The sequence below is a fragment of the Phoenix dactylifera genome, chromosome 16, assembly GCF_051530095.1.
Source record: "Phoenix dactylifera cultivar Ajwa chromosome 16, Ajwa_hap1_PhDact_Kaust_v1.1, whole genome shotgun sequence".
In the NCBI taxonomy this organism is placed as follows: domain Eukaryota; kingdom Viridiplantae; phylum Streptophyta; class Magnoliopsida; order Arecales; family Arecaceae; genus Phoenix; species Phoenix dactylifera.
This window is the reverse complement of record NC_143205.1, coordinates 1,747,804-1,877,418: the sequence shown is the minus strand read 5'-3', so window position 1 is coordinate 1,877,418 and position 129,615 is coordinate 1,747,804. Positions and strand designations below refer to the sequence as shown.

At 38.7% G+C, this 129,615-nt stretch overlaps 5 protein-coding genes, 1 non-coding gene and 1 pseudogene across 17 annotated transcripts; 5 read left to right on the top strand and 2 right to left on the bottom strand.

Moving 5' to 3' along the window:
* Positions 1 to 26,035: 26,035 nt before the first annotated feature.
* Positions 26,036 to 29,877, bottom strand: LOC103716368 (putative xyloglucan endotransglucosylase/hydrolase protein 30). Its single transcript, XM_088712874.1, has 3 exons — positions 29,543 to 29,877; positions 27,692 to 27,900; positions 26,036 to 26,582 (listed from the first exon to the last, which is right to left on the bottom strand). The coding sequence occupies exons 1-3, from the start codon at positions 29,618 to 29,620 to the stop codon at positions 26,036 to 26,038; spliced, it is 834 nt and encodes a 277-aa protein (XP_088569000.1). The 5' UTR covers positions 29,621 to 29,877.
* Positions 29,878 to 36,111: 6,234 nt separating this feature from the next.
* LOC103716374 (lysine-specific demethylase JMJ13-like) lies at positions 36,112 to 49,515 on the top strand. The gene is made up of 11 exons (XM_039114737.2): positions 36,112 to 36,668; positions 40,456 to 40,834; positions 42,120 to 42,276; positions 42,351 to 42,570; positions 43,435 to 43,488; positions 43,583 to 43,662; positions 43,758 to 44,035; positions 44,161 to 44,565; positions 44,658 to 45,043; positions 45,191 to 45,454; positions 48,847 to 49,515. The coding sequence occupies exons 1-11, from the start codon at positions 36,666 to 36,668 to the stop codon at positions 49,108 to 49,110; spliced, it is 2,490 nt and encodes an 829-aa protein (XP_038970665.2). The 5' UTR covers positions 36,112 to 36,665; the 3' UTR covers positions 49,111 to 49,515.
* A 10,258-nt stretch (positions 49,516 to 59,773) lies between these two features.
* On the top strand, positions 59,774 to 64,780 carry LOC103716375 (putative transcription factor KAN2). Of its 11 annotated transcripts, XM_088712604.2 has the most exons (8): positions 59,778 to 60,742; positions 60,865 to 60,941; positions 61,567 to 61,612; positions 61,722 to 61,881; positions 63,513 to 63,576; positions 63,684 to 63,729; positions 63,976 to 64,020; positions 64,226 to 64,330. In XM_088712604.2, exons 1-7 carry the CDS (start codon positions 60,118 to 60,120, stop codon positions 63,999 to 64,001), a joined length of 1,044 nt encoding a protein of 347 aa, XP_088568730.1. In that variant the 5' UTR covers positions 59,778 to 60,117; the 3' UTR covers positions 64,002 to 64,020; positions 64,226 to 64,330. The 11 variants fall into 11 exon arrangements, with proteins under 11 accessions (XP_088568734.1, XP_088568730.1, XP_088568731.1 ...); XM_088712608.1 differs by having other exon boundaries at positions 59,774 to 60,742; positions 61,722 to 61,827; positions 63,516 to 63,576; positions 63,976 to 64,231; XM_088712605.2 differs by having other exon boundaries at positions 63,516 to 63,576; positions 63,976 to 64,231.
* Positions 64,781 to 77,811: 13,031 nt separating this feature from the next.
* Positions 77,812 to 90,119, bottom strand: LOC103716369 (NAD(P)-binding Rossmann-fold superfamily protein). Its single transcript, XM_026808197.4, has 8 exons — positions 89,924 to 90,119; positions 87,077 to 87,170; positions 86,846 to 86,934; positions 86,605 to 86,660; positions 82,038 to 82,184; positions 78,675 to 78,800; positions 78,403 to 78,569; positions 77,812 to 78,321 (listed from the first exon to the last, which is right to left on the bottom strand). Exons 1-8 carry the CDS (start codon positions 90,061 to 90,063, stop codon positions 78,289 to 78,291), a joined length of 852 nt encoding a protein of 283 aa, XP_026663998.1. The 5' UTR covers positions 90,064 to 90,119; the 3' UTR covers positions 77,812 to 78,288.
* On the top strand, positions 84,920 to 85,915 carry LOC149751084 (uncharacterized; annotated as a pseudogene).
* A 7,394-nt stretch (positions 90,120 to 97,513) lies between the features above and the next one.
* EMB2191 (Cytidine/deoxycytidylate deaminase family protein) lies at positions 97,514 to 119,667 on the top strand. Of its 2 annotated transcripts, none has more exons than XM_088712842.2 (8): positions 97,514 to 97,763; positions 99,788 to 99,857; positions 105,429 to 105,466; positions 111,161 to 111,227; positions 113,063 to 113,222; positions 113,327 to 113,423; positions 114,763 to 114,866; positions 119,365 to 119,667. In XM_088712842.2, exons 2-8 carry the CDS (start codon positions 99,792 to 99,794, stop codon positions 119,400 to 119,402), a joined length of 570 nt encoding a protein of 189 aa, XP_088568968.2. In that variant the 5' UTR covers positions 97,514 to 97,763; positions 99,788 to 99,791; the 3' UTR covers positions 119,403 to 119,667. The 2 variants fall into 2 exon arrangements, with proteins under 2 accessions (XP_088568968.2, XP_026663999.3); XM_026808198.4 differs by having other exon boundaries at positions 97,515 to 97,763; positions 99,792 to 99,857.
* Positions 119,668 to 125,977: 6,310 nt separating this feature from the next.
* On the top strand, positions 125,978 to 126,084 carry LOC120106858 (small nucleolar RNA R71). The gene has a single exon (XR_005508855.3). It is a non-coding gene; the product is annotated as a small nucleolar RNA R71 (small nucleolar RNA).
* Positions 126,085 to 129,615: the final 3,531 nt, after the last annotated feature.

Here is a 129,615-nt window from a genome sequence, read left to right as displayed (position 1 = left end):
GACACCCTAGAGGACCCCAAGTTCCTCCCCCAAATAATCCTTGCATGGGAATTAATTTTGGGAACACCTATGTGCAGCAAAATCAGCGAGAGCGCATCGACTCCGACAAAGCCATGAAGCGGATTTGCATAGAGGTTGCTGACTACAACAGAAGCATGGACCCAACCCACTTCCATAATTGGTTGATGTCCCTTGAAGACTACTTCAATTGGTTCAGCATGTCCAACGAAGTCAGGGTACGATTTGTTAGGATGAAACTAAAGGGCCAAGCACGTGTGTGGTGGCACAGTGTCGAAGAGAAGCTGCGACGTCTCCGACATCCTCCTATCACCAATTGGGAAGAGATGAGGCTTCGTCTGAAGAAAAAGTTTCTTCCCCTCGACTATGAGGAGACACTCTTTGAAGAGCTTCTGAAACTTTGCCAAGAAAGTTCTTCCGTTGAAGACTACACCGCTCATTTTAATGAATTGACAATTCGCAGCAACATCTCGGAATCGGAGCGGCAGTCCCTACTCGGTATCGATTCGGGCTGAGGGATGACATTAGGAGGGAGCTACTAACGGCTCGCATATTCAGTTTAGAGGAGGCATACCAGCTCGCCCTCCTTGTGGAATCTCAACTTCGGAATAGATGCAACATGCAAGGTCCGGTTGTAAAGCGGCTACCCAAATGCAGCAGCGAGAGAGGAACTCCTCTTCCTCGAGGTAACACCCATTCTTTCAGATCTGAAGCCTCTGCTAATCGAGGTATGCATCAGGAGAAAGGTGCCCCACGGAGCCTTGAAAAGGGCAAGGGACCAATGCCCCAATCCATGCCGCCAAGGACAAACCCTATAGAATATTATAAGTGTGGCGGTAGAGGTCACTTTGTTGTAGTTTGCCCAACCAAGGACCAACGATTCGCATTGGTTTGTGAGGAGGATGAACTCCTAGAGCCCTCTGAGGTTCTCCCTTCTCCTTAGGCCGCAGATGAGGAAGGTAACGAAGATGGTGAAGCAAATCACGAACATGAAGAAGAAAACCCTGTAGTAGAGTTGGAAGCATCAAATCTATCCGTGTGTGTTGTTCGGCGGATTCTTACGGGCTGCAAGAAGGAGAATGTGGAGGAAGATTGGAGGGGCACCAACATCTTCCACACTTGCGTGGAGCATGCCAACAAGTCCCTCAATCTAATCATTGATAGTGGAAATTGCATGAACATAGTCTCCAACGATATGCTGAAGAAGCTGAAAGTGAAATCGGTACTGCATCGAAACCATACCGGATAAGTTGGATTGAAGATTCCTCTATTCTAGTAAAATATAGATGTATGATCAGCTTCTCTCTTGGAAAAGACTTTCGAGACGAAGTATGGTGCGACGTTCTTCCAATGAAGGCGTGCCATCTTCTTCTTAGAAGGCCATGGCTGCATGATCGTAGTGTTATGTATGATGGACGGACCAATTGTTATTCATTATTTGTTGGCCATAAGAAAATTGTATTAAAACCTTTGAGGATTGATGATTTCACCTCTGAAAATCTGATAATCCAAAGGGTTTTAACCATGAGGAAGTTTGAAGCTTGTAGCCAAGAATCGGGTGTCATGTATGCATTAGTGTCTAGAAATGTTGAGTCCAAATTTTCAGAAGTTGTGCATGCTGATTTCAAAACCATTCTAGATGAGTTTTCTAATGTGACCCCTAAGGAACTCCCCAAGGAGCTTCCTCCAATGAGGGATATCCAGCATGCCATCGACTTGGTGCCCGGATCAAGCTTGCCAAATCTCCCTGCATACCGGCTAAATCCAAGAGAGCATGATGAACTCTAGCGCCAAGTCCAGGTGTTGCTAGACATGGGATTCATCCGAGAGAGCCTCAGCCCATGTGCCATTCCGGCTCTACTTACTTCTAAGGAGGATGGTTCTTGGAGGATGTGCATGGACAGCAGGACAATCAACAAGATTACAGTGAAGTACCATTTTTTGATCCCGCAGCTTGACGACATGCTGGATTTGTTGCATAAAGCCATCATCTTCTTGAAGTTGGACCTTCAAAGTGGCTACCACCAGATCAAAATCAGACTTGGGGATGAGTGGAAAACAACGTTCAAGACCAAGGATGGACTCTTCGAATGGATGGTTATGCCCTTTCGTCTCTCTAATGCGCCAAACACCTTCATGCGAGTCATGAATCAAGTGCTGAAACCGTACATTGGGCGCTTTGTAGTTGTTTATTTTGATGACATATTGATTTTCAGTCACAGCCGTGTAGAACATCAGCAACATCTTCACCACGTGCTTCACACCCTCAGATCAGAAAAGCTTTATATCAACTTGAAGAAGTGCTTCTTTGCCGAGCCACAAGTTTCCTTCCTTAGTTTCATAATTTCAGCCAATGGAGTCTCTGCTGATCCAGAAAAGTTTAAAGTCTTCAAGAGTGGCCTATACTCCACAACATTCATGAGGTCAGGAGCTTCCATGGTCTAGCATCCTTCTACCGAAGTTTCATAAGAAACTTCAGCAGCATAATGGCCCCAATCACAAATTGTATGCGGGCTGTTCCTTTCATTGGACTTCGGCGGCCACCAAAGCATTTAAAGACATCAAGGTACTCCTAGCACAAGCCTCAATTCTTTGACTTCCAGATTTTGATCAAGTATTTGAGGTTGCTTGGGACGCATCCCACATCAGAATTGGTGGAGTTCTAAGCTAAGAAGGTCATCCCATCGCCTTCTACAGCAAGAAGCTCGATGACGCCAAGCTTCGATACTCCACATACGACATCGAGTTCTATGCTGTGGTCCAGACCCTTCAACTCGTCATGTACACTGACCACAATTCTCTGAAGCACATCAACTCCCAAAAGAAGTTGACTGCACGACATGCCAGATGGATCAAGGTGTTGCAGCAGTTTACGTTCGTGTTGAAACATAGGCCGGATGCAGAGAACCATGTCGCTGATGCTCTCAGTCAAAAGTCACATATCCTAACTCTATTGAAAGCTGAGGTAATAGGATTTGATGATCTGAAAATTTTATACCCTACTGATGCCCAATTTCAGTCCATATTTGCGGAGGTTTCAGCAGGAGACCGGCGACAGCATCAAAAATTTTCAGTCCATGATGGTTTCCTCTTTCGTGGCACTCGTCTTTGTGTCCCGGAGTTATCACTTCGAGATCACATCATTAGAGGTGTTTATGGTGGAGGCCTTGCTGGACATTTTGGCTGTGATAAGACTATCAGCATGATAGAGGATTAATTCTATTTGCCAGCATTGCGGAAGGATGTAAATCGAGTCATTAAATAGTGTCGCACTTGCCAACTTGCCAAGGGATCAAAGACTAATGCTGGACTCTATTCTCCTTTGCGCTTGCCGAATTCACCATGGAAAGATCTCAGTATGAATTTCATTTTGGGTTTGCCAAAGATAGTTCAGGGCCACGATTCGATTTATGTGATTGTTGATAGGTTTTCCAAGATTAGGCCTACTTTGTGCCATGTGCGAAGACATATGATGCAACCTGAGTTGCTGGTTTATTTTTGAAGTAAGTAATGTGCTTGCGTCGGCTACCGAAGACCATTGTACCAGATCGGGATGTCAAGTTCATTAGCTATTTTTGGAAGACACTTTGGGCGAAGCTTGGTACGCGACTTTCATTTTCTAGCGCCTATTACCCTCAAACCAATGGGCAGACTGAGGTAGTAAATCACAGTCTTGGAAATCTTCTTCGATGTTTAGTCTGAGATCATATCAAGTCATGAAATTTAATTCTATCACATACTGAGTTTGCCTACAACAGTAGCGTCTATCGGACTATAGAGTTATCACTTTTTGAGATTGTGCTCGGATTGAAACCAAGACAGCCTATTGATCTACGTCCCCTACCTGTCAACGCAAAGACTAGTGAAAGTGGTGACGATTTTGCAAGACATATACAGAATATTCATTCTGAAGTACGACATCGTTTAGCCACCAACACAGACATATACAAACAACAAGCGGATCTAAAACGACGTCCCCTTGAGTTCAAAGAAGGAGACCTTGTGCTAATTCGGTTGAGTGCTGAATGTTTCCTCCACAGGAATTTTCAAAAGCTTCAACCTCGTTGAGCTGGTCCCTTCAAGATATTAAAATGGCTAGGATCTAATGCTTACGTGTTTGAATTACCAGATGATTTGCAGGTCACCCTGATCTTCAACGTTGAAGACCTACAGCCTATGAATGACATCACGTTGAAGCAGAAGACCCTCCTCTAGTGCCGCCATCCCTTCCACGATGACCAGCCCCAAAGGACATCATTGAAGATATTTTGAATGATCAAATCGTGTCTACACAACTAGGAGGATATCAAAAAATTTTATCAAGTGGAAAGGCCGACCAATTTCAGATTGCTCGTGGTTGAAGACAGAGAAAGTCCAATAGCTGAACTCAGATCTTTACGAGCTCTACCAATCGCGAAACTCGACAGAGTCAAGTCTTTTTCCATAAGAGGGGAATTGATGCAGGAGCATTCCCCTTAACCCCATGGAGGCGTGGAACCATGATTCACAACCATTTGGGCATGAAGAAATTAGCTAAGTCTTAGTTTATATTGAGTCTATTTGTGTACGAGATTGAGTCCATATAATAAGTGATTAAATTCACATTGAGTTAGGATCCCAATGCCCCAATTAGATTGAGTCAAAGCGTTGAATGGGTCCTTGATTTAGTCTTGATTAATTAGGAGTCGCCACATGTCACGTTGGATTAAGCCAAATAACCAACTTTGACTTGGTCCACATGGCATGAAAGATCCTTCTCTTGGACTTGGTCTTTGCATACGTTGGGTTCCTCATGTTTTGGGATCAATCCGCTACCAAGAGACCATCCAAGAGAGGTGCCGCATTGCTCTTTAGGAGATTTGAAGACTTAGTCAAAGACCTAATTAGGTTAGGAGTCCCTAAAATTCTGTTTGCTAGATTTTATCTTTTGCCAACCTTTTTCTACAAAAGGAGAGGTATGATGAATCAATAAAGGACAATTTTTTTGAGAAATCTATGAGTATTTAAGTGTTCTTCGGTAGGGAGAGAATCAGTGGGGAGAGAATTCTCTATGTGCTTGGTGAGACTCCAAGTAAAATTGGAGAAGAAGGTGAGACTCCTTCCTCTCAATTGGTTGGATCTTTTGGACGTGAGACTCTTCCATTAATCCAATAGTTATCCTTTTTATTTCTACTTTAATTACCTTGTTCTCTGTAGTTTTCATCAACATCAGATCCTATTCCATTCATCTATACCATCTACATAATTTTTAGACTTTAGTTTTCATCCTGAAATCCAAACAATCCAGCTGCATCACCAATTCAGCTTTGTTTCCCCTTGCCACTAACATCCATTGCATCCACCTTAGTTAGTTTTAATCCTTTGTTTCTAATCTCCATGAGTTCTCACTCCTTTCATTAGAGTCTTAGTTGTCATCAGAGAGAAAAGAAAAAAAAAAGTAGAGTGAAATGCCATCGTTTAATGTTCGTGATCCTTTCCACATTCAGCCTGCGCCACATAGCCATAAATATGTTGCAATATATCAATAAGATTTTAAATAACATATTAATAAAAAAATTGAAATTTAAAAAATACTAAGAACGAACACATGCTATATTGTAGTTTGGTAAGGCCCAATACAGCAGTACGTCGCAGTGTTTCATAATTCTTCTTTGATAATTCTAGTTGGACCTCAAGTTTTATATGAACATTATACATTCTTCAATAGTCATTCATCATTTCTCTATATTTTGTCGGACGGTTCGGAAAGAAAAAAAGAAGAAACTATTTTGGAACATAGAAGAATGCATGTTTATGATATAGCATCTATATGTATGCTAAGTTATGTCATACATATTCTTTCCTTTGAAGGGAAACAATAGCTTCCTCCGAAAGCTGAGAGAAAGAAGGGCCAGTCAGACATGGATTAGGTGCTTGTAATTTTTCTTCTTGGAAAATTTTTGTCACTTTAAAATTAATCACATCAGTATCAAAATTTTACAAATCATATGTAATATAAAATATGTAAGTAAGATCGAATATCTTCTCAATAACGGGAGGAGAATGAATCTATCAGATCTGTATTAACAGCAAGGTTACTGCCGGTACACCGATTAATTGTTAAGCCAATTTGCCAAATATTACAAAATTTGAAATACCTGTTTTATCCTCAATGATTGCATTTAACTTGTACACTTACAGAGGTCAATAAAAAAATATTATTTTAGTGTTGAATTATGAACATATTTTTTTTAAAAAAGAAAAAGGCAAAAGCAACATAGTTTCATCATTGTACAAGAGACTGATCATTTCTGCCATGCTGGTTACACCAGAAACTAAACCCATAAATTTTTATAGTAGCTTTACGGTTATAGCACGTTTTATATCACCAACTGTAGGAACTATTGATCGTCTTTAAAACAACTTTATAGATAAATTTAACCCACTAAAAAATATTTTTTTATGTTCTCCCAAAAATATAATACTTGAGTTATATCCTAAAAAGATTCATATTAACCTATGGTAAATATTTTATAGTCTAAATGATGTAGCATTCATAGTACTTTTTTGTTGTTTCATATCGTACTTGAAATTTATTCGAATCTAATTCCAATAAATCTTTGATTTCATTTCTATTAGCTGTCGCTTGTTTATGAGGATCAAAAGCGACCTCTTCCTCCTGTGCCGTGAATGTAATCGGACCAATCTGCATTTCTAATCTGCGCATCAATTGATGTGCATATTTAGGTAACAAAATGCATAATTTTTATATAAATTGCATAGCAGACAAAAGTATTTCACAATAACCTCTTTCTAAAGTCAATAATTTTTTTAATCCATGAATTCACATAATATTTTGATGTGGAGGTGGTGGATAAGCAGGTTTTTTTCTGAATATAAAGAAAACTACAAAAAAATCTTATTAAGAAATCTAACACCATTTTTTCTTAAAAAAAATATGAAGAAAGCCACCTTTATACGTTGTTGCTGATGGAGGACCATTGTAGGAAGAAGAGAAAAGGAAAAGGAAGAAGAAAAGAGGAGGAGAAAAGAGAAGAAGAGAAGAGGAGGAAGAAGGAGAAAGGAAGCCAGATTTTATTCAATTCTTCAATGCCTTAATTCATGAGAGGGGTGGCTTTTATATAAATCTTGCATCAAGTCAATCAATTGACGACATACCAAAATCGATCCATTCACTCGATCCAATTATATGACTTAATAGCTAACCCAATTGACTTGTCTAATAACAAACGACTGACCAAATTAGCTTGACTAAGAGCAAATGACCAAATTGATTCGATCAAATAAAAGCAAAATGCAGAAAATAAAAATGACACATACTAGATTGGACCCAATCCAAGGTCCAACTCAATCTGGTGGCTCAAAATCATCTTCCAGCCACAATGAAGTCAATCCCTGGTGCGAACGCGAGCGAGTGGCTCTGATGGCGCGATCGTTTGGACGAACGACTCTGATATCTCCATCAACTCCTCCCAGGTAAAACAAATTTGGCTCTGATGCCTTTCCACCAAACGATGTAATATTGGTATCCATCGTTCCTGGTTGACGTAACCTACTCCTCTAAAATATATTCTATTTGTTCTCTACGTGCATGAAATTTTGGAGGTAGCGGCTCAACAGCAGGTAATGGATCAGAGTGATCAACAAGGGCAGGTGTGTCAATAAAGAGGTCAAAAGGAATAAATGCTGTCTTTTTGTAGGAAACTAAGTTTTTAATATTAAATATTGTACTAATCCCGTAGTCATCAAAAAGATCCACAACATACGCATTTGAACTAATTTTCTTTTGGACTTTGAACAGACCCACTTACAGTTTCTTGAACGTTCCGGAAGAAATTCACTCAGGCCTAATTCTTACCATGATATAATCTCTTACATTTAGCTCTTGATAACATTTGTGCGAATTAGCAAGAGATTTATATTTTAAGTTATTAGAGTGAATGCGTTTGCTGATCTTTAGATGCAATGCAAATGACTGTGCAGACTCAAATACTCTATGCTGATGAAACATGGGGATCAGGTCTACGACAGCGAAGTGTTCGAAGCTGGACTCCACGTTGATAACTCGAGCCACAAGTGTTAACACGGGTGATCGGCTCTCGATATCTTTCACTATCTCTTTCAAAGTAATGATGTGAAGTGGTTTGTTTTTATGCAGGTCAGCACTCTTCTTTTGAGGGACGGACTCTCTAGGAGGCATTGGGTTCAGTCTAATTTTTCAATCCCGAAACATAAAACTTTATGAGTTCGAACGTCCATGAAGTGTAACATCCAAATCGTATAGCCAAGGTCTTCCTAAGATGACTTGACCTACTTCCATCGAAATGCATTCAAACCAAATTTCATCATTATATGGGAAGAATTGAATTGGGACGAGGCATCTTTCCAATACAGAGATGGATGTGTTATCTACCCATAATACTTTATACGGGTGGAGATGAGGAATAGATTTCAGGCCGAGGCGGGAGACAACTCCTAAAGCAATGGCATTGATACAACTCCCGCTATCAAAAAGAATTGTACAAGTTTTTCCATTGATCTTAACGAGAGTGTAGAATAGGGAGGTCCTATGCCAATCTTGTTCGGTCCTTGTTTGGGCGTGGGTATACCTAACCATATGAAGCCTAGGGTTTTGGTTACTTGGATCAGTAAGCTCTTTTTGTGATTCAGTCTGGACAAATTCTAATCCAGCCTGTTCATTTCCAAAGTCGTTAACATAATCTTCGATGTTTGGCTCATAGACTTCTTCGACATAGCCAGTCTCTTGAATCTTAACTTTTAGTTCAGTAATCATATAGATATTGGCATTACATTGGGATGCTATGTGGCCGAACTTTTGCACCGAAAACATTGGATTTGGCTTCGAGAAGGAGGGTTGGGACCCAATAATCCTTTTTCTTTATCATTTGACGGATTCGGGCAGGCATCGGGGATGCCCTAGCTGGTGCTTGAATAGGGCCGGTCTGATTAGGAGGATTGGGAAGCGGTCTGGGTTGTGGGTAGAGCTGATCACGGGCCTTCTGGCCCGTCCAGCCCGGCCCGAAATTTTTCGGGCTTGGGCGTTAGAAAAAAAGGCCCACGGGTCGGGCCTGGGCAGGAAAAGCGGCCCGACCAAAAAACAGGCCGGGCCTTGGAACTTTTAAAAATGGCCCGGCCCGAAAAAAAGCTAGTTATATCCTTAGCATTAATCAAGATGTTTGTCTCAAAAAGTTGGCACCACAAGTCATGTGTTGAACCCAATTAACTATTGGAGAAACAAAATAAAGTTTTAGAGAACCCATTAACCTGTTCGGCCATTGTGGCCCATTCTTAGATTCCAAACAAAGAAAAATCGGGCCTGTCGGATTAGGCTTGGGACCAAATTTATAAAGTCGGATCAGGTCTGGACAAAAATTTAAGCCCGATAGTCGGGCCGGGCTGGGCCTGGGTGTAGCCATCGGGCCTAATTTCTGCTGTAGAGCCCGGCCCGAACCCGGCCCAGCCCGGATTTTGATCAGCTCTAGTTTTGTAGATAATTTTAAGTAGGTCGAGCTCCTAAAGCCATTGATCGAGGGTCGATACACCTCACCACTGGTGGTCGTAAGAATCTATCCACATCTTGAGCCAACTGGTATGCTTAGCTAAGAGTGGTAATCTCTTGTAGGATAAGTTCTTTCTAAATCTTCTCGTGAAGTCCTGCCCGAATCTAGAGAGAGTAACCGTCTTCTCTTCTACTACACCACATCCATGTGAAACTCCTAAAATCGTGCGATTTAATCAGCTACACTTAATGTTCCTTGAGTTAGTTTCTGTCACCTATCCACAAAGCATTGTCGATAAGAAAATGGCAGATACTTTTCATTCAATTTCTCTTTCATATCCTCCCATGTAGTGATGCGAGGGAGCCTTTGGCTCTCATACATGTGTTCAACGTTATGCCAGTACCAGTGAGCTTGCCCAATAAGCTTCATCTTGGTAAATCGTACCTTTCAATCATCGAACATCTTATACCACTCAAAGTAGTTATCCATGCTCGCTCTCCAATCGAGATACACGCTTGGTTCAAGTTGACCAGCAATAGTAGGGGCCTCTACTCTTATAGTGCGCATGATTCTCTCGTCGAAATCGCGCTGGTAATCAAGAGGTGGACAGTTCCTAAGGGGACGGGGATGAACTACAGGTGGTGCGGCCAAACTGAATTCAGATTGGGCGACAATGGGGGTTGGTGGTTCAGGGGTCCTGATGTTTTGCATTAGTTCTCGGACCTCTTCCTTGAATTCTTCATTTTCAGCTCGCATGGCAGCGAACTGGTCCATGAGAAATTTCAAAGCGTCGGAGTCCATGGTAGCTAGGGGAGTTTAGGTTGAGTGACTTGATACTCCTTACCACTGCAGGTTGGCATGCAATGAAACTCTAGATATACAATCTACCTATGCAACCTAATATGATTGTAGAGATCAGCAGCATTTACAAATGTAACTTAAAATTTAAATGTTGCTGATTTTACTTCAGTTATTTCGGAGTTAAAGTATGAGATTAATTAATTTAAAAAATTAGGTTGCAATCAAGTATTACGGTTGTTCTGATCCTAAAGAAAATTGATCGTTGAACGTTGTGAAACGTCCTGTTACTAAGTGTGCTAATTTAATAAACAAAAGATTTAATAGGTGATAGGACGGGTTTGAAAGTGACAGATTCTATGTTTTGAATTTTGACAGCAAAAGTAAGTTTCAAGAATTTGGCTATCATGCAAGAGAACTAAAACATAATTAAATGAACAAGCCAGAAATCTATCACATGTTATGAAGTAGACGACCATAATTACTCGAAGGCTGAAGCCACGATCAGGGATGTAATGTAGCTGATGGGCTCTTCAATTGTCGTAGTTAGGCTCGGATCTAGTCAGCTTGGTGGGCCTGATTGCAGTTTTCAAGGTCTTGGTGGGCCTGTAATCAAAGAAGAAGGGAGGGAACAGGCTTACGGACTGTGGGCTGAAAGAGGGAGGGGGATGCTGTAGGACTAGGGCTGTTAACGAGCCGAGCCGAGCCCGAGCCTGGGAGAGCTCGGCTCGGCTCGTTTCACAGAAGCTCGGGCTCGGGCTCGGGCTCGAGCTCGGTAACGAGCTCTATATTGGGCTCGAGCTCGGGCTCGCTTGGCAAAGCAAAGGCTCGGGCTTGAGCTCGTAAAGCTCGTTTCAATTACAAGCTCCAGAACGAGCTCAAGCTCGGGCTCGGGCTTGATAATAGGCTATTTTTCTCTATGTGGTCAAATTTTTATGAATTATAGTGCTGAAATAAAATTTTTCAGTGGGAGACTAGAGCTCGTTTGGGCTCGTGAGCTGCTCGGGCTCGAGCTCGGGCTCGGGCTCGGATGTAAACGAGCCTCATATTGGGCTCGGGCTCGGGCTCGTTTGACTAACGAGCCAAGCCTGAGCCGGGCTTTTACCGAGCCGAGCCCGAGCAGCTCGGCTCATTAACAGCCCTATGTAGGACAGGGGGCTAATGGGCCTAAGTGGAGGCGGCGCTGAGGTGGTTGATGGGGTCAGGGCTCGTGGGCCTGAACCTATGAGCCGGCTGGTGAAAGGAAGCCCACGGTGGATCAGGCCTGAAGAAAAGAATGGACCCGTGAGGGGCGATGGGTGAAGGATGAGTGTGAACAGGGAGAGAAAGGAATGAGGAATGGGTCTGATGAGCGTGAAAGGGGGTTTGGGGTGATGGGTGGCAGATGAGTGTGAACAGGGGGGGAAATATCCGAGGGAAGGAGGCGGAGAGGTGGTGAAGCGGTGGCGGCGGTGGGAGGAAAGGGGGATGGTGGGGGATTTGAGGGTGGAAAGAGGAAACGAGGGGAGGGCTCAGCGGCAGTGGTGGTAGGCGGTGGGTTTGATGCCAAGGGAGGGGGGAAGGGGAGCGGCGGAGATGGGAGGTGGGACTCAGCGGAGGTGAAGTGGCGACCGGGGATGGTGGTTCGCGGTGGCACGGCCGGAGGAGGCCGGTGGTCGGTGCTCCTCGCAGCAGAGGACGCAGAGAGGGGGAGGCAGCAGCGGAAGGTGGCGGCGGTGGCTGCGGTGGAGCGGGAGCGTCGACTGGTGGACGGCGTGCGGGGGGCGGCGAAGGTGGAGGAGACGGCGGCGTGGAGCGGGCGACGGGAGAAGATGAACAGGCACTATTTTATTTTATTTTTTATTTTTTATTAATAGGCACGAGTGGTCACGTGCTAATCATTTTTTGGAACCGGGTTACCGAGTTGTGGGTTAATGGGTTTGGAGCTTATCCGTTAAGGTTGACCACCTTCAACCTCCCGACGGTTGCGGGAGGTCGCGCCGATCTTCACGGCCGCAGGAGGGGCTCTGTGGCCTGTTGCAACGGGCGACGGCCGGTACGGGCTCCGGCCGGCGGCGGCTTCCGGCAGCGGTCCCCTCTGCGGATCCGACTCAGGTGGCTGATGGCGGTGGTGAGTGCTTCTGTGGGTCGTGGCGGACTCCGGGGGCGGGTCAAGGGCTTGACGGCGATCGTGTCTCCTCCGGGTGTTGCTGGCGGAGCCTGGTGGCGGCGGTGGGCGCGGATGTAACGGTGGGTGGGAAGGATCTGCCGAAGAAGAGAAAAGGAGGAGGGGATGCCGAAGGGGGCTTTCCCTTTTTCTGGTGAAACCCGAGTGAGAAGGGCTCCTTTCTTTGGTGAACACCCAGGGAAAGAGAAGAGAAAAGGGAGATCAGGCTTCCCCTTCTCTTTGCAACGCGCGCGGTACGTCGTGCTTCAGCGTGTTCCGGCGTTTGCGGTGCAATGAATTCAGTAAAGAACTCAGTATCGGAGATGATCCGTCCATAAACTAGATCCCGGAGCTTTAGTAGCAGGAGCAAAGCCCGCCTGCTCTGATACCAAGCTGATAGAGGACCACTGCAGGAAAAAGAGAGAAGGAAGAGAAAGAAGAAAAAAGGAGAGAGAAAAGAGAAAGGAAGGAGGAAGGAGGAAGGAGAAAGGAGACTACATTTTATTCAATTCTTCAATGTCCTAATTCATGAGAGGAGTGGCCTTTATATAGACCATCACGTCAATCAATTGACGACATACCAAAATCGATCCATTCACTCGACCCAACTTAACAGCTAACCCAATTGACTTGTCTAATAATAAACGGCTGACCAATTTGACTTAAGAGCAATTACACAATTCACTCGACCCAATTACACGACTTAAGAGCAAATGACCAAATTGACTCGACGAAGAGCAAATGACCAAATTGACTCGATCAAATAAAAAAAAAAATGCAGAAAATAAAAATGACGCAGATTAGATTGGATCCAATCCAGGGCCCGATTCAATTTGGTGGCTCAAGATCATTTTCTAGCCATAATGAAGTCAATCCCTAGTGCGAACGCAAGCGAGTGACTTTGATGGTGCGATTATCTGGACGAACGACTCTGATATCTCCATCAGTTACGATCATGCCAACCAAGATGACTATTACCAGTCCTTCTCTTTCATTTCACGAACAATAGTTTCGTCAATTTCTTGAGCTAATTTATACTAGAAAGTGAAAGCCAATCTTTCGTTTCTGCTAGTCAAACAGAGTTTAATGGTGCAAGATAAAAGAAAAAAAAAAGGAAAAATGGATAGATATGTATAAAAAAAAATGAAAATTAAATTGGCTCATTTTAAGTTTTCTATTTCAAATTTTTTTTATAAACTAATTTTTTCTCCGATGTATAACTGGTCAAGAGGACCAATTGCTGCAAAATGGTAAATATTATCTGCATGGGAAAAAAATGAAGCATCATGTAACTGTACTATTATCGATATCTAGGAATAAGGGAGTTATTTTCTCATCCTATCAAACAAATTATGCTTTCTCGATGGGATTTTACTAAAATCAATAAAATTGAACATGTGTAAAGGTATAGTATCAGTGCTGTTGTCCACACGTTGTATAGTCATCCATTTATTTATATAGATCATAGATTGATGGATAGAAATTTTTTCTTTTTTGTGCCATATTACATTTTTCCAAATAATATACATCTCCTTCGATAAGAAGGCTTCTGAACTGACCAACATATTCTTTTTGTGTGGATGCTTGAATAGAAATTTCCTACATATAAAAGAAATATATTATTGATTTATATATGCCAAGCAAGAAAAATATCATCAATGAGATAATAGAAATATACCTCCTCATCAAGAAATATACAATCAACACTAATCAATTGATTTTCCATATTCGGGATTACGGAATCCCACACCTTACTTTTATCTTCCAATTACATTTTTCTAGTATCAATGCAGATAATAAGTTGCACTCCATTCTTTTGTTTACCTATTTTTTATAAAAGATAGTACTTAATCAAACAACACTAATAAACGGAAAAAATCATTTTCTTTATAAACTATATAAAAAAATAGTACCTAAAGGTAGATCACTAAAAATTTCTTTACAAACAATATTTCTTATATAATTATTCAAAATTATAGAATTATTTTCAATCAAAATTTTGAAACCTTGTCGCGAAGTTACTCTGGACACAACAATGTGTAATGCCCATGAGAGAACATAGGTCTAAGTAAGTAAATCCCAACATATTTCAAAGTTTGTCCTTGACATTTGTTAATTGTCATTGCTTAACAAAGTTTCACTAGGAATAGTCTTCTTTTAAAGATAAACGGTCATTTTGTTTTAGAGACCTGCATCACAATATGCACTTTGATGCCAACATGATTAGCAGTGATGATCGCCACCTTAATTACTTTTGGAGTCAATTGAGTAATCATCAACATGCTACCATTGCAGAGACTTGCACGTTGGTTGATATTCCATAGCAACATTATTAGACAACCTATTTTCAATCACAAATCATGATGGGGGATTCCATTGAATTTTAAAGAGTTCAGAAATTCAATGGGATAAAAAATATTCTCAGAATCAACAGTCGATGACAAAGATTTACATATTGTATCAAAGCTTTTAAATACATCCATGAACTCAAGAAAGTATATGTGAATTAATCTCGTCAACTTTTTCATTCATAAGGGTGACAATCTCTCTCTCATATTTAAATATGAAGGGTCATCAAAATTATCTTCAAATTTTTGATAAATTGCTTGTGCAATATGCTGAACAGAGTTATCGCAACCTTTAATAAGCAAATCATGTGGGATTTGTATCCCATCTGCTTGGTCACCTTCTCAAAATGTAATGAAAGGAACTGTCCCATTGCCAATATTTAAAACCCATTTATAGCAAACTCAGACACCAAATTTTTCATTGCACCAGTCATTCTGCTATCTAACAATCACATGTTTTTTCAAAAGAAAATTTTGCAATATTTCAATAGATAAGATATCGACTGATAGATGCATCTGTCATTTCCTCTTGGCCACCTCCAACAATAACCTGAAGAATTTATCTGAAATTTCCCCCAAGAAGAATTTACTGTTGGAGGGACAAAAAATGTGGAGGGGGGGTACTTCCTAGCGAGCTGGGAACAAGTATGCAGGCCTAAACAATTTGGAGGGCCTGGAGTAAAGAATCTGAAGCCTTTCAATCAGTGTGTCTTACTGAAAAGGTGGTGGAGGTATTTTAGTGATCAAGACAGTGCACGCAGGAGATTAATTTTTAATCTACATCACTCATCCAAGTTGATCCGAACGGAATCTATGTTTGGCGTCGCTGCTTGGAAAAATGTTTTAAAGGTTAGATCAGACTTCTGTTCGAGTTTCAGATTTAAATTGGGACATGGTAGGCAAATTGCATTTTGGCACGGCAATTGGGATTGAAACAAACCTCTTAAGTATCAATTCTCCAGCTTGTTCCTGTTGACATCTGATGGAGAGCGAAATGGATCGTCCAACCCATAATAAAGGGGGCACCCAATTTCGGCCCAACAGATACCAACGCTGACCGGACGTGTCCTCGGTCCGGCCCAGAATCAGCCCGACCTCAGACTCCGCCGAAAGCTCCTTCAACCTCGGATATTCGCCGACGCGCCCCGGCCAAGCTCGGGGCGCCCTCCTCATTTGCCGACGCGCCCTGGCCAAGCTCAGGACGCCTTATTCGCCGATGCGCCCCGACCAAGCTCGGGGCGCCTTCTTTATTCGCTGACACGCCCCAGCCAAGCTCGGGGCTCCTTATTCGCCGACGCGCCCGACCAAGCTCGAGCGTCCTCTCTAGTAATACGCCCCGACCCTTGAGCCCAGGGCGCTCAACCGAGCACACCTCGGAGCCCGGGATGCTAGGCTGGCCTCAGCACTCGACTAGCAAATGCCTGACGCGACCTCTCGACGAGCTTGACCTCACCAACGGCCGCACCCATGTGCGTGCCTATGCCGTTCTCAAGGACAGACTCTACCGCGCGCCACAAGCAAGCTCAGGCTATGCGCCATTCCCATTCATGATGAGGACGGACCATACCTTGCTATGGCTGTCAACGTCTCGCTATTCCCAATGACGGACTCCACCGCGCGCCACAAGCAAGCTCAAGTTGTGTGCCACTCCCTCTTATGATGGGAACGGGTCATATTTCCACCACCTAAGTGCTCCTATTAGGATTATAAAGAACCCCAACAGATAATGCTTAAGGAACTTTTGGGCTGGACCTACAAAGCTCGGCACTAACTTGAGCATCGGAGGGCCCTCACCGGAAACACCGGTGACTCTCCCCGTTTTCCTCCGCACTCCGACAGCTCCTCCAACTCCTCCGGCGTGGTCACCCTCGGGCTAGATTTGGACCACAACATCATCCAATCCAGATATCTCTGTAAGAGAGCTGTTACAGCAAAATTAAGGACCTTAAGAGTCCTTTTCACGAACCATTGATTTCTATGGCATCGGAAGAGTACTCAGGTCCATTGACACTCTCGGGTACAGTCACCATAAGTGAGGAGCTGGACACTGTAATATGGAAATGGAGCTCCAAAGGGATCTACACTGTGAAGGAAAGGTATCGGTTCTACTGTCATTGCAGCATTATTTTGCGGCATCATTATTTCTTGATTACATTTTTCCAACAGTATTTAACTAGCTTGTATATAACCATGAAATCTTAATTGCAGATAATTTGAAGAAGAGAAAGTTCCCAGCTCCTCCGCTTAATTTGTTTGCCATGTGGAGAACATGAAGAAGATGTAGATCAGCGCTTCTTGACATGTGAGTACTCATGACAGGTTTGGGTTTCACTAACCCATGGAGCATCCCTTCAACCAACCCCTATGGACTATCTGCTGAAAGACTCTATTGTCAAACTATCCAAAGGTGTTATGGGATAGCTTGACAACAACAATCATGATGACGGACAACTGCAGGGGAAGAGGAGAAGGAGGAAGAAGAAGGGAGGGAGAAGGAAGAAGAGGTTATAAAGACGTAGGAAGAAAAGAAGAGGAGAAGGAAGAAGAAGAAGAGCAAGAAGGAGGCTAGGGTTTTTTCATTCAATCATCAATTGTTTTATACATGAGAGGGGTGGTCTTTATATAGACCTTACATCTTGGCCAAGTCAAGTAATTAATTGACCAAGTCAAGTAATTAATTGACCAAATCAATCAATTGACACTGACTAAATTTGGACCCTTACATCAATTAATTCCTTACCAAAATTGGTTCACTAAATTGACCCAATTACATAAACCCAGTTGACTAGTCTAATAACAAAACAACTGACCAAATTGATTTAACTAAGATAAAAGCAAATAATGTAATAAAAGAAAATAACTCGGACTCAAATGGACTCAATCCGGGGGCTCAGGATCATCTAAATGAAGGGCTCTGATGTCCCCATCAACTCGGCTCAGAGAAGAAGGGGCGGCGGAGGGATAGTAAAATGTGTGCGAGGTGGGGAGGGTGGCGGTAGAATAGGTTTCGAAACCGAACCCTTGATTACACGGAGGGGAGTGGAAGGTGGAGCTTTGGCGGCGGCGGGGAGATGAAACAGAGGGCGGCGAAAGGAAGGAGGCAGCGCTGCGGTGTGGGGGTCTCGGGCGATGGCGGAAGGCGGACAGCGGAAGATGGGGCGGTGAATGGCGGCGGAAGATGGAGTGGCGAGCGGTGACGGACAGCGAGGCAGGCGGTGCTCGGGCAGCGTTGGCGGAAACGAAGAAGAAGATCAACAGGAGCCCCTTTTTTTTTGTTGGGGAACGGCACGTGCAGTCACGTGCGCGTGGACACGAGCGCTTGCGTGCAGCCGAGCACGTGCAGTTCACGTGCGGAGATGATTTTTTTTTCTTTTCTTTTTTTTCTCCTTTTTTTCTTTTCTTTTTTTTCTCCTTTTTTTTCTTTTCTTCCGAAACGGATCCGGTCTAATGGATGGCAGGTTAACGGGTTTGTATCTTACCCGTTAAGCTGGTCGTCCTCAATCTTCGACGGATTCATTGGGGATGCGCCGGATTTTGTGGCGGTGGCTGCGAGGCGAGGCAAAGATTGCGGTGGTGACTCCGGGGCTCGCGGCGACGAGCGGCGGCCGGTTATGGTACCTGTAGGGCAATGATCCCCTCCGAGGATCGGACTTGGCTAGCCGGTGACCAATGCGGGGAGCTCGGGTGCGGCGGCACTTTCATGGGGTCGCGACGATCTCCAACGGTGAACTAAAGGCGCAGCGGCGGTGTTGGTGGCAAGGCACGACGGAGAGGAGGCAACCTGTGAGGGTGGGTGTGGGTGTGGTGAAGGGTGGTGGGCAGACCACCGAAGGTTTTTTTTTTTTGTTGGATCTCAGTTTGGAAGAAGAAGTCGGAAGAAGAAGATGCCCAACACCTTCTTCACGTGAAGGCAACCCACGGGAAAACCAAGGCCCTGATGACCTGGATCGGGGCTTTGGCAAGAAGGTCAAAGCCGAAGCTCTGATACCAAGTTGATGACGGATAACTGTAGGGGAAGAAGAGAAAAAGGAAAAAGAAGGGAGGGAGAAAGAAGAAGAGGTTATAGAGACGCAGGAAGAAGAGAAGAGGTAGAGAAAGAAAAAGAAGAATAAGAAGGCTAGGATTTTTTTTATTCAATCATCAATTACCTCATACATGAGAGGGGTGGTCTTTATATAGACCTTACATCTTGACCAAGTCAAGTAATCAATTGACCAAATTAATCAATTGACACTAACCATATTCGGACACTTACATCAATTAATCCCTTACCAAAATTGGTCCACTAAATTGACAAAATTACATAAACCACATGACTAGTCTAATAACAAAACAACGGACCAAGTTGACTAAGACGAAAGCAAATAATGCAATAAAAGAAAATGACTCGGACTCAAATGGACCCAATCCGGGGGCTCATGATCATCTGAATGAAGGGCTCTGATGTCCCCATCAAATCATCTAGTAGCTATGGAAAGAAAGGAATAATCATCGATTCAGTTTTGAGGCCAATTTGGCCTCTAGAATCTTAGAGCTTTGCACCTTAACGCTCGAAAGCTGGTAAGTAATGCTTGCAGGCAAACTCCAGACTGCAGCATCTGAGTTGTTAAAAGCCTTAAAGCCTTCATCTATTCAGGAGATAATCATCTGTATCAGAAGTTAGCAGCTTAGAGTCTGCAGTCTGGCGACTATCTCGGCTATCTCCTAAGTCAAAAAATCAAACAACACACCCATACGCTTGAGCAGGATATCTCCCTTTTTCTAGTTTTCCACTTCTTTGATCTCAGCCATCTGGGCTAAAGGTCAAGCCTGATATCTGTAAGTTCTCTATGTACATATTTTTTTCTAATAAAACAGGAGGGTAGCCTCCCCTTTTTTTTAAAAAAAAAAATGCTATCACCATCGCCAAGGGCAAAGAATAAACTAATCCATAAAGGGTTCAAACACTTGCAGATATTTCTCCAAATTGAGATAGTACATCTTTAATTTGAGTGAAGAAAAGCTAGCTTTCTGATAATAGATTTTGTTTATGAGATCACTTTAGAGCTACTCCCCATGAGAAAACAACCTCCAGCTCCACTTGGTCAGAAGAGCTCTGCTAAAATCACTTAAGAATTCCCAATCCACCGTCCTTCTTCTATATATGTACAATTTTCTAATTAATTAAAGCTAAGAGGGGAGAAAGACTTTGTATACCTTTGCATAACAATTGCCTTCTAATCCAATCCAAGGCAACAAGACAAGAGAAAGACCTATATGTAGTTACAATGGAGGGAAGCAAAAGATTTAAAAGGATGTCTTCCCCCATAAAAGAGAAGGGAGAAGGGTATGAGAGGCAAACCCAGGCAGGTGGGAGCAATGGAGAAGAGAGAGCAGCCAAGGAAACATGCAAGATATTCATTCAGCTGAGAGATATTTGTAGGATACGTTCGATTAAGAGGAGTTGGGCTTTAGAATGAGAATGGAATGCGACTCCCACTCAAGTTATTTGGTTAGGGGGAGTCCAAGACTTAATCCTCCAGAAGGGAATAGAAATGCCTTAATCCTCTAACACTCAATCCGACTTTCACCTCAGTATTCAAACCCCCACTCCCCCAAGTTTTCTTTTAAAAATTGCTTTTTCAAAAATATGCCTCTATTTAATTGATTTGTCAAAAATACCCCTCTATGTAATTGATTTTTCGATTTTGATTTCGATTTCATTCATGAACCAAATGCTGGACACACCCCTAGTGCTAGACATGCCCCCGATATCTCATCTGCTGTTCACAGACGACTGCTTGTTGCTCGCTCGGGCGACGAGGAGTTCGGCCTTGACGCTGCGGAGGGTGTTAGAGGAGTATTGTGGTGCATCTGGCCAGAAGGTCAACTTGGCAAAATCGGCTATCTGCTTCAGCCCGAAGGTTCAAGTTGGGGTGAAGGCGTCTTTTATGGCGATCCTGGAGATTGAAGAATAGGAGGGCACCTTGAGGTATCTTGGGGTCCCGATTACCGGTCATCGTCTTCGTCGGGGGGACTGCCTCCTCGTAGAGCAGAGCATCAACCATTGGCTGGAGGGGTGGCAGGTGAGCACCTTGTCCATGATGGGCGAAATCACTTTGGTGCGGTTAGTGCTCAGCTCTATACCCATCTACCTCCTAACAAATACTGTGGTGCCCGTTGGAGTGCTACAGTGCATGGAACGCCTGTTCAGGGTTTTCATCTGGCGGAGGCAGGGGAGTAGCAGTGGTGTCCATTTGTTGTCTTGGGACACGGTGTGCCAACCACGGTACCAGCTAGGGCGGTTTGGGGATTCACTCTCTGACCAAGCGGCGGGAGGTGTTCGCCACTAGGTTGGCAGTCAGATTTATACTGGAGCCGACGAGCCTCTGGGGTTTTCTTATGAGAGCCAAGTACAGGGGTCCGACGGATCCTTCAGCTTTACGTGTGGGTCGGCGGAGTTTCTTCATCTGGAGAGAAATTTGCTCCTGAGTTCTTGGAGTGCAATCAGAGATCAGATGGGACATTGGTGATGGGCGAGAGGTGGACCTCCTAGGGGATTGTTGGTTGGCTGACCTACCTTTATGTCGATGGACCACCCTGTTTGACCCCCGATGGCTTGAGGGTAGTAGAGTAGGCAATTTAATTGTCCCAGGAGAGCAAAGGTGGGATGATGTCTTTGTCAGACAGATTTTTGGAGAGTAGATAGCAGAGCGGGTGCTGGCGATGCCGCTCCTGGTGGGTGCGACTGAGGATAGGCGGGTGTGGGGCCGAACTGGCAGGACAAAGGTGAGGATGAGGGACCTATTGGAGTTGGTGAGGAGACCGGTGGCACGGCAGATTGAGAGGGGTTGGAACTGGCGGTTGCGTGTTCACCCTCGTATGGCCTTATTTGTTTGAAAAGTTGCTTGGGGGTGTTTGCCTACCAGTGAAGTCCTGGCTCGGCGAGGGATCAGCATAACCCCAGACTGCTTGACTTGTTTGGAGATGGAGGAGTCTATCTACCATGTGCTCTTTGGTTGTCAGCGGGCTGCTCAGATCTAGGAGTGTGCATCAGCTTTGTTTGGCTTGACACAGTAGTGGTCGTAGATAGAGGATTTTCTGAGCTTTCTGAAGGAGTCCTCTCGGAGGCCCGTCCTGGTGGAGCAGGGGATTAGGGCGACCTATCTGGCTTACTACAACTGGCTGAATAGGAACACCCGAATCTTTGAGCACAAAGATGTGCAGCTGAGGATGGTGGTGGATAAAGCCCTTCTTCATGCGGCGGAGGTCCTTGGCGTCACAACGTTGTCATCTCTTGGGCTGACTAGAAAAATTTGGGGCTCTCATTTCGCTCTTGTAGCGTCCAGGACCACCGTTGTCTCCTGGGAGCCCCCACCCCTTGGTTTCCTCAAGGTGAATTTCGATGGCAGTGTCAGGGAGAATAGACACACCAGTGTAGAGTTTGTCATCAGAAATCTGGAGGCCAGGCTTGGGGTGGTTGGGGGCCGACGTATCTTCGATCAGACTGTGGTTGGTGCTGAGGTCAGAGCTGCATAGGAGGTTATCTCCTATGTGCAGCGAGTGCTAGGCGCGGACCATGATGTCTTGGAGGAGGACTCAGCTACGGTGATCGAGTAGATCCAGGATTCGAGTCTTGCAGGGGGTGGGCTGCAGCTACCACATGACATCCGTAGTCTCTTGAGGGATTGTGTCTCCCACCAGGCTGCTCATGTCTTTCATGAGGCAAACAATGCGGCAAAGTGGGTGGCATCCTTTGCGGCTCATCATTTATAGAATTTTGTTTGGAATAACAACGTCCCGGTCCCATCTTCTATGCATTTTCTTTTTTTTCTGACTTTATGGGTGGCACCCACACCCAGTGTATGTGAGTCGCCAATGCACCAAAAAAAAAAAAAACCCAAATGCATTGGGAAATATGGCCATTTTGATTACTATTCCAGTCCATGGCAATTCTAATGCCGATTTCAATTCCAGTCACAGACCAAATGCACCCCCAATGTACACCGTAATAATGTTGGGAAAGTTAAATTGCAAGACTCGAAGCCTCTTCATAAACTAGGAGTATAAACTTAAGATTGATAATGTGAAGGTGGGAAGCTTGGTAGCAGATAATGGTGTTATTGATATACTGCAGGCTTTTAGTTGCTCCAAGATGATGGTTACCAGGCCAAGTTAATTGATGCCACTTTACTAAGAATCGTGTTAAGAACATCAAGAGAGAGGTTCCAAAGTAACCACATAAGATCCCGGTTGCCCTTTGGAACTTAAAGTGGTTACCTTTGGAACCTCTTAGGAATCAAAATAACGAGAGGGATGAGTAATTCCATTTGAGTCCCCAGACGTTATAGAATTATGAAGAGAGCATAGAAATTTAATAGAAGGAGATTCAGATATTCCCCTCTTGTACCCCTTATGTATACTTCATTACTTCTCCTACTAGAAGAACCATAGCTGTCCCCCAGGCCATCTTCCTCACCCTAGTACGCAGGGTTACCCTGAGAGGAGAGCTTTCTGAGACAAATTAAAAGGATGGAAACCACAGGAGAACCCATTGGAAGGATAAGATCATGATTGTTAACTCTAATGGTTACAACATAAACAAAATCTCCTAGAAAAAAAATTATCAAACAAAAAAAAAGAAGAATTTTCCAAAAGTTTGGAAGAATTCATATGATGAGATATTTTCTAGCTAATAAAGAAAAAAAAAGATTGCAATATGCAGTCGTTGATGCACTTTTATATGTTAATTCACATTAAGACACGCATATGGGAGAGAGGCATGAATAATAAACAAGAGCAGAAGTTACCACCACAAACCACAATAAATAGCACTATTGCATCATAACCCCCATGTGTTTCTTTTGTAGATAGAAAAAGGTCCACTACCAGAAAACAAGCGTATAGTGATGGCCCGTTATCAGTCACTATTTGTGATGGATTAGTGACAGACAGGAATTTGGTCACCGTGGTGTGAACTTAGTGACAGACCGGTCACTAATTGACATTTGGATTTTTCCAGAATGGAAGAAGAAATCAAAAGCCAACAAAAGAAATAGAAACACCATGAAGAATGGTAGCATCTCTAAATATTGTGGAGGATCAATCGCATTTGCCAATCATGACAAACGACTGGTACACATCTTTATTTAATTAGATTTCTATAATAATTTTCATATTATTATTCAATCATCTCAAATCAGCCCATTATATGTTAATGAATTTTTTCTTTTCTCTTTTGTAGAAAATAAAGTTCGGTAGGGAGCCAACAATAGCGGAATCTTTTAATCGGATGCATAAGACAAAGCAAGGCATGTGAGGATATATGGATAAGAAAAGTGAAGCTGTCATGATAAGTATAATTTTTTTATGATTCATATATATTATTGACCTTGCTCATGTTTATCTCTTGTTTGATCCACCATAATATTTTTCTCTTCTTTTAAATCAACTGGCAGTCAAAGTATTCAGCTAAATACTCCAAAAAATATGGTGATGCCTCTACCTCAGATGCTCTACTATGTGATTATGTCTTGTGGTTTGAGGTAACTGGTGTCCCAACACATGGCCATGTCTATAGCTTTAGTCCTCTGGAGGATCTCACGGGAATTATTGAGCAATCATCATCCTCTTCTACCTCTACAAGTCAAGCTCCAAAGCTGTACACGCGTAAAGACCTTCTAGGTATTCTTGAGCACAAAAAGAAAAAATGGCAAGAGGAGGTTCTTCAAAAGATGAGAGAAGAGATTGGCTTTGGACCAAGGCATTCAGATCAGGAAAGTAATGGTGATTCTGGTTCTGCTGATCATGCTTTATTATGATTGCTTTTGCCTTAGATGATAGGTCTTTGCATTCCTAGGAGGAATGAAATCTCTGTTGATCTCTATGACATAATTTTGGACTTTGATTTTGATGGATTTAGGACATATTGATGCCTATTTTGAATGACATGTTCAATGACTTTTGCGTAATGTTGAACGCCTTTGCTATTAATGATATTATTATTATTATTATTATTATTATTATGAGCCAATCAATGTACTAAATGTACCAGGTTATTGGAATGTGATCAGTGACCAAATTTGGTTACTGAATTGTTTACCAAGTATTGTGACGAGCAGCCATAAACTTAGTGACAAGATTTTGGTTACTAATAATTGATTTTGCTCAGTGAGTTATGATAAATTAGTGATGGCAACCTTATCACTAGGTCAGTGACGAGATTAATAACAAATTTAGTGACAAAATTTGTGACCATGTTTGGGACGACTAAATTTGTCATTGAAGGTTGTGACAGATCAGTGATCAAACTTGTGACCAAATTTTGTGACAAAATCAGTGACCAAGTTACCTTCCTCACTAACTCAGTAACTGGTTAGTGATGAAAAATACGTAATTTTTTAAATATTTAATTCTTGAATTTGTAATGGCTTAGTGACAGCGGTTCTGTCACGGAGTTTAGTGACGGAATCGTCGCCGTCACTAAGAATTTAGTGACACGTATTTTTGTAACAATTCAGTGACGGAAGCTCCAGTTATAAATTCCGTATTAGTAACCGAAAACATTGTATAGTGACGGGAATTCCGATCACTATACGCGTGTTTTCTAGTAGTGGTCATAATCTTATCGCGAAATTTCTTGATACATCATTAGCTGAGAAAAATCTCTAGGGAGCTGATTATCCAAGGAAAAAAATCCAAGAAATTCAAGAATTAATTTTCAATAATACTAAAAAAATGCTGCATAATTAGAAGATGATTTGTTAGCGAAAGCATGTGGGCTCTAAACCACTGATTTGAGTCCAACAATTTAAAGGCGCTCATATAACTTAGAGACTTCTGTTAAGTGTAGTTACATCCAAATGCCTCTATAAAAGTATTAAGCAGAGCTCAATTCTCCCATCCATAATTTTCCAAGTTAATACATGCTTGATAAACCTCTAACTTGAAAGAGCTAAAAGTGTAAAATTATAACTTCTGTGTGCAATTAATTTAGTCTATTGAGGATCTTATAGCCTGATGAAAAGAATGATAGCACAAATTTTCTACCTATATATATATAACTTTTCACTTTGGTGTTATATTACATGAGAAAAGGATAAGGTAAAGCTAGGAAAGACCCAGGAATAGCCATGACCATCCCGCACAATACCTCAAGTACTTTAAGAGCTAGCCAACCCCATTACCATCATCCATGACCATCAAGGCATCAACCACTGTCATCCTCACATATCTGCCTGATTCTTAGGGTAAGTCCCGGAAACTCTACTTCGGCGAGACTTCGCAGGCTTCACTCGTCTCGCAGCTGTGGCACGATTGTTGCCACCAGGCCTCAGGTGCCCAGTATCCCGAAACCTGCTCCTCTCCGACTCCACCAAATCACAGTCGGGGAACGTGACCGGGTACCGCTTTGTGTCATAGCAGAAGGAGTAGGTCATATAGCGCTGGCGGAAGGCGAGCATCGCCTGTCGTTTCTCAGGAGTCATGGCAGCCAGGCCGGTGGCCATGAGCTCGGCATCGTCCGCACTGCAGTTCTTCATGGCAGAAGGGATCTGCTGGAGGGGGTCGAGGCGGCAGCCAAGGAGGGCGAGGTCGGTGAACTCGGAAACGAAGGGAGCGTAGCTGTAGTCGACCTTGTAGCGGCCACCGGAGGTGGCCCAATTCGATGCATCCCAGATGGTGGCGTAGAGGGACATGGGCTTTGATGGATAGTCACCTCCCATGGCCTCGGTCCGGCGGACCTCCCGGATCGGCGTGTCGTCGATGTAGAAGCTGGAGGAAGATATAAAAAAAGGAGAAAGAGGTGTGTTATTGCGACTGCTAGAATTGGTGGAGTAGGAGGGTTTGTGGCAAGTGGCAACCAGAGGAGGTGCAAGACTAGTACGTGCATAAAGAGGAAGCGTACGTAGGGCTCTGCATGGATAAGGGCAAATTGGCAATCAAGAAATGCTTGCCATGCAGGACTTACGTAGTCCCAAAAACTAACTGCTCCAAAAGAAAAAAAAAAAAAAAAAAGCCGAAAATAGTGTAATAACCTTCGGGAATGTCATTAGCTTGTACTTTAAAGGATTTCATTGAAATACATTGCTCCCTTTTTTTATTTCATGTGGTGCATTTATGGTTCAAACGCCAGGCTAAGTAGTCTGATTGTATAAATAAGACCATCCACCAACCATCAATCCTAATTGTTACAATGCTTGCCACCCATGCCTTTTATTTCATGATAAAAAAATTAATTAAACAACTTCCTTAAATATGTTATAGGAGAAATAATAACCATAGATCAAGCAGGGCATGACTGGTGAGGAATGCAAACCTCCACAATCATAATTGTAGTATATTCGATTTTTTTTTGGATGTAACGATAACAATGATAGTTGGTTTTGAATGGAACAATTAAGAATGTGACCCAAATTTTTGGCCCATCAAATCTGCCAAGTATCCTAATTTTCAAGGTAGCCTACAAAATTTAGTTGGGTGCTGGGGGGTACTGTGAACACAAGCATGGCAAGTAGGCATCATAGTCAATCCTTTGCATCGCTGATAATGTTACATTGTTTAAAGGACCTACGAGTGCAAGATATATAAAATTGTGTAAGAAAGTAAGGAACTATGTTACAAATATGAAATGGACTAGCTAGTAAATGTGCCAATTAGTGAACTGCCAAAAGAGACCATCTGAAATGGTTCATAGCAAACATATGCTTAGATGTAGGCCGAAGTGTGGAATTAAAAGATAGACACTTGAGCTTATATTAATGGGAGAAGGCTTGTTATTTTGATGATGTATACTTGGGAGCATGGGTATACTGGAAACTGAATAAAGAACATGATATCTACCAAACAACCGAGAATTGATGCATAGGGTTATGAAGGCTTACATGATATTTTCAGTGGTCCAGATGATGGAGTAGCGGTGGAACTCCTTGGTCGGATCGAAGGGAAGATTGTAGCGCTCCTCGCGACCACGGCTGACACTGCCATTGCCATACACATTGGTCTGCACCCTCCATTCCTTGCCCCGGATGTTGCCCAAGAACTCAAAGTCGAGTTCATCATGGTTCTTCTCAAACACATCACCATTCGATGTCTGCATTGGTGATCCATACACAAATAATACAAAATCCATTATTCATCACCATAAAGAAATTGATTATTCAGCAATCAATTGTTAATTATTCCCAATAATTGCTTGTGATCGGTAAGGCCATATTGTTATTCTTAGTTTGGATATTCATTAATTTCAATAACTCCTATACTAGGATTGAGCTCAATAATACTAAGGGTATGTTTGGGTAATCCCATATAATCCAATATGATTCATAAGAACACAAGCCAAGCAAGGCCCATTTTACATTATTCACAAAAAAATTTTAGAGTAAGCCAGCCTGAATCCTGTAGGAAGAAAAAATAATCTCACCAATTTTTGTTTCCACCCTAGAGAAATGGACGGGAAGAGATCCAATTGACATGAGCTAGGCCAGGCTTCATATTCGATAATATTAGACACAATCTGTGCACGTTGTTTAGAAAATATATGCTGGATAGGCCAGATCCAATTTCTATAGGATTTTTAGCTTAATTCTGTAGGAATATCCAAACAGATCCTAAATGAAGATCTTAGTTTAATAAGTTGACCGATAGAGGATTGGCAGCAGCCTCTAAATTCAGCAGAATAATTTTTCTGACATATATTTTTTGTGTGATTAGAAAAATTTGAAGTGTATCGCCGGGGCCCGGGCAGCATGAAAAACTCCTACTGCCACATAACTCGTGTTCTGCTCGAAATTTGACTTGAGTTTGGCTCGCTCAATTGATAAACAAGACAAATGTAGAGATAGTTCAGTTTGTTTAAGCGCTACTTAATTAAGGTAGAAATACAAATAAATAAATATGTACTCTATATATATTACATATTCTTTTAATTTTGCTTGTATGTGGAATCATCGAATGATTATTTTGTAGTGTAATCATTCAAAATTAGTATAATATTTTATATAGAAAATATATTCCAATAATAATAGTAAAAATTATACTATATTTGAGATTCCTTCGGGTCGATAAAATTTGCCGATCAACGAAATTTATTTGATTCACAAACAAAATTTTATTGTATGGTAATCATCATCAGGAACTGTTCCAAAAAGACAAATCTATAGATATCTACAGCTAATCCTCTGTCCTACATTCAAATTCCATATATGTTATCTTTCACTCCTCAGTTTCCTTATTTCTATCGCAACCTTATCGCCAAATCTCTATCTCTGGTCAGTTCTATTGTAAAGTTTGATATTTAATTTTTTAGTTATCTCAATTTTATTAATTTGTATAAAAGATCAGGGTGGATCTTTAATCAAAAAATAAGCTATATAATTTAAATATAGTTTAAAATTTTAATGGTACATTGAAAAAATAAATTTATATAAATATCAGCATAATTTCTATTAGAAAATAAGTTATATGATCAAAATATATATTTAAATTAATTTATTTTATTTTTCCATGTGGTTGTATGATCAAATGAGCCATTTATAAAAATACCAAATATATCATTTTATTTTTTTAAAAAATAACAATCACATTTTTATATTAAAAAAAGAACGAAAGTTTGTTAAAGAGTAATTCCGCCATCTCACGCCACCTTTCCATGTAAATTCGGCAATTTTATTAACTTGAGCAATAGAATTTATGAGAGAAGAGAAAATAATAAAAGCCAAACAACATCAACTCACATAGAAGGCGACGACGATGCCAGCCGTATAGTCTGACGGCAATTTGATGGAGGCGCTAAAGAGCCCATGGTGGTACATCTCCGTCGATATAAATCCTGCCCCTATAAATTAATTATATTTTATTATTTCTTCAAATAAGAAATTAAATAAATAATTAAATTAAAAATAAAGGGAAAATAGAAATAGATGACGGTCTTGAGATTACCGGAGTTGTGGTTGAGGATGAGACGGACATTACGACCATCAACAGAGCGGATGAGATTGCCTTCACCGAACAGCGGCGAGTAGCCTTCCTCGAACGCCAGTAGTGGCACGTCGAAGCCGGCCGTCACCATCATCGTTGCCACGAATATAGTGATAACAAACGACATCAATATATGTGGATCCATCTCTATCTCTTTTAATTTCCTTTTTCCTCTATATTTTTAATTGTTGAAGTATATTATAAAATAAAAAAAAGAAGAATGAGGTTTTCTCTCTCTCTCTCTCTCTCCTCTGTCTCTATCCATGGGAGGGATAAAGAAGGGAGGGAGGAGAAGAGAAGGATTTGAGGAAGCTTTTTCTCATCCTCTTCCTCTTCTTTATTTTTATATATGATAATAAGAGAGGAGGAGGAAGCGGAGGAGGAGAAGAGTTTTGGATAGAGTCCGTTAATTAGAACAGAAGGTGATGATGGGCGTTGACCGGGTTGCATGCATTTGAAGTTGGATTTCCACAACTGATAAGCGATTTTAAATATTTTATTAATATGATAATTTGTTAAATTATTGAATTAATATATTTTAAATGTTATTTCAGTAATATTAAATGCTATAAATATAATGTAAAATAAAATTATAATATATATGTCCTGTAAGATATAAAATAATTTGATTTGGTTGCCATTATTTCAAGCTTAATTTGAGCTTACTTCCCGACCAAACTAAATATGAGCCTATGGATTAGTTTTTTATAATCTTAAATTAGACTAAAATTGATTGAGACTTGAATCAATATCGATTCAAGCTTGGTTAATTTAAAGCTAACTGACATTTAATTGATTTAACGAATAAATATACATTAACTAAATTATTAATCTGAAGGTCCATTATCTATGCAATATTAATATTTTTGTCTTCTTGACTAATCCAAGTATTTTAAAAAGCTTAACCTAAAATTTGCAAATATTGGGATACGATGTAGAACATGGAACAGAAAATATCACTATAGCAGGTTGGAATTTCTTTTTTCTTTTTTTTGTTTTCCTAGGCTTCCTTTTAGTTTTCCCTTGAGATTCTTCTTTAAAATTTTTTGGGAGTTTCCTTTTAGGATATTTTTCTTATAATATTTTTATTTAGATTTTTTATTATATATACACTAATAAGTATCTTAAAGCCTTATTGAGCCCAGCTTGATCAAACCGAGTCAATTTTTGGCTTGGCTTGAACTTAATTCCAAGCCTGATTTTTCGTTATGTTTGATTATTAATTCATATGAGAAATTTTAGTTATAAATTGCATAGACCATATTTTTATTTTTATTTTTGGTACTTAATTTCTTTGAAACTATAGGACTTTGGATCCAACCAATCCAATATATGAAGCCAGTTGGGTTGATTTAAAATATCGAATTCAAATCGAAATATTGAAACTAAATGTGCTTGAATATGATGATAGGCATTGTTGGGTTAGCCATCTTCAGGTAGCTCAATGAGGCCTAAGCACTGAATACCCCAAACCCTCCCCCTCTTGTTGCTCGTTATTTAGATTATTTGGACCATCCACATTATAAGTGGGTGTTGCTGGAAATTGGACCCGGGGGGGGGGGGGCGTCGGCTAAGGAGGAGGAGCTCCGGCGCGAGAATGATGGGTGGTGGTCCGTCGGCGAGCGGCATCCTTCGGGAGACCTGCAAAATGCCGGTGGCTAGGGTTTCCGGCGCCGGTCCTCCGATGCTTAAGTCAGAGGGGGGCTTAATTTTGGAGAAGGAGAGGGATTGTATGTAGAAGTCCGAAACCCTCCCTTGGGAGGAAGAAGCCCCTTTTTAAAGGGAGAAGCTCCCCTTTTATAGGAGGAGTGCCAGGGTTACCTGTGATGTGATTGGACAAATTAATGGATTACTGTCACAATTCGACGTGGGCGTGGAAGTAATGAGTTGCCGTGGATGGCCCGTTCCCATCATAGGAGGAGATGGCGTACAGCCAGAGCTTGCTTGTGGCGTGCAGTGCAGTCCATTCTTGGGAATGGTGAGGCGTTGACAGTCGTAGCAGGGTATGGTCCCTAGTTGATATGTCATGGCGTGGCCGGCATGTAAAGCATGGTGCGGTGAGGCTACTGCAGGGCATGGCCGCAGCATGTGGACGACGAGCTCGGCCTTCTGGGCTCGGCCTGCTATGCTCGGCCTTCTGAGCTCGGCAGCCTGTATGAGCTCGGCAGCCTTCTATACTCGGTCTTCTGTGCTCGGCCTTCTGGTGCTCGGCCTTCTGAGCTCGGCCTTCTGTGCTCGGCCTTCTAAGCTCGGCAGCCTTTTGTGCTCGGCCTTCTGAGCTCGACGGCCTTCTGTGCTCGGCCTTCTGTGCTCGGCTTTCTGGTCTCGGCCTTCTGAGCTCGGCCTTCTGTGCTCGGCCTTCTAAGCTCGGCAGCTTGCATGAGCTCCGCAGCTTTCTGTGCTCGGCCTTCTGAGCTCGGCTCGGCCTGCATGAGCTCGGCCTGGATGAGACTGTTGCAGGTCGTGGCTGCAGCATGTGGATGACGAGCTCGGCTCGGCCTGCATGAGCTCGGCCTGGATGAGCTCGGCCTTCTGAGCTCGGCAGCCTGCATGAGCTCGGCCTGAATGAGCTCGGCCTTCTGGTCTCGACCTTCTGAGCTCGGCAGCCTTCTGGTCTCGGCAGCCTTCTGGTCTCGGCCTTCTGAGCTCGGCTCGGCCTGCATGAGCTCGGCCTGGATGAGACTGCTACAGGTCGTGGCTGCAGCATGTGGATGACGAGCTCGGCCTTCTGAGCTCGGCTCGGCCTGCATGAGCTCGGTCTTCTGAGCTCGGCCTGGATGAGCTCGGCCTTGCTGTCAGATTTGGGTGCTTTAATTGTATTTGTGGGATGGTCCATTTTTCCCCCCAACAGTGGGTCTAAGATGATTTGAGCTCAAACCACTTCAAAGATTTATCAAGTAATTTGTGCCATTGCATGAGCTCTAGTCTAATAAATCATGGATAGATCAGTTGAGATAATCTGCATGAAACCCAACTCATTAGTTTGTAATCTCGATAAGAGATGGCCAGATTAAAATTGGTCCTCAACATGTAATTAGCATCCTGACCAAGAATTCCAATTAATTTCCATTGTTTTATATGTAGTTCACTATCTTTTTGGAACATTACATCGTACTAACCAATCTTACTCTAGGTATTCCAATAACAAGTTTGCATTAGATGTCATGGAATTGAAGTTAGTCATGGAAATCTGTGCTTGCAATCCCAGTTCTCAGCTCATCTTTTCCTTCACCCAACAACCCAATATGATTAAAAAAAAAAGAAGTTATGGTTTAGGGTTAGGTACCCTGTGAAGTTGTTAGGTCAAGAGTTCTATTCTACTTCGATACATGAAGGGCGAGGTTAGTCAATTATTTCTTAATTGTAGGCATCAAGAACATGCCCCTTTCTATACTATTTCCTCTTTTGCTGAGCTTTGTTTTAATGGAAGAGCATATAAACAAAGGACTACATTTGAGGTTGAACAGCCTAATCTTAAATATTTTCACAATAGAAGATAATGACAAAGAATGGGATGCATACAAACAAAGGACTACTTTATAGCCAAAATGGAGCTGGTGATCAGGAGAAAAGGTGGATAAGAGAGATGGGGATCCAAAGGCCATTTGGGTCCCACCTTTGCCTTTGTCGGGTTGGTATGGACTATGGAGACATCCATGACCACCTAAGCTTATTTGTTTTCTTCTTCTTTTTTTTTTTTTTTTTTTTTGCTAAAAAAAAAAAAGGAGAAAGGAGGGAGGAAGGGACAAGCATACCCCCGCGTAGCAGCCCCCACTGGGCCCCCACCCTGCCAGAAGAATGTTCGATGCGGGCAGAAATGACCGTATGTTAGGCACCTCGGCCGGTTTTACTCATACCCTTCCCACCCGTAGGCCCGGCTCGGTTACCCCTTCGGGCTTCGGCATGAATACCACGTATGAGTACGTCATACATGGCACCACCGAGGCTACCAGCAGAGCGATTCACCATTCTAGACTCCGTGTCCGAGTAGGGAGCATGCGGTCTCCACAATTTAATCGACGCCCGTGCGTTTCGAACTCAAAACTACTTGGTTGGAAATAAGGCCATGCTCCCACTAGGCTACCTTATTTCTTTTGACGTCCCTTCTTTTCTTGGAGGCGTGGAGTCAGGACCTAATAGTCCTTTAGAATGCAGGGTCTATATTTGCCTATTTGGTCCTGACTCTTGGAGATTGACTCTTGAGCCATGGCTCAAGACTCTAATAATAATTGATTGAGAAGATAATAAAATGTAATCGAACAAAGAAGATGGGAAAGGAAAATTTACATTAGTTTTAAATGTTGGCTCCAAAGAAAAATTACCAAAATAAAAAGGTCAAAATCTATTTTCGTTCTTCTTTTCTCCGGCATTTTTGTAGCAACATATTCTTGGGAGCATTCTTTTTTTTTGGCGGCTTTTTTGCTGTTAGTTTTTATTCCTTTTCTCCTCTTTGTGGCATTTTGGTTTAAAAGTCACCAATTTTAAGAAGTGTTAAGTATCAAAGATATTTTATCTTTAGTATCAAAATTTGGGGAAAAGGTGGGCATTTGGCTTAAAGAAAATGGATGGTCAAATCTGATTTGATTAGGAAAAAGAAAAAAAATTCTCAAACTCATTGTTGACCCTACATCTCAATAATTTAGTTGACGGTGCCACATGGATTAAATTTGATAGAATCAGACTAGGTGAGAATTACGTGACTCTTGCTCGTGGTATTTTAGTTTAAATAGTACTAATTTTCCTAAGTGCTAAATATTAAAGATATTTTATCTTTAATATCAAAATTGGAGAAAAAGGGGGGCATTTGGCTTGAAGAAATAAGGTGGTCAAATCTGATTCGATCAAGGAGCAAAAAAATTCTCAACTTATTATTTACACTGTCGTAACAATCTAGCTGACGACTAGAAGCAAGCACCACATGGATTAAGTTTAACAATCAAAACAGATTAAAATCATATAACTCTTGCTAAATCTGTATAGAGCTCGGCTATGGAATTGTACTACTAGTAGAGAGCCAGGCTGAACAAATAGAGTTCGGCCATAATGTGAATAAGCAAGCCAAAAGATTGAGACAATCATACCGCTCTCAAAAATTTCTAAGCGCAGAATATTGTATTGTAGACTGAGTAAAGAGAGATGGTTAGCACAAGCCAAAGGCTGAATATGATTATCGATTTGAAGTTGTAGAGCAATCATGTTTATGATGTGCATAGCACGAAGGCTACAAGTAATAATTACTAGAACCGCTAGAAGTGGAAAACAGACGTAGAAAGCACTTTCTATTTCTTAGGGTTCATAATGTTGTTGTAGTCGTATGGGTTTTCTCTCGCTAGTTAGCAATGGCTATGATAATCCTAGACAATTAGTTATTCCAAACTTCTTTCTTATGCCAAAATGTAGGGCTCGTTTCAAGTCTTTCTTTTATTTGTCTTATCCAAGTGTGGTCAACGGGAAAGTAATGAGATGCCTCTTGTTTGGTTGGAGTTTTCAAAGAAGAGAGATGGGAAGTTGTAATCCTATGGGAATATGATTCCTCATTTCATGGAAAACTCTTTTCCATGAGAAACATGGGAAAGTTACTTTTCCATGAGGCGGGAATCACTTTATTTTTATTTTATCCCAAAAAGACCCTTCAGCATTAAAGAAGCATTAAAGAGGCATTAAAGACTTAATTTTTATTAAGGGCATAATAGAAATTATACATAACTTTTCCAGAAAAATGGATGGCCAACCAAATATAAGCACTTTAAAAATTTGTCACTTTCCCATGGTCAACCAAACATGCCAAAAGTACTTTCCTAGACATCTTCTTCCTAGGAATTTGTTTTCCAGAAATTATATTCCTAGGAGGGAAAATGCTTTCCGCGAACCAAACGAGCTCGTAATGGAAGATGTGTGCATGCACATAGAAGACCATAATTTTTATCTCCTTTTTTTTAATTTCTCCCTAATAAAAGAAGGATCTACTGTATCAAGGTAATGATAATTCTCGGTTGGACTTCGGCATTGGGGATATAGAAGGATTGGAGTCAAAAAAACTATTTAAGGCCCTAGATCGATAGCATTTGTTGCTAGAGCATGATACGGTTTACCATGAGAATGTTCTGAGAGCATTCCAAAAGGCTAATCATCGTAACAATGAACTAATAAACTTATTGGGCATTTTGATTATTTATAAAAATTTCGTACTTTTTTATCTCATTATTACATTAAATTCGATAACTTTTGGGGATATTATAAATATAACATTGAGTCTTAAAGACACCGAGTTTTAAAGAGTTGTTAGCAAATATGTAGCAGCTAACCTAAACTATTGAAAAGTCTTGAAGGTTGGTGATGCGAGTAGTGACTAATCAGTCATTTTGGAAGTCAAAAGCGGTTATTTGTCAAAAACACAAACGCCTTCGAGTGTGAATTCTACCGCACGTGTGAACGGGAAACGGAATCGGCGAGCTTTTCCGTTATTATTATTATTATTATATTTTTTAAAGAAGGGAGACAAGCTCGTCCTCCGTTCCGCTTTCCCTCCTATATCTCCCCGCCGCCGGAAGCCCTTCTCGTTGGCCTGAGTACCGGCGGTTCCTCGACGGTATACACAATACTCCGGCGGACTCCGGCGTCCTCCGGTCGTGGCTCGGTCTCCTGGGGGGAATTCTCGGACGTTTCGGTTGGATTCGGAGGGGAGCTCCGGATCTTGGCTTGATTCGTTGTTGCGTGGGGAATGTGGCCTACCTCTTCGAGAAGAGCGACCGTTTATTCGACTCTGAAGGTAGGATTCGATTTCTAGGGTTCTTTTTCTGCGTCGGAGGGCTCGGTTTTGGAGTTTCTTGAGTCGAGAGTGGGCGGGTCGAGTGGCACGAGATCGGCGATCGGTATGAGATGGTACGCGCTTGAGATCTCCCAAATATATCTATTTTTTGACCTCTTCTTCTTTTTCTTCTTTGAATTTTTTCTTATATATATGGATAAAAGATTTTGCTATCGGCTCGGATTTTATTTCTTTTAGTGGATAATATGTTTCGTGGCTTGGCCGTTGGATTTCTGTTTCCTTAATATTCTTTTTTTAACCAATGCTAACGTTTGAATTTTATGACTGAGAAGAATTTTCCTTTTCCTTTTAGATTATTAAAAAAGAAAGGAAATTTTCTCCTTTCCTTTTTTGATAAATTTTCTACTTTCCGTTTAGATTTGATAAATTTGGTCTCTTTCCATTCTTTTTCTCTTTCCTCAATTGCAACAATTTAGACTTTGAGAAGGAGAAACATGTATCCTTGTTTGAGTCGGAGTCTGTCAAGAAGGGGCTTTCTCACCAACTTATACACCAATGCGTCCCAACTCCTTATAAAGGAAGCAGTTCAGAGATTTTAATGCCTGGAAGGGAGTTGTGAGTTAAGGTTTTGAGTCTTAGGTCTGCCTAGATTGTGTTTGCACGTCATCTGGAGCTTGAGAAAGCACAAGGAGCTGCACGAACCTCCTGTGGTTGAGAACATCATGAGTACAAGGAGGGCAACGGCTACAGGTCGATCGAGAGAGGTGAGTCTTGTCAATCCAGATCAAATAGCAGTCATTATCATATCTTAAGCAAACGATTTCCATCAAATTATTGTTTCTGGTTAGACGAAATCATTACATGACTGCAATGGCTTTCTTTCACTGGAAGTTGGTTGGTTGAGTGATGTGCATGATGAACATTGAAGGAAGGGGGGGAACGAGGAATTCTTGGAGAAGTTGCTACTGAAAAGATCTTATATGTGTGCCATATCTGGATATCCATCCTCTTATACAATTTGTTTGAAGTGCTGATCAAATCACAAGCAGTCTCTCTCCTTTCTAATTCTTGAAAAATCTTAAATTTTAACCAGTTATGCTGACTAGAAGAATTCAATGGAGAGCACTAAAAGTGATAAAATTAATGTAGTTATCCATTAGGGAAAGGTAAGAGCAAAACGTACTTGCCATTAATTACCTGTTGCCTGCAAGAACTCCAATTTAGGACTGACCTTTATCTTTCTTCCTTTTGGCGTGAGAGATGTGGTGCTGCAGCTATACCGATTTTGTATTGCAAGCCTTATGTTGACGGACTTCTCGAGGATAAATATACAACCTGCTGCATAGGAACAGTGGTACAACTCAAAAAGACTAGCATTTTCCCCTTAATGATTTTCCGCAATCATCACATGCAAAACAAGATGTCAAATAAGAGCCATGTGATAGGTCTCAGCAAGATTAAGATCAACTTTCTATTTGTTAAATTTGATGAGTTATTTTGAAGATGGATCTTGGGTTTGAACCGTGCAATATTAGATCAAGGTCAATGATGATGATGATGATGATGATCATAAACTGCCTTACAAACTTATGATTGACTCTTAGTCAAGTTTTTTAGTTTGATGGTGCTCTAGAACTTCGTAGATACCCATGAATGACATTTTTGGCCTTTGTCTTTCTTGCACCACTTTGTGCTACTCTTAGGCAGAGCACCTGTCCCTTGTTCTCATCTAGGATTGTTTTTAAATTAGTAGTGCATAAACTTTTGTTATATTATCACAATGTTTTATTGGTAAGCTCTAGTGCAATATATTTTCTTGTTATTTTTTAAAGATGGGTAACCCACATATCCCAAGAAGTTGTCCATTATGTTGAATACTTTACGAAATCCTAGAATCCTCCTGCATTGAGAAAATTATTGATGTAGAATTGCTATAAATTATTTGTCAAAGACTGTAGATATTGCACCATTTGCAACCCTCCTTGAGACTGGGCATGTAAATGGACTGGACCTCTTGTACCATCATGCTGGGGCTAAAAATTTTGGTGATGACATGATGCCTCAAGATTGGTGCTAAAGCAGCTTTTGTGCAGGCTATTGTCCCTCATCACTAGGGCCATATATGGGAAAGGATTGGTAGTTATTCACATGCGAAAGCATATCTGTTAAAAAAGCAGGCAGTCTATAGGCACTTAATGCTCTAAAACATATAATTGATTGTTGGCACTTCATGGCATGGCTTGAACTTGAAAGATTAGAAGATTCACTGTTGAAGTGCTCTCAAATTTTATACCAGTAGGGGACCTCTATAATACATGTCCTATTGCACAGGTTTGTAAATCTTGATAGTCTATTTGTGTCTCCAAGGATGCTGCATTCTAGGATCAACTCTCTCTGTAAATCTAACATTCTAGAATAATTCATATCCCTCAGAATATTTATGGAGATATTGAACAACCAGACATTCATGAAGATGTTGGGTCAATGGGCTCACATGCTAGTGTAGATTCTCTTAAGGAAGGTCAGTGCAATCTTTAAGTGTATTTTCCAAATCTTCAGCCCTAAGGACAAGGATATGACATGCTTCTCTTCTCTATATTGGGTAGGGGAACATATATTTTATTATTTATTTATGCAGGAATCTGTCATGGAGTTCAATGGGATCTTGATTTTTTTTACTTTTTTCGTATCTTGCATTTCCCAGGAGCAGACCAATATTCCATATCTTGTATGGCTGAATTATCAATTGAGATTTGCTTGTCTCTACTTTTCAGATAACTTCTTAGATAGCCAGATTATCCCATTTAGAGTGATAATGCTATACATGATCCATGGTTTTGTACCTTCTGATTGCCGAAAAGGCAATATCTAGAATTTGCACCATGATTAATTAAGGCCCAGATGAGTACACCTAAAATGCCTACTTGATAAAGGGCAAAAAGCCTTCTATAGTACTAAAGTAGATTGACATGCCCTCGTGTTCTGGTTGAAGTAGTCTTTTCTAGTAATGGATCTCACTTTGGTCATGGTTAGGTCGTCCTTCCATATGACATGTCTATTTATTTGTACTTGGCAGCCCTTTACACCAATTCTAGTAGTTCTAGCCCACTTTTTCCCATTTCAGAACTGTTTTCCTTTGCAATGCAAACTAACTCAAGGTGCTGGGCTCGCTATAATACCAAATGTTAAACACCCAATTTGGTAAATCCAACATGCCAGCTGTCCAAGGTGCTAAAAGCTTAACTTGTAACTGAAATTCAACATGACTACAAATCCACCTATCTTTCCATCTAGAAAAGCATGTCTTCATTATTTTGTATATTTTATGAAATGAGCTGCACATGCGCTTGAATCTCTTGCTTTTTTTATATAAAAAAAAAATTACAAAAGCCTGAACTAATCTTGTCCACACTTTTCCTTTTTTTTATCTTCTTGTCCTCCTTTATTTATCATCCCTAAACCGAGTTTAACCTATTTTCCCATAAAGCCTCCATTAAGACATGAAAAGGCACTGGAATCTTACCTAATCTCATTTAGCTGTGTTATTCCAAGCCTAGTTTCCATGGAATTTCGTCATATAGTCAAATCTGATTTTAACTTCCAGCAATTCAGCTTTGGTTTTCTAGAGGACCTAAATCCCATCAGAATGTAAAGGTCTTCCCCTTCTTGACCTTCAGGTGTTAGAGCCACTTATGCTTGTTTTCCCCACATCAGAAGCTGCACTTTGTTTTGCTACTTTATGACAAAATATTTTTATAGAAGTTGAACCACAAAAGCTGCAAATTTTTAATTTAATTATTTATTTTCATGAATTCTTCTTACAGAAGAAATGTAAGGCGATATTGGTAATTTATTTGACTCATTTGATTTTGATCTTATTTAGTCCCTCCTTTTTGACAGGTTGAAGGAAGGGCTCCTTTGTCGAGAGAGTTTAAAAATGGATTAGAAATTCTGAAACGTAAACGGCTCCAACGTTTGAAGTTGTCTGGAGCCCCTGGAGGGGAAGATGTCACAAATATGTTGACTAGAAGTAGTGAGGATGCTTTGAGAACCTCCACATCATGTTGGACAAGAATGCAAAGAAATGCTGATGAATTTTCTCATTTAGGTGCTCCTTTGAAGGATGCTTGTCCGAAGCATAAGGTGGAAAAATTTGACATGCCAAATTTTGACTGGATCAATGAGATTCCAGAATGTCCTGTGTTCTGTCCAACGAAGGAGGAGTTTGAGGATCCCTTAATTTATCTCCAGAAGATAGCTCCTGTAGCATCTAAATTTGGTAATGTCATATGTTTTCTGTTTTTCTTGTTTGTAATTATGTTTTGAGCTGACACTATGCTTACTAGTGGTACAGAATCACATTCTAGTTGCCATCTAGCTTTATGTGATGAAATTGATATCATTATGGACTGATTGGAAAATACGTAGTAGAAACCATCTTTGATGTTTATTTTATTAAATATATTGTTCTTTCTTCCTAATCAGAAATGATGGCATATGGTTTGACTTCTCACGTCATGTTTCCTTGACAAAAATCTCTCTTCTATTTAAAAGCTTGTCATTTTTTAAAAAGGCCATTTCTTGCCTTCATGAGAATTGAGATGGGTGCATTTATGCAGTGTATCCTTACTATATTACTGATAGTATCAGCAGAGGCCAAAATCATTTTATTCATTTTTTTGTTTATTTATTATCGAATTGAATGATACACGATGCTATTATTGCACAAAATGCTGCATATCCAGTTACAAGTAATGGAAGCTCATGCATTTGATATCAAAGATAATCCTTTTCTTGAAATAATACTATACTTTTGGTGTTTACCTTAAAGAGATCGACTATTTGATTTATGTTATTGGTCTAAAAGGGTAACTTATTGCACAAGGCTCCTGCCACTACAAGGTCTGGGAAGGGTCAGGTTGTATTAGAGTTAATCACGGGCCGGGCCTCGAGCCTAAACTCTATTCATTTTTAATCGTTCTTCGGGCCGGGTCTATTTGAAATTTGACCTTGTCTGTGCCCAAGCCCGACCCATGATCAGCTCTAGGTTGTGTGCAGCCTTACCCCTATATGTGGAAAGACTGCTTCTGAGTTTCGAACCCATGATATTTAGGTCATAATGGAGCAACCTTATTGTTGCGCTAAGGTTCACTCTCATTGATGTCATTGGTCTTGACTACAAAATTAAATGTGCATAATTTTGACTAATAAAAAAGAAAGACACTCATGCATTTACATAGTGAAATTTGATACACAATATTTAGGGATTAAAAAAAAAAAACTCGTCAACTTACTGGATTACCTTTATTAAATTTTGAAATATTCACAGGAAGGTTAACTGAAAACTCCAATTTTTACTCTAATCTAATGGTAACTCGACACTCCGATGTGACTTTAGGTAGTCTAGTCATTGCCAAGTTAGAGTTATGAAAGCAGGTGGAGCACAGTTTGGCAAATTGTCACCTGTCCCTTCTTCTCTCTGTTCCTTGAAGTTCACATAATGGTTGTTTTTCCTATATCTATTTGAAAACTGTAGGAGCTGATATCATGCTATCATGTTTCAGGCATATGTAAGATCATTTCCCCGTTAAATGCTTCTGTGCCTGCTGGTGTTGTGTTGTTGAAGGAGAAAGCTGGATTTAAGTTCACTACTAGAGTACAACCTCTGCGCCTTGCTGAGTGGGATACAAATGACAAAATCACTTTTTACATGAGTGGAATGTGAGCAACTAAGTGTAAGTGTGATTGTTGATCTTCTACTTTCTACATTGTATGACTTTCTGCATTTCCTTCAGAAATTATACATTCAAGGAGTTTGAGAAGATGGCAAACAATGTGTTTGCTCGACGTTATTCTAGTGCTGGAGGCCTACCAGCTAAGTACTTGGAAGAGGAATTTTGGCATGAAATTGCTCATGGCAAGACAGAGTTCGTGGAGTATGCATGTGACGTAGATGGTAGCGCCTTCTCATCTTCTTCTAGCGATCAACTTGGAAAAAGCAAGTGGAACTTGAAGGTGTTGTTTTTCTTCTTTTCTTCTAGACACTTATATTTCATGTGGAACAATTTGGGTTCTTGTTCGACTAATGGAAAGCTGAAATGGATTTATGTCAACCTTGGCCAGATATGACAAAATGGGAAAGCTAAAATGGGTATATACTTGTTTTGCTTATGTTCTAGCATGTTGTTCCGAAAATCAAAGCACTCTAATCTGAGACACATTATGTTATCTAAAAATTGTTTAAATAAGCAGTGAATCTTTGAAAACCAATTTGCTATAAATTGTCTTAGTTATAGCTATTCACTGATTATGATAAGGTACTGTGTCTTTTGTTTGTTTTTGAATTAGATGAATTATGATGCATTTAATTGAAACACTAATTTACGATGTTTAGAAAATATCCTGTAGAGTGTAGACTACACATGTGGTATACACCTTAGGATATTGTAGACTATCATGAATTATAGTGCCAGCCTGCGAACACAATATTTCATTGTAAGGTCTACGCCAATGCCTTTCTGGCATATGAGTGCATTACTGATTGTATGCTAGTGCTTCGCACACAGCCATGCCAGTGCATGCCAAGCAATGGTTTGGCATGATATGGAATGCACCATTGAGTGATAGGCCGTCAAGCTACTGGCATGTGATCACTCAATCCATGATTAAGACGAGCATTTCTGCTTCAGCTGAAATAAAATGGAACAAAATACCAATGAACTGTGGCCTAATGTCTCAGTAGATTATTTCAGGATGTCTAGTTGACTCACACAGATCTGTCTTCTACTTTACACTTAATCCAACATGGCAGTTTTTTGCACATTGACTAAGAGGTTGTTTTGCTGCTTAATGATTATTATTTTTTATTATTGTTTTCAGAGGTTTTCTCGACTTCCCAACTCTGTATTGCAACTGCTAGGGGAACCTATCCCGGTAGGCAAATGATCATTCGAACTTTTTGAAGACTCGGTGAAAATAATCACTCCATGTTCTAAGTCTCTTCTTTCATTTTTGTGATGTATTACAGGGTGTAACAGATCCCATGCTGTACATTGGTATGCTCTTTAGTATGTTTGCTTGGCATGTGGAAGACCATTACCTGTATAGGTATGAAGAATAACCTATAGAATCTTAGCCATCGTTTCTTATCTGCACTTTATGTTGTGAGATGAATAACTTTCTTTTTAACCATTGTTTGGCAGCATCAACTACCATCATTGTGGAGCATCTAAAACTTGGTATGGAGTTCCAGGACATGCTGCTTCTAGCTTTGAAAAAGTGGTTCAGAAGCATGTATATGCTCATGAGGTCTTATCTACTGATGGAGATGATGCAGTATTTGACACACTCGTTGGAAAGACAATCATGTTTCCGCCCAATATATTGTTAGAGCATGATGTTCCTGTTTATAAAGCTGTACAGAGACCTGGAGAGTTTATTATAACCTTTCCTCGAGCATATCATGCTGGTTTTAGTCATGGTGAGATGTTATGTTCGTCTTCGTTAATGTTTGATGCAACAAATCAAAGTTATGCAAATGCATCAAACAATCATATTAGTACTTGCAAATTGTTCTAACTTACTGTTCTTTCGGTTAAACTTTAGGCTTCAATTGTGGAGAGGCAGTGAACTTTGCTATCGGTGATTGGTTTCCACTTGGGTCTGTGGCTAGCCAGCGATATGCGCTTCTTAACAGGACACCATTACTTCCATATGAGGAGCTCCTATGCAAGGAAGCGATGCTTCTTTATAGGAGATTGTCAAATCTTGATGCCACAAATCTTGCTCCATTAGTTAAAGATTTGCCCTCTCAACGCTGTGTCAAGGTTCCCTTTGTGCAATTAATGCGAACCCAGCACTTTGCTCACTGGTTCCTGATGAAATTAGGAGCTTGCATGCGCTATTCTCCAGATGTTCCTGGGACAGTACTCTGCAGCCTTTGCCAACGTGACTGCTATATATCTTATGTCAAGTGCAACTGTAATGCACAGCCTATCTGCATTTATCATGGTATAGATTAGAATGATCCTTTTTTTGGGAGTTCTGTCTGTATGTAAATGATTTTATAAGTGATTTGATTATATCATATTTTTATATGACAGAGAAAGAGATAAAAAGCTGTTATTGTGGTGGCAATCGTGTTGTCTTTTTGAGGATGGACCTTTTGGCATTGGAGGCTGTATCCCAGAAGTTTGAGCAGGAAGATGGAATATTAAGAGAATTTCAGAAACAAGTAGAAGATGACCAGTGTCTGCAACCAAACTTTTTCCTTTCTACTGAAGGAGATGGATATGAGCCATATTGCAACATAAAGTTCAAAGCAAGTAATGGAAATGAGGAACAACCAGAGATCCATTCACAAAGTTTAGATTGTGCTTTACAAAGGGAATGCATCAATTATGATGCAGTCGATTCTATGCTCTCCTCTGCAGTATCAAACTTGTCATCATCTCAAGAACTACTTGATGGCTTTTCCCTGTACAATAATGTAAGAAGACAGTAGTTGGTCGTTTGTTTGCATTTTCTTCAGTTTTTCACAGGATATTAGATTTTTTTATTCATTTGGAGAAATGATATGTTAATATCTTGATTATCTTGATTTTTCTGGAACATAATTTTTCATCTCTTTATGTAGGGATGCACAAATTCTAACAGAGATAAGTTAGTCCCAACTAAGCGTTCCAGAAATATCTCACACACTGCTTCTGGACCCATCCAACTAATTCCACCACCCAATAAATGTAGAGCTGCCTATCATTCTGATTCCAGTGTTATTTCGGTCCTGCATGACAGTGATGATTCTGATTCGGAAATATTCCGAGTCAAACGCAGGTCAACTATGAGCATAGTAAGGAAAACAGAAAGTGACATGATGAGCCCAAGGCTTCCTGAAAAGCAGGTATTTTATAGTCACTATGTACTTTGGCTGATTAGTGCAATTATGTGCTTACAAAATTTCACTAGCGTTGTCTTCTTCTGCACTGCTTTCACACCTTGTGGTTATTTTTACATAGTAAACAAGAGCTGGGAAGAAGTGTTACAACTTACCAGGGCAATAATTCTCTATATCTGAACAACAATGATAAGGTCACATGGTTGTAATTATATTGTGAAAGAACTCTGGGACATCTTAAGTACAATTTTTATGAGCACTTATGCTATCACACAATACCTTCCTCCTCACCAAATGATGATTGCTAGCAATGGCTAAATCTTGATAGTTTGTGACTTGAGGAAACAAGCAACTTAAAAAGCCAAGGGAAACATATGACAGTGGAATCATCTTAGCAAAATGATGATCTTGAATTAGTAAAGATTGACGTCGATATATGCTTAGTAAACTCATGGGATATTTTACATGACTGTCGTGATACATGGGGGTTACTGTAGCTTCTATATGCTGTAGATATTCACTGAAACTGCAGAAAAGGATATGGATGTTGTCTAGGTAAGCAATTCATCCTTCCCATAATGACAGCAATTGTCCAATTGTACATGTGCATGGTGGGTTCTGTGACCTTGGTGATCTGTACACAGACATTACTGGAATGTAAATAATATGTTCATATTGCAATGATAGGTTTAAATCTTCCTTTTATATTTTTATTTAGGGGAAGTACAACTAGTCTAATAGATCATATGTTCTGGAGTAGATAACTGACTTGTTACCATCAGCCGGATTTGATTTAGATTTTACTTTATTGAAAAACAGAGCATGTTGCCTAGCTGTTGTGTCTGAGTTCTGCATCAGATTACTGTTGCTCAAGTTGTAGCTTGTTAACATTATTCTAGTTCTTTATCTTATGCTGATCCTCAAGCTCTCCTTTTCATTAATTTAACTAAGTTTCTCTAGACATTCTAAATAGCTGGGTGAATTGTGTCAATGGCTCATTCTAATGGGGTCTCCTTGTGATTGTGAAATTAAGATGTGTCTTTAAAAAGACATATATTGAGGTCATTGTTTAGATCTTATGTTTCAGTTTTTTCCTGCACCTCCAGTTCTCAATATCAGTCTACTTATGGTGAGTTCTCAATAGTTAAAAGTTATTCTTGGATATTTCCTAGTTTGTGTAAATGTTTATTTATATAATTTCTTCATAGATTGGAGATCAGTTGTTTGGGTAATAAATGATGTATGGAAGGAGGCTAAAATCGGCACTTTTCTCTTTGTTTTAGGAAAGGGTTTAAGTCCTGTGGGATGGGGTTGTCCCGATTTGCCCATGGAATGAGATGTGCTACCATCCCGCCTTGTCCCGATACTTAGGAAATGGGTGTCCCAAGATGGGCCAAGCGGGATGTTGGGATAATGGTGGGACGGTCCTATCCTAGCACTCGGGTCGGTACCTCATTCAGGTGCCTTATAAGACGTCCCATCAGAATTTGAGACCATGTTTTTAGGTGTTGTTCATTTAAATCAAAGACTAACTTTGGACTTGAAAAGATGTTTGTTTGTTTTAGACTAGAAAATCCACCACACTTTACCTGAAGTCTCCTCAATTCTCTCTTGTTTGTTTGCCCCACACTTTCAACCTCAACTATGTATCTGACTACTTTTGCCGAGCCAACCTTTATCCCTATACCTATATTTTGTAGTCTATCATTTCCCCCTTCACTGGTACCTATTTCCAACTAGCTTGTGACTACTTTTAAGGGCGTATTCTTTGGCAGTAAATATCATGAAAAAGTTGGTCAACTTTTCTATTGACCTACTCATGTTGTCATGCTTCTCTAGATGGGTAAGATATTTTCCTATGGATAGCATTTACCCATGAAATAAAGAAAAAGTCTTATCCACCTAAGAGTTGGGTAAGTCATTTTTCCATCAGCCGGAAAAATAACCTTTTTATTTTGTCCTAAAATACCCTTAACCCTATAATAATAAGATAATATCAATAATATAATGACATAATATATAATATAATATAATATAATATAATATAATATAATACAATATAATATATATAATCTATATTATATTATATATTATTATATGTTATATTAGGCTGAAACTGGATTGGATACCAGTATATCCGCATCCATATTTGTTTTAAATAGATACATGTACAAATCAGATGCTAGAAGTACGAATAAAAATAGAGATATAAGTTGAATAATCAAACTTTATGAACACATAATCAAAGATATTACTAGGCAGATGGTAAATCAAGTTAATAGCATGTTAATATCGTCATATATTTTTCTTAGAAGTTTATGAGTACTATATAAAATTAAATAGGATTTCAAATAAAATTGGATTTTCAGATATGGATCAAATAGTTGTTTATTACATTTCTATATTCATTTTTCTTTGACGGATATAGATATTAATAAGATGCTCATATTTCTATTCATATTCGGATAGATTTAGATATGAAAACGGATGTAGATGGATGCTATCCAACCCACATTCACCCCTAATGTTATGTTATATATAATATAATCTAATACATCATAATATATAATATAATATTGTATCATCATACAGTAATATAATATAATATAATACAGTAGAATACAATATAATATAATATAATATAATAATATTTTTATAAATAAGGATATTATGAAAAATATAGATAGATCTTAGCAACTTATCCAGAAAAGTAGTAATGTAAAAGAAAATGGGTAACAGATGGAGCTATTTTTCAATGCATAAAAGAACATGGATAATTATTTTCCTATCTAAATGTTGCCTGAAAAATAGTTATTCAGAAAAATACAGATTCCTAGGTAAGTTTTTCACCCTCTAAAAATGGGCCCTAAGAGTTAAACTAGAGGTGGTGTCGGCAGCAGGAGTGGGGAGTGGAGAAGGTTAGGCGGAAAGACTCATAGGATTAGGAGGGGTGATTGATACATGGGTCAGATTGCAAGCATAGGGTAAGGCTTGCTTGGGAATGTAGGGAGTTGCAAGATCCCAATAATTGGGATAGAGCTGAATGGTTATGATTATTGTTATGGAATGGTTATAGAGGTGGTTGCCATGGAGAGCTGGTTTGTATGGGTGGAGCAGATGGAGGTGTGGCCATGATAGTGAAGGACAAGGTGTGCAGGTTGAATGAGTGGCTTGCATGGGAGTGCTTGTGTATGTAGAAGCAGAAGTGTGTATGCTTGTGTTTATGCATCTTTGTTAGTATACAGTGCGATCTATTTTTTTTTTTTCAACCATTTTATTTTGTAGTTTAACTGACATTGCAGTTATCCCTTTTCTTTTTTGAGTAAACTAAAGACATGATTATCATCTTGGTTTTTCCTCTCTTGCTACGATACTAAGACATGCCTTACTACTTCCAGGTGTTTAAACAATTGCGAAGGTGCCGTTCAGATGAAAGAGCTATGCATTTGCCATCATTAAAGGATAGGCAACCTCCACAGGATGCAAAGCTGGCAATAATTGATGATGCCATGAAATTGAAATTTAAAGGGCAAAACAGAAAAGAAGTTCACCATTCTAGCCTGGGGGAGACCATCAGGGAATCAGCATTTATGGATTCTGGGCCGAAAGTTCTCAAGGTGACAGGTAGTGTTGAGCAGGGCGGATTCTCAGAAAAGTCTTAGAAGGATGAGTCAGGCTGCTGCTAACTAGAACTTCTTACTGTGTTCTAACTACAGAAATCAGAAAAGCATGGACTTAGGGTGGCAAATCACTTAACAGAGATTTAGGACTGAAAGGCTCGAGTAATTGATTCTTTGTGCAGGCCTCTAATAGAGGTGCTGGCATGACTAAATAGTCGAGGTTCTTGGCCTAAGTAGTATTTTTACCTTTGTGGGTCAGGGGACCTTGCCAAAGATGATAGAGGAGTTTTGGTAGTTCAATTTTACATTTTTGATGGATCAATTTTTGATGGTGGGCATTCCACTGTCTTGTAGGTCAGTCTACCCTTTCGATTCCTTCAATTCGTTTACACAAATTGTTCTTATACCTTGAATACCGAATAAAATACAAAATTATTTACAGTTTCTTCTTTTTCTGTCATTTTTTAATTTCAAATATTTCTTATGCTTTAGAACTCGAATGGAATGCAAAATAGATTGCTGTAGTTCCTTTGCATTTTGACCCAAAAAGGATATCCAAAAAGGAGGGATATCATCCTCCTAAGTCTTGCTCTTTGGAGCACTCTGTTGCGAAAAGTACAGATATCATGTTCGATAGGATGGGCATGTGATCAGCTGTTTGCTTGGACAATGTGGAAGATGCTATCTGTTAGTCTTTTATTTCTCCCCCACCCCCCGCCCCCCTCCCCAGATATAATGTTGTTAATCCTATGCAAAAATGGTGCACCAATCTTCCCAGTTTATCCAGGCAGAAGACTGAAAAAGAGTCTGGTGTAAGACCATCATAATTATTAAGTTGAGGTTTGGCCTCCTTGGTGTATCTGCTATTATGTAGAATTTTCAGTCCCAGCACTTCTTGCAGTTCTGAAAACATCTTCCATCTAGTTCATGTGCAGCTCATTTTGCAGTTGGTGCCATTCTCATGTTACAGAATATGAAGAAGATTTTTATTTTAAAAGATTACATGCAAGGTTTATAGTGGTTCATTCTGCGATAATTCCAATTGAGTGGTATATATGCTGATTTCCCTTTCAGTTAAGATCAATTAAATGTGACTAGTTGTTCTTCATGTATGATCGAGTTGGCAAACTGGATTGTCAATCAGTGGTCGCAGGAGGTTTTGTTTGAATCTTTGCAGGTGTTATGCCAAGTGCTTGACATGGGCATTCATGCTATTTCCATGAATCATTGGTGGCTCACCCAATGTTATTCTCTGTGGTCCATGTGGACTTTGATAGATTTGTGAAGTTGGCATAGAGGTTTGATGGGTATAACTAGTTTACTCAAAGGGCCCATTTTTTTGTGAGAGAAAAAACCTAGCCGGCAATCTGTAATTTTCTTAGTATTTTCCACGAAATATTTAGATAGAAAAAAATACCCATATTTTTTAAACAACGGAAGGTGACCTCAGAATCTGTTAATTATATTTTTTTATATTACTACTTTTTCGGATAAGTTGCTAAGATCTATCCATATTATCCATAATATCTTTTATTATATAAATATTATTATAGAGTTAGGGGTATTTTACGAATAAATAAAAAGGCTGTTTTATCGGTTGATAGAAAAATAATTTACCATCTCTTAAGTGGGTAAGTCTTTTCCTCATTTTGTGGATAAATACTTTCTTGGGAAAGTAACTCGGCAATATGGACAAGCATAAAAATATAGATAAGTTGGTCAATGGGAAAGCTGACCAAATTTTCCACGCCCCAAAAGGGTTTCAATAATATAATAGATGCGGGTATCTAATTATTCTGGTTGAAGTAAATTGGTATACTATTTATTAGATGTCTTGGTTTGCCAGCATAAACACTCTGAGACTGGAATCATGGTTTCTGCAACCTTGCTGTTGTCCACTCAAAGACCATTGTATCCCACAGGAAATACTGGTTTATGTCCTTCTCTTAGCAGGTGGTATTGCATTGAGTTGATCTGTTCATGACTTCAATACTCATAGGACATAACTAACAGAGTCCCTGTAGTTTTAAAATGCATGGTAGCTCATGCTTGACTATCCACTTGGTACAATTCTATTGTCAATGTTCTTAAAGGAAGGATGACTCAATTGTGGTAAATTTTCTAGGTCCAAACAACTTGGTTGTGACAACCAGGACTCAAACCCCAAATTTGAATGGAGTTATGTGGCCACTAGAGTGTTGCTTAGTTCACTAATCTATTATCAATGCTAGTTCAAGGTGATCGCGAGAAAGAATTTTTACAAGCCTTCAGTGATTGGAAAAATAAGGAACAACGAATGGGGGTTGGAAACTAATATTTGTTGTTTCATACTGGAAGCCTAAAAGTAAGTTGTTTTGTGGATGGAAACTCAGACTGCAATTTATATGGTACAAGAAGTTCCAAGCTCTTTCAATCACTATAAAACATAGAAAACCTATAACATGGATTTCATAGTGCATGAATAAATGAAATTCAAGGGTTAGCTTCAAGGTGGAACTCACTCCAGTTTCTGGTAGACTCAAAGCAAACTTTGATGGTACATGTGGAGAAAACCAGAAAAATTGGATGGAATGGGAGTTAGGAGTCCAAAATTAAACAAGGTGAAGTGATAGCAGTCCCATAATGTTTGATCTATTACAATTTTTCAGGCCCCAAGTTTATAGAAGCAGAGGCAATAGCTGCGAGAGGATGCCATAGCTTTGAAGTGGAATGCACTTGCAATGCGCTCAATATACTGCTTCAGAGACTTGAGTCTTGGTTGATGTGCACTACCTCTCCAAGAAGAAAGGAGGCTTCCAGACATTGTCATGCAAAGTGGCATTCCAAAAGGCAGCTCATTAGTTAGCTCTCTCACATGATTACGACATTTGAATGGAGAAAACCCCATCTTGGCAACTGCAGATGGCCATTCTGATTAATTAGTCGTTTCGACAACTTAAAAATAATTTGAACTGAAATTATGTCTACTTATTTCGGCTCAACTAGAAGCCTATGTTATGGTTCTAGCATGCCTCCAAATTTTGAGGTCAATCGAATTGGCTCACGAAGAGCTCACTCATTTGACAACCTTGCTCTCAGGGTGCTTTTCATGTTATATTAGTTCTATCGGATTTTTTTCTCTATAATCACTTGATAGAGAAACATGGAACTAAAAAACTAGGTGCAACTAGAACAAAGATTCTCATGGAAAGATATCACCAAATGTTCCACTTTCTGCTTTTCTTTTCAGCTTTCTTTTTAGATATGAAGAATATTTGTCAGATATAGCTGGTCATGTCTCCTAAAACAAGCATAAAGGAGATCCAATATGTTCTGAGATCCACAAGGTCATCAAAGAGGAATAAAACCTATAGCAAGCAAATTGCACAAGGCCAGGAGCCTAGACTTCTGTTGCTCCATAGCAACTATAACCTGGTCAAATGTCCAATTTCAGCATGTTCTTGGAATTTGAGATAACATGCAACAAATGAGGTATATAAATGCATCTCTTTCTTTCTTGAGTGGATGTTGAAGAATTTGATGTTCTTAAGCTCAAATCCGCAAAATGCTATCATGATGATACCCGAGAATCAATTGATTTGACCGAATTTAGGGCAGATACATATGAGCAGTCTGGATTTTGGGATTATATTGGAAATGGCAACTCCAAAAAATGCCCTGCTAAACTTCAGTTTACATCATGTTTTATTCAGTAATTTTAGCTGGAAAGAAAGATATATATGAATTACATCATCAACTTATATAAATAGTGAAACTAGAAGGTTGTCCAAATTTTAGACATCTGCACATGGAGATGATATACTCTATCCTGTTATTACAATGAATTATCATAACATTATTTCCAAATTGCGATGATATGATGATAATATCACAATAGTATAATGTGGATAGGGAAAACACTTCATGGACATATTTTGCATAATGCCTATTCATACAGTAGCTCCCATAACACGCAAAGATTGTCACTAAGTAACCTAAGGATTAGAGTAAAATAAAATTAATTATGATTTGATTATTATGTCAAAACTATCAAAGGGAGATATCAAAGAGTACTATGATGTAGGCTGATATCTTGGGCCTTTCTCAGGTTCAACCATATCAGCGTAATATTGCAAATATTTTACAAAAAGAATAATATTTCAGTTTGTCACCATAATTTGGCAAATTTATGGAATATGGATATTAACGAGTGCGTGTTTAGTCCTACGTCAGTTATTCGCTGGGCAGATATTGGGTACTTATACAGAATTAAGAAACTCAAATAATACCTTCCAGTTAGCTATTTTGGATGAGTTCTTAGGTTGTTACAAATGGTATCAGAGCAGACCCGGCCTATGGCCCATGTGGACTAGGAGATATTGCAGTACGGGTTTATTGAGGCTGACCACAGGCTGATCAAGATGCTTGTGATTAGATTTGAATGGATTTGGACCCTTAGCTTGATGAGGACGTACGGGCGTGTGTTTAGTCCCACATCAATTATTCGTTGAGTAGATATTGCGTACTTATACAGGATTAAGAAACCCAAATAATAACTTCCAGCTAGCTATTTGGGATGAGATCCTATGTTGTTACAAATGGTATCAGAGCGGATCCGGCTCATGCCCATGTGGACTACGATCTGCAACACGGCTCATTGAGGGTTGGCCACAGGCTGATCATGGTGTTTGTGATTAAATTTGGACCCTTAGCTTGACGAGGACGTATAGCTAGCTATTTTGGGTAAGATTCTGAATTATTAAAATTACGAAGCCCAACAATAGGCCCACTATAAGAGCCTAGGCCATTGTGACCCATTCTACCCAAAGCCGACATGTTATTGGACAGGGTGGTACCTCTTTTGCTTCACTATTGACGGCCCACCAGCCCACAGAACAGCAAACGCCACTAATTGGCTACCGACACATACCCCTCTGAAGAGTGGGTCCCGCTCCGTGAACCAAAGAAGGCCCATTGCGTCACTCTGCTCATGTTTGGACTCCCTCAGTATGACATAGGGATCCATTGGTTCACATATGCTTGGATCATCCATGAATACCATTGTGAGTCCTCAAGATTTGTGCGCATCTGACTATTGAACAGTGATGGGGCGGGGGAGGCATCAGAGAAAACACAATTGAATGCTCTTCTCCCCGCCAGACAACTTTGGAATGGAATCAAGCTGATGAAGTCCAGCTATGATGGGACCATGAAACCTCGAATGGATTTTGTGATTGCGGGGCCAAAATGGGTGTCTAAATGCATGTGGCCTAATATCTTGTCTAATTATTTTACACAAAATAAATAGGATGCTATTAATAAAGGGTCCATCCTATCAGTATATGATATGAGATATATCGAGGGGAAATATAGCTAGAAACATTTAATTAATCTTACAATTAATAATAAATGTAGAGAGGGTATAGGAAGAATTCTTCAACTCCGACTTCATAAGCATATTAGTATTCCTTGGGCAAATCGATCAATTTGCATGACATAATGGTTTGATTGATATTTCTTTCTCGGTTCACTTTCCTTATTAGCCACATAATTAGGCAGTGTATATATATATATATAGATGTACATATTGTTATAAAGAATAATTCAATATACAGAGATTTCATCTTCTCCTTCTTTTGTTTTTCCCTCTTCTTATCAACCCAAACACCCACACAGTATCACACACATTATCAATTTCATAGGTACAAGGTGACTTCTTTAAACTTATTCAGCTCGTGCAGAGTTATTGTCAAAATCACCTTACTCTGCGTATTACAGACATGATTTCTATCATTGAAGAACCCAAATGTTAATCCATCGTGTTAAGTCACTAGGTCAAATTGATCAAGGAGACAGATCCTAAATTTTATTGAGTCTTTAACTTAACAAGTGTTATGTCACTACGCTAGAAGGCCCTCATATTTAGTAGGTATAGATCCATTCCAGTGAGAATTGGTGTTTTTTAGACGAAAGTTGCGGACCAATCTTTAATTAGTGATGGTTGCCCAACTAATTAAACAAGTGTCTACATTGAATCCAAGAAGTTTAGAAGTCTCCTAACAATTATTTTAGTCTTATCAATCTTAGTCTGACGATTGCAATCTGTCTTAAAATGAAGGTAAATACATGATAAATACCTTTTTAGAGGGTACACAGCCACAATGGGAAAAGTAAACTATAATCTGGGGCTTTGCATTTAGAGAATATATGGATAATACCATGGTCATTGGTCAAAATTTTGTTAGATAATGAATAGAATTCAAAAACAGATAATGATGATTTTATAGAACAATTAGATTTTTCTTAGTTTATATAATATGGAAATTTTGAAAGATTAGTCCAACCATTCACTAGGCAGGTACAATAAATAAATAAAGAGAGAATTTATTTCCAAGCCATACAATAACTATTCAGATACTGACTATGAGCAACCGCTGATTAATAAAAAAAAATTGCTTAATGCCAAGGTTGCATGGTTTAACTATTTTAGCGATGCTATCGACTACCTTACCTTTATTTTATCATTAAAGATAGGTGTTTCTATTTTGTAAATACAAACCAAATAAAAATATGGAAATAAAATTGTGTCAATCCTATTGATTGAGAAGAATAGATGGATATGCCGTTGAAAGCAATCAAATATATAACATGGTTGATGCGTTGCTTCATCCAATGTAAACATTTCTAATTCAAACCAACTTCTCGACGGACCACTTATCGGAAAAATGATTCCAGCCTAATGCAATTTTATTTTTTATGCAAACCTTGATGGTAACCTACCTGAAGTATTTATTTTTGTCTGCCATAGAGTGCATCAATTATGGATACATCTAGACTCCATTCTATATGCCTAAGTCTACCAAAGCTTGTTTTTATGATATAATCCTATGCAGGTAGTCTTTGAATAGGTTGACAAGTATTTTTAGTATAATTAGGCATCAAACATTGTGCATATTGATTAGTCTACAACCAAAAACTTGAGTTTATCCAATTTAGGCCTCTCAATGATGTAAGATTCAACACTTCTAAAAGATGGCCATGGTTAAAGAAGCTATTGATTATTTCTTTAAGATATCGAACTTGTTCTAGAAGCATTGTCACCCTTGAGACTTTAAAACTAGAATTATGGGCATAATTTGCACCAATATCTCTTCTTTTCTTTTATTTTTCTTTTTCTTTTTTATTTTTGATGAAAATATGTTTGATTTGCATGAAATCGTAAGCTCGCAGAAAGAAAGTTTTTTAAAATATCTACTTTTTATGCCAGCAATTGAATAATTTGCGTCAGTATCTCTTCTTTTCTTTTATTTTTCTTTTTCTTTTTCCTTTTTGATGAAAATATGTTTGATTTGCATGAAATCGTAAGCTCGCAGAAAGAAATTTTTTTAAAATATCTACTTTTTAGGCCAGCAATTGAATACGATGGTTGAGATCTAACACTAGGTTTGTATTGCCTTTCCGGAGAAGGTAGAATAATTGTTAGAAGAATTTATCACTCGCGATCGACCTTCTCATACGGGATCAAGATTCACTTCTTTGCTAATATTTATCATCACAACCACATGATATGATCCTTCCATGCATGACTCAAAAGTAAAAACAAAAGTTCAAAGTTTTGGATCAAGATTCCTTTTGGGGTCTCACCAAAGACATGGTCTAGGAAAAACATAGCACATTAAATGGCATCCAATTCATCTAAGGTGGTCAAATGCTACCTCCCTTCTTAAACCTATTAAACATGCATTATAACCCTATTAAACATTGCATTACCTCAGACACTAATGCTCGCCTCCCAAGCAAGAGTTGACATTGATTGATCTCTTATTATAATAATCCACTAGCCATGACTTGAAGCTATCGCCATTTTTTATTGATAACAAGGACAAAACATCACTTGCTGACATCTTGTTTGTACCTAGAGACATTACCATTAAGCAAGGCAGTTGCACAACCACGCACAGGCGTAGACTTCCAATGCTGTCTTATTAATTCTCTGGAAGTCTAAGTGGATTTTTTTATTTCCCGTTTTTTTAATAGAACTATGGCTTTCTTAGCAACATGTCGTGTCTTTTCTCCATTGGGATCCCCAGATGCTAACCTCATGGATATGTCATACTTTGAACTTAGGGTCCCTTGGAGGATTTCCTTATGCGATGCAAAGGAGAGAAATAGAGGCATGGCGTTAGATACGGTAGGCTGTGGGGAAATGGAGGTTGGGATTATTTTATTCCTTCCTCGCCGGGTTATTTTGACGGTGGGCCACTTGAAGGGACTCCATGACCTTATGGCACAAGGCCATGTTAGACTAAATCTATGATAGGAGGGGCACCAAAGCCAAGGACCCAACCAGCAGCTTGGAAGGCATTAAAAGCCTTGGGTCTTCCTTCTACAAGCAAAACACTCTTTTACAGTATTGGGTGGGAACTGTTGCTATCCCTGGATCCATGCATTGTGGAGCAGGGACTGCAATCCAAGTGAAAGATCAGCTTCCATGAAATATTGCCTCAATAATACCTTGTGGATACATGAGATGGTCTTGAATTTTAAAATCAGAAGCAATACCCTTTTATTTTTTGACATTACCTTGTTCTAACTCAAATTTTCATGGTAAAATACTTGGAGATCTTTTGTAACAAATGAAATAAAGTTATGAGGCTGACACCATTTTTTGCTTTGGATAAGAGATGATGAAGCATCTCTTGCTAGGTTCCTATTGCAAAACATCAGAGAAATTCAATGCAAAAGTACAAGTTGAGGCTGAATGAGAGGACAAAGAAATTGTATGTGGTTTTATGCCCATTGTTCCACATTGAAGAAAGGAAAATGGATATATCAAAATAAGCCATGCATGATATAATGCGGACCACCTGCCAGCTAACCTCATTTTAGGCATGGGGATGGAGGTTCAAGGTAATAGCCAAGCAACTATTGCTTAGGCCACAAACATATCTATCACACCATATATATAATGGTAGTCCCATTACCATCTTTAATCAGGATTTGATCAATTAATTTTATGTAGAAAATGCTGAATATGTGATCGCCTTTTAAGTTGCGAAGTTAAACAAGTTCTATGAAACCTATCTTAAGATGCAGGGCAAAATGTAGCAACTAGCTAATTGCAACAAAAAAATTTAGGGAGAGAGAAATAAAGGAAAAATGAAGTATCCTGATCTTTAGAATAGGGGGAATTGAAAAAATGCTGGTTAGTCATTAATCACAAGAATTAAGTGAAGTGCTTAATGCAGTGGTCATTTTACACTTTAATGAATTATGGCATGATGCTATATATCATGGGAATCAAGCAACAACATACACAGAAATGCTGGAAAAAAAAAACGATGTCAAGCTTACCATTCTGGTGGTCCTTGGACCTTTGTGGATTCATACAATCTTTTAGAATTAATAATTCAAACAATAATGTTTTGCACAATTTTATTTTTTTATAGGATTAATTTTTTATTAAATGAATGTCCTTCTTGACCATACAAGCAAGTTTTATTGTACTTTTTTTTGGGTACAACTACAAGAAAATTTTCTATAGCTAGCTTTCAAATGTTTAACAACTTGAACAAAGTATGAAAAAATTATTACTTACTAGAACATTATAATGTCATACCAATTTAGAAGAACCTAATGTATTTATATTTTTTGACAATAGAACCAAATATACATTTTTTTTAAAAAAAAGCACAAATATATGTGTTGTCCATTTTTAAAAAAAAAAAATCAAAGCACATTTTGCAGGTGGCTCAAGCCACCACCACCTTCCACTCCAATTGGTGCACCTAGCATCACAATAGAACTCAAAGCACAATAACGCATTTTCTCTATATCCTTTCCTTTTTTTTTATAAGAAATAGCAAAAGATAGTTCTTGAACGTCCTCCAGTATTCACAACATCAAAAGTAAGATCCCTTGCTTATCCCAAGAAAAAAAAAAAAGAGTGAGATCCCTTTACTCTTGGTCAAGCATTAAATATATAAGCCCATCCCCAAACTGTTGTCTATAAATCACAATGATCTGATTTTTTAATGTTTTAAGAGATGCAGGACTGGAGTGGTGCCACTCTTTAACCAATCATCAAAAAGAACATATGGAACAAGGTAGGTTTCTATGAAGTTGTGTCAAAGTTTTTCTTCAGATACACTGCGCCCATTTAATAGAGCAATATCTCAGGAGATGACAGGAAGAGAGAGAAAGGATGCAACTAAAAAAGACTTCATGTCTCTTTGTAGACAAATAGGCTTGACATTGACTTAAAATCACAATACAAATGATGCGTGTTGGATATGAGAACGAGGGTGTCCAACTTTCTGTTCCATCCGTAAATGATTACAAGTAGTAGGAAGCAGTAACGGGAAGAAAAGAATGAAAATTAGGGTTTGAAGTGGTCAAAACCAGTGTTAAGTGGAACAAAAGGTCCAAGGAATGCATGTACCACCAACCAAACTGGCATCATTCAATGTATAGAGGTGGTGGCACCCTCAGTAATGTGGAGAAATATACTAATGATTTAAATCTTTTCACCAAAAATCCCTTTTCCCAAAGAGAAGGCATATGGAAAAGAGGTAAAAAGGAATCTAACCTTTGGACACATTTATTTACCCATTTATTTCTTCTCTTTCTCATACACAAACCTTATCAAGTGTCATTTTCCTCACATAGTACTCACAAGCAACACAAGGCCCAACCTCTTTTCACTCCACACCAAAGTCATTTACCACACCAACTTTGCCCCTCATGTTAGTACTTACTACAGTTCTAGCCCATATCGGGACATCCTATTCTTCCAAAGAAACAAAAGAATTCCTATACGCCATACCTAACCAACTAAAGTAACAAAACCCATGACTCCAAGAAAACACAAATTCTATACATCTTACCCATCTCAAGAGCAGAACCCCTCTCATTCCAAACACACCCACATCCGAAAAAAATATATTCTTCTCGTACATGAGAGAGACTGATAGAAGCAAGAGAGGAGAAGAAGAAGAGCTCAATTAGAACGAGAAAGAGAGCCAGAAGATAAAAGAGGAGATCCAGATCTTGAGTGTTCTTTGTGAGCAAATGGAGCTGTTCCAAGCACAGCCAGACCTATCACTCCAGATTAGCCCACCAAATAGCACTCCCACACCGAGTTGGAGGAAGGCAGATGAGAACCTGGACTTAGGGTTTTGGCGAAGAGCCATGGACTCCAACGCCACCTCCACCACTACCAGGAATCTCCACAGCATCACCAACCAATCTACTGCAGAGCCCGATAAGGCTGCCTCCGAGCTCTCCTTAGCCCACCCAAGTGCCACAGACTCCACCACCATGAGCAGCAGTCTCCTCCACCATCCCCACCACCACCACCACCACCTCCACTTCCACCATCACCACCACCACCCCTTAGTCCGTGAAGGCTACCACCAAGACCTTGGCTTGATGAGGCCTATAAGGGGAATTCCCGTGTACCAGCATCAACCTAATTCCTTTCCTTTAGTCCCACAGCTCCAGCAGCAAACCTTGTGCGACTCCTCCTCCACTGCTGCTAATTTCACTCACTTTGCGCCGCAAGGCGCGTCGCGGTCGAGGTACCTGTCGTCGAGGTTCCCCGTGAAGCGGAGCATGAGAGCGCCGAGGATGCGGTGGACAACCACACTCCATGCCCGCTTCGTCCATGCCGTCGAGCTGTTGGGAGGACATGAGAGTATGATAACCCTCCTATTCTTTTCTCTCTTGTGAATTTCTTAGTATAATTCTTGAGAGCTGTTTGGAATGATCTTAACTTTCATCTGTGTATTCTTTTTTGTATTGATTCTTTGGCTATAGGAGCCACACCCAAGTCAGTTCTTGAGCTCATGGATGTTAAAGATCTTACCTTGGCTCATGTGAAATCTCACTTGCAGGTGAGGAAACCCTCTAATTTCTTAGGAATCATGTCGCTCTTGGAAGACAATTTTTTTTCTCTCTTTTTTTTCCCCTTATTTTTTGTTCGATTAATGAAGGAAAGCTAATTAGCTTTTCTTTTCATTTCGTTTCCTTCAAGCTTATAGGTCCATCTGCTTCTTTAGAACTAGTGTTATTTTTCTTCTTGTTTTTTTACCAACTTGGCTAATATGGAATCTCATGTGGAAGCACTGAAACCTCTTGTTCTCTAATGCTCACATTTCGGTTTTGGTATTGCACTTGATGGAGGGGAGTATTGAAAGGAACTCTTCCTTATTTCTTTTTCCTTACACATTACAGTGTCCTTGCCTTTCCCTGACTGCATCGCTTATAACAACTTTAGCCTCTCTCTCTCTCTCTCTCTCTCTCTCTCTCTCTCTCTGGGGTTATGCAAGCATATGTAGCAGCTTTAACACATGAGGCAGAAAGCATGCTACTGAAAGAAAAGGCTATAGGAAAACACTGTGCCAAATAGATATATGAATTGAACAAATATTGTGTGATTAAAAAGAATAGTCCAAAAATTCTTGTTTTGAACGTTCTATGCCATGCTTGGATAGTGATCATGATATCTATATATTGTAGATGTATCGGACCGTGAAGAATACTGATAAACCAGCAGTTTCTTCAGGTAATGCAGATTTTCTTCCTTCCAAGGATTGCATAAGTTCAAATTTTTATGTAGTATAATCTTATTTTTTACAATTTAAATAATTGGTTTTTGTTTCTCTTTGTCTTAGGCCAATCTGATGGGTTTGAGAATGGGTCAACTGGAGAAATTTCTGATGACAATTTGCTCGATCTCCACAAGCGCCGTGACGCAGAGCCGTCAGGTCAGCATGGAAGGTCAGCTATGCACCATGGAAACAATTTCAGTGGTCTATGGAGCAATCCTTCAAGGTTGCGAAATTCCTCTTGTTTACATTGTTTTTGTAAAGATTAGTTATATTTTTATCAGAAAATATTTTGCTAAAAGATACCTCTGGAACCTATGGCTTGGTACAAATAGGATCTTTTCAGTAGTAATTCATGCCCGAGCACATATATCAGTGGAAGAGGAGGAAAATGTTGCTCCAAGCCTTGGTTTTGTCCCATTTGTGGTGCAAAATAGATTTTTTTCCTTTATTGCTGACCATGCCAAAATGTGTGATTCATACTACTAACCTGTTAATATGTGATTGATTCTTGTTACACTTGTGGTTGCCTTTATTACGCATCACAAGAAGGAAAACCTTTTCCACAAAATCTGTAAGCATTGCATTGAGAAACTTAGATCTTTATACTAAAGTTAGCTAGCAGGAAGAAGAAATAAGACTGAGGGATAGTTTGAGAAACAAATATTCTCAAGAAAAAAGATAATTTGAGAAACAAAACCAGGAACGTTTCATACTCTTCTACAGCAGTTAATATTGAATGGAAAAAAGAACATCTTCATAATTTTAGTGGAAAGAAATATGCTGATTTATGTCAATGAAGCACTAGAAACTTGGGATTGGTGCGTGGTCTGTGGCTGACTTAGTTCTCTCTTTGACCTCAGAAGCCATTGGAGATTGAACTAAGGATTTTCATCTTTTTATATCCTCCTTTTTTATCTTTCCTTTTGTCACAAAGTTTGTGCCGCATTATTAATTATTTGATTCTGATTGGCTTCTGTATTTATCAGTGCAGTAACATTTAGTCAGCAAAAAGAAAAAAATTACATAAAGACTCATAAAAAAAGGCATAAAACGTAGAAAAGCTTTCTATAGGACTTCTCTTCTTCCTTTCCTTTGCAGGAATTATTAGAGTAGAAGAAGTTAGCCATCACCTATTTAGAACCATCTTTTGTGTCCATCAACATCTGTTTCTTAATTAGTGGTAGGTAGTCCCTCTGCTAAAATTCCACGACTTAATAGAGAAAAGGTACTAGATTAAAGCCAAGTTTAATGGAAAGAATAAATGTTAGCTGAAGGGATTTGCTACTCTCACAGCAGTCAGAGAGTATAGTATAGGGTTAACAAAGTATGTGCCATTTCTTTATGGCCATAAGCCCTGTCACACTAATGAACACTTTAGGCTTATAAAGCCCCTATCCTTCATTCCTTTTCTTCCCCCACTATCAACCTCCATGCAAGTGCTCACAAAAAGGGTCAGAGATTATAGCTTTGTTCCACCTGTCCAGGATCAGATGAACAAATTAATGAACCTCCATCATAGTGCAATGATCCCTTTCAGCAGTCCAAAAGGACAGTAAAGAGGCCATGTCTCTCCCTCATTCCAAGACAAAGGTCCATTTGAAAATCTATTTCAAAAGGGACAATTCTAACTGTGGGATTTCTTTTAGTGGGGTTTCAAACGCCTGAAAAGGGTCCCCCCACCCCCATGAGGTTGAGGGTGCAAAAGCTTAGGCCTTTGAAACTTCCTTGCAGCTTCCTCTAGTGGGTAATGTATATATTACAAGTTTAGTTCAATCATGACAAACTGATAGGAATAGACTGCTTTCTATTCTTATAATTGCATGGATTTTCACTGATGATGATATGATTTTGCAGCAGGGGAGGCTGGTATAATGGCATACCAAGTGATTCAACCACAGGGAGCATGCATTCCTTCAAGGTACCCTCTGGTAACCTTTTACTCACATCTATCACTTTTAACCAATCCATTGTTGAATGAATGGGCTGACAAGGAACAAATCTAAATAACATTTGGCAAATATGTAGATGACTGACCACTGCGTTAAGTTCGACATAATGACCATCGTCCGAGGTAAGCTCTCGTTTCGTTAGACATTTTTGGCAATGACATCCACAATTAAACCAGATTTGTAGTCTGTCTTTTCACCTGGATCATCTTAGATACAGAAGTAGCACAAAGCATTTAATCAATGTTTAATTAATTAAGTTGAAAGAAAAAAGAAAATAAGAAAAAACTATGGTTGTTACCCTTGGAGCATTGAGTGCTCTGGCTGACAATTTCTCTCTAAAACCTTCTTTTTCTGTCCCCTATGGTCAGGGAAAGATCTTAGTGAAAGGAAATAGCAGACAAACATCACTAAAGGTGTAGCCTTGTCTTGGTAAACTCAACAATACATTTAGGAAAATTCACTTTACTTTCCATGGTTCTCATTCAACCAATGTTCTCCATGGCTCTCATTAACGCAATGTACATTATTTACAACAGATGCTGATGATATGAATGCAATTAGTTGGTATAAATGATCACAATGGTGCAATAAATCTTTGCTTTTCATATAATTTTGCAGGAGGACATGCAATCCAAAAGGATTGAAATTTTATCAGATGTCAACTCATCATGTCTCTCGGAGACATCGAGCCCCAACAAGCCCAATCTTGAGTTCACGTTGGGAAGATCGCACTGATTTAAAGTGCTCCCTCAAAACAAGATTCTATCAGCTGCTACAAGTATCCTATGCCAATATAAGCATCAGAAAAAGAAGGGGAGAGAGAGAAAGAGAGAGAGAGAGAGAGAGAGAGAGAGAGAGGAAGAGACCATCGAGACAAAAGGAAAGCAAAAGGAGGGAGGAGGGGGGGGGGGGGGGGGGGGGGGGGGGTATGTGTATGTGTGTGAAAGCATATCTTTGATGCCAAAGCTGAGAAAGCCTAAGCCTGTGCTCTACAAAGTTATGAAGTTCAATTGGTTCAGAATTCCAGAGAGAGAGAAGGGGGTTTTCTCTTTTTACTGTCATAAAGCACAAAAGGCAGGTTTTATTCATTATCATGCATGTGCACGTGCTTTGCTTTACAGTTTCCCAACAAATAAAAAAAAATACAATGAAGAGATTAAGCATCTATAAAAATGACAAGGGATAGTTATGTCTTATAGTTTGGCCAAAGCCATAATCATCAGTTCAGCATTTGCTACCTTGAAGTGAGAGATGTAAAGTGATTATAATTATGGTTTCATTAGGTAAGATCATGCATGCACTACAGAAAAAATAAGATTTCTCGACGTTTTCTTCCTGACGCTAGGAAAAAGCGTCGGAAAATTTTGGTTCTGCGCTAAATTATGCCGTGCTTTCAAAAAGCGTCGTTAGAGATTTGGAATCGACGACGCTTTTTAAGCGTTGCGGAAAACCGGACCTACGACGATGCTTATAAGCGTCGTCGGAGGCCAAAACCATCTCAAAATCGATCCCAATCTCAAACCTCTCTCGATGCCCTAGCTCTCCTCTCCTCTCCTCTCTGGCGCTGACATCAATCCACCGCCTCCCCCGTCTCTTGGATCTGAGCCAAGCTACTCTCCTCTCCTCCTCCCTCCGGCGCCGGCATCAATCCACCGCCTCCCCCATCTTCTGGATTTGAGCCACGAATCCAAGCCACTCTCCTCTCCTCCTCCCTCTGGCGCCGACATCAATCCACCGCCTCCCCCATCTCTTGTCCTCTCCGGCACCGAGCGACATCCGACGCCAAGCTCCTCTCCTGCTTCCTCCTCTCCGGTGCCTGGCGACCGTCCGCATCCTCCTCTCATCCTCCCTCCTTTGCGGCGCCAACCGGCCGATCCCATCTCCCTCCGCCTGAGAAAGAGGTAAATTCTTCTTTCATGCAAAAGATACAAACCCTATCCGAGGTCGAGATGTAATAGATTTTACCCAAGTTCTAGTTTATGTCGACGCTTTTTTGCGTCGGAAAAACAGCATACACCGACGCTTTACTAAGCGTCGATAAAGCTTGACTTTTGCCTACGCTTTTGCTTAGCGTCGGCAAAAACTTTTCCCACTCAGGTACCGCCGACGCTTTTGTGATGCTTTGTTTAGCGTCGGCTGGGTTTTCACCGACGCTTATAGGAGTCGGTAAAGGCTATAAAAAATGCTGAGAAAGGCTCATTTTCCTGTAGTGATGCGTAGCTACAAAATAATTTGTCATCAATAATTAAGTCAAGCAGTCTTGGAATTCTTGGCATCTTTGAAGTGGATAATACACACTACTCATCATCTATGCCTCTTAGAAACACTATCAAAAACTTAATTGCTGAGTACTATATCATGCCATAGATTAGTGACCCAAGATGCATCTTTGTTTTGGGTTAACATGAGAGGAAAAAGAAAGAAGTTCCATTTGCATAAAATGCATTGGCAAGAAACATGCAAAATAGCTGCTTTCTAATTCCAATCGTCGGTACTTTACATGGTATAAATCTTGATTGATTTGGTGGATGATCAATCTAAAAGTTGTGCCACATTTTTTAGGTGTTGAAGTGATGCCCCATGTGAGTTCATGAAATAATGGCGGAAATATCTGTGAATTTGCCAATTTAAGGGCCCTCAATAATTAGATTGGTTTGGGTTATAGGATTTTGGAACCTTGACCTCCTGCTATCTAATAGCACTTGCAGGCAAACATATTTTAGTAATTCTCAGTAGAATTTAGATCTTAGCTTTATTATCGGCTAGTGTGGTCCCTCCTTATGTGGAACCCACATCATTTGAAAATTAAAAAAAAAAGAGGATAAGATAATGTAGCAGTATTTTTGTTTTCCAAAACAGCTTGGACCAGTAGTAATTGTGGAAAACCGAGTAACGTGGATTGTAGGAAACAGAAAAGAAAACAAAAAGGAAATGAAGAAGAAGAAGAGAAAGAAAAGGGTGCTATTTTATCGGATGATCAAATAGTTGATTTTATTCTGATTCGGCTGAAATTTTAGTATGTTGTTTTTGATATTGAGAGCTAAAGATTGAACGGTTTTGATCTTTGAAAAGCCTTCTTCATTGATTATTTTAAGCATCAATACTCGGTAAGATACATCCTCTATTGTGTTGGTTATTGTTGAAATCTGCCTTATTGGTAATGAATGTTCTCATTATAGAAGGCAAGATTCAATTCTGATGATATTTGTGTAGCCTCTAGTTAAACTTGAAAGAATCTATTGTAATCCCATTATTTTAAATAGTAAACTTCTTTGGCAAGACTAGATCCTGAAGTTTTTTTTCCTCACATCGAAAGATTTTCCACGTTAAAAAATTGTGTTGCTTCTTGTTTGTGGATTGATTAATTATTTTGCTTAATAATTACTTGTGTAGAGATTATTGTTGCTTTGTGAGTGATATTCTATTTACTTACACAAAGAGGAAAAAGAAATTTATGGCGTCATTATTTTTTTATTGCATTTTCCCAACATTATCTACATATTCTACAGTTTAAACTTGTTTAATTTATGAAGGTCCAGTTTTCATGTACATCTGCTGAAATTTCATTAAGAGCAAGGGCCAGCAAGAAATTTCATTAATAGTCTACTATAGCTATTCCCCTTCTAGATCTATGTTGAGCTTGTTTAACATCATGACCATGTTTAGCATGAATTACACCATGGGGATTTTTCTCTCCGAATTTGACCTCTAATGTTCTACGGAATTGTCTTTTAATTTGTAAAGCATTCTCCATGCAGAAAGGATATTTTTTTTAGGTGGAGTTTAAAGGTTTTCTTGCATGTTAGCAGGTTGCAAGTCTATGGCTACTCTTTGCTGCACAAGTTTATTACTTGGATTAAAGTTTTTCCCTTTTGTTTTCTTTTCATTTTCTTTCCTCTTTTTTGTGTAGTATCTATAGAAATCCAAAAAAACAATTGATTGCTCAATTTTCTGAAAATGGTGAGAAATTTCATATGAAACATGGTGAGAAAACTCATATTCACAGTGTTTTGATCAACATAATAGTATTTCTATTAACTCATCTTTGGTATCAAGGCTAAAAGAGATGTTCACCACCGACACACAATGATTTTGCCAACCGAAAGAAAGCAAATATATATTAGGGATACTAATAAGAAACCGATAAGCTGCGATGAAAGAAACAGATGAAGACATGTTAAGATGCTTTACAATAGGCCATTTATAGAACTTGAGAAACTTCACATTACAGAGTATATCAACTCTTGGATCTTTCTCAAAGCCAGCAGAAGACTGTGGGATGTCTCTTTTGCCCTTGGCAAATGCTTCCTTAGGTGGCCTAGGAAATAGTTCAAGGCAAAATGATCTCTGGCCAATGCTTGTTTGAACTAGCTAGCTTAATCCTTCAGCTAGCCTTCATAGGGTGAATATTTGATCTTTATCTAGCAGTCAAGGTGAGGTCAGCCTATCATGCTTTGTTTTGTAGTAGATGGATGGTGTCAAGTTCCTCGATTTAGATATCCCAGATGGTCTAGGGTCTCTTCCACTTTTTACATATATCATGACATAACCCTATCAGATGCTCCACCATATCATGTGTTCTTAAACTATATGAAAAAAAGGTTGGTCCCAACATCCTATCAAAGATAAATGTCATCTATGGACCATGGTTCACTAAAACTTCTTCAAGGACAGAAACCCAACATGTGTCTTTCTTAACCTATAAGGTATTAAAGGATACCCAATATACTATGAAAGGGGAAAGTCATCTAGTGCATACTGTTGAAATTACCACTTCTCCCAAAAGCTTAAGCTAATAGGATGAGATAGATTTGTTTATATATTTTATATTTTCTTACACTCCCCTTCACATGTGGGCCAGACTTTTCTTTAATGGGTGAGCCCAACATGTGAATTTTTTTTTTAATAATGAGATTAAAAAATAAGGAGACAGAGTTCGAACTCAGGACCTCTGCTCTGATACCATGTTACCATAAAGCAAGTAGGGAAGCAAATTTCAAACATGACATTATGAATTGAGCCATTTCAAGCTACCCTGCTCTCTTGTTGGCAATGTTGGCAAGAAGGAAGCTCCTCCTAAGTTGCTTCATCTATTAAAAATGGAAGGGGGAAACAAATGCATTTGCTCCATAATCCTCATTAATGTGATGGAGAAAGAGAAGCAGGAAAGTGCACTTTGTGATTGCAACATGGGCCACGTTAATAGGTGTTCCAATGGTCAGAATTTGTCATGGTTGAAGAAAACTAATCTATTTTGTACATCTTCCTCAGGAGTCTCTACTAAATATGGAACAAAAGGGAAGCATGTTAGGGGTGACCCAATAAATATATGTAACTTGGTAGCTACTAGACCAGCTGGATATATGTGGTCCTGAAGAGATTGATGGATGTTCCTCAGTGACACCTATCCCTTCCTCTTCCATCACTTTCTGCCGCCCCAAGCTGATCCCATTAAGATACATGTCGATTGCATTGTCCTATTCTAGGAATAGAAACGTTTTCTAGCTAATTATCGATCATATCCAAACAATTTACTTGGAAATTTACATGGGAGCTTGGGAGTTTCTAACCATGGTCATTGCCACTCTTAGATTCAAATGCAAATGTGAATGGTACATGGTCCCGAGGGGGACTCTTTGACGGGTGGTTATCAAGATCATCGACATTAGATGCCAATTCTCATTCTCTGATACAGAATTGATGCAGAATGGAAGTTACTCTACATGTATATGAGGTGACACATATTTATAGAGAAGTAAATAATATTGCGAACTGGATGGCGTTATATGCAGCTAATCATACGAGATCTGTACTATAGACTACTGAGACTGATGTTCCTTTTGATTTCTTGCATATTTTATTGTTTGATTCTCATGGACATATTTACACTAGATTGGTTTAATAAATCAGATTTACCAAAAAAATGGTACATGGTCCTATGATGGTTTATTAGGAAAAATATGTAAACAAAAATTCTTGAATGCCCATACAGATTTCTGTGAGGGCTATTTGCATATCATGCTTAATTACTCAATTTGTTGCCAATGCACAAGTTTGCTTTGTTTTTTTTTTTAAAAAAAAAGACCACCTTCATTTAATATAAAAAATTATTGATAAACCTCAATAAAAAAAAAGAGTCCACTCCAAGGAGAAAAGAAATTAATCAAGCTTAAGAGTAGTAATCTCATATTTGATAAGTTGTTTTTTTTTTCTTTTTTTTTTGGTGGGGCTTGCTTGGCCCTCTCTATAATTAATCCACGTGTCAGAGTTCTGTCTGTTTTGTTTAAACTTGTAAGCAATTATTGCTGCTTTTAATCCACCCCCCCTCTCTCTCTCAATAGGTTTTTTGCCTGACTCCTCCAGCTTCTCGTTATGCGAGAAATTTATTTGCTACTCCATAACCATCTCTTCGGTTATGAGTAAGAAGACTTCACTTTACCATCCAGCCAGCCACAGAGGGGGGGGGGAGGGAGAGAGAGAGAGGTAAAAGTGGGACTAGGAGTTAGGAAAAATGTTAAATTAATGAAAAACTCTTGTAAGTATTAGGCATGTGTATGGTCCTAGAGCAACCATATGGAGATAAAAGCCTATGAGTGCTTGTGTAGGTTGTTGGTAAGTATAACAAGTTTATAACCATGAGGAAGGGGTATAGATGAGCAAAAAAGAAAGGAGTATAGAGTATTTTTCTTTAATGTTTTGGGCCAAGTTCACAATCACATCATCAATACCCTTGTGTCAAATCTTCATGATTTAACTTGGGTTTTGCTTGATCATTAACTTTCTCAATCAGATCAGCCATGGGATAAATTGGATTTTTTAGTTAGCTATCAGATTAAAGTGAATATTTGTTATTGTTTATATTTGTAGTATTTATTATGTTTAAAAATAGTTTATTTTTATACTTACTATTCCTATTGATGTGTTTTGGTATTTTTATGTTGATTATCCGCTTGGATTGCAGATATTTTTTTCTTTCGATATAAGTCCCTATTTAGTTTAAAAAAAACAAGCTTCCATTTCATCACCAAGTTGACATTTCTTGGACATGCCATCTAAAAGCAAAGGTATTTTTATAGCTTCATAATTACACTATATAGACATTTTTTTTAAACAAAACAATTAGGTACTCGAAACTAATATATAACAGTTCTAGCTAGATTTACTGGTAGAGGTGTCTCATTTTAACACAGATGAGAGACTTGCAAGCATTACTCTGCCATTAAAAAAAGATTACTTTATCTCCTGGTACTAAGCTATTCACTTCCAAATTACAAATTAATCTAGGTCCTATAAATCTTACAACTTACAAAGTGAATAAAAGAAAAGAAAAGAAAATAAGATGAAATAAAAGCAGTAAAGCAGCAAGGTTTCTTTCTTAGATAAGAAGGAAATTAAAGCTTCGCTTCTTTTCTCCTTTGGGCAGAAATGAATGATAAAAGGGTTCTTTCCAGTGGTGGAAGGTACATAAACAGTCCTAGCTTTTAAGAGCCCAGCAGCAACCCAAGAGCTCTCTTTTCCTCTTTATTATCTTTTTCTCATCTTTCCTGACACTGACCTCAAAGAGAGGGGTACCAGTATCACCCCCCCTCGCTCTCTCTCCCTTCCCTTCCATTCATAAAAACCAGTTCATGGGGCTTGGGAGGCTCTCAAATTATAAAAGAATGATTACCCTATGATGATATTTATATAAGCTTCCAAAATTCTCTCTCTCTCTCTCCATCTCCCCCTTTCCCTACGCTGGCAGGCAGCAAAAACGAAGACTCCTGTCAAGGGCCTGACACAGTGAGGTGACGCCTCTTTGACGCCTTGTTTTCACCGGGCCCTCCTCCACGCCTTTGCCTCTTCCCCAGGATTTCCCTAGAGAGCTGTGCTTGTTTACCTTTGTCACCTTTTGAGACCTTTCTTTCCTTTGATGGTGGGCCCGGGTCAACCTAGGCTCCTTCGCCCGCACTTAGCCTGGGGGATGCAAGCTTGGTTCGTCCTTGTCAAACTGAGACATTGTTTTGGGAGTCAAAACTTCTCAAAAGCGTCCACTTGGTGATCGAATGGTTCTTTTGTACTGTCCCCTGTTTCCCCCCAACCCGAAATCCAATCCCCATGGCTTAATCCCATGACTTAGATATGGAAGGATCTTCTTTCAAACAAATTTTTATAAATATTTTTTTTTTATTTTCATATCAATTTGCCGGTGCGAGACTGTATCCAAGCTCAGCCACCACAACTGTTGTTCTCCAGCTTATCTCTTAAGCTCGGGTCACACAGGGGCGGCCCAATGCATTTGGGGGCCTAAGGCGAGCTCACTAGAAAGGCTTTTTTTTTAATAATAAAAAATTAATAAGTGTAAAATATTTTAAAAATTTATTTAAAATAATGAAACCAAACAGTTTATTCTAGGAATCATGAAACGTGAGTTTAAGTTCCAAGAAATCCAAATCTCTTCTTTTTTAATATAAAATTCTAAGAAAATACAGCATTGATTTCTAATATCGAAAAAAAAAGAACTAAAAATCACAAGAGCATGAAATCCAAACCATATCTCTTGAATTCGTAAATAGAATTAATAAAAAAAATGAAAAAAAGCATAGGTATCAAATCGAAACTATAATAACAGAATGAGTGAAGAGCTATACCAGGATGGAAAGGGACCTCCGGCCAACTAGTGATCTCCACGGCCACGAGCCCACAACTCTAGCCAGCTGAAATTAATCACTCCATCAGCCAAGAAAAGTCCCAAATATAAAGAAACCAAACAAATCGAATCAAAAGACTCCAAGAAATGAAACCAAAATTGCCATCAAAAGTACCAGATAAAACTTACCTGATAGAAATCCCCATAGGAGAGTGGGGAATTACTCCTTGATGCCTTGATGGGCTCCAGCAATTATCGGCGATCTCAAGCCCATTGTTCGCCTCATGCCCCCTACTCCGCCTTGTATCTCACGGACCCGAACGAGAACGGACCACCCGTCAGATCGGCGGGCGGCACACACCCATGAGAGGAGAAAAATGAGGGCCAGAAGGAACAGAAGGTGAAGGCAGAAGGTCTTCACTCTTCTGCAGGCGGGACGGCGGGTTCTTGCCTTCTTGGAGCCGGAGAACAGTGTCGGTGGCCGAGGAGAGGGGGATTAGAGCGGACGAGTGACGAGATCGAGAGGAGGATTAGAGCAGAGGAGCCGACTGCCGAGGAGAGGAGGACTTGATCTGTTGATCAATCGGCTTCTCTTTGAAGGGGCGAGGGGTGGATTCAATCATTCAATCGCTGCCGCTCGGGATGAGAAGGAACTTCCTTCAAGGAGTCGGAGAGAAGAAGCCGAGAAGGGAAGGGCCGAAGGGGGTTTGGGGAGTGGGGACTGCCCGACTGGGGTGGGGGGAGAGAAGAAGCCGAGAAGGGTTCAGAAGAAAGAAAAAAAAGCACTGGGGCTTGTCTTGTCGTAGCCTTTACCTCACCAGGCTCACCAGTAGGCCGTAGCCTGTCGAGAAGCCGGGAAGGCACCGTAGCGGCGTCTGTCCGTTGTCGTAGGCACCAGACGATAGGCCGCCTAAGGCCGGTAGCTGCTGCCGTGAAAACTGCGGTGCCTTCTTTGGGCAGCGACGCAGCGCGGCAGCGGGGGCCTTCTTCGGCCGGGGGCCTTAGGCGACCGCCTCAGTCGCCTAAGGCTCGAGCCGGCAGTGGGGTCACATTAGACCTCACCAGCTCGGTGCCTGTCCGGCTTCACTGTCTTCGGTTCGCATTTTGGCAGCTCCTTTGAAACTTGGTGGGCTTGTGTTCGCTTGATCAAAAAGCAGGGCTCCACACTTGTTCCTTTGCTTCACTTTCTTATATTTATGCCTAAAAGCCTGAGTGGAAGAGTAAAAATGTTGATTTCATTGGATTATGATACGACAATGTGAACTGTATGCATAAAAATGTCATACGAAATAGTTGCAAAATTCTCCTTTTGCCTAGGTTGAGCAATAGTTGGCAGGTTGCACAAGCTTAACATTTTTTTGTTTGAAATGTAACTCCCCAAAGAAAAAAAAAGAAGAAGAAAATCATGCTTATTTAACATGTAACTCATATTTATTTATTTGCTCCCTTGTTTATTAGCACTGTAATTAAAAAGTTACACATTCAGTATACAGAATATATATATATAAATATATATATATAACACTTTTCGGTGTGAGATTTTTAGTTTATTTCCTCACAAGAGCTTGTCACCAACAAAAAATTCAATGCAAAATGTTTAGTGACATCATCTTTGAAATACAACAAAATCTTTGGTTATCCACAAAGTCATTCTTTTCCTATAGAGTGTGATAGGATGGCATAAAACTTGATCATACTGCTGACAAATAACATCACACCTCAAGTCATATATAATCCAACTCAAGAAGTAAGAGCCACATGCTTTGGTGGTGGGCCCACCTAGAGCTAGAATTTTCATTTGAATGTACACCAGCAAAAAAAAAAATTCTCAAGTTCCACATATGACATTCTTAAGAAAACATATATATATATATATATATATATATATATATATATATATATATATAGTTTACAAGATCCTTAAAAAGATTTAAGGTATCTCTGTCAAAATTTTAGAAGGCTCAATATTAGTGGATCAACAATCAGCATAAGATATTTTTCATGATTTAATCACTAATGAGATGAGATTAATACCAATAGCAGAAGATGATATTTGTGAAGATAAATTTATGAACTGTGTTCATGTTTGTATATAAGAAAGGAAGAGAAGTAAACAAAAAGAGAGGTTCAAATATAATGATGTAGGATAATCATCCCTGGAGATGGGCATATTTCACCTCGTTTTCATATGTTCTATTTGTTCCTTTCCTTTACAGAAGTACAATTTTCAAATTGTTTTGATATGGAGAAGGTCCATGCTCATATACAACAATCTAGGGCAATCATCTCTCAAGATAGGCTTATTCAATCTAATTTTCATACTTTCTATGCTTTTCCTTCCCTTTCTCGATGTTTAAAGAGAGCATGAGAATGAACTGATTGAAGCATGAATCAAACTGTTTTAATGTCAAGAAGGGTTCATGTTCGCATCTTGAAGTTGAAGCGGGCATCGACGATACAATGATGGGATCCAGAGATGGGTGCATATATGAGATAATGCTTAATAGACATAGCATTAGTGCACAAAATAGTTATCAAGTTATTCGCTGTAACAATATAGTGGTATGCAGCAAAGGAAGACTTCAGATGTCCATGCGTAGATAGACAATTTATATTGTAGAGGGCACAGTGGTCTAATAATTGGTACTGTGTAAAAAAAAGGAGCTAATTATAGTATGTGCATGATAGATGTAAAGCCTCGAAGGACTAGACTAGAAATAGCAAGAGCTTATTGGAACATACCATTCCAACCCCTGAACGCACACTCTTCCTCTATATTTTCCAATAAATTATATCTTATGAGGTATGTACCATATTGCCATGCATGCCGCCAATTACAGCCACTTGTTTCTACAAGCTCTATTCATCAAGCGCTCAACTCAGTTCACTGCTACAAAAATGAGCAACTGTGATTGGTTGCATGCACGGCCACATGGTGCATGTTGTGTAGGATATAATTTCTCATGTTTTCCATATAGGCTCTAATCAATTCAGTCATACAAGAGAAAACCGGTTCAAAAAGTTGAATCCTACTCAAAAACGAGCCTGACTTTCTAAATGGCTAGCTATGGTTGATGATAGTCCATTGTGCATTCTTAGCAAGTTAGGATCATGAAATCAATATTCAACATTAACAATATGCTAAGCCGCCCACTCGAGTTAATAAGCTAGTCGCCGACGCTTATAGCTCGGTTGGAACCTCACCTCTAAATCCATGTTTTAAATCCTAGGTATTGCTTTAATAATAACATATATAAAGCTTACGAGCTACTCTTCAATCCATGTTCTAGACTAAAAAACCATTTCATAACGTGCGAGTCCTCAACAATTTAAACCTAGTTCTCTGATGTTATTACATTCCATGAAACTAGAATTGGAGCAGCAAAGGTGAAACAAAGTAGAGCCTCGAAATGTTGAATCAAGCTCATAAAATCTAGAGCCTGCCAGATTCATCAACAAGAATCCAAAACCTAGATCCAAAATGGTGGACCACTTCAATTATTAAAGAATTGCTCAAAAATATTCCACTCATGTGGTTGCAAGAAAAGATGAAGATAGACAGACATGGGGATAATATTTGACATCTGTCGAAGTGGGGATCACAGGATCACAAGCCGTCCATCCAGATATCTGTTCCACGTGTCCCCACCCTGTTTGTCATGCACTCTCGTACTAAAGCCAAATCGTAAAAGAGGAAAAGGACCCATCAACCTATAGAGAGAGAGAGGATCCAGGAAGGGAAATGATTTGGCACTCCATTGCTTCATGATTGGGGCCTTCCATGCGTTCTCTCTCTCTCTCGCTCCGCACACTTATTTCCAATCTTCTATTCTTTTTCATGTTGTTATTTTTTAAAATATTAATTTTATAATAAAGACAAAATGCTTTATGTTTTTTTTTAATATTTTGCTTGCAATGAGAGTTGGCAAATGCGCTTACATTCTGTGCATATATGCATGATGCATTGAAGGTCGATACCATCTTCTTCTTTTTTCTACAAAAAAAAAAAGAAGAAAAGATTGGGTTCTATTTTCTTTTTTTATTTCTACACAAAAAGTATGAAAAAAAAAGAGACTAATCTTTATATTTTATCTATACATAATTAGTTATTGTTGGAGAATGTTGGAGCATGGATAGTTCACATGTGGAAAAAGACATGACAATTGATGACTTTTTCATGTCTCCTGATAATGATATTCTTGAAATTTTATGTGGAACATATGTATCGTTGTACATTGAAATTATATTGCAAGATGGTGTAGTTTGATCCATTTCTAGCAACATCTGATTGGATTTTCTCTAATGTTTTATGATTTTGAAAGAAAAGTGTTCAATGTGGGGACCTAAGATCATTGTATACTTTTCTTTTGATGTTGATTCATGCAGAGTTTGGCAGATAGCTCAGTAGTGACAAATACAGAGACAATCAGACAGTGCGATATGCACATGCATGCAAATTCCTGTGCTAACACTATTATAAGATATTCCCTTAGTTTTGGTGTATTGAGGGTGAGTTAGAAATACAAGTAGTTTTCAGCCAAATTAATAATTTATTAAGCTCGAAATTGATGAAGCAAGGATCGTCACAATCCAATTAAAGCCCGAACCAGCAGCTTTGAAATTGATCCCAAAAATGCGGTGAGGCTATACATATGTCTCAACAAATTTATGAGTCGGCCTCAAGATTTCGACGTTGGTGTTGATGAGACCTAATCTGATCTAACTGCGACAAAGAAGTAAAGAAAATAAAAATTTGTAACAATAGTGACGTTACAAAATGATAAGATAATAACACATTCTTTTCATCGCCATGATATCTTCACTTTAATTTAATATTTAGATAATAATTATGAAATAAATAGCACATATGGATTTCTAGTTCTCTCTACAAAGGCTCAAAATTTATCATGAAATTCTAGACAACCAGAGAGATTTGTTACCATGGTTTGTTTATTTATAACTACAGGTTGAATCAGTATAACAGCAAAACTATATTTACAGTCTTCAAGGACTGATTTGATAAGTGTTCATCAGGACCAAACCAAAGGCTGTAAAGAAGGTGGTCGATTGGTTCCAAGCCAGTTCGGTTAGTTGCTTTGCTCATATTGAGTCAGGATTTAGTATCCCATGCTTGGATTTCCATAGATCAAAGTGTAATTAAATGATAGAAAACCTAACTTTGAGACCTTCACACTTTAAACTTCAGAAATCAAATGCAGCTTCCCTTGGATTTCCTTCAGTTGACAACAGTCTACACAAGGAAATTAGACAAACTTGATACATGAATAGAATTCATCATGAGAAACCGGATTAAAATAAAGAATTCTATTTAAACATGATTGCCATGCGATCAGACTGACATTTTTTATTTATATAAACTGTTTTCTGAAATGCTTTTGGATCGCATAATTTGAATTTTCATACTCAGCATACAAATATATTTCCAACAGTATATGCCAATGGGGCTGCCAACCCCAAATAGTTGGGAAAAGGGTATATGATTGCAATTATATGCCAATGAGATCGAGGTCTGCTAGTTGGCACCCCAGCAAGTGCTCGGAAGGGAATTTCCAAGTTCCATACCAGAATGTAGCACTGCCACTTTATTTCTTTACAAGGAGAAAAAGTCCAAAGATGCATGCATACATATATGCATGCATGCATGTATATGTATACACACATATGCACATCCATATATGTATGTATATGTATATATGTGTATATATTTATATATATGTACCATACAGTAAATTGATGAAAGAAAGTTCAGCAACATATTATTCTGTGAAGTGCTGATGGAGAGGATAGTTGAGCTAGCCTATGTAGAAGGGTAAAATATTTCACCAGAATTTCTTCCCTTTTTGCTCTAAAGAATGCAAGCAATACAACATGGAGGATTGGAATATTTGAAACCTCATCATAAAGATTAAGCTCCCAACTAAAGACTTCAAATTGGTAGTTTGGAGGCAACCTGAGCTTATGACTGATGTGTCAACGAGTTCAAATGCTGAAAATTGATGTCGAGCAGTCACATTGGCTGAGTGCACCAAATTCATGTCCGCACTTTTGCCGCAGCTTCCTTAATCTGTTCAATTGTGAAAATGCCGAAAAAGTCATCATCCATGACTGCGTTGATCACTGCATATGCAACATCATCGACACTCACAGGCCGTGCCAACAGGAGATCAGATGCAGGCAGCGAGCTCAGGGGCTTTGTAAAATTTTCAGTGGCAAGCAGTAGTCTCTCTAATGGTTCACCTATAACATCAAGTGGGATCTCAAAGCCATCTACCTTTCTCTTACCATAGATGAAACCAGGTCTAAACACGACACCTGTTGAAACATGAGGCAATTTCAAACATATTGCTGAGTCCAACATTGATAGGATAGTACCAAGTGGTGACTGCTTGAAGGAGAGGTAAAGCCTTTTTTAAGTACCGGAATTTGGGTATTTGGAGAGGACCTCTGACTCGGCTTTTCTCTTGCCAGTGAAATACCCCGAGGTGAGTAGAAATGACGGAAGATTGTAATCATGTACCGAAATCAGAATGAACTTCGGAACTCCTATTAGGATGAGAACTTGAAGGATTAGCTGAACATGTCTCTCTTTTATTGCAGACAAAATCATTTAAATAATTTGCATTAAACATAAAAGTAGAACAAAATAGCATCATACTTGTACACTTAACTCACTCTCACTCTTCCTCTCTCTGGATGGCAATTAATGATCCAACTCACCAACCCAATCCCCCTTAAGCCGATTGAAATTTAGCATAAACAGGTTAAGTCGTAAATGGGTCGACCCAACCTAACCTATTATTAAACAAGTTGGGTTTAGATTTAGAATCATGACCCATTTAACCCATTTCGATCTATTTAATCCTTGAGTCGACTCATAACCTGACTCGTTTAAGACCCACTTAACCTGTTTAAAATCCATCTAACCTGTTAAAGACCTGCCTAACATATTTAACCTACTTTGATCATTTATTAAACAGGGCATGCGGGTCAGGTTGTGTTGCCTGTTTAATCAAAAGATTGGGTTTGGGTTGACATATATTTGACCACCTGTATCTAACTCGACGCATCTCAACCAACGTAACTGCTACTCTCTCACTTTCTCTAGAGCAAATATGTTTTACAAGGACAAAAGTACTCCTCATGCATATACATTCACACATAATATATGTGTAAAGTAATTACATCTTTTACATACTAGTCACATCCAAGATGAAGCTAATGGACCTAGGATTGCCATGTTTTTTTCCTATTTCTATTTTATTATGTTGCTAATCTTGTTTTACATTATTTCATATTCTCTCTTCTTCTATCTATTACCCTCTCTATCAAGAGAAGAAAATAAAAAGACAGAAGGGAGAAGAGCAGTTAGAAGACACTTTTTATAAGGATAAGATATGAAATTATGGAATCCACCAACTCCACGATCATAGATATCCGATGCTTGTACAAAAAGTTGCACCTTGCAGAAGTTTGCTAGTTTCATGTAGATTGTGGAAGGCCTGGATTGTGCAATCTAACAATTCTTTGAATCTATGGTACATCAAAATCCCTTAGCCAAGACGAACATGCCCTCAAGTTCTAAGATGTTTACTTTGGTTTCCTTTCCAATCTTCATAGTTCCAAGTAGCCAAGTAGGGCTGTCAACGGACCGAACCAAGACAATCATGCCCTCAAGCTTAGATGATAGAATCAAAGGCTAGGCTCGAGCATGGAAACATGAGCTAAATAGTCTTTGGGCTAGTCCCAAGTAGAGAATTTGATACAGATAAGGCCCATTTTGAGCTCGGCGCAATCCAAAAAAAATATCTTGAGCCATGTTGGGCTTGGGCTTGATAACCTAAGGCATAGTCTAGGCTCGGGTGCAAGGCTTCGAGCCTGCATTGGGCCGAGCTCAGCTAGCTCATTGACAGGCCTAGTTCCAAGATACTTTATTTCGTTTTTTTTTTTCATTGTAAGAACCAAGAATTCATTGCCTTAGATTTTTGAAGTTTCATTAGCAAAATAACTTCTTTTTGATGCAATTGTGAGCTTTTGCCCTTCATGTTTTAAAAGGAAATAATTATGTCAAGCATCATGGACGGCATTCAATAGCCATGGTCTGCCTAAACCAAGATGGGTGATAATCATCGGAATGATGTCACGTATTATTTGATCTTTGTACCTATTGTTGATGGAAAGGAGATAATACTTTGATGTTTAATAATGATTTTCACATGATTGTTCATCCAAGCCATTGAACATGGAGATGTTTCTGGCTCTATCACTAAATTGAGATTTTCCACCATATCGCCACCTTGTTCAAAACCATGTTCCTAACAGTTCCATTATTAACAATGATCTTAGATAAATTTCCACTACCATTTTTAAACTCGTGGTTCATCTTTCTTTTAGAATAGGAGTACTCTTAAAAGATTTTGCAAAAAAGAATTTACATCTTTAGAAAGCATACTTGCATCTCTAAAAACAGAATCCACTCTTAAAGATGAATCAAGAGCTTCTAAAGGAAGAACATTCCAACTTTAGAGAAATATCTATATGTCTTTTCGTATTCAAAAGTAGAAGAAATATGAATACAAGACTTGGGGTTTACCTCTAGTTTGAGGAATTCGATGAAATACCGATATGCAGCTTCTTCATGATAATCAACTATAGAAAGTGGAAGTTGAGAAGAAGGATTCAATTATTTAGGAGAAAGTTGACTCTCTAATATTACCATCACCCTTCTGAAATATTCTGCCAATGCTTCATATTTTGCATTCACTGCCTTGATTAGATCCTCCAATTCTGACCCATTATTCAAATAACCCAATAAGAGAGAATGTGGGGTTCCATAGCTTCTCCAAGAGCAGATATAGAAAGGAGAAGAGTTTGAAGAGGGTTCGAAAAGGAGGAAAAACTAGGAAATCCACCCTCAAGAAAATCAGTAACTCATAATTCTCAAAATACCCAAAAACCTTGTTCACAATGCTTCGCAAGCTATATAAAATAGACTCTCATGGCAGCGAATTCTGAAAAATGGCAACTAGTTCTCAGAAGACAACTATTTTATGTGAATGTGGTGTCACATTTGTTGCCTGAGGTAACTATGGAAGAGAGACCTGCCATAATACCTAGGAGGCCAGTTAACCAGTAAGGAATCCCACATTATTGGTTAGCCAACTTAAGTTTATCCAAGGAAATGCCTTCAACAGATCCCCCCCATACATGAAGAGAGCTTAGGAAGAAGGAAGAGGGCAAACTTCGATAGGGATTTTATTCATCTTTTAGGCACAAATATTACTCCAAAAAAACAAACTCGAACACAACGCATAGATAAAACTCCGGCCACACTTCGAGATGGTTTATTTTACAACTTGTGATCATCTCACGTGGCTAGTTATCAGAACTAAGAATTCTTTTATCACCATGAAATGTCACATCACTAGAAATGCAAAGAACAGAAATTATCAGAAAATCTCCTCCTAAGAAAAACATTATATAGCCATAAGTTGCATTCAGCTTTTTATTAAAATGTATTTCCATGACAGGTAAGAGCTAAACCTTCTTCCAATGCCAATGATCACCTTAAATATATCTTAGGCATGTTTTGCTTTTTTTTTCTGTAAATTTCTAATTAACTGGGACTAAAACTTAGCAGCTTTACCTGACTGAAGAAAGGATCTTTCGCTAAATGTAACTACATGCTAACAGCTCACTAATAAAAGGATGATTCATTTTCGAGTCTAAAATGGAGCCAGTGCATTATTTACGAAGATACCAAGCTTGACATAAAGTACTTACCAAAATCTTTTGCGGCACCCACTGCCAAGATATTGGCCTCACCATTTATCTTCTTCATCTGTTCCTCACTTCCAAACCCTCCAAGGGTTGAAACAACTGCTGTTGCCCCAACCAGTACTTCATCCCATCTTGCATAGAAAACATCTCCTGCATAGATTTTAGGCCTGGATTAAATACATTTTATCAAAAAGCTTTCCACACGTACCCAATGGACCCCTAGTTTTAACAAGTCCTTAAAAAGCAAAAGAAAGAAATGATCAACGAGTTTTAGTAGAGAAGCAGCAAACAGAAATAATATAAGAATTCTAATGAGCATTGATCAACGAATTTTAGTAGAGACAAGGAAAATGACAGAGGATAAGATTATAGACATATTCTAATTAGAGAGCTTAAAAGGCATACAAGCCATGGTATGTACTAGAAGGCCAGAGGAAACAAGATCAGTAAAAACTAGGAGCAGATTCAAAATGTCCATAACAAATTTACAGAAGAACTCAAAAGTAGAATTTATGCAAATAATAAAGTTCTTATTAGGATATGGAATGAGAAAACTGATATAGCGAATATATGGCATTCATTGATGGAGAGAGGATCATGTATATTTAAGATACTCTTTTATTAGAGATGGTCTATCATGTACTAAAATTTCAAAGACAACTACATTGTGACAGAAGCATAAAACCTCCACATGTAATTTTGTAATTTACCATCTTCCATGATGGGAAGAAAAGGCACCCTTACTTTGTATTTCAATATAAATTGTGTGGTTGTATATTTCTTTCTGGAACTATGGCTTCATCTATGCACGAAGAGGATTAGAAAATGCAAGCCATTAAAATCCACTCCCATAGAGAGCTGCATAATCAATGTTAGAGGCAAATTATTGCATTATCTTCTTGTATCCAAGTTATTCCAACGGTCAAATAGAGAAGTTCAGCAATAGCAACATTGTGGTTTTTCATAATTTGAAAGTCTACATATGGAAGGACTTCCAGAACTATGAGGGCAATTGTTCTCTTCTATATTCTTCTTGAGGGAATATGGGTTCTATAGTTTTGGTGATATATTCACATTCAGACATGAGAACTCGATCAGTAGGGCTCAGTTAGTTTCCAGGAGAACAAAACGGATTCAAATTAAAAAAAAAAATACATTTATGCCCTAAAACCACCAACATGGCCTACATCATGATGACTTGAATCCAGTTTTCTAGGTTGATTTTCATATAGGTTTCTTAGAGGGAAAAGGTTGTGATTTTACTTGTTCATCTACATGCTATTATGGTTTGTTCCCTTGACCTTAAGTTGATAGACGAGCTTCTATATTTATATTTGCATAAAACAACCTACTCAAAGTTTGTTCCAAAATCACATAGCAAGAGCAACCCAAGCTCTAAATTGAGAGAGCTGGGTGATATGCTTTATAATCATAAAAAAGTCATTGTGGTTTATGCATTTGAAGATAACTTTTATGTTATTTATGTAACATCCTGCAAAGGACCAAAAAGTTTATGCAACTACATAAATATCGTTAGCAGTAAAATTGTTCCATTTGTCATTGGTATCTATATGTTGCACTATGAAGCATGGACAATGATAAAAGATATAAAGATGACACAATGCAGATGCCAGTACAATCATGAAAAAAAAAGGGGGCACAGATATGTCAATGTTATGACCACAGATATTCTAGAGTTTTAGATCTCCCCACTCTCTTGTAGGCTCTCTCTCTCTCTCTCTCTATGTGTGTGTGTGTGTGTGTGAGGGCATATAGGATGATGAAGGCCAAATGAGAGTTCTATTTACCTTAAAAAGGGTTGTGGACATAAAATGTAGTTTGACTTGAACCATACCCCAAAAAAACATGTCCTTGTTGTATCATATGAAAACAAAATAGGAGATACATACTAGCGACAGGTAGATCATTTGAGCTACATCAAAAGTATAATCACTCTCAAGGTTTTAAAACTCAGTTTCAGTTCCAGTTTTAGTCCCCAAGGTAGAGCTTAATTTTGGAGGTTTTGGCGGTTTCAACAGTTTCACTCCAAATTTTGAAATTTCAACCAAAGAGCCAAAAAATCCAAAAATTAAAAAAAATATATGTTGTTATGGGTTATTTAGATTCATAATTTATGTAGCTTGGGTAGTTTTAAGATTTTAAAAATATCATATATCCATTTCCTCCCAAAGCTTTTTTTCTTTTGAAGTTTGCATGTTACGTATGTTCAGGCTAGAATAATATTTTAGTACAAAGTACTCTAAGTCTCAAACAATACCTATATAATCGATTAGAATGGAGACACTACATGCTCTGCCTAGGATCCTTAGTCACTGTTAAAAATAATCCTTTCTTTATGAGTAATCACATCATATCAACAAATAATTATATAAAGCTAGAAAAAGAAAAAAGCAAAAAACAACAAGCGCCCCACCCCTCATGCTCCTTTTTGATGCACTTCCAAGCTTTGTTGCAATGTTTCAAATCTGACCTCACAAACATGTGTTAATGGTTTATGCCTTATAGATAAATGTGTGATTGAACTAGCATATGAAAGGATATACTGATGCTTGAATAATGTTAGTGAATATTATAAAAGAGTAAACAAAAATACTTTTTAAACAATAAAAGGTTTGCCCAGTTTCAGCCAAAATGGACTGAAATCGGCCCAAAACTGGCCTAAATTGATGGAAACTGAAAATTTTAGCCAGTCTCCCATTGGGCTCAGCCAAAATTGTTAGTGCTTCTTGCAAATGGCTCGAGGGTTACAAGCTGCTACGATCGCAAATATGCTGCTACTTGATGAAATTGGGACTATAAAAGGACTAACCTAATTGGTAACCTGCAGCGAGCTGGAGAGACATATTGGTTTTCACATCTTGATTCAATATTGGTGTATTAAACATGTACAATGCAATTTATGCAGTTTTGAAGAATATCATTAACGATAGATCAACATATGTGTAAAGAGAATGTGCAAATGCTGCTTGTGATTTGTAACATTATTCAAGTCAGTCTTCATATTACATCTCATGAGAGAATTCATGGGCACGGATGATCTATGCCAGATCCTTCAGCATCAACCTCAAGAAATTCTCAATATCATGAACTTAATCTTTTTAACACAAAAACTTATTCAAGAGTTCAAAGAAAATGGCTTGAAAAGATAATATCTTTTTAAAGAAGCGTAATATGAATATTCCTGACATGCATGCTCACTATACTGCTCGTCGAGGATGAATGCCGAATCAACATGATGAAATGACTACAGAACATCATTATCAGCTGGATGTATTTGTTGCTAGAGTTGATTCAAAGTTGCAAGAATTAAACAACAAATTTAGTGAGAACACAAAGGAACTTTTAGTCTCAACATGGGATCAGATTTCAAATATGGTTATAAATTGTCTAAAATTCATGATATTTTTAAAATGGTTGAAAATTTTATCAAAATGACTTCATCAAACAAGAGATAAATCATGTAAGATTAAAAGTTAAAGCCCTATGAAAGATATGCCTGAAACTTCAAAATGCATCATCAATTTGTGAACTCTATCATGGAGTGGTGAAGACAAGAAAATCAAAGATCCATCATCACATAAATCATCTGCTTAGACTCATACTGACTTCCACTTTTAACAGCAACTATGGAACAAGCATTCGCAGCCATGAATATCATGAAAATGAAACTTTGAAACAAAATGAAGAGCAAGTTTCTCACAAATTATTTGGTTATTTAGATTGCAAAAAGAAATATTGAAAGGTTTAGTAATATTCAAACATAGATGATTTTTGTTGTACTAAATAACATTGAGCACAACTGTAATAATTTTTTACAGTCTATCCACAAGAATTTGGTTTCTTTTAGAATGTCTTTTTAAGTTATAATAAACGTTTATTGTTGTCTCCTGAAATGAAAAATCCTTGTTCTACCCTTGCATAGTCCTTAAGATCGCCTCCTTATTAAGTATGTTGTTGCAATATATGTCCCCTTCTTTTTCTTCACTACAAATCCTCAGTCGCAAACTTCGACCTCTACAGTTTTGGCATCTGTTTGCTAACATTTCAATGTCCTTAAACTATAATCTTGATAAAAGTATTCATATGCCTATTGTTAAATGCCACATCATATAGCTTTTGTATATTTATTATTTTCCTTGAAATATATTTCCATTTGCAGACTTTTATTGTTTCTAGTCATTATGCCTTAGCTTTATCTTCCTATAGAATTCTTGCCTTGTTCTCCTCCAATGATTTGAACCAACCTATTGTGTTGCTTATCTAATACAAACCAATCTTGCTAAAAAAAATCTGCGTTCATATCTATCCATGCATGTGCACTTGTTTTAGTTAGTGTGGGCACTCGGGTGCAGTTTCTTTTCAAAAAAAAAAAAAACCTACTTGGCCATAAATTCTTTCCTGCCAATAATAAGCTCATATGATTATTACTTTGTTAAAGGAAAATAACTATAGAATGTAAAGTTGTAAACTGTGCATTGAAGAGACCTGTATAAGCACTATAGGCATCAACTGATGCAGACTCAAGCCAGAACTTGGTATAAGATCATACCTGCCATCCATGTGACTTGGTCCGTCCAAGAATCTGAGTAAGAAGGCTTCCCTGACCTGTAATAATTACCTAAACTTTAGTATATAAAAAGTGCCCAGCATAGAAAAAGGAAAAGAGAGGGGGAGAGAGGTTTATATTGTTAAAACAAAAAGCATGAATAGTAACTTCGGATATAATATACCTCAATAGAAAATATAAAATCATAAAAAAGAATACCCTCATGATAAGAAAACTAATGCACCTGCTTAGGCTGACAACCTCGATGCCCTTGGAGACCGCAGCTTTGCAAATAGCAGAACCAACAAAACCACTGCCTCCCAAGACTACAATCTAAGAAAAAAAATATCACATTATTTTATAGCAGTATGGATGTAGATTTACATGTAATGGAGTGAAAATGAGATTATATACATGCATAGTAACACGCATGCATGCATAGATATATGAAATAAAACATGGCTAAAGTACATACCTTTTCAGATTTTACATCTGCCACTACATCTATTGGAACAGAAGAGGAATCTTCCCTGATATCTGGCGCAGCGTAACTACATCTTACACTGATCCTATAAAAGGGGTAATGGATGAGACATGTCACCACATGTATATCTAATTGGCGACCATCATCATTGTTGAAGTTCAAAAATGCTTATGATGAGACAAAACCAAAAAATCTAGAGCTTCTTCAATCATGAGACAGTTAGAGCAACTGAAATTATCCATTCCCTACCTAAAATTAATTTACCAGCAGACCTTTTAATGTTAATCATAACAATTGTAACAACTAAAGGATCTTACTCCAAAGTAGACAACTAAGAAATGTGCAGGTTTAGGTACAATAAGAGATATCTAGAACCATTAAGAGATATCTAGAACCATAAAACTCCAAGAATCATTGTAAACTGCTCAAATTAGTTGAATGAAAGAAGTAACAACCAATCAATTTCTAGGCCTGTATCACATAGTGAATTCAACCTAACCATTAAGAAACGAGAATTACTCTCCAGCAAGTAGTTCACTATCACATTGCAGGGACCAGCCACAAGGCATTGCAGTCTATGCTGAAACTAAGTTTATGACACAGTTACTTCTGCCAAAACTATAACAGAGCGCTTTTCCTTAAAGTAGAGCTTGAACAGCTGTTTAACCTATTACAACAGAAATACAGTTCAAAAGTTCATTTTACACAAAAGCCAATCCTGCTGTTGAAATTTAATGTTCAACGCATCTAGAGAGTTGATAAATATTGTAAAAAAATGATGTGGCACCGTATTTCTATAAAATTGATCAACAAATTGCTAGAACATTGCCTTTCAATGACTATTTCACTTCACCAAGCCATGCTTCAACCAAACTTAACTAGAAGAAATGTCTTGATATCTCAGTTTCTCCACAAACAGGAAGTTTTTTCCTTAAGGATATTTAAACATAAATTAGAGAACAAACTTCTCTTTCCAATTGCACTATTTCTATCCATTCTCATTTGTGAAAGCATGTCTCACACCTCCATTTTTCGATACCCTCATATTGTGCCATGGCCAAGAATCTATTCTATTTTGATGAGCATATTATGGTATATATATTTGTAATGCCTCAACGGTGAAGCCATGTTAAAATCAATACCAAACTCCGGTACCCATCTGCTTCTCTCTCTCACACACACACAATGAGATCACAACCATTTAAGAAATAGCTCATCTTTTTATACAAGCATAGTACTTCTCAACGTCACTTCTTCCTCATGTACAATCATAAACAACCAAGCATTTTATGAAAAATTACAATGATCCATGAAAGGTACCATTACTACGATTCTGTTCTATCTGGATAAAATGACAAAGCTCTATGTGGTAGCCATGAGTCAGCCTAAATTTTCTTTTAGTTTAGGATGGAACACTCAAGTCCAAGCCTATGAAAGCTTGACCCAATACTTAATTGCTAATAGATGATCGCGAAGGGTTACACAACAAAAGCTGCACTCTAATCAAGGATCAAATGGATGCAAGACAAGTGGCATGGATAATATTGCATACTGCATGAACATAAAGGCCAGTAACATGCAGGACTTTTTTTTCGGGTGGCCCATTATTTCTCTTTATCTTAGATGTGGGACTCAGAATGCACTCATACAGATGATATTTTGCCAATCTGAAAATGGACAGGAGATTTTCACTTACAAACTGCACAAATAGAGCCCTAAACCAAGCAACTAGACCATTTACACCTCCTAATCAATTGCTTTATCTTGCTTATTCCCTACCCTTCTAGTTGTAGAATCAGCCAGCTTCCAAAATTGGTTGCAAGATTAACCAATAGCATGATTTTTTATTGCGAAAGCTACTGCTTGGTTTGTCCAGCAGCAATGACAATCAAGGTACGCCATCTTAGTTTAAGCTTCATATTGGTGTCACCAATTACTGTGTCGGTATGCATGGTATAGGAGCCAGTTCAGCGTAGCGAGTATCGATACATCTTTCGTACTATGCATCGGTACCAAACTGGTACAGTACTATACACCCCATACCATCTGGTTCGGTATGGTACGGCGTACCATGATGACAATTGTCTGCAAATTTATTTTTGCACCATCCTTCTATTGCTTCTGTTGTACAATACCCTAAAGCATAGCCCACAGACAGTCAATGCTCCACACCTATATTCATCTGTAACTTTTTCTTTCAAAAACAAGCAGGACGAGCCTCGACCCATTTACCATGCTTGATCCATCTCTCACATTCATACATCATTGTACTCTTCACTATAACAATCACTCCATTCTAGGTGGATGGCATTGAAAATAACTGTACGACATAATCGTTTCGGGCCCTCTGGAACTCCAAAACATATCCGATTATCTATCCCTTTCCACAGGCGGCTTTTTAATCCTACAAGCTATAATTTTCTATCTCTTCCTAGCATAGCTCGTCTCTAGCGTTCAAACTACAAGAACCCTAAACTTCACAGGCATTAAAGGAAGCAAACTCAAAATTTTGATTACGATACATACCACCCGCACAAAAGCAGTGGATTCTTGGTTCTTGAAACCATTCGTGCAGAATTCCAGCATATTAATTCATCAGTCGCGAAAAATAAAATATGAAGCAATTTGGGCATTGAGTCTACTAAAAATTCGAGAAAAAAAAAATCTGATTGTTCTTGAATTCTCATCGATTAACTTTGAGATTAAAAAGTAGGAAACTTGGGACACAAAATCCACGAGTTTGTTCTCGAAAAAATCAACCATAAAACGAGAGGATTGCAGCGTGCGGTCTCAGAGGAGAGGAGAAAAAAAATGAAGGAATTCAAACTAAAATCTAACCTCGTTGAGAGTGGAAACGAAGAACGAGGGAGAGCGCGAGAGATCGGCCGAGGAGTCGACAGGGTGGGGTTCTTCTTGAGGGCGAGCGGAGAAGCGGACACCGGAGAAGCGGAGGACCGGAACCCTGAGGACGCCCACATTTGAGCAGTGGTGGGGGGAGAGAGCTGAGATCGCGGCGTGCTCTTTTCTTTTTCTCTGTGGGTATTCACAAGAAATGTGTGGGCGAAACGGCATGACACGTGGATATGCATCGAGCGGTAATTAAAATTTTCAGATATACCATGGTTGGGGTTTTGGCGTTTTGCGCTCGTATGGGCATATCGGATGGTTTTGGCAACCGTGTTATAACCCTCATAATGGCCATTATTGTAATCATTTTAGCTAACGGTGTAAAAAATATAATAATTATTGTTTTTATTATTTTCTATTATTTCTGTTGTGACATATCATTTAAGATAATAAATAATGATCATTATTTTCTATTATTTTTATTATTATTTTATACAATAAACAAGGATCGTTATTTTCAATTTTGATTTTAAATAATATATGTTTTAAATTCAATTTTTTATCTCAATTTTCTTTTAAAAGTGATTTGTGGTTCAAAATTAATATTATTATTGTACCAGTAAATAGTGAAAGCATATATTATATGTGTACTAGTAGGAAAGAAGTATATCTATTAGAAGATACTTAAATTATGAAAATACATGGCTATTGCCTTTTCTTTTTTTTTTTCCTGGTTCCAGATGAGCCAAGAAACTTAGGATCCTCAAAAAGCTCGGTTGGTCAAGATAAAAGACAGTCCGTCAAGCCTAATCGAGCAAGATTTGAATGCATGCACAGGCATACCATCAACGTTGGGCTAGTTGAAAAGATAGTCAGATAGAAGATAGAGAGTAGCATAGGTGTAGGTGCCTTAACATTCAAAGATTTTTACTATCTTCATACTATTGTTCAAAGAAAATGAAAATGGATGAGGGTATAGTGCTAGACTATGGTAGGGATATAGCGTTAGATTTACAGCTACCTAGCAATCAAAAATTTAAGATGGGATTACAAAAAATTACTTTCTTCGACTAATGTATTATGATAATCTTAATATATTATGATAATCTTAACTACCCATTACCCAAGATTCTTAAGGTTATAATCTTGTTAAACCTAAAGCTTTGATACCATTAAATGTTATGACCTGGATCCGGATCCGTGATACGGTCGTGCCATCGCCGACTATCGCCCATGATAGCACGAAACCTCATACATGAATAATAGGGTAGTTAAACTTGCCAACTTTCATATATAACAGTTATAGTGTAACTTAATAGAAATTTCGAAGTACAGAGCTTCTAAACAGTTTATGTACAAAAATGTATATTTACCCAAAAATGAAAGAAACCCTGATGCATGAGTCTTTTACTGCTATCCCTGGTGGTGATCTGAAAGAAAAATATAAATAAATGGGTATGAGCTACACGGCTCAGTAAGTAATCATGCATAATCTTACTGGATCAAATATAATATTAAGCATTTTAAGCAGAATTTGAGAAGCTAACAAGTACATCATATAATAGTTTTTCATAATAAAATATTCATACTGAGCTGGTAAATCGGTGTATATACCAACATATCTTTTCATGAGAATGCATCGTAAAACTGTATATTGGTATGCCATAGTTTAAAATATACACACTCAGATTTATAACTACGGTCGTACTTAACTCCCACAGCAGGAATCGTATGCTCAGTTATTTTTTCTCACTAGCGAGGGCCATATGCTCAGTTATTCTTACCCACTAGCGGGGGCCATCCATAGCATCTGAGAGCCCATAAATAGTATTATTCACAAATAGTACACATAGATAGAGAGAAAACACATCAACGACAGTTAACATCTGATCTTAGGTTTATACCACAAATATTATATTTAGTGCACTTATAACATCATCATGCATAATGCAAATTGCATGAATAATACTTTAAAACATGATATATACATGATCCATAAAGTAATAAGATTAAGGCAAGTTACTTACTCTTTTTTTTTAATTCGTTCAAAATCCCTTCAAACTTGTTAATCGGCTCTTTGATCACCTATTATGTCAAAAGGGTGGTTATTTAGTAAGTATCCCCTAATTCCATAATTAATCGGTCATTAAGACCCTATTCAGGAGTTTTACTTGAGTCCCTTCCATATTGGGGACTTAGGTTAAAACTTTTCCTTTTTAATTCTTGTTTATAGGGCTTTTGGGTTCAATCCAGAACTAACCCAAGTCTAATTCACCCAATTTTGGAGCCTTCGGGTTCGGTTCAAAAACCAGGCTAGGTTCACATAGGCTGGCTTGGTCTTTAATTATAAAACTAGACCTAGTTCATGATTAGGTCTAGCCTTTTCTGGGTCAAATTAGTTTTCTGATTAAGTCATTAGGCTCAGTCCAAGGTCTAATTGAGCCTATCCTAGGTCTAGGGTCAATTTAAGTTAATTGGCCTGCAGGGACCAATTGAATCCTTTACTTTAAGTTGATTGGGCTTAGCCTAATGGTTGGTTTGAGCCCGCGAGGTCAAATGGGCTTTTGATTTAAAATTGACTAAGTTCGGCCCAATACCAGCTGGCTTAATTAGAGTAGGTCCAGCGTTTGGGCTCGGTTTAAGGCTAGCCCGAGCCCAATAAATTGTTTTAATTTGAATTGGGTTCAGACCCAATTGGACCTGTGCTTAACCCAAATTAGGGCTAGCCTAGTTTAGAACTCAGGTTTACTTGGATTTAGTCGAATCCAATTAACTTTAAAACCCATCATTTTAAAATACTTTGGGCTCGTCCAAACTTAGCCCAATCCGATTGGGCTAGGGTTTAGTCATATTTGGCTAAGCCAATTTATTGTTTATTAAGCCTAACGAGTTTTGGACCCGAACCTGGATCCGACCTGTCAGGCCGAACCCATTAAGGGTCCCATTATTTCTAGAGGCTTCTCGCCTCTTCATCTCCCTTCTCCTCCCTTTCTCCCTCTCATTCATCTCCACTGGAAACCCTAAACCCTTTCTTCCTTCTTCTTCCACCTTCGGCCGAAACCTCCGGCCTTTTCCCATGCTCCCTCCTCCCTCTCTCTTTGCCCCCCCCCACCTCTTCTCCCTCTTGCCGTGCCACCGTGGGGTTTGAGCCTCCTCCGGAAGATGCTCCCACCTCGGAGCGGCAGAAGGAAGAGGGTAGGGGGCCCTGGACCTCCTCTGAAGTGACACCGGAGGAGTCGAACAGGGTCCTCGAGGTACGAATGAGCCCATGGGAGCTCCCGTGAGGCAGCCGACGCTTCCTTAGCCTGTAGCCGCTCTAGCGACTGTGGTCGAGGGGTGTACCTCCCAGGGTAGAATCAGTGGGGTAGGGAGGGGCTAAGCCCCCGTTCGAAGTGATGCCGGAGGGAGGTTTAGTCTCCGGGAGCCTCCCTCTCCTACTTCGGTCATGGCGGAGGATGAAGCTCAAGGTCCAGTAAGTTATATATATATTGTTTATTTTATTCTTTCTTTTCTTTTCTTTCTCTTTTCTTTTTCTTTTCTTCTCCTCCTCCTTCTGTGGTGGCGCCACCACCTCCTCATCGGAGAAGAGGTGGGGCTCGGCCAGATCCTAGTGGCCCTGTGGCCACATTTGGTGCCCTAAGGCAACGGCGGCCAAGCCTGCGGTGCCCTAGGTGCCCGCAGGCCGAGCCTAGTTGGGCTTGGCCCGGATAGCTCACAGAACCTGAGCCGGCCCTAGTTGGGCTCGGCCTAGATAGCTCATAAAACTTGGGCCCACCCTAGTTGGGCTCGGCCTAGTTTTGTTACTAGGCCTGGGCCAACCCAGGGCTATATTCAGGGCGGCCCATGGCCTGCCCTTGTGCGCAGGCCTGGCCTGAGGTTAGACTCATTGGCCTACTTTTCTCTGTGTCTGAACTTCTTCCCTCTATTTCACTGTTGAAACAGAGGGGAGAAACATTCTACAGAGGGACTTTCCTTCTCTGTTCAAATCAAATTACCAAATGTGCAAGGTTTTTACCTTGTTTCTATAGTGATCAGCAATCCCTCCTCCCAACTCCTCAGGCTCTAGGGTTCCTTTCCTCTAGCTCCCGGCTCCAAGGTTCAACTCCTTTTCCTTAGTGGTTAAAATGGAAAGTTTAAATAACCTCCCTTAAATAGTGTACTTCGGAGAGGTGGCACCCTCTTTTTCCTTAGTGAATGGAAGGCCTACAGCTGGCTTTTTCCCCATGGCCAGCTGGGCCCATCACTTTAGCTAGGGGCATAAGGTGGCAACCTCTCCTTCTTCATGAATGGGGGTCCAACAACTTGCCTTTTCCTTACTGGCCAGCTGGGGTGCGTCACCTCAACCTGCAGCATGAGGTGGTAGCCCTCAAATGGGCTGAGGTGGTAGCCCTCAAATGGGCTGCCAACCATGAGCCCAAGTTGGCCCATTTAATGACCTGACCCCATACTCTTATATTGGGCCTGAAAATACTAGGCCAAGTTAGTATTGGGCTTGGATATTACAGTATACACCACTGCGAGTATATGGCTCAGTTTATGATGAAGTTATGCTTCGAAGATTTTCAATGTGCTAATCCAACTTTCTAGATTTCATTGGCTATTCAAAAAAGCATATAAAGTAACATAAAAAGCTCTTTCGAAGATCCTAAGTGGTTAGTTTCATGCGAGTGAGGTATATTTGAAACCAATAAGCTTTTCTTGATTTTGTAAATCCCAGTTTTTTTTAAAAAAATGGGGTGGGGTTGGAATTATTTGTTTGTAAAAGATTAAGATGCCATAGGCATTTTGCTTGTTTGAGGTCTAGTTGAATAATTTTTTTAATATATTTGTTTAATGTATTAGGAGCACAACTAGAAGAGTTGGTGGGTTGGAGGATTTATGTTATGATTCTAATAGTTGTGATCTACCAAGATTTATTGTTGAACTCTTAAATAGTGATAAATGCATAAAAACTAGATAACCTTCATTACAAGAGGTGGACTTTCATGTCATTCAGTAACGATACACACATAGAAAAAAGATTATGATGAAACATAGCATACATATTAACTAGGATCACTTTATAAAGTTGCACTTAAAATTCTACTTTAAATGCCAAATCATATAGTCACAGGAGTTATGCAAACTAGCCATATTTTGCATCATCGGCTTCCTTCCCTTACAGAGTAATAAGATTATACTCCTTATGTTTCCAAGAAATGCATTAAATATATCTTCTAATTTATTCAAGTATTCGTAAAGTGAACTTGGAAAAAGAGGTTGTTTCATTTAAAGAAATTATTGTTTTCTTCTTAAACTTATGAGGATTTTGCTATTAGTTGTGAGTATTGAAATGTGCATTAAAGCTACTAAAGATGTGACAAGAAAGGAGATCTAGCAAATCTAATATAAGAACTGAACTATACAAATAATTATGGACTTACTAGCAACCCTTTTTCTGTTTTGTATCTCTAAGAAAGTTTGAAGAGAAATGCAAGTGCAAATAAGAAAACAAAAGTACTTGTTAAAAACCTACAAATAATTTGGAGGCAATACTCTAAAGAATGAAAATTTTTTCTTTAGACAATTGGTCTGCCAAATCTTTAAAAGCGTAGTCATAACCAATAGCCCCAAACTATATCTTCAATATTTTGGGTTGCCATTCTTGACAACTCATCAACCCAAATGCATGATAACAAGGAGCTAGTCTTCCATTATTTCTAACACATCAGTAAAAGCGATAAGTCAAGTAGAACACCAAACAACATTTAGTGCTTAATGTATCACGCTACAAAAAATAGATAGTTTTTGATGTTTCTCTATCAAAATGCATTAAAATTCTTCAACATATAGCAACAACTATCCTAACTTTAATGAAAACATGGATCAAATTTGCAAATGTCATGACTAATTACCATAAAAATCAATAAGAAGACTATAAAAAGATCAAAACTTCAATGAATAGTAGTATTATCAAATTGATTTTAGACTAATATTTTCTTTATGACCATGAAAATAAATGAATAATTATGGGCCTAGGCTAGACTATTAACATTGTGAGAGAGCTAGGAAGGTCTTCATATTTTCAATACCAGGAGGATGATAGAAAGGATCATAGCTATTATTTGATTTAGGAATAGCCTAGAAGGTAAAAAAATATATTTTGAATGGATCAGCAACTAATGATAATTTAGTGGGGTTATTTGATAGACAAGTTTTGCTAAATCAAGTATGCATAAAACCTAAAAGAGCAGGTCATAAAGAAAACACTCAATTATGTGAAAATTAATGAGTAATAGAATCCGAAAGAAAGAAAAACAAGTCCATGGAGTTAGCCAAAAAAAAAAAGTAAAAAAAGGAGAGACTTTAATTTATTCATGAATTCATACCAAACTCGACTAAAACACACATAAACATAAGAACAAGGAGAATAGTTGAAAATACTATATAAAACATCAATGTTTAGTAGTTTTAAATTGTGATCCATATAGATTTATATGAAAAATGTCATGCATAAGCAGAAAATAAAGCATAAAATTGCGAGAAAGGTTGACTAATTCTTGTTTTTTGGCCCAAAAAGAATCTAGTATAAACTTAGATTTTTTTAATGATTTGAATATTTTTTTTTACAAATGAGAAAAGAGTATAACTATGATATTTTATTTTTAAAAAAATAAAAAAATCCCGCAATCAATAGTTACAAGTTATGCAAGATTTTTGATAGCAGTCATGCTAAATTGTCAAATTATCGATAGCAAATTAATTGGCTTTTGAGTATGGAGATCTTGACAGAAAGAAAGTGGTGAAAATGGAGAAAAAAAATCCATAAATATATACAAATGAGGCACAATATAAATATTTTAATCACTAAATGAATCACTCCATATTTACAAGTTTCATTGCTAAAGCAAAATTTTTGCAGCAAGCATATCTAGGTAGGTTCCATTTCTATTAATTAACGTGTCCATAGTATATCCTAGCACTTCTCCTAATAGTCACACCCCTACTTAGCTACTAGAGATTTCTAATGCAGGTGGTCAAGTGGATGCCCTTCCTTTTCTCCAAGGAAGAGAGAAAAAAAAAAAAAAGAAGAGAGGGTATGATGACATATTTTTGTATTAAACCCGAATGGTTAAGTTACATATACAATCTTCATAAATATACCTAATCTCCATCAATTTTTAATTTCAAAATATAGATATTCACATTCTTGATTGAAGGCGTGTTTATCAAATTATGTTTAATGGGATCAGAATATCTCAAACTTCATCACTAAAAGAAAGCAAAACAGCATCATCGTGTTTGGGCAATGATCTTTCTAGATCCAACAAGAAGTAGGCCAACTTAAACCCAAATTTAACCTCCCGCTAACCACCAGATTCGCCTTCGAACAATCACATATCCAGCTTTTGATGTTTTTAAATGAACAAGAACTAGCAATTCGGAAGAATCTCAACCACATGATTTTGATTGTCGGGTTTAGCAAGAGAGACCCGACGATCGACATCCGATTGATGAGAAAGCCTATTCACCTCCTCGGGTCACCAATTAAACAGCAAAACTTAGTCATGGCATTCTTGTAAATTACACCTTTTAAATAGCCGAAGACCCTTCTCGTCTTCTCCTCGTCTTCGAGAATCAAGATTCAAGATCACCTCCTCTTCCTCTTCTTCTTCTCTAATCGTCGCCGGCAGTTGCCCTCCTCATCGTCTTCCTCTCCCGTCGCAGCCGGAGCAGCACGGCCCTCCTCCTCTTCTTCTACCGTTCTTCTCCCGATCAACCACTGTGCCGCCTTCGTCGCCGCCGTCGTCTCCCCCTCAACCGCAGCCCTCGGCCTGGGAAAGGTGACTAGGTGAGAACCAAGAAACTCCGAATGCTGGTCGGGAAATTGTTCTGTGTTTTTCTCTCCTACCTCCTCTCTCTCTTCCTCCCTTCTTTTTCTTTTCTTCTTTTTTCTTTTCCCCCCCTCCTTTTTCCCTTCCTCAAGGCTTTGACCACCAGATTTATGAAAAGATCACGAAATAGGGAATTAGAGAGAGAGAAAAGGATAAAGGAAGGGCGATGGTGATACAGGGCAGAAATAGAGGGCTTTTGTTTTTGTTTTTGTTTTTTTTAAATATTTTCTGTAATTATCTTGATTGGAAAAATAGTTTTATAAGAAGTTGGAAAGTAAGAATAATAACAAGAGAATGTTGGCGGCAAACCAGATGTTGGTGAGGAGAGGAGGTAATTGGAACGAAGCTCTTTTCCCGTCTCTTCCTCTCCAAAGATCTCTCGCAAGAGAGCAGTTTCTCTCTATCATTAATGGCTGTAATGGTGATGGCGTTGGTTCCGTTAGAAGAGGAGGGGCGTGGAAGTCGGCATCCCTCGTTCCTCGTCCCAAGGAGGAAGGAAATACTATAATCTTGCCCTCCTCAATGGTCTGTGATCCATTGGACTAATCTGGTTGATGAAATTCTTCCTTATATAGATGATCAGATCTTAAAATCCTTTCTACCTTTTAGGATATAGATGCTAGCCACCGCATTACATGGTACATATTTGATATCGCTTGAAACCCCAAGCTATTTATGCGTTGTAAATTATATAATGTTTCTGGAACTTCTTTAATTCTTTCAGAATCCTCTCTGGTTCTTACCAACAAAAAAGAAAGATCCATGATTCTGGTGACACTGAAAGTAGCACTACCATTTCCAGGCCCTGTTGAGCCTTATGTTGCCGTCAAAACAAAATTCTATGCCTTGTAAAGGGCCTGGCCTGAACCCGGCCTGCCCTTGCCCTTGAATAGGTCTAGTCGGTATTGGCTAGGGTTTTTTTTGTGCTCTCACTTGCTCCTCTCTTCTGTCCCAAAACTCTAGCTCTGTCCAATTCAATCTGAAAGGAGCTTTTTGTCGGCCAAAGGGTTTGAGAGGTAATTATATATACATCTTTTTTAATGTTTCCCAAAGAAAACATCTAGCTGGTCCTAACCTAATCCCAATAAAATATAATGTATACAAATTAAGATTTTAGTTTTTGGGAACTTTTTGTTTTTTTTTTTTTGCGATGGAAGTGTTTCCATTTTCTCTTGATCCACGATTGGGATGTTCAGTGGTTCCTAGATGGCTGCTCTCTCTCGCTCTGTTTCTTCATTGAATGCCTTCACCTTTCTTTTGATCATCATTGGTTTTTATGTGTGTATATAAGAGAAGACTGCAGTTCCTTTCACTAGACTAGCTTAGGCTAGGCCTCTGGGCTGGAGCAAACTAAATACTTGACCCAATTTATTTTTGGGCCTGCCTTGGGCTCGAATCATCTTCGATTCTTCTCCTCCACCTATTGGCCATCCAGTACCTACCTTCCCCATCCCACCTCCATGGCACTTCTCTCTTTTACTAGGTTAAATAGATGCCTCCCTGAAAAATAGAAATAGATTTAGAAACAGAATATGTTTTTTTTTTCTCTTCTTCTTGGGGCTAACTTGAGCAATGAAGTTGAGTAATAAGTAAAAAGTTTTCTTTGTAGGGAATTGCACATTTTCTTATGTACTACAACTAATCATCATCTGGCAGGTTGATTTTGATGGTTTAGTGTGTGTAGATTATTTTCTTAAGCTTTGGTTGGTAATGGTTGGATTGATCCTTTGCATAGTTCAACCTTCAATCATAGTGTACTTAATGACGCTTATAACACTAGTTTTAATTCTATTGCTTTCAACTCAGAGGCAAGTCTGAAGAATAATTTGATTGACTACTTAATATTGATTACTGTACTATTTTCAGCATTCAAAGTAGAGGTCATGGATGTTACATGCCAAAATAGTATAACATTTGAACATGTAGAATCACTTTTTTGTTTAACTTATATGTGCTTGTAACATGACATTTTGATATCTAGTCAGATGGCATTGTCAGTGGGAGCAGATTCACCATCTACATTAAAATTTATGGAGCTTGCCCTAGATCAGGTATGTTAAAATTCATTTTGTAGTTTATAAGCACTTAGAATTAGTTGGTTTTGTTTATAAGCACTTATTCAGTGCATAGATATTTTATCTTCTATCTGTTGGGCTCATGTTTGGTTGTTTTCTTGGCTAGCTCTGTGTATATATCTTAATTAAACAACATAAAAAGATTGTACCTGTTTTTTTCCTTGGTTTGCCAATATGACAGTCTATGAATATTGCTATTTACTCATTGGTACTTTTTGGATGCTCATGGAGAAAAAGAACCTTAATGAATGGTGAAAAGAAAGGAAGAAGGAGAAGTTGGAAGGGAAACTCAGTAATGATGCATCAGTGGTGAAAATATTGAAGGATCATCCACCCCAAATAGGAAGGGGACCTTAGTTATGTATAGAATTTGTCTAAAGGATGAGGCATTCATGGTAGACTTGCCATCTTCTTTGTGTGAGACGGCTTCAAACAAGTGCAATCTCAAAAGTTCATGATGAGATTTGTACTCTTAGCCAACTAAAGTTTGCTTCAACTGTTTATTGTCTATATATTTTTGGTTATTGTAAAATATCATCAGGATTCAAAGTACTGATCTTGTACTTTCTAGTATAAGTCGAAACACCTCTTTATATGCTTGTATGAAGAGTTAAACTTGTTCGAATTTGAGTTATAAATTTTTTTTCAAGATTTTTCTGGATATTTTCTTGCCTCTATTTTTTTCTGAGCAGGCATTCTGATTTTGGAAGCTTCAAAAAATTCTCTCTCTTTTGGTGCTGTATTGGAAAATCTGGGACTTTTCTGTAAATGTGCATGTATGAGACTTCCCTTGAATACCTCTTGGTCGAATTTTGGGCTTTTGGGTCGTGCTATAGACACATGCCTTATTCACCTCACCTTCTTCATAGGAGGAAGCCTCTGACATGTGAGACTTCTCATTTTTCATTTCTCTTTTTGTTGCTCATCCCGCTTACTGATATCTGGAGCTTATGTGGGTGCTTTCAAATGTTGAATCCCAATTAAGATCTTTTTATCTATCTCTCCCTCTCTTTGTTTTTTGTTGGCTTGCTGCATGTCAAGAAGGCTCATGTGAGGATCTTTTTGTCTCTTTTTTTTTCTCTTTTAATATGCTTGCAACATGACGTGTTCTGATATCTTGTTAGATGGCATTATCGGTAGGAATGGATTCACCACTGATGCTTAAATTTATTGAGCATTTTTTAGGGCAAGTATATTAAAGTTCGTTTCATAGATTATAAGCGCTTAGAACCAGTTTTTTTTTTTTTGTTTTAATGCCATTTATGCGATGCAGTATGGACCTTTTGTTTAGTGTATAGGCATTTTGTATTTTGTATTATAGGCTTGTGTTCAGCTATTTTGTGTTCTTGAAAGAATGGTTCACTATATCGAATCAAAACACCCAATGCTGGCCATATCATGTCACATAGATAGCAAACAAATATTTAGCATAGGGTTGCATCGAGTGTCAATACCACGAGTTAATCTGTATCGATATTACACCAGCATAGTATTTATATAGGAATTGATATTACTACTCTAAACCATACTTCAAACTGCCAAGTTCTGGTTGTATCTGCACATATACCGAGGTTTCAATAAATTTAGGGCCATGAGTGTATGACTCGACTAGTCTTGTGCCTAAGCTCTGGGCTAATGTAGACTAGGTTTGGATGAGCTTATTTTTGGGCCTCCATATAAGGGCATTAAGCTAGCCCTCTGTATGCTGATTACAGTATGAGCTCGATTCTTCCCTTCTTTGCTTGTCAGCCGCCACTAGGTACTCTCCTTTCCTTCCTCTACCTTCTCGGCACCTCTCTTCACATACATGCACAAGTTTAAGTAGGTTTACATTACCTAGTAATGGTCCCTGCAATTCGTGGCCATTGCTTAGTTATGGTCTCTGCAATTTGTGGTCATTGCCTAGTTATGTTCTCTACCATAGGTTTGGATTGGGGATATACCTAACCTTTGGTATCATTTACATAATACGGCTGCCCAAGACTTGATCTCATGTTATTGCCCTCATCAGTCCAAGCCTTTTATCATCGCACCAAGCAACAGCTCCAAGCAAGGTTAAATAAATGCCTTAAAAAATAGAAATAGTAATACTGAAGTTGTAACTAGTAAAAAAGTTTTTCATTGAATGGGATTGTGCGCTGCCTTTTGAATTATTGCTATTATGATTATCATCTAATATGGTAATTTTGTGGGTTCATTGCAGATTGTTTTTCTTTAAGATTTGGTTGGTCAGGAAAGAGTATGGCTGAGTTGATCCTTTGCATGTTTCAAGTGTTTAGTTGTAAAGTGCACTTCTTAAAGCTTATAATCATTCATTAGCATAACATTGCTCTCTATTACTTTCAATTTGTACACATCTGATGAATATTTTGAATGACTACTCATTATTGATTGCCATCTTCAGCATCCAAAGTTAAATCTCATGGATGTTATGCGGGCCAAAATAGTGTATCATTTGAACAGATGGGATCACTAATTTTTATTATTTATTTCCATACCTCTGCAACATGGCATGTTATAGTACAGTTGGCCTTGTTGATGCATAAATTTATGGAGCTTGCTCTAGAGCATGTATGTTGAAGTTTGTCTCATAGATCATGAGCACTTAGAAACAATCTGTTTTGTTTTAATGCCATTCAAGTAATATGGACCTCTTTTTCAGTGCCTAGACATTTTATATTCTGTATATGGGCTCTTGATACCATGTTTTGTTGTTTTCTTGGCTACTTTCACGTATATATCTTGATTAAATTGCAGGAAAAACACTTAAACCTGATTTTACCTGTTTGACCGTTTGAAATTATTTCTTTTTATTCACCGGTGTTGTTGGTACTTTTGTTGGATGCTTATGGAGAAAGAGAACCTTAGTGAATGGTGAGAAGAAAGGGGGGTGGAAAAATTGTTGGTAGGTAGGATGCACGTAGGTCGAATATTGGAAGGATTGTCCAGCGCAAGTAAGAAGAGGACCTCAGTCATCCACAAAAGTTTTTGGACGGACAAGGCATCCATGATAGAATTGTTGTCTTCATTGTGAGAGACAACTTCAAACAAATGCAATCTCAAAGATTTGTTTATCATTTCTAAAACTTAAGGATCATAATGAGATTTGTACTCTTAGCCTGCTAATGTTTGCTTCAACTTTTTATTGACTTCATGCTTTTCACTGTAAAAGATCATTAGGATTGAAAGAACTAGAACAATCGTGGTTTCTAGTAGTTGTGAGACTGTCTTTTATATGCTCGCATTAAGAGTTAAATGTGTTGGAATTTGAGCTATTGATTTTTTTTTGAATTTTTCTAGATGCTTTCCTCCCTCTCTCTCTCTCTTGAGTGGCTGTTTAAATTCTCTAAGCTTCAAAGCTTTCTTGCTTTCTTTTATTGCAAAATTAGGGAATTTTCATACACATATATGAGACTTCCCTTGGTTCCCCTTTTGGTGGAACTAAGGTGAATCGACCAGCTCAGTCTGTATCGTACCGGTATTGGCCAGCACCGGTACGGTACAACCATGGAATTCGGTTTCGACCCCTTTGGGGTCGGAACCGAACGGTTCCTTACCCGTACGCACCGGTTCGCACTGGTACAACCTGGTACCAGTGCGAACCGGTATAAGCCTGATACTGACACCGGGGAAGAAGAAGAGGAAGAAGAGGAAAGAAGAGGAAGAAAGAAGAAGAAAGAAGAGGAAGAAGAAGTGGAAGAAAGAGGAAGAAAGAAGAGAAAGAAGAGAAAGAAGAGGAAGAAATAATAAGAAAGAAGAGGAAGAAGAAGAGGAAGAAAGAGGAAGAAAGAAGAGGAAGAAGAAGAGAAAGAAGAGGAAGAGGAGAAGAAGCCTACCTGTCGCACCGGGCCTCGGGCCGACCTCCTCCCTCGGGCCGATGAGGATCACCGCCCCTTCTTTGTTCGCGGGAGAAGGGGGAAAGAGAGGAAAAGAGAGGAGGAGAAAGGGTAAGAAAGGAGAGGAAGAGAGTTTGGGAAGAAGGAAGAAGAAAAGAAAGGAAAAAAAGGGGCGTCCATGCGCGGGGCAGCCTGCTCGAACGGCGTGAGCAGGGAATCGCTCGTGCTCGCGCACGATTCCATGCGCAGGGAACTATGCCCGCGCACGGTTCCTCGCATGGGGCTGCGGGCCCACGTGGCCCCGTGTGGGCATTTAATGCCACAGAGTGGCATTTAAAATGCGGACATGCGCGCGTCGATTTTTTTTCCTTTTCTGCGGTTGGCTGGTTCAGTCGGTTTCGCGTACCTTGTGTAGAACCATGGGCTTTTAGGCTACATGCCACAAACGTGTGCACACTTGCTTCACCTTGTCCTAGGAGGATGCCTCTGATATGTGGGTTTTCTCCTTTTTTCCTTTTTTTTCATTTTCCATTTCTATTTGCATTGTTTAAGGCTTATCAATAACAGGAGCCTGTGTGAGTGTTTTCAAATGTTGGAGGCCAATTAAGATCTTTTCTTTACTTTCTTTTTTTTCCTTTTTTTTTTGGCTTGTTGAATGTTGAGAAGGCCCTTTATAAGGATTCTTGGCGCTCTCTCTTTGTGCCTATCACAACCAATGTTCAGATGAGTGGTCTACTTATTGTCAGATTTCAGTTAGAGCCCAATACAGCTAAGTGCGCTCAAAGCTCTGTAGACTTCATACTTTTCCAATTTTATTTTTCTCTTTTATATTCCTCTTGATCGATTGAGAGAAGCCTTCTCTCTTTCTTTCTGTTTTCTTATTTTCATTCCCTTGTTTATTCCTAAGCAACCTAAAGGTGAGGATCTATTCTTCGTTCTCCCTGTGGAAATGCAACATAGAGGAGAGAGCTGCAAACTATGGGTTATTCCATCTTGAAACTGTCAATTGCTGGTAGTACCTGCACATAGAGAGGCGTCAATAAATTTAAGGCCATGAAAATACATGACTCAGTCGCCGGACAGCTTGTTGATTTCCTTCATAGGTTAATGGGATTTCTAAAAGAACAATCGAAGTTGTGGCTAATAGAGTTAATAAAAGAAAAGCCATTACATCCATGGAACAACCTATGTTAATGAAACTAGATGCTTTTCTTAGATGTTATTTATGTTGGCTGATATACTATAGACATGTACTATATGTAGTTGCATTTAGCTCAGCGAAACCTTTGGTGCATATTTGGTGAATTTTGATTCTGTTTTGGTTAAGCTAAAGGTTTTCCAGATATATTTGTTTATTTGTTTATAATCTCCGATAGACATTCTTGTTAAATAGTTGTGTTATGTTCTAGGATGACAATTTTATCTCTCTTTCTTCTTTTGACTAATGAAGTTTTGAGGGCAGTTGCACTTTTGTGGATCATAGTGAGCTTAGCTTATTTGTTGTTTTGCTACAAGTAATCCTATGGTAGTTGCTTGCTGGGGTTGCCTTATTTCAATGATGATTTATGTTAATTTATATTAAACAAAATACCAAGGCTTGTCCATATTCGATTCTCTTATGCTAATGCTTCATTCAAATGCCATATGTTTTGAATATTAGAAAATTATTTTGTCTCCTCATTGTTGCTTGTTTTCTTCTCCTATTTCCTAGGCTAAGTTTGCATTGGACAACCTTGAAATCCCTGTTGGGTAAGTTAATTGTATTTCTTTTAGAACATTTTATTATTAAATTGTTGCTTCGTTTTTCAAATAAAGTTCACAAGGAGTACACAGTTTATTAGGAGCATAAATTTGTTCATTTTTCAAGATTTTTACCTATTTAAAAAAGATTAATACATGGGAGAAGGGTTTTGTATTAGTACCAATCGCAAATGACTCATGTTATATGGGTCATCCTTAATATCCTAGCTTGTAGATACTATATATCAACACCAAGATCGGCGGAATCGTCCCGAACCGGGTGGTTCCGCCCGTTCCGAGCTGTACCAGTGACTCACTAGTACGGTTTCAGTTGTAAAAATGAGACACTCACCGGAGCCGAAGAAGGAGAAGGAAAGAGAGAGCGAGCGGGGGAGGGAGGGAGAAGGAGAGGTGGCGGATGTCGGCGGAGGGCCGGCGGAGGCTGCGACCGAACCCTTGTTTCGTTCGAAAGACGGAACGGCCACGGCTTCGCCTACTGCGGCCTCCTCCAGTCCTCCGCCGGCATCCGTCACCCTCCTCTGGCCCTCCGCCGGCGTCCGTCACCCTCCTTCGGCCCTCCCTCCCTCACTCGCTCTCTCTCTTTTTCTCTCTCCCACGGTGTCACGCCCTTTCTCGGTACGGGCCCGGCACGGCCCGTACCGAGTTGTCTCGCTGGCGCCGGAGAACTGGTACGGTGCCCGGTACCAGTTCCTCCGACCTTGGTCGATACTAGCTTTGTAGATGGTATAAGTCATATTTTTGGTGTCAATATTTCTACTGCTTTGATAATGTCAATGATGGTTTCTTGTCAAACTTGTTACTGAGTGCATGTATATTCTTAAGAGACAATGATGGTGTTATGTAACTAATAAATTCCTTTCATATGTATTTGTTATCTGAAAAACAATCACAATTGGGCCAATTAACTCCTGATCACTGCTTATGTTTGTTGTGTTCTTAATTCTCAAATTAGTAGTTCTTTTATATTAGTTCAAGTAGGATACTTGAATCTTTATCTGCCATATTCTAACCCAAAGACAAGCCATGGATATTGTTAAGAGATAATGATGGCTACATGCGGCTTATGTTTTGTTTGGTAAAACTTTTGAGAAGCCAGAAAAAACTTTCTAGTCCCTCAAAAGCACTTTTGGACGGTATGGTGGTGTTTGGTAAAAAAATCTGAAAATTGTTTTGGCTTGCCAGAAAACTGAAAAGGTCTACTTGGAAGAAGCTCCATTTTGGAGCCTTTTCCCAAAATTGTTTTCTGGTAGATGTCAGAAAGATGTTTTCATTTTAATGAAATTCTCTTGATGACCGGAATGCTCGTGAACAAATCTCATATTTATATCTATATCTGCTTGAAACATAATGCACAAACATTAACCAAGTTATATTATTGCATTATATTATCTTACTTTATATTATATTATATCATATCAATCATATCATATTATAATCCTATACTATAAATATAATATAATATATTATTACATTATTATATTACATCATGCTGTCGTAATAATATAATAATTAATTACTATATCATATCATATCATATTATTGTAATATAAATATAATATTATGTTACATTACATCATAATAATATTATATCATATTACATTATATTATATTACAATAATATATTACATTATATTACACTATAACAAGATCATACTATGTAATAATATTTTTATATGTAATAATATGTAATATTATATTGTATTATACTCTACTGTACAATACTGTGCAACATCCTTTGTAGTCATTTTGTTACACCAAAATACTTTCTCAGTTTGGTTACTAAACATATATTAAAGTTTCATGGCACTTTAGAAATGTATTTATCAAATAGCAAACAGTTTTCTGTAGAAGCTTTACTTCCCAAAATCTATAAAATCTTCACTACCAACAACAGTCCCAAACAAGGCTAATTTTCTTCCTTCAGTATGTAATTATTGTTCTAAGAGCACCACAACTACATTAATTTCGGATCACTGCTTATGTTTCTTATGTTTTTAATTCTCAAAGTGGTATTTTGTTTTTATGGTTCAAGGAGGGTACTTACCTTTATCTAATTTGTTCTAACCCAAAGCCAAGCGTGAAGTATATAATCCATGTTTGTATTTAAAATTGTTGACCTAATATTTCTTTTGTTATTATTAGATCATGAACCAAGATGTTTATATAATTGCAGTGATTCAGTTCACAAAGGATATCTCTAGGGATAGTTTCTAAATTTGTTGATCTAGAATTCCTACAAATTCAAAATGATATTGAATTTGCAAATACATCATGATTCTCTTGTAAGCTGTACAGACTATTGCTGCCATGGATTGAAAAATTGCTAAAACTGAACGGTACCATACTATTCCAATGCAAACTGGCATTGGAATGGGTGCGGGGACATGAAAACCATCTGAATATCTGCATACTGGAGTACACATTTTTTTATTCTCTTTGATGTTGTCAGTTTCGGTGCATTTTGTTGATGCTGGTACCATATCAATACCATACCATTCTGATGGACAAATAATATGTGCATTGTACGAGCATTTAAAACCTTGATATCTACCGTAAACAATTTACTTCTTTCCTTCGAGATCTCCATCTCCATTTTCCTTTGTTTTCTTTAGTCATGTGAGGTTGTACCCTGAAAGTAAAACTTCATCAGATATGATAGCAAACTCTCACATTTGGCTTGGTACTTGGCACAAGCAAGTTTGGATGTTATTCTTCAGTTGTGTACACAGCAGACACCCTCTTATGATCTTATCAATAACTTAACCTCTTCAAAGTCCAAACTTAAACTTAAGGCAATGCCATCTCTAAGCTACCAGAATTTATACCCAATTCTTAAGCTTATAAGTTTTCTAAATAACAGTTCTATCTAATAGTTACATATAAATATGTATGTAATATCTTCTGTAGTAGTAACTGGTTCCTACCTTAAGGTACAATTATAGGTTGCAACTGGTTCCTTCCTTGAGAAGCATAATTTAAAAATATTCATCTGCAGTAAAATGTCTTTTGTGAAGATTTAGTTTTGGGTTGTTAGATACTACTCATCATGCATCATTTGTGATGGAACTTGTTTACCTTTCATACACATATGGTTTCTTACAAGCCACATGTTTTGCATGAAACATATGAAAAATATCTGACTATCGTAGACTCAAAAAGGTCTTGTTGATTATAGCTTGAGAGATTTATTAATGTTTATTAATATTTCCGAATATACATATCTTTGGCTAATTAAAAGGCAAAGAAATATTTTATGAGAACTGATAGAAGAAATGAGCCAATAGATAAAGAAAGCTTACTTCTGCCTTGAAGAGGTGGGGATGTACTCAATGTCTTTCTTCATTCTTCTCCCAAACTAGTGATAATAGTGCAAGGTCATGATCTTGACTGCTAAGAAAAATTTAATATATCACTTTGTAATACATTTAATAGTGCAACCTCCTACATGACTTCCTAGAAACTGTGAATCTGAGAAATCATAGTTCTTCTATTTTCAATTTTCTCTCAAACTCTTGTCAAAACTGAAATTTTAGATGCTTGCTGGATTAGCTCTTGTTTGTTGAAACAAGTACCTAAATGCAATTGGTAAGGTATAGCATACTTATCTCTTTGTTGGAAACTGACACATATAGTCCTATGGTGTAACATACTTATATCCTTGTTTCCATCTTGGGCTGAAAGTGGGATAGATCCAACAGTATCTGAATTGGTATCAGAATCAGATTGGATTTAGTTAGAAAAATTTAAATTGAACAGGATTTGTATATGATTTGGATAGAGCGATAACTTTTTTTTTCCGGATAAAGATATGGATGTGGATTATAAGTTTTTTTTTTAAATCTGGATTTGGATTCAAATTGTGGATATTAAGGGTTTTTTTCCTTCTAAATTTGTATTCAGATGCATAGATACTATGAAATTTTCTCAAGTTTGGATATCCTGATAATTAACAGATCAATAAAAAAATCTTCTTTTATTGCAACTGTGCATAGGGATTTTCCTAACATTGAAATACATGAGCATACATTCATAATGACCAAAATGAAGGCTGTTAGTTATATGAGGACTCCATGCAAGGTAGTTATCATTCTTTACTTTTTAAGAACATTTTTTGCCTAAATTTTATAATCGAATGTTGCATTATCAAATTTTGCTCAAAATTCTAATTTGTATCTGAAGTATATCCAATTAATATCCATACCAATTTAGATTTAATATGAATATGATCAATATCTCATTCTTATATATATCTGTTTAGAACAAATGCAGATGCAAGTTCTAGTTAATATCCATATCCATATCTGTATCTGCTGAATAAATATGGATGCAGATAGATAACCGATAATGGACCCAAATGCAATTGTTTTCAGCGGCCCTATGTTTGTCTCTATTTATCTGTAAAGAGATAGTCATAATGTCTTTATTAAAAGATGAATTGTAGTTATAAACTGTTCTAGTTATCTCATCTATATGCTGAGACTAAAGCATCACTTACATCTGCAGGTGCCTGATGATGGTATACAAACATCTCTTTGCAAAACTTCTGTATCTGTTAGTTTAGATCTTCCTCTCCACTAAGAAGACCTCTTTAGATAGGTTGGATCACCTCTCCTTACTAGAGCCTCCTCAATATTTGTTTCTTGTGCACGTACCTTTTCATCTGATTCTCTGTTACTTTTGTCCAAGTGCAACTTGGGTACTGCTTTCAACTTTCCAATCATCACAGGTTGATCCTCTGGAATGCCAAATACAAGATTTCAAGCTGGTTCTATTATTTTTTCATGAATAAGACTGAAATGATGGTTGACAGTGAAAGGGAAAAAATATTCAAATAATATACTAGTTAGCATAAATAATGAGTTTTTTGTGTTGTGAGCTCTAAAACAATAGCCAAAATATCCAGTATTGTTAATAATTAGCTAGTTTCCATTTTCCAGCATTCAGCCACCTTTTCTTAATATAACCATTATATAGCATTTTATTATATGGGGATTTCACAAAAATGGCCCACTTTATTTTCCTGATTGCCGCTTTGGGCCGCTTCGATGTTCTTGCCGAGGCACCAACACATAACACTTCAGATGTTGAAGCAGTGTTGATTGCTCACATTTTCATAGTGAATGACATTCTCAATCCAGAATGAACATATTTGTTAAACATGCAATGCACCATCAGAGGCGAGAGTATATCTGTGGGGCCAGAGGCAAGAGCATCTTTGAATTCCAAAACAGGGCCATTCTTAAAACAAAGCGGTCTGAATCTGCAAAGTCAAAAATAAAGCAGGCAATTCCTACAAAATTCTTTTACAATATTGGTACTAAAACAGTATATTCTTTTTGCTTCCTGTGCCTACATCATATTTTGAAACTCCAATGGTATAATTAAATGCAGATGATATCCATCTTGTGGTTGAATCCTCCCATACATTTAAGATTTGCAAATATGTTTTGGTTTTGTACATCACTTTTATTACCTGCGTATGAAGCAAGATTTTTTTTTTTTGATTTGTAGGGTACCTATTGTTAACTCTGCATCCTGAAATTTATTTATATTTTTGAGAAATTTCCTTGTTTGACAAGGAATTTCTGCTCAATTATGCACTTTATGTCATGCTATTATTTTATAACATTTTATGTCAATCTCACTAAGGTTGTCGCTCTTCTATCTTTTTCCTGCTACTAGCTGTGTTATTGTGGAGGATGGCAAAGTTATTTCCTCTGGTAGCAACCGAACCACCGTCACACGAAATGTATGTATTGATTTGGGAACAACTAAGATGGTTTCTGCTTTGATCTTTAAGTTCTTTTACTAGTTATTTCTTTTTTTTCCCATCTATATTATATTAAATCAGTAGATATATATCTTAAGGAAAGAAGTTAATTTTCTCTGCTGCCTCTCCTACACAGAAGAAATACTGAGCATGGTTTCTTTATTTAGATGTAAATAATGTTTGAATTAGATGTCAAATATTTCACTTTGTTTGTACAATTATAGTGGAAGAATTTGAGCTTATATATCAATTGAAATACATGATGGCTGTCTAAATTGAGAATGCACTGTATTAGGTATGGCAGACAACATTTACAATTTCCAATAAGAAAAAACTTAATGTTCCATAGGTTTCTTATTTGCTAGTTTGGAAATAGACCTAGAGGAAGTGGAGTGCCAAAAGGCATGAATGCAATTTAAATTGAGAGTCTACAGTTCTGATCATGATTTAATATGTTAAGCACTTGTGCAATGAAATCCTATTCTTAGACACTTCTAAACCACAAATTAAATTAAACCATTATATGTTAACATTAAATCTGTCAATTTTGTAATTGCTCAATGCATAGACCAGGAAACACGAAGTGTATGGTGGCTCTCTATTTAGATGACTTCCTAACTGATAAGATTCAAGTTTAACTATTTTCTTTCTTTTCCAAATTCTTAGTAGTGGTGGGAGGGCCAAGCTCGAATTCAGCACTATATTGTAGCCTTCCTCTCCTTTCCTTCCCTCCCTCCCTTCCTCTCTCTCTCTCCCCCCTCTTTCTCTCTCCTCCACAGACATGCGCACATAGAAAGACACCTATGTGCGCAGAGAGAGAGAGAGAGAGAGAGAGAGAGAGAGAGAGAGAGATGCACAAGTATGATTGGGATATCATCCGTATAGGGTGTATGAAGATGGTTCATGCATAGCTATGATATCACCTAAACACCCTTCTGGTTCATTCCTGTAAAAATAAAGTTGGAGGATATGTTGATCATTCAATCAGTGCTTTAAATGTAAGTAGAAGGGGTAATAATGGCATATCTAGGGCATTTGTCAATAACCTTTCAGTTTATACTTCATTTGGTATAAAGACAATATTCTAAGACTGTGATTATAACTGAAACCATGTAAATGTTGAGCCTTAAAGGTTAAATACACATCAACATATAAAGCCTTAAAAATCAATGAATTTAAAAAGGAGAATGGAAATTGGCAGGTAAAAGGTTGGCCTATTTAGGAGGATAAATGAAAGATAAGGGTGTTAAAATGGACCTTAATGGAATATATGTGGGTGAACTAGGCTCTGGTTGCTTGGATATGAAGTTGGATCCAATCGGGTGAAATTGGAAGAGGGGGGTACACTGATCTGAATGATTAAATGCAATCTACTACCTCTAGACTGCTTACAAATAAAAAAATCATATAATTTGGAGACTCCTAGCCTGCATCTTTAGGTGGCCAGTTAAAATACCTAGTTTCAATCATTTGGCGCATAGGCTAGGCGTCTCTAAATCCCCCCGCCCCCGCCGTCTTTCGATCCTGGTCTACCTCAAGTACACAAACACATGCATATTGTGTGCCTATATATACACATATAACATATATTGTAGTACTATTTTTAATTGTTGATAGCCTGTTTATTCAATGAATAATTTATTCAAGCGTAGATGTTTAAATTCTTATTGTGTGTTTATTGGAACATGGAAGTTAGTTATTGTTGATAGAAAAAGTATGATGCTTAGAAATCAAAAGAAAGGATTTTTGTCAAATAATCATATTTTTCTTGTTTAACAGTTTTTGTTTTTTCTCTATTTATTCTTTATCTTTAGGCTACTAGACATGCAGAAATGGAAGCCATTGATATTCTTCTTGAAAAGTGGCAAAAGATTGGACTTGACCAATCACAAATTGCAGAAAAGTTTTCAAGATGTGATCTTTATGTTACATGTGAACCTTGTATAATGTGTGCAACAGCCTTATCCATTCTTGGTTAGCTCACTTTGCCTGCTTGAGCCTTCCAGTTTACATAGCGTACTCATGAGTCATGAGTCATGACAGTTATCATGTGATCACTGTTCTGGTTCTTTGGACAGGAATAAGGGAGGTATTCTATGGTTGTGCTAATGACAAATTTGGAGGATGTGGATCTATTTTGTCGCTACACAAAAGCGGCTCCAAGAATTTGTGCAGGTTTGCTTCCAAAATGGTGTGCTACATTAAAGTGATCTCCATCTGTTTAGAATTTGTAGTCTTAAACGGTCACTATAGTTTCAATCAAAGTACGCTGAACCGGTACCGATAGGCATACCGGTCGCCTACCGGGCCGGTTCGAGACCGGTTCGTTCCAGAACCGGTTTGGTACGAACCGGTCTTTGTTTTTTTTTTTGGTTCACGGACGCGCGCGGACGCGCTCGAGCTGGCCACAGAGTGGCATTAAAGGCATTTATGCTAAATGCCACTTTGTGGCATTTACGTGCTGCCCCGTGCGGGCAGGGGAATCACGCGTGGGGTGATTCTCGATGCGGGGAATCGCGCCCGCGCGTCGTGAAACCGCGCAGAGCGCGGCCCTGCCCTGCGCACGGGGCGCTCTGCCCTTCGGGCCACGCGCCCTCACACCACAGTGCGCGTGCTTGTAGCTTAAAATCCACAGCACACGCGTTGTGGAAAAAAAAAAGAAAATTGTTACCGGTGCGAACCGGCTGGTTCGCATCAGCACGGGTCGGTACGAGACTGGTATGCAGCTGGTACGCATGCGTACCGGTCGGTACCGGCCCGAAAATAGCTGGAACCGGTATCCACGCTGTCTGGGTACCGGTTCCACGCCGGACCGGTCTGTACCGGGCCGAACTGGCCGATTCAGACCGGTTCGGCAGACCATAGTTTCAATGATATTTGGCATTTTATTAATTACGAACTTTATCTACTGGGGGTGTATTCTTTAAAATGACACTTGTTTCTACTTGAGGAGGTCATCATGGCTTCCTAGTATGTTCTACTTATATTTTGGTATGAAATTTGGACCATGTTATTGCTGAAGGAAATCTTCATGACTTATTCTATGCATAATTAATGCCCATTTGCTTCAGTAAGGGACTAGTTTGAATTGAGAATTGTCAGTACTCTGAACCTATATCTTTTCTTGTCATTTTTATACTGGAACCATAATTCATTACCTACGGTTTCCTCCTTTCTCCTGTTCAAGAAGTAACCAGGATTTTTTGAGTTGTTCCAGAATTGCTGTCCTGTGTAGGATTCTGTTTGCATCAAACCCGATTGAATGTTATTTAAATTTATAAACAACTCATTTTTTACCAATGTCTAGTAGTAATGCTTCCAATATGCTTGAACAATTCAATTTCTTATTGCAAACTACTTCCAACGAGTTTGGTGTTAATCAACCGTGTGCCTCGACTTGGATAAACTAGTTCAGTTCTATGTGCTTTGTTATTCACATCCAGAAACTTAATATCACAAAGTTTTGGTATAGATTCCTTTATTGGTTTGTTAAATTGCTCTCTTTTCATGGCAGGGAAGGAGTTTTACCACATAAGGGCTTCAAATGTACCGGGGGACTCATGTCGGAAGAGGCAATTGCTCTTTTCCGAAGTTTCTACGAACAGGGAAATCCCAATGGTACTTTTGGCCATTATACATCTTGGCTTCATATACATACCACTAGCTTAAAATTTCCTTAATATTTGTAAAGTTAATTCTAAAGTTATCGTCTGAAACTACTTTAAAATCTGAGTCACAATAACCTACATTAGATCAACATGCATAGGTCTTCAGAGATGAGTAACAACCAATAGGTATTGCAGAACAACATAAAGTTCATAATTCATACCTCAGTGGAAATGTAGTGTTGGGAGAACTATTATTTTCCCTCCCACTAGGAGTTGTTCATGCCACATGGTGGGTTCCTGCAGAATAGAGGCTCAATGGTGTCATGTAAGAGTCATGCTATGGGACTGATGTTATCTACAGACAAACAATTGCCATGTGGCAAGAGGGGCTTGGTGCAACTCGCAAGATTGTTTCTATACACAGGGCCTCAATTGCCAAATCAGCAGTTATGGGCATGATGAATGTTTCATGTGTGCATAGCGGACCAGAAGCATTTTTCTGTCCTGTGATTTGGACTTCAAGTAGATGGATTTCCCTGTCTCAGAAAGTATGTTACCAATTACTTAATTTCTCATACATGTCCATTGCATGGTTAACTCTGTCATATGCCTTTCTTCCATCAACTCCTGTTGTGCTTTTGTCAAATGCTCTCTCCAAATCCATGGAGAAGAGCTCTAGAACTTTTCCCTAAGTACTCTGATCAAGGACACAAGGAAAAAGGGAAAAAAAGGTCCCCTCCCTGATTGAACTTTTTGGTGCAAATCTACACAGATTCATGGAGATCATTGTCATCCTTCTTGATTTGTTCGACCTCTCTTACAAGTCCATTGTAACTTAGCTTAATTGAAGAATAATCGTTGAATTCTGCATTTCACTGCAATTTTGTAAATCAGCTAGACGAAACTTCTCCGGTCATGTAGTATAATTCTTATTTTTTCAGATCTTATTATATATGATGAACCATCCATGTTTCACCAAAAATTTTCTAGTCTTATGACATAGAACTTAACTTTCTGCATCATTTTGAAAAAATGAACTGGGGCATGCATCACAAGTGCATCCATAATATGGCTCGCTTAAACCTTACTTTTGATAGAGTCAGTGAGTCATAATTCAACAATTTATGTAGATATCTTCTCAAATCGTTCACCAAATGTGAGTTTTGGTTCACTTTTAGTGCAACCTGATATGATTTCCGTCTCTTGCTTTCCTCTCCCTCTTAATCATTTTGTGAGTGCCCGTCATACAATTTCTGGTGAACCATCAACTAGATCATCATAGTAATACACTTGATCATATAATCTCCTTTACCTTGGAAGCCTATTTATGTTTTTCCAAGTCTTCAATGTAAATTTTCCTTCATTTTTTGGAGTACTACATGATTTCATGGGCCAAATGTACCACCTTTCAGCACTCAGCTTCAAGGTTTGGTTCACTTCTAGCACAACCTGATAAAATTTCTCTCTCTCGCTCCTTGCCCTCTTTAATATTTTTGTGTCCATCACACAATTTTGGTGGACCATCTACTAGATCATCATAATAACACACTTGATCATACAATCTTCTTTACATTGGAAGCCTCTTTATGTTTCCCCAATTCATCAATGCCATTTTTTTTTAAATTTTTCGAAATAGTACATGATTTCATGGGCCAGGTGTACCAGCTCTCAGTACTCAGCTTCCTTTGTTCATGTGAGTCGTAATTTTAGACAATGTTAGATGCTCTCGAGGCCAGCTCAAAGAATCCATATTGGAGGCAGGTTGATGACTTGGATATGCATTAGATTCTAGGATACTTTCATTAGTTTTTGCAGGTTTCTAATGTTGGGAGAGTGTAAGACTCCATGAAGAACGAGACTAATCCAACATAATATGATTATAGGAGTGGTTTTGGAGCTTGTTGTAAGATGTAGGTACTTGCAAAATGTCATGTACTTTGATAACAATACAACTGGTAAAACATGTAACACTAATACTTTTTAATCTTTTAGAAGATAAATGGTACCTACATTGCTAGTGCCTTTCTTTTTTTAATTACTTTTCCGGATGTTAATACTCTTTGATTGTATTTTCAAAAACAAAAAAGAAAGATCTCTTTGATTCTATACAAATATTGCAAATCATCAATTTTGTGATTTGCACTTGCGATGATGTTTAAAAATCTATAAAAGCATCAATATTTTATTGTTACACCATCCAATGTACACATCAAACAAGTAGCACTCACTGAAATGCTTGAAATCAAGAATGACCATGATGATGAATTAATCATTCACTGTAGTTGGAACTTGACAGATTTGAAATTCAAAATGGAACACCTTATAGATATTATACATCTTAGTCTAAATTATTTTAATCCACATAGTTTAAATGACACTAGCAATCTTCTTGAACAAATATATCCATAAACTACTATGATATTATCTGCTATTGGATCCCGTATATACTTGATCCAACATTTAGGTGTTGTTTGCCATCACTTTCACTTTTTCTATTTTCAAAAACAGAGAAACAAAATCCTCCTTTTGTTTTTTCATTTTTTTAAAAAATATAAACATGTTTTGTATTGCCATTTTTTTAAAAAAAAACAAACATTGCGATGGTGGTGGAGATGGTAATAGTTGCAGTGGAGATAGTGGAGGCGGTGGTGGTGGTATAGTGGGGAGGTGACGATGATGGCAGTAGTGATATGGTGGAGGTGATGGCAGTAGTGGTGGAGTTGGTGGCAATGTGATGGTAATGAGGGCATCAACGATGTGACAAAGGCGATGAAGAGGATGGCAGTGGTGTGATGGAGGTGGTGACAACAGTGATAATGCTAGCGACCGTGATGGTGGTGGAGATGCCAACGATGTGGTGGAGGCGCTAACATTAGCGATGGTGGTGGTTGTGAGGGTGGCAATGCTAGCGACAAATGGTGGCGGCGTATCGTTGGTGTTGGTGGTGGCGGTAAAAAGCATGAGGTTTTTATTCTTGAATATATTGAAAGTAAGAATTTCTTTTTTTCATTTTTTCTAGAAATAATGAAAGCAATCGTACAAAAATAGAAAATAAAAATAATAGTACCAAATATGAATTTTGTCTTGATTTTTGTAATTTATTTTAAAAAAAAGGAATAAGAAATAAAAGCGATGCCAAACAAGCCCTTAAGGTTCAATTTCTTCTTTTATATTTTTGTCTCACAAGCGCGATACATTTTTTATTAGGATTCACCACCATATTTATGAAAGTTCCGCAATTTTCGTTCCTCAACTGATCACAGATATGTATTTGTGTGTCTTTGCATCACCCTAACAGATTTTATTATGAGTAAGCCAATTTTGACTTTGCATCATATCTATAGATGATCAGAAGAACATTTTAAAGCAAGAAACAGCTGCATCCATATAGAGGTGGCAAAATAAATGAATAGCTTGAGCTTGGCCAATATAAGCTCGGTTTAGTCTTGATTTGAAACTAAATGAACTGAGCTTGAACCAGCAACAGGCTTGAAAATAATTTCAAGCCAAGCCATAAAACACCTGGTCCGTTCAAGCTTGGCTTAATAAGGCTCAATTTCTGTAGAGCACCATAGTCAATAAACATTTTTAGTTTTTTTTTTTTAATTCTTCTTTATAACTAAGACCTTTATTGGTATATGTTTTAATGTTTGAATCCATTAAATACTAATTCAGACTGATCAAGCTTGAATTAATTTCTGGCTTGAATAAGGATTTGCAAGCTGATCGTTTAGACTTGTGTTTGGTTAGGCTCAAAATTAGGCTCGAATTGAGCTCAATAAACAAAGCAAGCTTGAACAAGCATTTCGAGCTCGAAATTAATTTCAATCCAGGCTTGATTGGACCAAGGCTTCATCGAGCTCGGCTTGTTTACACTCATAAAATCCATATCACTTGAAATGCACACACTTGCATACTCCTGTTGGTTTGATGCATGACAAGCATGGTTTAGATATAGGCCGACCTACATGCTGCAAGTTCAGAACTTCCTGATCATGTTCAGGGAGTTGATAACCTGTCTATTTTTTTTTCCTTTTTCTGATAGAAAATCCGCCAATTTCTTTCAACTGAATCTCCTTGGTTCAAGAAACTTGATTCTTGGTGCAAGAAATACTGAAAAGAGTGACAAGAAGTTTTAATACCATGATTAGCTTCCTGATCATGTTTCATCACGACATGATGCATGGACCTCCAGGAAGTGCTGGTTAATTTGAGAGAATGCATTCCCAGCATTTAGTGGATTAATTCTTTTTCTAGTCATCTGACAGTCTATATATATGAATTTTTAAGCTACCCTGATCAATTTGGCAGAACCTAAGCTAACACCCTCCAATCATAATGGCGTGCACTTGTTTCTAAAACATTCATATATCATTTCAGAATTCACAGGAGTTGCAATGTCTTTTATAGAGACTCGTCTTGTTTTTTAGGCTAATTTGACTCTTGTCTTGTTTTTTAGGCTTATTTAATTGTAATAATATGCTCTTATGAACTCCTATGTATTTCAGCTCCAAAGCCTCACCGACCAGTCCAAGTGCTTCAATAGGCCCAATGAAGCTAATGCCGTAATTTGCTGAACTTTGTTTGTTCGGAAGAATTTATTTCCGTTTTGAAGCTGTTGAAGAGAGGCAATCGGAAATTCTTAATTCCCCATCTGTATGAGGTATGTTGAATGAATCAAACCCAGGCATCCAGGCTAATATTTGCATTGCCAAAAAGATGCATGAAGAATTGTATTACTTCACAGGCATGGCAAATAGATGGCCCTGGATGTCACATTCCCACAGCAAATCTACGATCTTTGCTACAAATCAACTGAAAACTTTTCGACATCATTGCAACCAATCGAAATTCACTACAAATTATGAGTTACATAGGCAAATAGGATCAATGAAGCCAAGCTATCACTTTAAATTTTGAAGACTAAAAATGATAATCCTTTAAAAACTTTTGAACTGGATCATCTGCCCACCACCAATTGATTTTGACTGTGCTGCAGAGTTGAGAGGGATTTGGAACGGATTCTATGGTTCCTTGGGCACTTTGTGAGTTTAGCTTCTCTGATGTGTTCATTCTTTGAACTCAACTTCATGATCTGATCATGTTTCGAGAATGAGAAAAGGTAACTTGGCCAAAGGCTCGATATATGACTCATTATAGGCATCCGTAAGTTTCTATTTGTTGATGATTGCTGTGTTTCTCATCTCATTAACATTGACTCCATGGAAGTTTGACAACTTGCTGACACCAAAGTCCGTCTTTGCTTGCTGTCTTTTGGAAATGAAACGGACACCACTGTTTCCCGAACCCTTTATAGCCTCCCCAACGAGTCTAAGATTAGAGGAGGAAGGTTCCCTAACCTATGTCTTTCTTGATCTCTGCATCAGCAAATCAATAAATTCTCGGTAAAAAAATGATATATTTTTTTTCTCCTGAGGGTTTCTTTTTCCCCTTGAATTCTACTGATACTATTGTATACAGAAATTCTTGGTGGACAAACCCCATGTAGCTCCATTTCTACTATGATATGAAAATATTCGTTATGGGAAAGGAGGTCTTTCTGGCACGGAAAGAGATCCAGATGCTTGCAGCAGAAACTCTTCTGTCTAAATGTTCTTGGATTACAAGTAACTTAGTTCTCCTTTTATTCTTTCAAGATAATCCTGTAGTATGAATTAGCAAATCTAAGCTACAATCATATCTTTTGTTAGCAGATATCTTCCCACTAGGAGAAATCTACATAAGTGGATGGTAGAAAGAAGAGTGAGGAATGCACTGATGCATGTCATACACGGCTTAGATTCCAAGGAATCCAGCTATGGAAGTGATCTGCTTGGGTTCATGATGGAGTCTTGCAGATCAGAACTTTGGTTGAAAGCAAGAAGGTCAATTATAGATGAGTGCAAGACATTCTTCTTTGTTGGGCAGGAGACTGCCTCTCATTTGCTAACTTCGACTGTTCTTGTGTACAAACAAGGAATGGCGGGAGAGGCTTAGGGGATGGAGAATGCGAAATAGAAATTTCCAATGCAGATATCTTCAGCAAGCTAAAAATTGGTGCGTTTTTCAAACACAAGATACTTCCTCCTGCATGTTGTGCGTTTCCAGTGATTAGGTAATCATATCTTTTTGCATGTTTACCATAGTCTTTTTGGAAGCCTTGGGGCTCTATAGCCCATAGTAATGATCAAGAGAATGGATGCTCAAGATACATCTTAGAAAATCTGGTGATTCCAAAGGACACCGCATTAATGATACCAACTGCGATGATTCATAGGAAGAAAGATGTTCCGGGAGTTGCCTTGGATGGTTTCGATCCACTTACATCCTCTAATAGATATTAAAAGCTGCAAAGTAGCCTAAAGCAAAGACCATCATCCACTAATTATCTCTCAAACAATATACTTGCTTATCTTACATTTTCAATGCGGGCTTCCTAGTTTGAGATTTTGCTCGTGGACAGGAAAAATTGGGGTACATTCTCTAAGCTATCACTCAAAACCTTAGTAATAGTTGACATGGTTGCCTTCATTTTCTTTGACGGGACTTTCTATGTCCAATTTTTTTTTTTTAGGTCAAAGGGGCATTTGATTTCATATAACTCTAACGTGAGTACAATCTGCCATGTCAAGTGTAACTACACAGAACAAGGGCGTGGAATACATGCTGGATCTGACCAGATGATCTCTTCAGAATGCCGGGCAACATGAGAGGCGATCTAATTTGCTGCTTTGTTCGCCTTTCGATATACATGAGCTATGTGACAGGAGGTGAACTCTCGCACCAATCTGCGTATGTCTCGTATCAACGGGTGTCCATCCTCATATCTGTCTACACTCCAGATTCAATCAATCACAATGGATGAGTCCCCCTCGAGGAATAGGTTGTCGGCCCCTAGCACTCGTCTCGCATACAAAATACTCTCTCAGGTTGCCTGCAACTCTGCTCCCACAATAGTCAACCCAGTTGTGCTCCGCCCTTCAGTTGCAATAAGTCTGCCTCTATGGTTTCTGATCACAAAATCCACGCCCCCCGATGCGCTCTTCCCAGTCATGCCCCTATCGAAATTCACCTTGAGATAACCAGGGGGTGGAGGTATCCAAGAGAAGTAAATAAATCTGAATGCTGGGACAGCAGTGCAGGTACCCCAGATATCTTTGGCCCTCCCAGATGAAGTCGATGTGGTCAACATAGTAATCTTCGCTACATGCCGAAGGGCTCTATCCAACACTACCCGTGGGGATGCCCTTCTGCCCTCAAACAAAAGGTCGTTCTTGTCTAGCCATATATGATAGGCTAAGTAAGCAGCCACAATCCCTGTCTTTGCAATGCTAGGTCTCCGGGTAGAATCGCTCAAATACCGAAGCATATCCTCTGCCGACTCCCACAGCGGAGGGAGTGGCACAGGTGCGCTCCTCCAGATCTTCCTAGCTGAAGGGCATCGAAGAATTATATGGCTGATAGTCTCCTCAGCGTCCGGGCAAACCTCGCATAGTGGAGTCAGCCCTATCCCCTGCCTGGTAAGCACACTCCTTGTCGGAAGACAGCCCCAAGCTACCTTCCAAAGGAATAGCGCTATTCGAGGGTGCACCCTCATCCTTCATATCCATCCTCCATCAATCTGCCTGTCTGGTTCTCTGCTGGTTCAAGCATAAAGATCTCTGGCATGCATCCTTGACCAACCTAAAGGGATCTAGACCAATCTATCTGGCTCCACCAGAGAAGGAATCAGTAAGGCCTGGATCCTCTCTACCAACTGCTCCCCAAAGGCCTCCCGGATCAATCCCTCATTCCATCTCTCCTCACCTGGAACAAGCAAATCACATACTCTGTGTTCTGCCAGCATGGCTGAGTCTACCATGGTCGGTAGTCTACTGATCGGTAGCTCTATCGTCCAGCTATCCTCGAGGACATCAACAGAAGTCCCGTCCCCGATGGCCCACCGAATCGTCGGTAGCACCAGTAGAGCTCTAGCACACATCTCCCTCCAGATGGGATGGAGGAGTGATGACGTCCTGCCCGGGCACCAATTGATAAAGTACCATACGTCGTCCTCATCAGGGTGGACCATAGGCTGTCGTGCTCCAACAGAAAGCTAGCTGCAAGCCGCATCACCAATGCCTCCCGTCTTGCCACCAGTGATGTGCATGATGGGAGCAGAAGTCAGCAAGCTTTTAAGTTTATCAAAAGCTTTTTGACATTCTTCAGACCACACAAATTGGGTTTCCTTTTGAAGGAGATTACATAAGGGTTTAGATATTGAGCTAAAATCTTTAATGAATCTCCTATAAAATTCTGCATGACCCAAAAATGAGCGTATATCTTTGATAGTTTTTGGGTTGGGTAAGTTAGCAATTAAGTCAATTTTAGCCTTGTCTACTTCAATCCCTTCAGATGAAATAACATGCCCGAGAACAATTCTCCTAGTTACCATGAAATGGCACTTTCCCAGTTTAAGATTAGATTCTTCTCCTCACACCGAATTAAGACTAGCCTTAAATGGTCCACACAGTTTTCAAAAGAGGAGCCGAAAACCGAAAAATCATCCATGAAGACTTCCAAAAAGCGCTCAACCATGTCAGAGAAAATACTGAGCATGCATCTTTGGAAGGTTGCAGGAGTATTACATAATCCAAATGGTATTCTCTTGTAAGCAAAAGTGCCAAAAGGACATGTAAAAGTGGTCTTTTCCTGATCTTCAAGATCAATTGCAATTTGGTTATAACCGGAATAGCCATCTAGGAAGCAATAATATTTATGACCTGCCAACCTTTGTAAGATTTGATCAATAAAAGGTAGAGGAAAGTGATCCTTCCTAGTGATAGAATTAAGTTTCCTATAGTCAATGCATACACGCCAACTATTGGGGACCCTAGTTGGAACTAATTCATTGTTGGCATTTTTGACTACAGTAATACTAGATTTTTTGGGGACCACTTGGGTAGGACTTACCCATTTACTATCTGAAATTGGGTAAATCATTCCCGCATCCAGAAGTTTCAGAACTTCTATCCTAACCACATCCTTCATGTTTGGGTTCAATCGACGTTGAGGTTGACAAGAAGGTTTGGCATCAGCTTCTAGGTGGATTCTAGGAGTGCAAATTGAGGGACTAATTCCCTTGATATCAGCAATTGTCCACCCTAATGCTCCCTTATGTTCCTTGAGAATTTCTAACAATTTTAATTCTTGACTTTGTTCGAGTTGGGATGATATGATCACAGGAAAAGTCTCTTCTTGACCAAGGTATGCGTACTTGAGCTCAGATGGCAAAGTTTTTAGCTCAAGTTTAAGTGCTTGAACACTAGATAGTAGAGGACTATTGTTGCGTGTGGGCAATTCTTCAAAACAAAATTCCACCTATCTGTATCCAACAAAGGAGCTGAATCTAATATAGCACTGATTTCTCTAAAGTTTTGGTTGATATCTGTATTTCCGAAATGAGTTAGGCATGTTTCTAACAGATCAGAAGAAAGAGATGGGACAAGAGCATTTTCTATAATGGAGTCGATCAGATTAACTCCATGAATTTCATCATTTTCGTCGGGTTGTTTGCAAATATTAAATATATTAAAATCTATAGTCATATTCCCGAATGATATTTTCATTATTCCATTTCGACAGTTGATCAAAGCATTGGAAGTGGCTAGAAATGGGCGGCCTAAGATAACAGGTATTGGAGTGTTACAATTCATGACAGGCTGGGTATCTAATACTATGAAGTCGACTGGAAAATAGAATTTATCAATTTGGACAAGTACATCCTCGACTACTCCTCTTGGTATCTTTATAGATCGATCGGCAAGTTAGAGAGTAACCTTGGTGGGTTTTAGTTCACCAAGTCCTAATTGTTCATAAACTGAATAGGGTAGTAAGTTAACACTTGCACCTAAATCAAGAAGGGCTCGTTGTATCCTGAAGTTTCCTATGATATAAATTATGGTAGGACAACCAGGATCTTTATACTTAGGTGGGGTGCTGTGTTTGAGAATAGCACTTACCTGTTCAGTTAGAAAAGCTTTCTTTTGTACGTAAAGCTTTCGCTTTATAGTACAAAGATCTTTTAAAAATTTGGTATAAGATGGGATCTGCTTAATGGCATCTAATAAAGGAATGCTAATCTTTACTTGTTTAAAGATATCCAGAATTTCTTGGTCAGGTATTCCCTTTTTAGCTGCAAGCAAGCGCTGAGGAAATGGAGCAACTATCTTGTGATAGGGTATTGAATCATTTTGTTCATCTTCATCCTTCTTTTCAATAGATTTTTTAGGTTTGTCATCTTTTGTCGGAATTTCTTTGTTAATTATTTTTCCGCTACGAAGGGTTGTGACAGACTTAACTTGTTCAAATTTTGGTTGGGATGAACTTGCTTCATGGACCTCATGTTGACCCTTTGGGTTAGATTGAGGTTGGGCTGGAAATGTCCCTTTTTTCCTAACATTGAGTTGAGCCTCAATTCTACCTACAGAATTTTTAAGTTCTTGGAGTGATTGCATTGTATTCTGATTTATTTGAGTCTGTCCTTCCATGAAGGTTTGCAAAGTATCTTCAAGGGATTTCCTATGTGGTGGCACATAAGGAGTAGGAACAGAATTTTCTTGAGATTCATTGGCAGTGGGTCCATGTCTCCAACTAAAGTTAGGATGGTTTCGCCAATTAGGATTATATGTTTCTGAAAATGGTCTTTTATAAGTATTGGTGAAATTTGCTTGATCATGCAACACTTCTTGAAAAGCAGGGATTGTAGGACAATCCTTAGTCACATGTGCATTACTTTCGCAAATTCCACATATACTTTCAACAATAGTTTGTGCTTTTCCTATATTGGCCTTGCTTAATTCCATGGCTTCAACTTTCCTAGTCAGATTAGCAATTTTTACATTGACATCATTATCATCTTTAATAAGATATATTCCTCCTTTTGCATTAGGTGCTATTTTAGATTTTAGATTTTTATCTGTTGTATCCCAAGCTTGTGCATTTTCTGCTAAAAGATCAAAATAATCCCAGGCTTCATTTGGTTCCTTACTCATGAATTCACCGTTACACATCATTTCTACAAATTGTCTCATATTGGAGGACAAACCATCATAAAAGAAACTAATGACCCTCCAAATTTCATATCCATGATGTGGGCAAGCAAGCAGAAGGTCCTTAAATCTTTCCCAACACTGAAAAAATGTTTCTCCATCTTTTTGTGCAAATTTCATGATATTTCTTCTAAGTGTGTTTGTTTTATGTGTTGGGAAGAATTTCTTTAAAAATTCTCTTGTCATTTCTTGCCAGGTAGCTATGGTCCTAGGCCTTTAAACCATGACTTAGCTTTTTCCTTTAAAGAAAAAGGAAATAACTTAAGTTTAACTACCTCTTCAGTGACATCATTGAAATGAAGTGTTAAACACACTTCATCAAATTCTTTCAAATGCAAATAGGGACTTTCAGAATCAAGTCCGTGAAACTTTGGGAGGAATTGGATTATTCCTGGTTTCATGTCAAAAGCTCCTGCAGCAGTAAGAATAACCATACAGGATGGGGTACTGGTCCTAGTGGGTTGTAGATAATCACGAAGCGTTCTAATAGGTAAATCATTTTGAAATTCATTATCTCCCTGATTACTATTATTATCTTCCATTTGATTATTTGAATTTTGAACAATTAAATTTTTATCTCTTGATTCAACTCGAAATAATCTATTCGTTTTATCTCTCTCCCACAACAGCATAAACTATATATATATATATATATATATATATATATATTATTTTTTTTGATTTTTTTTAAACAAACACCCTAATATAGTAAAACAAAAATTTAATTAAAATTAAACATGCATTAAAACATCACCCAACAATTTCTAATATTTTCCTAAAAATTCTAGACAGCTCCTAACTGGTTTGAAGATGACACCTAAGCCTCCAATCCGGTCTAGTAACCTTAGTCGACCAGGTAAGCTCCCAGGTAAGTGGAAGGATCACAATGCGTGTAGCAAAGGTCCCACTTAAAATTCACTTTTCTCGAACAGAAACTGTCTCCCTTCAATCACTTAGAGGGTCAAAGCTTGCCTAGACATCGACCCAGGCCATAGAGCGAAATTGGTGCAACTTTCAGTGGTCTTCGTCCTATTGAGCTCGAATATCCTTAGGGGCCAACGTGTAGTTGATTTTAATTAGGCTTAGGATATTTATGCACTGGGATGATTTTTGGGCTAAGGACGAGTGATGAAATCCCGACCTTATCTTTTTAATGGGTTCAGCCCTTAGATTATTTTATGCAAATGCTTTATATTATATGCAACAATCAAGAAGATTTTTAACATTTTATGTCATGACATTAGATTGCATTTGAATAGTTGATCAAGCAAACTAGCTAATTTTTTTTTAATTTTTTTTATTTATTTTTTTATTATTTTAATTAATAATTGTTTTTTTAACAAGAGTAAAATTCTAATCTAGGAATTAAAATAGGACTAGTATGAACAAAATAGGAAAAATAATTTAAATACTCACGGCCGGAGTTTGTTCACTCCAGGAATCCAAAAATTTGATCTTGATCTTCCTCGTTACTAGTCCTGCTTTGTGTCGTCCTTGAATCTGAAAAGATTTAAAATTTCAATCTTGTTAAAAATAAAGAAAAATTGAAGAACTAGAAATTAAAAATTAAAATTTGCAGCCTTGTTCTCGTTCGCACGTTGCAAATCTCCGGCAACGACGCCAAAAACTTGCTACGATTTTAATCTTGCTCTTTTTAAAAGAAAAATTAAATGTAGAATACCCCAAGTATAGGGTGTAGCAAAGTAATAATCTCGGTGAGTCCGAGATCGAATCCACAGGGATTTGACAGTGAACAAAAACTAAAGGCTAAATAATATTCGGATTGACAAAAATATAACTAAGGCGTTAGGATTCAGCCTAGCACTTCATCATTCTTTTCTTAAAATCATCTATTAATCATAATAAAATAGATTTAGTTTTATGGGCAGCATTACAATAATTCTATTTTAAACTATAGGGATTTCTAAGCATCTGTTATACCCGGAGGAAATAACAAATCAAAGAAAATATATAAGTTTGAAATAATTTCTATCAATCTACTGCACCATAAATCAAATCAAAAACATTAAAATCCCATTGATGATTAAAGGAAATACATGAAGAAAATGTTAGGCTTTTTCCTAGCCTTAGCTAAAAGAGATTTAGCTATCTATATGAGATGCAAGCATTTTTATAAAAGGGATTAGCATAGAATAAATAAATTAAAGTATAAATCCCTTTTTTTTTTCTTTCTTTGGTTCAGAAAATAGGGCACTCTGTTTTCTCTCCCGGCTGCCTTCTCCCCTCCGTGGCCCGGCTGGATGATGAATCGTGGCTTCTCCTTCTTGGCTTCTTCTCCTCTCTCGCCCAGACTTGGATGGATCCGGCCTCCTCCTCCTGATTTGTTGCGTCCGGCTGGGAAAAGTGCCGATAGATCCCCCTGGTCGCCTCTCCCCCTTGCTCCGTGTCCTTCTCTCCTCCCTGGCTTCCTTCTTTTCTGATGCAAGCTCAATCCCCTTTTATAGACACCTTCACCGGATTGGAGAAGCTGGAACGCTGCTGGGACGAACCGAACGGATGGGGAGCATTGAACGTGGAAGTGACACGGGCTGATGGCTTGAATGCGGACGGTTTGGTCTTCGGAGTTCCCTTGCTGCCGTTGGGAATTTGTTTTGATGGGAAGGGAATTCGAAGATGAACCGATCGGATGCCATGATCGCTTGGAGACTCTTCAGATGGATGAAATTTGTTCGCTGGGAAGGGAGTTTGAAGATGAAACGATCGGATGCCGCTTGGAGAGCCACACGGACGGTTTTGAAGATGCTGGGAAGCTCCTCACGGACGCGTGTTCTATTTGTTGGGAGCCACGGTAGATGGGATGAAGAAAACTGTTGGGGTGTTGCTAAACAGAGGAGATGGGATGTTGATCCTGTTGCATGTTCTGGGAGGTCACGGACAGTTGAGAAGTTGGGAAATTTCAAAGCCCCCATGCTGCAGACGTTGGAAAATTTGTTGAGCTCGGGCTGCCGGGCATTGGGCTCAAATCCAGCGTTATTGGGTCTTTTGAATTACTAGCACTCAAACACAAATAAAACATTAATTAATCAATTTTATTAATAAAGATTAGCTCTAATATTAATTGTGATAGTATGAAAATTTCACTTTTGTACTCTCATCATGATGGCACACCCAATCCACCATACCTAACTGGCTGGCAGACCACCTCCCAGGCCATCAAATGGACACTGCCTCTGTTGCCTCGCCTCCCCAGATAAAATTCTGGATGAGCTGCTTTACTGACATCAATGACGCCATGGGGGGAATGGCGTTAGACAAAACATATATCGGAATGGAGTTAAGCACTGACCGCGCCAAGGTAACCCTACCCATCATGGAGAGTGCATGCATCTGCTATCCCTCAATCCTATGTCTGATACTGAACTCCGAGAGGACCAGTCTCCTCTGCGCAATCGTTGTCCCAGAATCGGAATACCCAAGTATCTCAGTGTACCCTTCTGCTCGCCTACTCCCAAAATCTCCATAATCTTGGCCTTGACATGAGGCTTGGTCTTTGGGCTGAAAAAGATTGTAGGTTTGGCCTGATTGATCCGTTGGCCAGAAGCAGTACAATATGCCCAAAGGATCCTCCTAATCACATAGGCGGTCGTCTGGTCGCCCCTGACAATAATAAACAATCATCGGCAAACAGCAAATGGGATATCGACATAG

Bases quoted from the DNA above. Each gene is read 5' to 3' on its own strand.
- EMB2191 (XM_088712842.2), top strand. From the start codon at position 99,792: ATGGCATTGTCAGTGGGAGCAGATTCACCATCTACATTAAAATTTATG. The intron at 111,228-113,062 runs GTATGTATTGAT...CTTTATCTTTAG, and splicing joins GAACCACCGTCACACGAAAT to GCTACTAGACATGCAGAAAT. The intron at 114,867-119,364 runs GTACTTTTGGCC...TATGTATTTCAG, and splicing joins CGAACAGGGAAATCCCAATG to CTCCAAAGCCTCACCGACCA.
- LOC103716368 (XM_088712874.1), bottom strand. From the start codon at position 29,620: ATGTACCACCATGGGCTCTTTAGCGCCTCCATCAAATTGCCGTCAGAC. The intron at 27,901-29,542 runs GTGAGTTGATGT...TCACCAATGCAG, and splicing joins GCATCGTCGTCGCCTTCTAT to ACATCGAATGGTGATGTGTT. The intron at 26,583-27,691 runs GTAAGCCTTCAT...ATCTTCCTCCAG, and splicing joins TGGACCACTGAAAATATCAT to CTTCTACATCGACGACACGC.
- LOC103716375 (XM_026808194.4), top strand. From the start codon at position 60,118: ATGGAGCTGTTCCAAGCACAGCCAGACCTATCACTCCAGATTAGCCCA. The intron at 61,882-63,512 runs GTTGCGAAATTC...ATGATTTTGCAG, and splicing joins CTATGGAGCAATCCTTCAAG to CAGGGGAGGCTGGTATAATG. The intron at 63,577-64,225 runs GTACCCTCTGGT...ATAATTTTGCAG, and splicing joins GGAGCATGCATTCCTTCAAG to GAGGACATGCAATCCAAAAG.
- LOC103716369 (XM_026808197.4), bottom strand. From the start codon at position 90,063: ATGTGGGCGTCCTCAGGGTTCCGGTCCTCCGCTTCTCCGGTGTCCGCT. The intron at 82,185-86,604 runs GTATGATCTTAT...AAATCTATGCAG, and splicing joins CCAAGTCACATGGATGGCAG to GAGATGTTTTCTATGCAAGA. The intron at 78,801-82,037 runs GTAAGTACTTTA...TCATCCTAATAG, and splicing joins GGGTGCCGCAAAAGATTTTG to GAGTTCCGAAGTTCATTCTG.
- LOC103716374 (XM_039114737.2), top strand. The intron at 42,571-43,434 runs GTGTTGTTTTTC...TATTGTTTTCAG, and splicing joins AAAGCAAGTGGAACTTGAAG to AGGTTTTCTCGACTTCCCAA. The intron at 44,036-44,160 runs GTGAGATGTTAT...GTTAAACTTTAG, and splicing joins TCATGCTGGTTTTAGTCATG to GCTTCAATTGTGGAGAGGCA.